The sequence below is a fragment of the Aulonocara sp. 'chitande type north' Nkhata Bay genome, linkage group LG3 (assembly GCF_057382095.1).
Source record: "Aulonocara sp. 'chitande type north' Nkhata Bay isolate Kocher_YH1m ecotype deep benthic linkage group LG3, A_spYH_male_GT1.1, whole genome shotgun sequence".
NCBI lineage: Eukaryota > Metazoa > Chordata > Actinopteri > Cichliformes > Cichlidae > Aulonocara > Aulonocara sp. 'chitande type north' Nkhata Bay.
The window spans coordinates 11,926,435-12,070,613 of record NC_141346.1 but is presented as its reverse complement, the minus strand read 5'-3'; the positions used below and the strand labels follow the sequence as shown (position 1 = coordinate 12,070,613).

The 144,179-nt window shown below is 41.6% G+C and overlaps 7 protein-coding genes, 1 long non-coding RNA gene and 1 pseudogene across 9 annotated transcripts in view; 5 read left to right on the top strand and 4 right to left on the bottom strand.

Moving 5' to 3' along the window:
• LOC147333984 (Fc receptor-like protein 4) overlaps positions 1-1,775 on the bottom strand; it is a 1,807-nt gene extending 32 nt beyond the window's left edge. Inside the window, exons 1-5 of the mRNA XM_086286672.1 lie at positions 1,713-1,775; positions 974-1,009; positions 587-850; positions 262-507; positions 1-177 (exon numbers count right to left, since the gene is read on the bottom strand). The exon at positions 1-177 is cut by the window's left edge and continues 32 nt beyond it. Coding sequence (XP_086142798.1) covers positions 1-177; positions 262-507; positions 587-850; positions 974-1,009; positions 1,713-1,743 — 754 coding nt within the window. The 5' untranslated portion in view covers positions 1,744-1,775. The remainder of the gene's footprint in view (positions 178-261; positions 508-586; positions 851-973; positions 1,010-1,712) is intronic.
• Positions 1,776-10,224: 8,449 nt separating this feature from the next.
• Positions 10,225-13,636, bottom strand: LOC147333983 (zinc finger MYM-type protein 1-like). The gene is made up of 3 exons (XM_086286476.1): positions 11,796-13,636; positions 11,257-11,371; positions 10,225-11,049 (listed from the first exon to the last, which is right to left on the bottom strand). Exons 1-3 carry the CDS (start codon positions 13,322-13,324, stop codon positions 10,522-10,524), a joined length of 2,172 nt encoding a protein of 723 aa, XP_086142602.1. The 5' UTR covers positions 13,325-13,636; the 3' UTR covers positions 10,225-10,521.
• Positions 13,637-14,603: 967 nt separating this feature from the next.
• Positions 14,604-17,280, top strand: LOC147333982 (butyrophilin-like protein 10). Its single transcript, XM_086286781.1, has 3 exons — positions 14,604-14,688; positions 15,632-15,952; positions 16,794-17,280. The coding sequence occupies exons 1-3, from the start codon at positions 14,619-14,621 to the stop codon at positions 16,940-16,942; spliced, it is 540 nt and encodes a 179-aa protein (XP_086142907.1). The 5' UTR covers positions 14,604-14,618; the 3' UTR covers positions 16,943-17,280.
• A 13,487-nt stretch (positions 17,281-30,767) lies between these two features.
• LOC147333978 (hemicentin-2-like) lies at positions 30,768-112,398 on the top strand (annotated as a pseudogene). Its single transcript, XR_015128356.1, has 13 exons — positions 30,768-30,993; positions 37,615-37,947; positions 39,291-39,623; positions 42,084-42,419; positions 47,547-47,879; positions 48,478-48,810; positions 49,937-50,278; positions 55,003-55,335; positions 55,789-56,127; positions 82,439-82,771; positions 84,161-84,493; positions 91,408-91,746; positions 112,058-112,398. The product of XR_015128356.1 is annotated as a hemicentin-2-like (transcript).
• LOC147333979 (low affinity immunoglobulin gamma Fc region receptor II-like) lies at positions 64,789-74,744 on the top strand. The gene is made up of 6 exons (XM_086286673.1): positions 64,789-64,822; positions 65,432-65,467; positions 71,785-72,048; positions 74,024-74,269; positions 74,356-74,401; positions 74,543-74,744. The coding sequence occupies exons 1-6, from the start codon at positions 64,792-64,794 to the stop codon at positions 74,742-74,744; spliced, it is 825 nt and encodes a 274-aa protein (XP_086142799.1). The 5' UTR covers positions 64,789-64,791.
• On the bottom strand, positions 65,590-70,266 carry LOC147333981 (uncharacterized). The gene is made up of 4 exons (XM_086287734.1): positions 69,781-70,266; positions 69,707-69,747; positions 69,323-69,573; positions 65,590-65,594 (listed from the first exon to the last, which is right to left on the bottom strand). The coding sequence occupies exons 1-4, from the start codon at positions 70,264-70,266 to the stop codon at positions 65,590-65,592; spliced, it is 783 nt and encodes a 260-aa protein (XP_086143860.1).
• LOC147333980 (uncharacterized) lies at positions 71,752-72,620 on the bottom strand. Its single transcript, XR_015128476.1, has 3 exons — positions 72,538-72,620; positions 71,973-72,045; positions 71,752-71,879 (listed from the first exon to the last, which is right to left on the bottom strand). It is a non-coding gene; the product is annotated as an uncharacterized LOC147333980 (long non-coding RNA).
• A 1,338-nt stretch (positions 112,399-113,736) lies between the features above and the next one.
• On the top strand, positions 113,737-119,579 carry LOC147333977 (coxsackievirus and adenovirus receptor homolog). The gene is made up of 4 exons (XM_086286624.1): positions 113,737-114,017; positions 115,251-115,580; positions 116,034-116,372; positions 117,540-119,579. Exons 1-4 carry the CDS (start codon positions 113,882-113,884, stop codon positions 117,674-117,676), a joined length of 942 nt encoding a protein of 313 aa, XP_086142750.1. The 5' UTR covers positions 113,737-113,881; the 3' UTR covers positions 117,677-119,579.
• A 5,470-nt stretch (positions 119,580-125,049) lies between these two features.
• On the top strand, positions 125,050-136,185 carry LOC147333976 (uncharacterized). The gene is made up of 8 exons (XM_086285859.1): positions 125,050-125,121; positions 125,728-125,763; positions 131,616-131,879; positions 133,849-134,094; positions 134,181-134,528; positions 134,677-134,769; positions 135,507-135,591; positions 136,149-136,185. Exons 1-8 carry the CDS (start codon positions 125,091-125,093, stop codon positions 136,183-136,185), a joined length of 1,140 nt encoding a protein of 379 aa, XP_086141985.1. The 5' UTR covers positions 125,050-125,090.
• The last annotated feature ends 7,994 nt before the right edge of the window (positions 136,186-144,179 follow it).

Here is a 144,179-nt window from a genome sequence, read left to right as displayed (position 1 = left end):
TGTGAACACATCGTCTCACCAGCAGAACCAGTAACACCAGTAGAACCACAACACAGACTGATCCAACAAATGACAACACAGAGAGAACAGGAGGAAGGATGTTGGAGGTGGAACCAGGAAGAGAACTGGATATAGGTGGAGGTGTGGATGTAGGTGGAGGTGTGGTGGTGTGTTTGTCTAAAATAAAGCAAACACAGTCATTAAGTTGTCGTCACATTGTGAATGTTGAAAGCTGCAGAAACAGACAGGTGAGTGTGTCACCTGTGACAGTGATCCAGCTGGATGGAGACTCTCCATGACTGCTGATGTCACACTTGTAGAGGCCTTCATCAGACCTGGAAACATGCTGGATGGTCATGTGACCTGTAGGCTGCTTCCTGATGAGGGAGCCATCTTTATAGAAAGCAGCTGGGAGGTTGGAGGGAGTGGTCTTTGTTTTACAGAGCAGAGTGACGTCATCTCCCTCCATCACAGGGAGGACAGGACTCTGCAGGATCACTGATCCACCTCAACACAGAGACAAACTACAGCATTTCATCCATTTACACACAGCTTCATCAACACTAACTCCACACACTCAGCTTACCAGTGACTGTCAGGTTAACCATGTTACTGATGGGACCCTCTCTGGACTCACACCAGTAAACTCCACTGTGCCATGGGTACATGTATCTGATGTTACATGAAGGACCGGCACCTTTGCCCCACTCAACTCCGCACTGACTCCTCTGTTCTTTGCTTGTGTTTCTCCACAGAGTCCATCCAGCAGAGTTGTCGTCCTCCTCACAGCTCAGAGACACAAAGTCTCCTTCAAAGAACTGAGAGCTGCTGGGACTCACAGTCAGACGAGCTGTGAGGGTTACAATGAAAAACTGATGATCTGTTGGACTTTACATTGTGAAACATGAACCCCATCAGGTCATATCAGTGAACATTTCTCAGGTTTAAACTGTGACAGAAGAAGGTTACTGACCTTGGTTTGTTGTGCAGCTCAGCAGTGAGATCAGAACTAAAGAGAAATGACACTCAGGTTGATTTGAGGTGAACATAAAGAACACAAACAGCTGACAAACACACAAACATCTCTCTGTTATATCTGCTCATTTTCTATTTGATGACAGCAACATGTCTCAGTAAAGTTTGTACATAAAAAGAATAAACACAAAAACATCAACATCCAGCTGCTTAACCAATCATCAAACTTTGGCTCAACGTAGAGGGGAAGTGGGCACAGTATGAATGTCACAGGTCATCAGTAAATGCAGAGTTAACACAGACAAATAAAAAATTACTTTGACTCAGCAATTTAAAATCCCAAAACCTTGAATGTGTCCTGAACACAAGTTTTAAGCACATTTTACACGACACTTAATGATTCCCAGCACTTAAAGGGACCATTGTTATTAGGTGCACTAACTGGGGACATACAGAAAAATATCCACTACATTTAAATAACCCAGTAAAGTCATGTGTCCACTGTGCAGCTGTGTTGATATAATGAGTGAATGATTTGATCTTTTCACTGCCTGCTGTGTTTCCTCGACTCCTGAGCAAAGATAAAGAGTCAGTTCAGACCTGCAGTTGGTCCTCGTGGTGTTTTGAACTTGAATTGAGCCTGATTTGTTTTTCATGTCTTCTCCTCCATCATCAGTTATCAGGAGAGCAGACAGTCAAAGTACAAGAATTCAAACAAACACAGAGATTCTACTTACAGAGCAGACACAGCACAGATGTTTCCTTCATCGTCCTTCTCACTCATTTGAGCTTTTTTTCTCTCACTGACACCAAGTAAAGCCCGCCCTCTTCCTCTCAGTCTGTGGTTTTTATGCTCTTGGGTGGAAGTTGGGTTGTTTTTTTCAAATTAAACCTTTAAAATCCTGCAAGGCCTCTTGACCTCAAAATAATTTGAATCAAAACCCTGTTGCTGCTTTAACATCATTTCTGGAAAAATCAGAGATATCAAATGTCCTCATTGAGCTGCAGTTTGGATAATGAACTAATTTATTTCCATTTAGTGGACATGACTCCTGTTCATTTAGAATAGAATAGAATAGAATAGAATAGAATAATCATTTAATTGTCCCACAAGGGGAAATTTGGTTGTAACAGCAGCCAGAAAGACACATATACAAACAAACAGTACACAGGACACAGAGCAGAAACATACACAATTTTTTCTAACATATTTACATCAAGGACAATGGTTACTATACTGTACAGTTATTAAATAAAATAAAATAAACTACAGATAAGAGGCAAGCCCAGGTTGTAGTGCAAATCGGTTGATTAAATTATTGCACTTACAACCCAGATGTAAACATTATGATTGTTGGGAGTAGTTTTGATTGTACTGTCTGACAGCTGCAGGGAGGACGGACCTGCGGAAACGCTCCTTCATGCATCTAGGATTTGAGGAGGTGGATGATGTTTGCTCCATTCTGTATCTGGTATCCGTAGTCAGTCTTCTTAATAATCTCACTTAGGGGGTTCAGGCTTATGCAGAACAACAGGGGGGACAGAGATGGTAAATCCCACACTTGATGGTGACTTGTACTACTGGCTGTTTCATTGTCCTTGTACAGTTTTAGGCATTCAAGGATCCAGGTGTGGAGCATCGAGTCATAAGCGTTTTTGTAATCAAGCAACGTGTCACAGGGGGTTGCTCAGTCTGGTCTTGTAGTTTCGAGTGACTGTTCTGTTCACCAGTAGTTGCTCCATTGCTCCTCTGGTGTCTCTGCCAAATCCTTCCTGGGCCCTGCTCATGAATTGAAACATGTGCCTGTTCATCTCACCCCTGCCTGACAGTAGTTTCCATGTTGTGTTGAGGCAGGTTTTGGTTGGTAGCTGGATGGGACTGGTCTCTGACAGCACACTGATGGCACTCCATGAGTGTCTAGCAGCACAAATAACCCTGCTGCTAATTGTCCAGACATTCCTGATGCCTAAGGATGTCCAGAATCAGGAATGTCTTGCAATACTCGCCAGCCACTGAGTATTATAGGGTGCATCCTCCTCTATTCTCTTCCAGTATGGCTCCATCGCCTAGCTTGGTGGGGCTGTTCCCATGTTGTTCCCCTGCCACTGAGAGTACAGTGTGGATGTGGAGAACAGCTGGTTTATTCTCCTGGTTTCTGTCTCTGTGGTATACCTCTTTGTGACTGGCCAAGGCTGTGAGTAGCAGTTTCCAAGGCCTCGGAAATGGGCTACTTGCTGTACTTCTTCACACCTTTCTGCAGCTCTGATAGTTGTCTAACTTCCGTCTGTGCTACCTTGATCTTGGCCTCTAGTCTCCTTCTCCATGGAGGGCACTGCTCCTTGTGGCTGCTCATCTTGTAGCCAAGTATCTCACTGATCACTGCTGCCATAATGTACATCAGCTGATTGGTTTCAGTGATGGTCACAGCATGTATTGTCAGTGATGCTTCATTCACATCATCTAGTTGAGAGGGTACTTCATGTAGTCTGGGTAGTTTTATACAGAGGGTCCAGGTTTCCAGCTCAGCCATCATCTTCTCTTTTAGGTCAGCTGCTCTCATCTTCCACGCCTTCAACGCATCAGGTGTTCTTGGGGTTTGGTACCCAATCTTGGAAGGTGGGATTGATGATATCTGAAAGAAAAGTGTAAAATCCTTCAAAGTAAAAGTATTTCTCTACTGCTGTGTTGGATTATGCGATATGACCAGTTTATGTTCCAGCTTGCTGTGTGGCCTCCTGCACTTTTGGGCCTCATGTGGAGCCACTGTGAGTAGATGCAGACTGACACAGCCCACAGTGGGCCCAGTACTGATGTGAAAAGCAGGACACATATGTTACTCATACTGTGGGCTCCAGATGTGCCCCAGTGAGGAGCCCCTATTGTGGGCTGTGTGCCGCCCACACTAAGCAAACAGGTTTGCATTGAGGCCGTACCCACAGTATACAAATCCAGAGAGCAGCTGTCTGTCATTGAAGTTGAACTCTGTTCTCTGTTTGAACCACTTGATGTTTTACACTGAAATAACTCCACCACATTACCTGGAAGGCGGAGTGAAGATGCTGAGCTCCTCCACACTTCACTTCAATGATACCTTTGTTTTATAATTAAATGATTTATTCATTCATGTATAAATTCAAATTCAAATTTTCAAATTCAAATTTTATTTGTCACACACACACAACCATACACAGTATGACATGGGGGTGAAATGCTTGTAGCTGTACAATGCCCGACCATTAAATGACAGAAGAAAAGTTTTACAATATTTACAATTTACAGTTTACTACAAAATTTACAAATTAACTTACGAATTTACAGTAAAGAATGTGCAAATAGCAGAAGAGATTATAAAGATTATAAATTATAGGATTATAGGAAATGTGTGGTGGTGCGTTTGGTGACGTGTGTGAGAGTCCAGTCTTATAGTGACGTGTTTGGGAGAGTCCAGTCCTACACCTGGTTCAGGGCCCGAATAGCCTGGGGGAAGAAGCTCCTCCTCATCTCTCTGTTTTGGCCTTAAGGGAGCGGAAGCGCTTCCCAGACCTCAACAGTGAGAAGAGTCCATTGTTGGGATGGGAGAGGTCCATCATAATCTTCCTAGCTTTGGACTTGCACCGCTTGGTGTAGATGGACAGCAGGTCAGGGAGCTCTGATTGAATGATGCGTTCGGCTGAGCGCACCACTCTTTGCAGATCTCGTCTGTCCTGCTTGGTGCTGTTCCCAAACCAGGTGCAGATGTTTGCCGTCCACTCTCTCCACTGGCGTGCCACTGATGATGAGGGGTTTGTAATTCCTCGCCTGCTTTGTAGTGAAGTCCACGATCAGCTCCTTAGTCTTGCTGATGTTTAGGAGGAGGTTAGTCTCCTGGCACCAGGTCTCCAGGTTCCTAATCTCCTCCAGGTAGGCCGTCTCGATGTTGTCGGAGATCAGGCCCACAACAGCAGTGTCATCAGCAAACTTAACAATGGAGGTGGTGTCTGATGTGGCTACACAGTCATAAGTGTACAGTGAGTACAGCAGGGGGCTTAAAACACAGCCCTGAGGCACTCCAGTGCTGAGTGAGATGGAGGGGGAGACTTGTTTTCTCACCCTCACTGATTGGTGTCTGTCTGTGAGGAAGTTGAGGATCCACTGACACAGTGATGAGCTGAGTCCTAGATCCGTCAACTTGGTGAAAAGCTTAGAGGGAATTATTGTGTTGAATGCTGAACTGTAGTCCACGAACAGCATCCTAACATAATTCCCTCTGCCAGTGTCCAGGTGACTCAGGGATGTGTGGAGCAGGTGAGATATGGCATCATCTGTGGAACGATTAGTCCGGTAAGCAAACTGAGGTGGGTCGATGGTGGCAGGAACTGAAGAAGTGATGTGATCTCTCATCAGTCTTTCAAAACACTTCATCACAATTGAAGTCAGTGCTACTGGACAGTAGTCATTGTGGCAAGCGGGCTGTTGTTTCTTTGGAACAGGAACAATAATGGACTGTTTGAAGCACATGGGAACCACAGCTTGGGCCAGGGAGAGGTTGAAGATCTCCGCGAACACCGGTGCTAGCTGGTCAGCGCAGGCTCTCAGGACCCGGCCAGGGATTGCATCTGGTCTTGCTGCCTTCCTGGTGTTCACCCTCCTGAAGGTGTTCCTCACGGCATGCTCTGTGATGATGAATGCATTTTCTTCACTAGTGCACTCCGAGCGCGCGCAGCCGTTTGTTGTTTTAATTGCTGCGGCGTCGAAGCGAGCATAAAACGTTCAGCTCATCAGCCAGTGAAGCATCTGCATTCATCATTGAAGAAGCTGGTCGTTTATAGTCCGCAGTCCTTTCCACAGGCTCCTAGAGTCGCACTGTCGTAGCTGTGACTCTAGTTTTTCCCCGTAGCTCCGCTTTGCCTTTCGGACCGCGCTGCGCACGTTATAGGACGCAGCCTTGTATAGGTCCATATTACCGGAGACGAGCCCTTCATTGTAGGCAGCGGTGCGTGATCTCAGAGCGTCGCGGATGTTTTCATCCACCCACGGCTTCTGGTTGGGAAACGTTTGGATGATAGTTCTTTCTGCTGTGTCGTCAGCTAGTTTCCCGATAAATCCCACAACCGCTTCCGTAAACATGTTGATGTCATCAGAGCTGCGCCGAAACATGTCCCAGTCTGTGTCATCCAGTGCATCCTGCAGCGCGGCCACTGATTGGTCCGTCCAGCGAGCGACCTCCCTCCTGATTGGTGGTTGCTGCTTTAGCCTTTGTTTGTAAGCAGGCATGAGGAAGATGGCGGCATGGTCCGATTTTCCAAATGCCGGCAGGGGCTGAGCCTTGTAACAGTTCTTGAACAGGGTGTAGCAGTGGTCTAATGTCCTCGTGCCCCGGGTGGGGCAGTTGATGTGCTGGTGAAGGTTGTGAAATGTCCGTTTGAGATTCACTCTGTTAAAATCTCCCATAACAATGAGTGCGGCATCTTGGTGAAGTGTTTGTTGATGTGTGAGAGCCTCATGTAGCTCACATAAGGCAGTGTCCGAGTCCGCGTGAGGCGGAATGTAAAAAGTGCAGGCAATGACCGCAGTGAATTCCCGAGGGAGATAGAAAGGGCGACATTTAACGATCAAAAACTCCAGATTGGGCGAGCAAGAGCATGTGAGTGGGGAGATGTTTGTGCTGTCGCACCATCTGTTGTTCACCATCAAACACACTCCACCACCTCTTTTCTTCCCCGACTCCCTTGTCCTGTCCATGCGGTAAACCGAAAAGAACCCCGTCGGCTGCACGGCGTGGTCTGGTATCGCTGGGTTCAGCCAAGTCTCGGTGAAGCAGAGGAAGTTGCAGTCCCGAATGTCTCTCTGGAACTTGATTCTGGCTCTGAGGTCATCAAGCTTGTTCTCGATGGATTGAACATTGGCAAACAGGATACTGGGCATGGGTGCGCGGTGTGCGCGAGCCCGTAGCCTGTTCCTGATGCCGGCTCTTTTACCTCGAGGCCGTCGCTTAGGGTCGCGTCCTTTGTTCTCTCTCAGGATCTCCTTTGGCCAGGTTGGGTCCGGAGTTAAACATGGTGAAATGGTTTTGGTTTGTAGCATAATGAGAACACAGGTGTTCACACTTGTTCTACATACAGCTGTGACGGTTCTGGGTTCTTATGACCAGTGTTTTGAGTTTTCTTGTGTTTTGGTGTGTAATTTATTATTATTATTATTATTATTATTATTGTTGTTCTTGTAGTTTACTGTTTAATTCTGAGTTCATTGTTATTACCTCTCTGAGTTTACTTGTGATCAGTTTAGCTCCTTGGTAGGTTCCCCTTGTGTCTTTGTCCTCTGTGTCGATCTGTGTGTCTGTTTATGTGTGTTTGCGTCTTGTTTCCCTCCTTGAGTTTCATTCTGTTTTCCACACCTATCATGTTTATCTACGTTCCCCCAGCAAGTCTCTCTCCCTCTCTCTCTCCCTCTCGCCCTTCTTTGTCCTCATAGAGGTCTCTGTGTTCTGTCCCCCTTGCCTGTTCCTGTGTCCCTCTTCTCATGTTCCAACCAGTCTCCCCAGTTGATCGTATGTTTCATGTCTGCATGTTCCATGTCTGGTTGTCACAGTCTACATCTCACAATGTTTCCTGTTTTAGTGACAGTCTGTGTCCTGGGTTGGTGTTTTCAGTTTGCTTTCCTCCATTTCTCATCAGGTCCCATTAGTCCCAGCTCCTGTTTCCTCGTCACTCCTAATGTATTTAAACCCTCTGTTTTCCTCTGCCCAGCGTTGTGTCCTCCCTCATGCAGTGAGTTCCTCCTTGTGTTTAGTTTTGTGTTTCTCAGAGATTTCCTTACTGTCATTTCCTTAATCTTAAATGTTTGGTGATTCAGTAATAAAGCTGCATTTAACTTCAGTTTCATCTGCCAGTCTTTGGGTCCAATCCTGCCTGCTGCACACAGCTAGTTTATGACACTAACAGGCACACACCTCCCTCTAGTGGTCACATTAAGTTCAAACATAGAAAAAGTGTTGGACACCTATAACATAGTCGCTGGGGAGACTATGTTATAGGGGAGCTCTGGCCCAGATGCCTCATCATCAAAGGCATCATTATGTGCAGCATCTTTATGGATTTATTTCCTTGTCTGGTTTAAATGATTGTTTATGCTCTTGAACTGTGGACACAGAGTCAGAATCCAGTGAGATAACTGTGCCATCATCACAATACTTCTACAAGGATTATTGATATATTAAACTTTTATTTAAACAGGAAGTTAAACACTCTTTCTTGCGTGTGTCCTCGGCCAACTGAGTCAGCTTTAATCTGCTATCTTTTCAACAGCAGATTCCCACGGTGCCCAGTACACAGCAAATCCAGCATGTCCAAATTAACACTGTCGGATTTCAGTTCAGTTCAGTTCAGTTCATTTTTATTTCAAACATTTCAAACATGTGCCTTCACAATCATTACAAAATATCATTCCATTATTTGTTTGAAAAGGAGTAGGCTGATTTGATTTTAACACTATTAAAGTGTCTATATGGGTCCACACATGAGAGTGTTAATTTAACTCTTTTTGGAGAGTTGGTACGTTAACTCTGATTTAGTGTTAAACACCAAATCTGTCTGGAGTTGATAATTTAACACTTGGTGTTAAGAGTTTATATATTAACTCTCAAAGAGTATTTTAGTTTAACTACATAAGAGTTAACTTCTAATTCATTCTAAAAAGCGGGAATTTTACTGTTCTGACCTTCTAGAAATTTCTTTTGGAAATAAACATTTACTAAAAAGACGCAATGGTTTTTGAAAAACATTTATTCTGAACTGTGCACCACAATTTCAAAACATTTTCTGAAAGATGTAACAGTGTACATGTTCTCACTTTCATTAGAATTGTGTTTATCAAAAGGTCTGACATAGGTGAGCTGGTAAATGCAAATAACAGCATCTCATCACTTATTTCTTCAATACAATATGCATGTCCTTCATTCATCCCTTTGTGGAACTGCAACGCACTTCTGCTCTCCCCCATATTCCATCTTCACAAGCATATCCTGTGCGGAGATTGAATAAAAATTAGTGGACACTAATTAATGGCACAAATAATCCAGTAAACAATTGCAGCACAGTAAAAAAAAAACAACCAAATCCGCTTTGAGCCATTACTTGTGTAAAGTATTTTCCTAAAAGACAAGGACACAGGCAACGGGTAATACTGAACTAAATGTAAAACCTCAACCTTTTTAATTTTTACCTAAACCGTGTGCACAAAACTCTGGAGGGATCTAAATGCTAACGTAGAATCCAGTCAGGACGCCTGCTACTGCTGTTTGCTCAGTTTGTTTTATGGGCGATCGTTTTCAGGCTTCAAGTAGCACCATTATACCAACATTTCACATTCTACACATTGTTTTAGGTGTATTTGACCAAAAGTTTGACTGAAAATTCACATGCAAGCTTTTTTTCAAGGCTGTGGTATTTGCCCGCAAACAATACCTTTCAGCTAGCTAAAACAGAATGTTATGCTATCAGCGAGCAACATGGCTAATGCCTTTCACACAGCTTTGTCTCAACTCCAAAGAGCCACAGAAGTAAAAGCTAATAGAAATAATTGAAACAATCTTTGAAAAAATGACTTACCAAGCATGGCAAACAACTCAAATATGTAGAGCAAAATGTTCTGAAACGGCTTCACTTCAGCTTCGATTGGAGCCGTGCTGGGGGCGGAGTCTGTGAATTTACTCTGTTGGTGTCATAGCCCCTGTAGGAGTTCAGAGTTAAGAGGTCAAGAGTTAATGTTTCCATTGTAACACCTCCAGATTTGACATAGAAACACTCATTTTTAACACTCGATTTTAACTACTATCATTTTACACCTCAGAGTTACATTAAAAGAATGTGACTCTACTTAGAGTAAAATAAACTCTACTTTTGCAAGAAGACTATTAACACCAAAACATTTAACACTTTTGAATTTGCTGTGTAGCACTGACTCCAATGGTGATGAAGTGTTTAGAGAGACTGGTAAGAGATCACGTGACTCCTTCACTTCCTGTCACCATTGACTCACTTCAGTTTGCATACCAGACTAATCGTTCCACAGACGACGCCATGTCTCACCTGCTCCACACATTGAGTGGCTCACCCCGAGCCACCGGCAGAGGGGATCAAGAGTGACATACCTCTGCTGACTACAGGTATTTTCAACACCTCTCTGTGGTGGAACACATGGAGAAAGAGGAGCAGCAGATTCAGTGTAAAACAGTGGCGGCTCCTGAAAAAAATCTCAGGGGGGGCAATTTTTATGATATCGACTAAAATGACCCATTTAATGAGTACATCAAACAACACAATTTTAATTTAAATTTAAAATGAACAACCATATTCTGGCCATTTGTATAGATTTGTAAAAATGAACAACCATATTCTGGCCATTTGTATAGATTTGTAAAAATGAACATGAACAGATTTTTTTTTTTTTTTTTGAATGAATGAAAAATAACTATTGAAAACAACAACTGTAAACTGATTGGGGGGGTGGGCTAAAGAGAGAAAGAGAGAGGGATGGAGAAAGAGAGTAAATATGGTTAAGGGTTCTTATTTGTACAAGAACTTTGCTCGTCTGTCTTTCTGAGTGGCAAATTTCTCGATGACCCTGGTGTTGAAATCAGGAAGTTCTTGTGTGAGTTTTTTCTCTATGGACAGCATAGCCAGAGCGTTGAGCCGATCCTGAGCCATATTGTTTCTCAGGAAAGTTTTTATCCTCTTTAAAGTAGAGAAACACCTCTCCGATTCTGATGTTGTCATTGGTGTGGTGATGAGGATGTTAAGAAGACTTACAGTTTCGGTGAATGTGTCTTGAAGGTTGTTTTCCATCAGAACCTGATAGAGCGCCAGCGCACCACTACAACTCTGAAACTCCTCGTTGTCGTAGATCAGGGACAGTTCTGTTTTAAGTCTGGCTTTGTCCAATGAGGGATAGGCTTCCACTGTGGTTTGTAGTGCTGCATCTGGAAAATTTTTGCTGTGTTGTTGGAACAAGTCTCCTTGCAACAGAGTGGCGCTGACAAGGTGCTTGGTGAAAGAAAACCTCTCCTTGGCATGGCTCATAATGGTGTCGCACACCTATCCAATAATATATAATTGGTAAGAGTTAGATTCAGTGGTAAGACTTTGGCACATGTCTCATGTTAATCATTATTCTGAAAAAAAAAATCTGTCCATAACAAAACAAAACAGTCATGACCACTATATCAAATGACATCTGACAGCATCGTCATTAGATTTTATCTGATGATCCGATTTAAATCAGACCAAGCAGCTAGTGCTTACCTCCAGTGCCAAATGGTGTTGCCTGTCTTCCCCCAATGTTCTCCGTCTCTTTGTGGGTGGGTCTTGAACAGGTCCCCTGTACTCCTCATCCACAACCAGATTAGGAAGTGCCTCCCTGATCCAATACATAAGTTTCATTAATGGCTTCTGAAAACTGAATAGGGATATATTAACCAAACACAAACCAAACAAAGGTTGTGTTCTAATTACCGGGAATTACCGGATTTAATTAATAACCGGACCTGGTTTAATGGCTGGGGGAAAACCAGTGCAAGTAAATAAAGGCCCTGGCCATAATTTCAGGAAATAGCCTATGGTATAGGCTACATCAAATCATTACTGGGAATATACTTCATCAAATATACTTAATCAAATATTTTTCATAAAATTACTTCAAAGGCTGATATAAATCAAAATTATCTGAATTCCATTAAACATTTAAGTCACAGAACACAGAATATATGCAGAGAATTTGATAGAATCTATGCATAGATAATTAACATTTATTCTAGGTTACATATTTATGCTTTTATGCCTACCTGATAGCCTGCATGCGGCTGATGAATGTCTGGGTGATCCCTGCGATGGTGACAGAATCGATGTTTCTCTTCTGTAGGTGGTTATACAGCATGTCTACATGTGGCATTATCTTGTGAAACAAGGCCAGGAAAAAACAGAAAGCTTCGTCTTCCAGCATTCTCACGAAACCACCGGCATCTCTCTTTGTAGGGGCATCAAATCCTTCACTGTTACGGATGGTCTGAAAACACCTCACCAGATCGTCTTTATGTTCATACACTGTATTCACAGCACGACTGTTGAAGTTCCAACGGGTTGCCGATGCACTTGGAAGTCGGTGCGCCACCACCTCGTCAAGCACTGCAGTCCTCTTGCTCGATTTAGTAAAAAAAGAAGCGAATCCTGCTATGTCGGAAAAAAAGTGACTGATTTGAGGGATGTGGGAGGTTGCTTGTTGCATTACCAGGTTTAACTGATGGGCATAACAATGTACGTAGTGAGCGTTAGCATAAATGTCCTGTATCTTACGCTGCACTCCTCCAGTGGTACCCCTCATTACAGCGGCCCCATCGTAGGCCTGGGCGATCAACTTTCTCTCTTGTCCCTGGGGGAGGATGAAGCGCAGCCTCTCCGATAAGGCACTGGCTATTGCATCTGCACAAGCATTGGGTAGCTTGATGAATTCAAAAAAACGCTCTTGAATACGGTTTCGTTGGTCAATGTATCTTAGCACCATGACTAACTGACAGTGTGTAGAAATGTCAGTGGTTTCATCAGCTTGAATGGCTAAAAACTTCGCTGCCTTTACTTCTTCCACGATCCTTTCTCTCAGAACTGCCAACATGCAATCCAGGATCTCGTTCTGGACTGTTTTCGAGGTGCCTTTAAATACAGTAGCATTTTCAAGGTGTTGCCTCAAGTCGTGATCAATTGATGCCATCAAGTCGACTAAACCTCTAAAAATCCCTGGATTGTCTGAGGAATCACTTTCATCATGTCCCCGCATTGCTAGCTCAAAAGCACCACAAAACTTAATACAATCGATGATTTTAGATAAAATATGACGGTTTTTATCTACCTCTTCGTTGTGCCTTCTTAAAGCAATCCGATGTCCATCATCTAGCTGCGCCGCTATGCTAGTTTTCCCTAGCACAGCTAGCTTTACACTGTTGTCCATATGAACTCGTGAGCTTTCATGTTTCTTGATTCGTTCGGAGAGGTGCTTTAAGTCGGTTTGTCCAGATTGTGTCCACGTCAAATCACACTTGTCACTTTTGAACAGTATGCACGGGAAACAAAAAAGTGCATTAGCTGTTCCACAGCCTGTCAGCCACGACTTGCGCTGGAACCAACTCCGACAAAAAGTCCTGTTGTATGCTTTTGACTTCTCCTTCGTTGCCTGGGTTAGTTGAATTTCGGGCTTGTCAGGTCCCAACTCTTTAACTTGCAGTTTTTCTGCCATTGTCCTTCTGGCAAAAGGGTAGGTTAGAAGCGATCTAACCGAATTTGGGGGAGGCTGTGCCTCAACCGTTAACAATACCGCTGCCATCGTCTCTCTCTGACCTTATAGCTCACTTAGGCTACTGACTGAGGTAAAATTCTAGAACAGCAAATCTTCGCGCGTTTTCTGCAGGGGCGCAATTTTAAGCGCCCCCAAACCATTTAATTCAGCGACGCTGATAGGTCAAATATTTATTATTTTCCCCTGGCAACCATTTAATGATAGGCTATTTCGCTGCATATCAAGGGCGCTTTGACGAGCGCCCCAGAAGAAGAAAAACACCGTTTGTTGGTTGAACTTTAATGAGTCAGCTGGTGAAAATGTTAAAATACGCCTGGCTGTATATGGGCACACACATAGTAAAACTATCATTAATGAATTTTTTAAAAATATATATTTTTACTCCTCCACATTTGGGGGGGCGGAGCCCGAGCGCCCCCTATGGGCCAGCCGCCACTGGTGTAAAACCTCGACGTGATGACCGACGTTGCTGGATGATCTCCTCCACAGCAGAACAAAGGTCCAAATAAAGAGAATGAGAGTTTCTCCTCACGTGTCTCCTCATGGTTTATGATATAAATCTGCTAATCTCATTAGACATATTAATCAGAAAAGCAAACTTAACGGCCTCAGCATGTCTGTCATCAGTCTCTGTGTGACAGCAGGACAGGCCTGATCCCTCACAGTGAAATCATCTCTCACCCTGGAGTTAAAGGAGCTTTCTCATGAATACTGGGCGACTTTCCAGCCAGCTCTTTAATTTCATCATCACATTTATGCCATAATTTAGCTCACCCGATAAGATTAAAAGCGAGTTGTTTTTTTAAATAACAGTAATTTTGTAATACTGAAAGACGTAAACTTTTAGTCCACCATCATGTTTTGACTTACACGAGTTTTAAATCATTTCTTTTGTTAATTTTCTATATCATATAAAATCAAAGTATATCAAACTTTAACAAACTTTAACAGAACAAACAGATCAGCCAAAGTCCATTTAAGGACAGATCTCTCTCAGCAACCACACTTACCTTTTTTTTTATTTCAGGGACAAAATTTTAAAATGTTGGCAGATTTTTTTAATTTAATTTTCTCAAACATTTACTCTCAAATATCGATGTTTCTTTCTAACAGGGATGCCAGGAGTTTGTGAGTCTTTGAGAGGGAAAAACAGGATTTATTCAGATTCATTTTCAGCCCTTAAACTAAGTCCTGCATACAAACTATCACATACAAAACCCAAGTAAGTAAAATAGTATTAGTTTATATGCTACGAGCCTTTCAGACCAGCGGTGCGCAGCCTAACGTCTCTCTCTCTGACTCTGAAGGGTGGAGTTAAGAAATGTCTGCTGTCAGTGTCTCGCTCGGCTCAACTTTGCTGTTTTTCAGCGTCTTCGTGTTCGTCTCTGCAGGTGAGATTTACTGTTAGAAACTAACATAATGCCCTTCTGAGAAAACGAGGAGTAAAGTAGACTGTCTGTGTGTGGAGGAGACACAAGGCTGGGTGCAGTTTGTGTGGAGTTAACATCTGTAATCCAGCTGTGACAGAGACAAAGAAGTGTAACGTGTGTCAGGAGACAGGATGCAGCTACAAAGCTTCTTGTTCAGTGTATACAAACAGCTGTAGCTCCATAAAGGCAGCATGCAGAGACTCACAGTGTCTTATAATGAGAGGCTGCTTTCTCTCACACATTATGTTCACTTATTATCAGCACATGTTGTTGTTCTGTGGAAGCTAACATCTTGTAGTTTCTGACACTTTGCATGTTTAGCATGAGGCTAAAATGACCTTCGCCTGGTTCTGTGAAGTGATAACAACAACATGTCTGCCCCATTTATTTACTCTGATAATGGAAATCAGGATAATCAGTCAGGTAATGAAAAAATGTTGATTGAATGCAGATTCTGTGCTGTTTAAGACTAAATACAAAACAGGATTTAAACTTAGTTTATGTACAAATTTAACATGAGCTCCACAAGTGAAGTGCAGGCATCTTGTTTTCAACCAGATATCAACTCTTATAAAACATTATTGGTTCATAGATTTTTTTTTTATGCATCATGATCTCTAATCTGGATTTAATTTGATCTGAAGCAGGTTCACAGCATAAATTACATTAGCATAAATTACCATGGCAATGCACTGTTATAAGACGTGAACCACCTTCCTAGCACAGAAAACCCTGAACCCAAAGCTGCTTTATAGTACAGGCCTCTGCTGGGCTTTAAGACAATAACATTAATTAAATCCATCCAAATGTTAAAAGACATAAACAAATATTTAAAGTAAATAATTCTGCTTATAATTGCATGTTGACCTTTAACCTCTCTGCTCTGTGTTGTTTCCTCTTTCAGTCCAGATAAACATCACAGCCGAGTCTGGACAGGACGTCGCGCTTCCATGTCGAGTTACCAATAAGATCACAGCTGTAGAGTGGAGCAGAGCTGGCCTGGGACAGAAAAATGTCTTTTTGTTCCAGGATGGGCGTTTTGTTCCAAACAACCAGCATCCATCATATAAGAACCGAGTGGCTCTCAGAGGGATGAAGGATGGAGACGCGTCTTTGATTCTGAAGAAAGCGACCACTGCTGACTCTGGAACATACAAGTGTCTTTTTAAAATAGCAGAAACACGTTCATGGAAAAACATCACCATCAATCTGAGAATTCCTCCAGGTGAGTGATTAACTCTGATTTTTCTGTAAATCATTTAGAAAACTTCATTCAGTGGTTTTTAGTAAGGTACAGCTTCCTCTGTCCCCCAGCAGAGAATCTATATCTCACTGAAAACATGCTGGAAAGTGAAAATGTTACACTTCATTTAAACGTTCCTATTTTGGTCACCTAACAGTGGTCGGGGGACACACAAACATTGTAAGTGCTTCACAGTGGGAAAGATGTAATAATGGTAATCACTGTATAGTGGCCGGGAATAACACTCACTCATTCGTCTGTGAAGGTTCTCAGTCATCCAGGTCATCGTAGTCTAAGGAGCTTAAACAACTTAAACAAGTCCCGACGCTTTTCTTTCCAAGCTCCTTAGACCACTCACTGATTCCTAGTTTTCAGGAGGAAAGAAATACAAACCAAAGATTGAATGTAAGCACTGCCCCCTTTTTCCCTAAAACATTAGAACAAGTGTTCAACACTGAGTAGTTGTGCCTGCTGGTCCACATGGTGTAGCTTGCCCACTGCAGCCAAAGCTCTCAGGGTCTAGATGCAAAGGGGATCATAGGACAAGCACAACTGGAACAGGATCAGGTGCAACTGGGACAGATGGTTGAGAAAAACTGGGGTCATCACCACATGCAGTGGAGAACAGGCTGTGCAGACCCAGATTGCGGTCAGCCAAATCTTCCTCAAAGGCTTATGGGGGGACCTCTGTTGATCTCCAGTGTTGAGCTTGGTCCAGGACCAACATGTTGTTCGGCCCTGGTGTGTTTTAGTATGAATTACATACAGTATCTCTGTATTTTTGGCCCAGGCATGACACCTCACACCTGTTTCTCACCTGCAGATCGATCAGGACCGGGTGGAACTGGATCTATTGGAGTGATAGTTGGCCTGATAGTTGCAGGTGTGGCTGCTGCTGCTGGTTTATCGTTCTGCAGAAAACAAAAGCCACAGAGTCCGGATTCCTTCCAGCCTCCCGATGATCAGGACTAGACTGTCTGCTAAACTCTAAACGGAGTCTTCAGCCGGTGCTGTAAACTCTCAGTGCTGACACCAAACATGATGAAATACAGATAATCAATGTCATGCTGGGCATCATCATCACACTTGACAGCAGAACAGCGACTCAGATGATATAAATAGACAAAGTTTAAAGTTATACTTTTGTTTCCTTTGATAATAGTTAATCATGCTTAATTCTTATCATGTTATCAAGATTAAATCTGATCAACATGATGAATGAGAAAACATCCTAACATCACCAGTCATCCTGTTGAACCTCAGCTCTGTATTTTAATATTATATTAAACAACACTTCCTGACTTTTCTACTCTGTGTGTCCTGTTGAATGTTTTTGGGCTAACTGTGGCTCAGAGGTTGAGCTGGTTGAAAGGTTGGTGGTTTCACCCCTGAGTGTTCCAGTCTGCACTCCGAGAAGTCTTTGGGAAAGATACAAACATCAAGCTGCTCCACACAGAAAACACGTGGGTGTGGAAATGGGTGAATGAGTCTCACTATATAAGAACCAGCGAAATTAGATCTTTCATAATCATACAGTTTTATATGTCACACAGTGGAAATTTGTGTTTTTATGTTTTGTCAATCTGTGTATTGGTACATAGTGTTGATTTTATTTGCATGATTTTATTGTGATATTTATATTGCATGTTTGTTTATTTATATTTATACTGCATGGTTTTATCCTCATATTTATATTTGTGTTAATGTTGTACCATTTTCCTTTAATCCACTGTGGACTAAACAGACAATTGTAGGCACCTGTGAGGTGGGGGCGTTCCCTAAGGTGGCCTATCAGCCGCCAGGTTGACCTGTTACAGGGGATAGCGAGCGCAGAGACAGAGAGAGGAGTGACGCACGAAAGGTGAGCAGGAGAAAAAGGAACGCGTGCAACCCCGCACGTGTGTGGAACGAACTGCTGCCTGACTGTGGGGTGCCGCGAGTCGTTCGGCGATCCAGTCCCAACGCAGGAACAGCAACAGTGGGTGGCGATGGCTGCAATGCACAACAGGGCAGGGATTCCCTTCTGCCTGCATCTGACGGTGAGACGAGGGATGATGTGTTCAGGTGTGGAGTGGGGCGGGACTGTGCGGCGACGCGCTGTCAGGAGGAGACAGGTCTGTGATAGGAGCCTCCTCCCTGGTCTGCTACTTGCGTGTTTTACCATACCGGAAGAGAAGTTCCTCTCCTGTCTCTTGCATATAAGGACCATTCGCCCATGTTTGGCTGGACTGTGGGATTATGGGACTATGGGAGGGTAATTTTAGTATATGGAAAACATGTTTTAGCCTTGTTTTAATAGTGTATAGTTATTTCTGCCGGCAGGGTTTTTAGCGGGTTGCAACACAATTTTTATTGTATACGGGGAATTTTATCTTGTATTTGTGATTCTGGCTGTGTTTTCTTATGAAAATAAAGGGTGTTTGAAGCCAGCTTAGTTTCTGTGCCCTGAGCGCTGACCCGCTCGCTCCCCTTTCTGCTTGTATGTATAAAGAGGTGGTGGTGAAGATTTAGGTCCACCAGTCTTAGCGGCTACATATACTTTTCTAAATCAAAACAGACGATTTAGGATCTCCCAGACAGAAAATACTGAATGTATTAATTGTTTTTTGTAGACAGTTACCTGCAGTGGGTTTCAATGGTAATGAATGGAGGTCAGCCGATTCAACAATGAGACACCCCTGATGTGTTTTAGTATGAATCACATACAGTGTCTGTGTTTTTTGGCCCACACAGGGGTCATCTGTGTTTCCTTCGTGTGGAGTGACTTCAGGGCCACGTCTGTGCCACAGAACATTTGGCCGTGCTGTAACTGAGCTGTAAAGATCAAAACCAGCCCTGCAACACATTTTTTCAGTAAATGCGACTTGTAGTAAATTGCAAGCTGCCAATTATAGCAAATTGTTTTTGTACAATTAAAAAATGTCAAAGTAATGTAATTTATTACTGTTGTTTTGAGAAAAATAGGAGATGTGGACAAAGATTCTAGCTATGTCCCAAAACCCAGAGGACGCAGCCTTCTCAGTCTACATCGGCCATGTCCTCTGAAGACCGAGAAGGAATTTCTGTGTATTAATTTAGTGATCTATAAAATGTAAAAATATTTTGTTAACTAATTGTTGAATACACACACACACACACACACACACACACACACTATATATAGATAGAAATGACACACACACACATCCATTACAAAATTCCTTCAAAATTCCTTAAAGCTCAGGTCCTCGGAGCTTGAGGATCCTGCGCAGTATCTTTGCTGTTCCTAGGATTGTGAGATATCAATGTCGATGTTGTTCCTGGGATCTGCTGGAGCCACTCGCCTAGCTTGGGAGTCACCGCACCTAGTGCTCTGATTATCACTGATACCACTGTTACCTTCACCGTCTACACCTTCTCGAGCTCTTCTCTGAGCCCCTGGCATTCCTCAAGCTTCTCATATTCCTTCTTCCTGATGTTGCTGTCATTCAGGATCGCTACATCGATCACCACGGCCATTTTCTGTTGCTTATCTACCATCATTATGTCCGGCTGGTTAGTCACCACCAGCTTGTCCATCTGTATCTGGAAGTCCCACAGGATCTTAGTTCGGTCATTCTCCGCCACCCAAGGGGGTGTCTCTCATTTTGACCTTGGGACCTCCAGCCATACTTGGCAAAGATGTTTCTGTATACTGCACTAGCCAATTGGTTATGGCTTTACATAGCAGTGTCCCAATTTTCTAGGCCGCACCCTTCAGATTTGTGTCACCAGCTGTCTCGATGGACTTTAATAAACTCAGCCGTCTGCTCCTCGCTTGCTAAAATATAACAGGACACTGGAGTATGTTCTCTACCATCTTACACTTCTGTTTAATCGGTTTTCTGTAGCTGATCAGACTTCATGGAGGATGCTGATTGTCTAATTTAGATCGACAATGTTGTTTTTTTTTTTTTTTACAGTTGCCATTCACTTGGCTCCTAGTACTTGCCATGTCCTTGGATGTTCCCCACTAGACTGTTTATACATTCATAAACGAATCTAATAAAACATATATGTGACAAACAAAGAGACGGAGCTGGAGAAGCAGCGTATCTGGTGTTTTATGTGAAAACTGACCGAAATCCTTTAACCCATTCCTGTGCCTTATGTCTGAAACACTCTGTCGCACGTCTGGTGGAAATGCAGTGGCTTTCTTGAGTGGGTGTAATGTGGTCCAGGCATCTGGAATGCAACACAGCCACATGCAGCGGCTTTTATGGAAATATGTATAAGTCAGTGATTTGCACTTCAGTGGCTTACAAAGATTGGACACATTTTTAGAAAGCATATAAACATGTACTTAAAAGAGATGCTGTAAAAAAACAAACATGTTTCATAAAAATGGCATATTGCTGTTTTGTATTTTATTAAATAGTCAACATCCCAGGGCGACATTTTTCCACCCGGAGAGTTTACACTGCAGTCTGGCTCTGGTGGTTTTTTGGCAGCAACTCTAACATTCAGCAGTCGCCTCATTGTTCTGATACACACAACAAAACTACCGACTACCCTACAGGGAACACAGAGGGAACTAATGACAAACTCAAAGTAGGAACTGAAGCTGAGAGAAAGAAACACTAAACCCACACTAGAAGAAATCATCTGATCAAAGTTAAAGATCAGCACAGATCTGTGGGCTCCAGTCAAATTGTGAGCAGTATGGAAGATGCATGATTTGTATCTGAGCTGGTTCCCAGTAAAGTCTGAACTGGGATTGTGTGTGATGCAGAGAGGTGGAGATTGGAGGTCTTTGTTGGTTGTGGCTAAATGACACACACCCCTCTTCACTGAAAAAAACAAAACAAAAACAAAGAATACACACAAACACACACACATATACAGTGGGATGCAAAAGTTTGGGCTTTTCATTCACTTTTACTGCTTTGTTGATCTCTCATAAGTTCATAAAGTACAGAGACAAAGAAAAAACACTTTAAACGATTAAAAAAAAGATTATGATACATAAAAAATAACAAAAACAAATAACAGTAAAAATTATCATAAAAGGAGGACTTTAGAAACACGGGAGTTTCTAAATTCTCCACTGAATCAGGGTCAGATGTGTGTGGAGGTTTAAGAAGGTTGCTGGATGAGAATTATCATGTGCAATGCTCCAGTTTGACCTCATGGGGGCAGTGCTGCTTTACACTCAGACTGTAGGAAACAATAACAGTGTTGGAGTGTTAAAGTAAATCAGCTTTAAACCATAAACAGTCTTTTTTCTGAGTGATTTCTGATGACATCATGGTAAATGGTAAATGGCCTGTATTTGTGTAGCACTTTACTAGTTCCTAAGGACCCCAAAGCGCTTTACACATCCAGTCATCCACCCATTCACACACTGGTGATGGCAAGCTACATTGTAGCCACAGCCACCCTGGGGCGCACTGACAGAGGCGAGGCTGCCGGACACTGGCGCCTGGTCAGAGACTTCATCATTTCTTCACTACCAGACACACTGGACCCACTACAGTTCGCTTACCGTCCAAATCGTTCCACAGACGATGCCATCTCTCATCTCCTCCACACATCACTCACTCACTTGGACACTAGAAGGGGGAATTATGTTAAAATGCTCTTCATAGACTACAGCTCTGCATTTAACACCATAATTCCCTCCACACTCACCACCAAGCTGGAGCATCTGGGACTCAGCTCATCTATGTGTCAATGGATCTCCAACTTCCTAACTGGCAGACCACAGGCAGTAAGGATGGGCGGACATGTCTCAGCCTCCACCACTCTCAGCACTGGAGCCCCCCAGGGGTGTGTTCTGAGTCCCCTGCTGTACTCTTTGTACACATATGACTGTGTGGCCACTACCAGCTCCACCACCATCATCAAGTTTGCTGACGACACCGTCGTGGTGGGCCTGATCTCTGATAACAACGAGACGGCCTACCTGAAGGAGATTAGGAATCTGGAGAACTGGTGCCAGAGGAACAACCTCCTTCTAAACGTCAGTAAGACAAAGGAGCTGATAGTGGACTTCAGCACTAAGCAGGAGAGGAACTACCAGACCCCCGTCATCAACGAGTGCCCAGTGGAGAGAGTGGACAGCTTCAAATACCTCGGAGTTCACATCACGCAGGACCTGTCATGGTCCTGTCACATCAACACCGTGGTGAAAAAGGCCCGACAGCGTCTCTACCACCTCAGACGCTTGAGAGACTTCCAACTGCCCTCCAAGGTGCTCAGGAACTTTTACTCGTGCACCATAGAGAGCATCCTGGCGGGAAACATCTTAACCTGGTTCGGGAACAGCACCATGCAGGACAGACGAGCTCTACAGAGGGTTGTGCGGTCAGCTGAGCGCACCATCCGCTCCGAGCTCCCTGACCTGCACTCAATCTACAGCAGGCGGTGCTGGACCAAGGCCAGGAAGATCGTGAAGGACCTCAGCCATCCCAACAACAGACTGTTCTCTCTGTTGAGGTCAGGAAAGCGATTCCGCTCCCTGAAGACCAACACAGAGAGACTGAGGAGGAGCTTCATCCCGCAGGCGATACGGTCTCTCAATCACACCACCACACAGTACTGACCCACACATACAGTTCTTACACACACACTGGACTTTCTGGACATTGTTTTTGCACAACATTGGTCACTATATTCTTCATTTCCGGTTAATACTTGTACAGCTTCTGTTATTGTGTATATATTTATTTATATTTAGATTTCTTCATACATTCTTATATAGTTCTATATTGTGTATTGTGTATTTTGTTGTACAGTTATATTTTCAACTTTAATTTATATATTTATCTTTATCTTATTCCTTCCTAGTTAAATTTACCCTTTTTAATTTTTCATATTTATTTCCTTTCTTATTCATAGCCTTTTCCTTTTTTGTTTTCTTTAGGTCACGAGCAGTTGTCCAAGCATTTCACTACATATCGTACTGTGTATGACTGTGTACGTGACAAATAAAATTTGAATTTGAATTTGAAATTTGAGTTTGTTTACTTCCTGGTTTCCCGGTTTTCATATGTTTGTCACACTTAAATGCTTCAGATCAAACACATTAAAATATTAAACAAAGAAAATACAAAATGAAGATTGTAAATGGAGGCGTTTGTTATTAAGGGAACAAATCCAAAGCTACATCATCCTGATCTGAAACATTTAAATGTGACAAACATACAAAAACGTGAATCTCCAGCTGCCCCGGAGCAGATTGTAATCACAGTGTGTCTGACCCTGCTGTTTCAAAAACATGTGTTCACAACAAAGGCTGAAATTTTAAAGAAGATTTAGGGTCAGATTTACTAACATGTGCAGCAGCATCACATCTGTATCTGTAAGAGTTTCACTGTCAAGACAAAAACTTAAACGAGTCACACAGATGTGAATTACAAAGACTGTTTCACTGTAACTGCAGGAAGTCTAACAGTGAAACATTCCTGCTTTATGCTCGTTGTGCCTGTGGCAGTTGAGCCGTCGTGTCTGTCATAGTTGCTGCTGGGAGGGAGATGTTATCAGAGTCATCGGCTCAGAGTCGTTATCGCAGCACCAAAACTTTGTCTCTGTCAGTGAACTGGAATGAGCTGGATCTGAAACAAAGGCAGCTGTTACTGTGTTAGATTAACGTCTGCATGTTGAAACGTCTTATTAAAAGTAAAGATGTGCACATACAGGCACGGGTCACAGTGACGCTGAGGATCCTCAGAGTCCTCTGCACAGTGCTCAGGGATTTCCTCATCTTTCATGTTGTCTGCCTTTGTGTCGGCCTCTGAGCCCTCAGAGGCCGACACAAAGCTGTGAGTGTTTATCTGCACGTCTCAAACACGCCTCCATTTGTCTGCAGGCTGAGTGATCTGACTGAGCTCAGCCTCCATTTTCTACAGGGAGACGCTCAGAGAGGCTTTCACTTTCATTTCACAGGAACACCTTTGCTTCTGTTTTACATGCAGGTGCTGCACAGAACACACCCTGTTCAGTCTGTTTGTGTGACTGACTCCATCTTAGACTAAAGGCTGGATCAGCTGATTCAACAGATCAGCAGTTTGCATGATTTTCATCTATGAAAAAACCAAACAGTCCTGTCCACAGTGTGTTTGGTACACTGGGTGTTTTATCTGTTACTAATTGTGTTTAACATTGCAAAAGGGTCACAAAAGGTTTATAGCGTCAGACAACATGACAGTGGTTGTGTGTTTGTTGTCACGGCAGCAGCAGCCATCAGTGACACCAGCACACAAAAGCAACACAACAGCAGGTTCAAACACTCAAAGAGCTGCGTTACATTTGAATGTGTGACTGGTTGCTGAGCTGTTTGATGTTATGTGTCAGAGTTCAGCTTCACATGTTTGAAATAATAACACATTTCTGGGAGCAATAATGACAGAATAAGGAGCAGGACAGACGATGACGACGTTCTTCTGTTGGACATGTGCACATCAGTTATATGCATTGATCCAGTGCTGCTTCACAAGTACACACACACAACAGGAAGCGGTTGCTGCTTACAGATGAAGGTTATGTGGAGTTAACATCTGATTTACTGTTGACTGGCTTCATCGGGTGAGGGCCTCCAGCTTGCACTGGAACGGTTCACAGCCGAGTGTGAAGCAGCGGGAATGAGGATCAGCACCTCCAAATCTGAGGCCATGGTTCTCAGCTGGAAAAGGGTGGAGTGCCCACTCCGGGTCGGGGATGAGTTCCTGCCCCAAGTGGAGGAGTTCAAGTATCTCGGGGTCTTGTTCGCGAGTGATGGGAGAAGGGAGCCGGAGATCGACAGACGGATTGGGGCTGCAGCTGCAGTAATGCGGACGCTGCACCGGTCCGTCGTGGTGAAGAGGGAGCTGAGTGTAAAAGCGAAGCTCTCAATTTACCGGTCGATCTACGTCCCAACCCTCACCTATGGCCACGAGCTGTGGGTAGTGACCGAAAGAATGAGATCGCGGATACAAGCGGCAGAAATGAGCTTCCTCCAAAGGGTGGCCGGCCTCTCCCTTAGAGATAGGGTGAGAAGTTCGGCCATCCGGGAGGGGCTCAGAGTAGAGCCGCTGCTGCTCCACATCGAAAGGAGCCAGCTGAGGTGGTTCGGGCATCTGACAAGGATGCCTCCTGGGCGCCTCCTGGGTGAGGTGTTCCAGGCATGTCCCACCGGGAGGAGGCCCCGGGGCAGACCCAGGACACGCTGGAGAGATTATATCTCTCGGCTGGCCTGGGAACGCCTTGGTATTCCCCCGGATAAGCTGGAGGAGGTGGCTGGGGAGAGGGAGGTCTGGGCCTCTTTGCTTAGGCTGCTGCCCCCGCGACCCGGCCTCGGATAAAGCGGATGAAGATGGATGGATGGATGGTTTCATCTGTGAAAACACATCAAATGAAATGAATTGAAGAAAAGCTGTCAGACTTTATCTGACACAATATAAAGAAAAAAATCACCTCCATCACAAAGAGGAAATTCAATTTTATTTATATAGCGCCAAATCACAACATAAGTCGCCTCAAGGCGCTTCATACATACAGAGAAAAACCCAACAATCATATGACCCCCTATGAGCAAGCACTTTGGCAACAGTGGGAAGGAAAAACTCCCTTTTAACAGGAAGAAACCTCTGGCAAAACCAGGCTCAGGGAGGGGTGGGGCTATCTGCTGCGACCGGTTGGGGTGAGAGAAGGAAGACAGGATAAAGACATGCTGTGGAAGAGAGACAGAGGTTAATAACAGATATGATTCAATGCAGAGAGGTCTGTTAACACATAGTGAGTGAGAAAGGTGACTGGAAAGGAAAAACTCAATGCATCATGGGAATCCCCGGCAGCCTATGTCTATTGCAGCATAACTAAGGGAGGATTCAGGGGAAGTGTACTCAGTTACTGCCCTGTACTCTCATTACAGTCATGTGATTTCCAGGAAGTGCTGCAGCGCTGCATGCGCTCTCTCCATGTAGACTATTTTCTGCTGCTCGTCTTTCATCAGTTTTCTATCAGCTTTCTTCTGCTGCTTCTCTGTCACTGAAACTTTGGACAAAGTTCTCCAGAACAGCCGTGGTTTTATGGAGGCTACAGCTAAATGCTGCCTCCTCCATAGTACAACATACATGTTTATACAGTGACGGGTGATGATGGTCTTTAATGTTGCAGAGAACATTAAAGATCAGAGACATGTGGAGCATAAAAACTAGAACAAACAACTCCCACTCCTGCAATTACATCAATTTTCTTCAGGTAAATCTAAGTTAATTTCACATAGTCCAGCTGTATGCCCTTTAAAATAGCACGCATGAACACCACATGAGTGGGCGGAGTGAGGAATCGGGTCTTGACACCTCCCTGTTCTCTGTTTACCTGGAGGTTGGTTGGGCTCACCTCTGGTTGCTGCCTGGTTAGTACTTATTATTATTATTATTTACTCCTATTTATGCATATGTTGGTCATTGCTGTTTCCCTACTATGTTATTCTTTTTCTCTCTGTTAACTTCCCCCAACTTCTCTCACTTTGTGTTTTTTTTTTTTTCCCACCCCCTGGTCTTGTCCATTGTGATTCAAGAGGAAAATTATGTACTAATGATACACTTGGAGAATTACATTTTGTGGCCCTCAACAATTTGGATTTTTACACTGCTGGACAGGGAAAAAAGCAGAGTTATAGAATGTGTCCATAAAAGGCTGAAAATGTGTTCCACTCAGACCTCAAAGACATGAACTCACGCTGCTTTAAGTCACATCTACCAAAACGCTCCTCCTGTTCTGATTTTTCTGATAATAATCAGAAAGTGCAGAACTCCTCTGAGCTGTTACAGGAACAGATGTTGGCAGATGTGTCAGTGACAGAGTTACAGTTAGAGAGGTCAGTGAGCAGGATTTCTATCAGGATTCATGTCAGATTTATTATAAGGATGTCTGTTGGTTCACACTCACGGCTGCTTTGGACTGATTCCAGCTCAAAGAGCATCAACATGTTTTCATGTTTCCATCATGATGAGGAGCAGAAACTCTGAGGATTCTCCTGAACTCCTGACTACAGTAAGTCATCCCACAGCTTCTGCTTTATATTCTACATATTATTCAGTAAATTATAGATTATTACTGATACTCAAGCTGTACAAATACTCTGGTAAAAGCTGAAGTACTCATTAAACTTCTTTGCTGAAGTAAAAGTGAAAAAGTACAGGCTCTGAAAAGTACTTGAGTAAAAAGTAATCGGGGTTAAGTGGACGTGGCAGGTGGAGAAACTCTAAGACTGAGTGTGGAGGTGCAGTGTGGGATAAAGAAATAAGTCAGAATCATTTGTTTTTTGAGCTCCAGCTTTTTCCAGGCTATGAAACCAGTTCAGTCTTTATCCAGGTTGTCTGCAATGATCTTTTAAACCCAACAGATGGCGCTCTTCACAGTGTCAACACAGCAAAGTGAGTGTGCCACACTCCATTAGGAGCCATCTACTCATCACTATCTTAAACTATAACCTTCATGGGACTGTGAGGGAGAAGAACAAAGAGCAAGAAAAGACTGAGACAACATGTACACACAGGATAACATGTGGGAGCACAGCTGGGCCAATCACAGAGGACGAGACAGAGGAAGCAGAACTAGACATGAGCAAAAACTTAAAATCACAAAGGAACAAATGATCTGATCACTGAAGACTACAATGTTTCATCTACATGTTCAGTTCCTTGTACTTTCAAATCTGTCACATTGGATAATTGGTGTGTCACAATGTATGGATGTAAAAATTGGATTTAAAAGGGGAAATATCATTACGTTTGTTCCAAGGGTGTAGATTTGGTTTTGGCATTGGTGGGGACGGATGATTCAACCATCGAACTCCTGCCCTGTTTCTTTCTTTTTCCTTTTTGTTTTTGCTTCTTGATAAAAGGAGAAATATACTTGCCTACATATGCTATTCTACATGCTTTTAAACCATTTAAAATCACAATTCATATTTTTACATTTGAATTATATAATGTTAAATTACTATTAAACAAATGACTGACTAAGTATTTTAGGCTTTAGTTTACTTCAGCCATATTCCATATAACTCAGGTATCATACAAACATAAAAATAGCTTCAAATACAGTCATGACAATAAAAGAATATGACTTTAAGGACTTAACAACATCACTTCAGTTACACCAACATCTCTGACACATTAGCACTAAGGGAACACTGAATGACCTGCTGGGTTTTGTCCATAAAACTCCTCGTCTAAGATTACCACAAAGTAAAAGATCTCTCAGCAACATTATGCAACATTTTAGGCACTACTGCCCCGATCAAGTCAGTGAGCTGGGATTTTTCATTCTAAACATGAACTACTGTTACAGCAACAGACATGAACCACTGGTGTCCCACACAACAACTCAATGTGCACTATGTGAAGCAGCCAAACACATGCCTGCTCCTCTCATTAACTGAGATAAACTGCTGGCATATTGGTTTTACATCTATACTGTCCAGTGTCTCCTGGTGGACATACAGCAGCATTGTTTAATCTCATTTGAGTCATTGTTGACCTTAGTCATGTTTTTAGTCTTCTGAGAGCACTGAAGCTTCTTTCAGCCTCAGTACATGAGTTTTGTCCTGAGATTAAAATTATTACTATGTGCTTGATGTGCCTCACCTTTGGCCCTGGCTCCTCCCCTCTGACTGCACTAGGACCTATTGCCACCTGATAAAATAACACATTGATTTGTGCCATATAAAAAGTGAGACATGTCAATTCAGATTCAATTTACATCAGCAGCCTAACAATTGTCATGATGATAAATACTAGTTAATCTATAGCATCAAATCATCAGTCAGTCACCTGTGACCTCGCCTCTTCACCTCTGTCTGAGCTACAACATGGCAGAGCTGCCTCTGTCACCTGATGAATAACAGTGAGACATTCCAAATACATGCAGCCACACATGTGCTTCAAATACAGTCATGAACCAACAAGTCATCATCCAATTCCACCTGGGATCTTGTGTCACCATTACTCTCTGAGCTTTGTGTTGGTTCTTCTGTCACCTGACAAATAGGACATACATGACAATAAGAATAAAATGTGGAGCTGCTTCAGTGTTTCTGTCACTTTGTGCAGATCTTGACTCATCAGTAATGTTTGTAGGCTGAGTGCATTTTTAAACAATTTGTGCAAACTGCACTACAAGGTGGAATATTTGCAACATCATGACTACCTCATGACATTTTGTCTCAAAAATTAACCCTATGAATACGTCAGTACCATTAGGATGAAATTATTGTGTCACCAACATGTTAAAGTTAGACATATAATTCTAACAGCCTCTGTAAACTAATATCCGGGCTGCTCAAAGCTGCCGTTTTCTCTGACAGTTTCAATCAAAATTAGAAATGCTGCTCTGAGACTGAGAGAACTAATAGTGCTGCCTGTTGTGTATGGAGTTAAATCAGGGCCATAATGGTTACATACAATTTTAGACTGATGTGGGACAAAGCCTAGCATAGCCTGTAACATTATTGTGACGGACACATTTTATTAGTGAACTTGGCTTTAAGTGACTTACAGGTTTCTTTGAAAAATACTTTCTTATATCCAAGTTCTTCCTTTTTGCTGCCGTCCTCCTCGCAGCGCAGGCTTGCAGCTGCTAAAACTAAACAGAGCTCGCTGAAAGGCACAGCCAATCACATTGGCCATATTTGTCACGTGAGGTAGGACTCCAGTAGAGGACGTAATTTAACTTTTTCTGCACCGCTGGGTGAATGAGACGCTGACAGATCGTTTTTTTTTTTCTTTCTATGGGTTTGTTTTTCTTTACTCGAAGACATCAAATTATTGGTGGGGACATGTCCCTTCCGTCCATGCCAAATCTACGCCCTTGGTTTGTTCAGTTCACCCAAAGATGAACTTGTTCCATTATTTCTTTGAATGTTTGAATTGTTTACTTTCTTTAAAAAAATGCTTGTGCTGAACAAACCTTAAGTAGTTTCCTTTGGACCTTTGTTAAAGCAGTTTGTAAGAAGTGTAATAAGTAAGTAAGTGTAAGTGTGTAAGTGTAAGAAGTAAGTAAGTGTAAGTGTTCCTTTGGACCTATAGAAAAAGCAGATGGATTAAACCAATCTCACACTTTTTATCTTTACATGGATTTTTGTTCCATCCTGATGATCAGAAGAGTGTTTTGGGATTTAACAGATCTCTTAAGAACAACGGTAAGTGTTTGCTGTCTTTTTCTAAAACCACTTTCAGTCTTTTATATAAAAAGTTTCAGTTGTCATGGTTACAGTTCACTTTACCCTGTCATGCACGAATTTTGACAACGTGAATTAGATTTTTTTCCTTAAGTATTTTTTATTCATCTTTATCTTTATTTATATGAAAGATAAATAAAAATACTTAACAAAAAATCCCGATTGAGGTTGTCACAATTCATGCATAACAGGGTTAAATAACAATAGTTACAATAAAACACGCCATACATCTATGGTAACATTAAACCACCAGTGAGGGTATGGAGTGACACATCAGTGTCCAATGTAGTGGTTTATGTACAAGTATACCATCAAAACTGACACAAATGCAAGAAAACAGCCTTTGAATAGCTGTCCACAGCTGTACTGCAGTGACCACTCTGCGTGAAAGAGTCAGCATCCACCCACAAAAATGTTTAAACAGAAAAACTGTTTCAAAAACGAGTGAGACTTCATTTAAAATGTAATTTCCTTTCTAGTGGATGTTAACCCTGTAAAGTCAGAAGTATGATATCATTGCTAGAAAATCCAACACATCAAACGTCACCCCGACGCAACTTCGATATGAGACGTTAAATCGAAAGTGTTTTGAGTTTGAACGGGCAGCTGAACGACAGATCCGTCCTAAGCCTCAGTGACTTTCAGCTTTATTTAAACCTTATTTAGTCTGATGTGTTCAGGTTTAAACTCAGGTTCAGTTATTGAGTGAAAATACCAACAGACTCAGACATTTAGAACAAACTAAGAGTCCGATCGGCAGAAACAGAGAACACGGACATGTCTGCTGTAACTGCAACGCTCTGCTCCACTTTGATCTTTGTCCTGTTCGTCTCTGCAGGTGAGATTTAACTGATAGAAACTAAACTGAGTTTAATTCTGATTTAAAGAATCTCAGTCTGGTTTATTTCTCTAAGAATGAATTTCTTATACATTCAGTATCTGGAGCGAAACAAGGCTGGGTGGAGTCTGTTCCAATTTAGCGATCGCACGCTTGAAGTACGCGCATTACGTACCGGGGAGACCGGGGATAGTTGTAACATTTTTCACATTTCTCTCTGTAAATTGGAGATCTTTTAAGGTAGTGGATTCAAAATGTAATGCAAAGTATTTACATGTCTCTGCTATTAAATAGTGCAGCTATTTTCTCTGCAGCACAATTACCCATTGCATGGTATGGTCTCAAACACAAAGAGTGAAATGTTACAATTAACCCCATAGTCTGGGTTAGTTGTAACACATCCTGGGGTGAAATGTAACACAATGAAATAAGGGTACTAACAAAACATTAACGTGTAATCTTTGTTTATTCAACACATGAATGCACTTAGAGCCATTTATGCAACTATGTGTGTGTGTGTGACAGAATGCAGAAATCTAGCTTTTGAACATATTCCAACCCCCCAAAAAAGACAAATTATGGAATTTTCTGCAACTGAATATTTCATTAATTTTGGTTGGTCTTCCTTGAGTTTGGCCTCATTGGCTCAGTGGGCATTATAACCTACAACTCTTGCACCAATTTTGAACATAACAATGAAGCTGAAAAAATGTAGTTGTTCAACAGCATCGCAATTGAATTACTTTTTTATCATGGCTTACCTTGGTGTGGTTTGCAAAGTGCTTCAGAAAGATGAGGAAATCTGTTTCTTGCACCCATCCTGATTTATTTCCACTATCAATACTTCCTACTGGTCCATCTCTGACACAGTGGTCTGCATAATGCATGTGTGGGAACACAAACAGTGGAGGAATTGTGTTGCCAATGGCATTAACCGCATATACAAAAGCGACCAGTGAACCTCTCTCTGCTGATGTCGTTCACAAACTTGTTTAATATAAGTTAAAGTAATAGTGTGGTAAGTTGTAACATCTGCGTTATTGTTACAACTAACCCAGACTGTTGCTGTTACAACTGACCCAGACTCCTATAGCCATGAACTAGCTAACATTACAGCCAACGGCTAAAACATTAGCACTAAAGACGTACACAGAATATATCCCCATAGACATACAAATAACATAATTTAGGTTTGATGAGTTTAACTGAAAAGCAGATAATGCTATTAGAAATTGAAATAAAGTAGAAAAACTTACTTTTTGGCATACAAATTACATTTTTTCGTGTTAAATTGTCTGTGTTTGACAAAATGTGCTGATTTTTCACATGTGATAGCAGAACTGAATTGGGCATGTGCAGGATGAGTCACATCATTTGAAACTTAGCCCTGATTGGAGAAATTGGAAGTGTTACAACTGACCCACGTTACAACTATCCCCGGTCTCCCCTGCTATAAGTACTAGTGATGTGCGGATCATCCTGAAATATCGATTCCTCCGATACCAGTCATTTATGTTCTAGAATCGATTCTCACATTAAAATATCGATATTTTAGTAATTTAGAGTAAATTTGTAGTTTATCATTAACAGGAACACAGTGGAAAGAAACTATAACATTCGGATTGTCTGCATTCAAAGGAACTACTTCCTCTTCCGCCTTTCATAGTCATGTGCAAAATACGGCTGTATAAATGCCTCGCAGCCCCTTGGCGCGCGCACTCACAACAATGGTTGAGCGTAATTGTGGAGACGTATTTTACCTCCACAAATAGCCGAGACGTGGCAAAAAAGTGCTCCAAGAGTGAGGTGTTGTGGCCATACTTTCCAACCTTGAGACCTCAGAATTAGGGAGACAATTCATAAGGGCTGTTGGGGTGTGGGGGGTGATAAATACATTTTACAGTGTTTCTTTATCGGAATTATATACATTAAATGTCACCGTTATTATTGGCCGGCCCGGAAACAGCGGGGGTGTCCAAATTCAGAGGCTGCTTCCACCTGAGACTCTGCTCCTTGCTATCGAAAATATAACCGGGTGCTGAGAGAGGCGGCGGGCTGGGGTGGGTATTCTAATATCCCTTCGGCTTGCTGCCGGTACGTTGGGGTTTTTCCCGGTGGACGAGAGGGTTTGTTCCCTGCGCCTTAGGGTCGGGGAATGGGTCCTGACTGTCATCTGCACTTATGCGCCGCGTGGCAGCTCGGAGTACCCAGCCCTCTTAGAGACCCGGGGGGGTGCTGGAAGGTACTCCACATGGAGACTCTGTTGTCCTGCTGGGAGACTTCAATGCTCACGTGGGTAACGACAGCGAGACCTGGAGGGGCGTGACTGGGAGGAGCGGCCTCCCTGATCTGAACCCGAGCGGTGCTTTGTTATTGGACTTCTGTGCTAATCACAGTTTGGCCATAACGAACACCCTGTTCGAACATAAGAGTGTCCATAAGTGCACGTGGCACCAGGATGCTCTAGGCCGTAGGTCGATGATCGATTTTGTAATCGTATCACCAGACCTGCGACCATATGTTCTGGACACTCGGGTAAGAGAGGGGCTGAGCTGTCAACTGATCACCACCTGGTGGTGAGTTGGATCAGGTGGCGGGGGAGGACGCTGGACAGACCTGGTGCACCTAAACGCGTAGTGAGGGTGTGCTGGGAACGTCTAGCAGAGGCCCCAGTCCGCGAGATCTTCAACGCACACCTCCGGCAGAGCTTAAACAGCATTCCAAGGGAGACTGGGGACATTGAGTCCGAATGGACCATGTTCAGCGTCTCCATTGCCGAAGCTGCTGCATTGAGCTGCGGCCGCAAGGTGGTTGGTGCCTGCCGTGGTGGTAATCCACGAACCAAATGGTGGACACCAGAGGTGAAGGGAGCCACCAGGCTGAAAAAGGAGACCTATCGGGCTTGGTTAGCCTGTGGGACTCCGGAGGCAGCCGACAGGTATCGACAGGCCAAGCGGAATGCAGCTCGGGCAGTGGCTGAAGCAAAAACTCGGGTGTGGGAGGAGTTCGGAGAGGCCATGGAAAAAGACTTTCGGACTGCCTCGAAGAGATTCTGGCAAACCGTCAGGCGTCTCGGGAGGGGAAAGCTGGTAGACCGGGGTGGTGGTCCCCATCTTTAAGAAGGGGGACCGGAGGGTGTGTTCCAACTACAGGGGATCACACTCCTCAGCCTCCCTGGGAAAGTCTATGCCAGGGTGCTGGAAAGGAGAGTTCGTCCGTTAGTCGAACCTCGGATACAGGAGGAACAATGCGGTTTTCGTCCTGGTCGCGGAACACTGGACCAGCTCTTTATCCTCTCGAGGATACTTGAGGGTGCATGGGAGTTTGCCCAACCAGTCTACATGTGTTTTGTGGACTTGGAGAAGGCATTCGATCGTGTCCCTCGGGGTGTCCTGTGGGAGGTGTTGCGGGAGTATGGGGTGTCAGGCCCATTGCTACGGGCCATTCGATCCCTATAAAACCGTTGCTAGAGCTTGGTTCGCATTGCCGGCAATAAGTCGGACTCGTTCCCGGTGGGTGATGGGCTCCGCCAGGGCTGCCCTTTGTCTCCGGTTCTGTTCATAATTTTTATGGACAGGATTTCTAGGCGCAGCCAAGTGGCGGAGGGCTTTCACTTTGGTGGCCTCAGAATCTCATCTCTGATTTTTGCGGATGATGTGGTTCTGTTGGCTTCATCGGGTGAGGGCCTCCAGCTTGCACTGGAACGGTTCACAGCCGAGTGTGAAGCAGCAGGATTGAGGATCAGCACCTCCAAATCTGAGGCCATGGTTCTCAGCCGGAAAAGGGTGGAGTGCCCACTCTGGGTCGGGGATGAGTTCCTGCCCCAAGTGGAGGAGTTCAAGTATCTCGGGGTCTTGTTCGCGAGTGATGGGAGAAGGGAGCCGGAGATTGACAGACGGATTGGGGCTGCAGCTGCAGTAATGCGGACGCTGCACTGGTCCGTCGTGGTGAAGAGGGAGCTGAGTGTAAAAGCGAAGCTCTCAACCGGTCGATCTACGTCCCAACCCTCACCTATGGCCACGAGCTGTGGGTAGTGACCGAAAGAACGAGATCGCGGATAGAAGCGGCAGAAATGAGCTTCCTCCGAAGGGTGGCTGGCCTCTCCCTTAGAGATAGGGTGAGAAGTTCGGCCATCCGGGAGGGGCTCAGAGTAGAGCCGCTGCTGCTCCACATCGAAAGGAGCCAGCTGAGGTGGTTCGGGCATCTGACAAGGATGCCCCCTGGGCACCTCCTGGGTGAGGTGTTCCAGGCATGTCCCACCAGGAGGAGGCCCCGGGGCAGACCCAGGACACGCTGGAGAGATTATATCTCTCTCAGCTGGCCTGGGAACGCCTTGGTATTCCCCCGGATAAGCTGGAGGAGGTGGCTGGGGAGAGGGAGGTCTGGGCCTCTTTGTTTAGGCTGCTGCCCCCGCGACCCGGTCTCGGATAAAGCGGATGAAGATGGATGGATGGATGGCATATTTTATTTGTTACTCCCACCTGTCTGAAGCACTCATTGAGTATCACTCCACAGTTTCATTGGAAAGCAGAGAGCTGAAGTGTTTTGGTATCTTATACACTATAATCTTACGGGACTTGGCTCACTTTACCTCATGCCTCCTGAAACAGCACAGATGTCCTCCTATTACGCCTCTCTGTAAAGTTTGAAATGGCCACAAAATAGATTGAAAGTCTGCTGCCACCTCCTGGTAAAACTGGGTGTTACAACATCATAGTGGCCTTGTTCTGCATTCCCTTATCACATACCTCATAATGCCAATATACACAACCTCTGGCACCCTTCATCAAAGTGAACAAAAATGATCTGACTGGGCTTTTGCTTTCCTTTTCTTATTTTATACATCCGAGTAAACCTCACTATTTTTCCTCAATACAAATTCATGGTAAGCTTCATATAAGCTTCTATATCCTTCCTTATTTTTATGCACGTTAAAATGCTCTTAGTATCTATTTTCCCTTTAATAATTACAATATGTGCACATTTTTTTATTTTCCAACTTGCTCCAGTCTCTTAGCTCTCTTGCTCTGAAATTCAAGAGCTCATTAACATCTCTACGCAATGATGCATGATTAATTTCCCCAATTTTAGTCTTTCAGTCAGTTTAATTGTGTTTATGGATTTTGCATTTTTTATTTTATCTTAGAAGAATGTCTCAGCCTCTTTTCTTGCACTTAAGTTAGTCATTTCCCAGTTATTTAGCCCACTTCCAATATTGTCAGAGCTGCTGTCCAAGTTCTTCCTTTTACATTTACCTGAGTGTTCCTCTCCGTGTTTATCATTGCAGTCTTTGCACTCTTTTGCCCACCCATCCTGCTGTTGTGAAAATGTGATTGTCCATCCAGTCATTTCTGATGGCTTTTTTGGTCGTTGTTTATTTTTCAATGTGTGATATATCTCTGCTTGTATTGGTAAATAGACTGTAGTCAATAGGAGATAGGAAGAGGAAATAAATAAAAATAACATAATGTGAGTTGCTTTAAAAAAAATCCCAGGGATGAACAACAAGAAAATAACAACTGTTTCAAAAACAACTTTATGGTTCTATATGTAACTACATTATGTGTGATCATTAAAATCATCGTTTGACTCGACCCGACCGGACCAGTGTTGTTATTGTGGTTTTTCTCTTGTCTCCATCCCCAATATTTTGAACCATAACAAGGCCAAAGACTCCTTTACTGCTGTTTAAACACAACTACTTCCAGCTGATACACAGTGGTTACTTCCTTGTCAGAACTTTCCAGAAATGAGGCATGGACATCTGTCCAGACCTAGACAGGCAGTCAGTCAGTTCCAGTAATACCAGTCATATCATCAAATAACAACTCAAATTAACCCACCGCTCAGTTTACCGTCATCCTCTGTCCAACTCAGAAATCACTTGCTGTTTCACCTGGTTAATTATTAAACACTTTATGATTCTACAGTCCAAAAGTCACTCTAACACAAAGTCTTTAAGAGACTTTGTATGTACATGAGTAGTTTGTTCTCACAGTCAGTGGCCTTTGGCTTTATTTAAACCATAAATTTAAGTTTTTGAACTCAGGTTCTCTGTTGTTTGCTGATGCAAGGCTATCTATAACAAACAGAGTTTGATCGTTGGAACTCAAGAACACGGACATGTCTGCTGTAACTGCGTCGATATTCTTAACTTTGCTGTTTGTCGGAGTCTTCGTGTTTGTCTCTGCAGGTAAGGTTTACCTGTTATAAATCAGTTGGTGTTTCTCTCTAAGATAAAGAGTAAGAACTACAGTAGAATTAATTTCATTTTAGTGCCAAGATCATGTCTGTAGGAATCATGTATGAATTTAAGAAGGTAACAGTGCTGACCACCTCAATGAAGCCCTAATACTGTTAGTTTGTGTAAATTATTGTTTTATAAATACTTTCTTTTGTAATGTGTGACAACAAGGCTGAGGGCAGAAACAACATTTTATACTATACATGTATTAAAGACTTAAAATTGTTAGTGTTAAATAAGCCGACTCCAACTGAAACATGTGGGTTTGTGATTTTTTTTAATGTTTTTTTATTTTATTTAAAAGCTAATCTATTTTTAAAAGTGAACAGTTGTACTTGACCTTTAACCTCTCTGCTCTGTGCTGTTTCTTCTTTCAGACCAGAAAACCATCACAGTTGCATCTGGACAGGACGTTATTCTGCCATGTCGAGTTCCAAATAAAAATACAAACAAATTTGTACAGTGGAGCAGAGCTGACCTGGAGCCGGAATATTTCCTTGTTTATCGGGATGGGCAGTTTCCAGATAACCAGCATCCATCTTTTAAGAACCGGGTGGATCTGCAGGAGAGACAGATGAAGGATGGAGACGTGTCTTTGATTTTGAAGCATGTGAGCAGCGCTGATACTGGATCATATGTGTGTCGTGCTTTCATGGAAGAAACACGTTCATGGAAACCAATCAGCATCATCAACCTGAATGTTCCTCCAGGTGAGTGAGTGAGCTCAGACACTGCTTGATTTTCTTTCTCTCTCCATTATAATGTTACTACCATAAAAACAGAGACTGCTCATTTTTTAAGAAGGCAAACACAGGAATTCAGCTGAGGATGAAATAATTATTTCCCAGTCTGTAGCTGTAGATGGAGCAGGTGATCCTGAACTATGCCTTAGTTGTGATGTAATAGACTTAGGCTGCTTGGTCCCTTTATTATTAGCAGTTATTAAAATAGATCTCTCCTACAGTTTGCCTTTTGTACTGTTTCTCTGTACTCTCTTTTTTTTCTCACACCAACAACCAGTCCCAGCAGATGACTGTCCCTGGTGTAATTAAAGTGACTTCCTGTATTCCTGATAACCTAACCCTTTCCCACTGCGCAAACAATGTAAATATGTATATAAGACAGCTGAAAATATTTGTCATACTTTAAGTTGCACATCTGGTTCTTATGCAAGCCTCACTCCCCACATCATCGAGCCATTACTGCACTTCTTTTGGCTTTTTTAAAAAGGTATTAATTGATTGATTAGTTTACAACATATATGGAGCTGGGTAAATATGTCAGTCTTCTTTATGTTCTCCTTTTTTTTAAAAATGTTTTTTGAATTTGTGTTGAGGATACTTGTGGGAATGTTTTCATTTTATTTTGGATAAATATCTAATTTACTTATTTGGAACTGAATTTATTTTCCATTTTGAGTGTGTTCTTCTGTAACACTTGAAGATTTAGACAGTTTGTTTTATTTTATACATCTATATTGGTATACTGTTAGGATGCCTGGGTCGTTGACCCAGGGTTTTGAGTTTATTACAATATTTATCATTTCTAGTCTTTGGTTTCTTTGTTAGAGTTCTGTCTTATGTTTTATGTCTCTGTGTTCTCTAGTTGCTGTCTCCCCTGTCAGCTGTATCCCCTTGTCAAGTTCATGTCTCTGTGTTATGTTTCCTGTTTTACTTTGAAAGTCTGTGTCTCATATAAACGAGAGTCTCAGTTTTGTTACTTTTTGTAGTTCAGCATTAAAGCTGTATTGTGTCTTATAAGAAAAGAGGCTGCTTTCTCTCACACATTATGTTCACTTATTATCAGCACATGTTGTTGTTCTGTGGAAGCTAACATCTTGCAGTTTCTGACACTTTGCATGTTTAGCATGAGGCTAAAATTCCCCCTCAGTGGGTCACTGGTGACCTGCTGGATGTTCAGAGATTCATTAAATCCAACATGACTAAAAACTCAAATGTCAAAGGAAATAAACAAAATATTTAAAGTCAATCATTCTGATCATAATTGTACTTTGACCTTTAACCTCTCTGCTCTGTGTTGTTTCCCCTTTCAGACATGAAAACCATCACAGCTGTGCCTGGACAGGACGTCACGCTGACATGTCAAACTCCAAATAACAACAACATCAAATATGTACATTGGAGCAGAGCTGACCTGGAGCCAGAATATCTTCTTGTTTACAGGAATGGGCAGTTTTTTCCAGCCAACCAGCATCCATCTTTTAAGAACCGGGTGGATCTGCAGGACAGACAGATGAAGAATGGAGACGCGTCTTTGATTCTGAAGGATGTGAACAGTGCTGATAATGGAACATATGTGTGTCGTATTTTCATGGAAGAAACACGCTCATGGAAGCTCAGCATCATCAACCTGAGTGTTCCTTCAGGTGAGTGAGTGGAGTTTAGACACTACTTTCTGATCTGTGATTTATTTATTTTCTTGTATTTTTTTAATGGTTGACCTGGTAATCAGAGGTAGACAGATGTTCATCCAGCTATCCCGTTTTTATTCAGTCTGTGAAAGTGAATCCTGCCACTGCCATAGCTGGTGAAAACGTACTTAGTGCAGACACAAAACGTCCATCAGCTTCAAAGTGTGTCAGAAAAATGTCCACATGGTGAGTGATGGATGAGAGAGGTCCCATTGTTGTTGTTGTGCACAAATCATTGAACAACACAAACACTTAGAGCTGCTTTCAGTGCTGCCTGTTTTGTTACTGCACACATTTCTGATGGTCCTACAGTCCAACGTAGCAAACATCACTGTACTGGCCTCGTAGAACCACTTTCTACTATCCAGGAGTTAAACACCTCCACACAAAAGCCACTGACGCCAGAGTGGGTTTAGACTTTGCTTTATATGGCAGGTGTGAAACTGTAACAACAAAATACAGTGTATATGATTGACAAATTAAAATAATTACATCAAACAACTGTCTACGAACCATAAATTAGCACGCGTAATACATCATCTAATTAACTGCTATTAATCAACATAAAGTGCCAAACAATAATGCATACTCAGAGGGAATGCCTTTTTATCATCCTTTCACAGCATAAATCACAGCATAGATCACAGCATAGATCACATTCAGTCGATTGTCTGATTCTTTCTTACACTTCCCCTGTCCGCACACGGACCATGCCTTTCTCTTAAAGGGCCAGTGCACTAACCAAACAAAACAAACATGTACAAATTTGACAATAGTCAGAACAATCTCCCTGAAGCTTCTTTCTGAACTTTGGGAAGCAGTGGTGCTGCAGTAATCTCTGTTGCACTCCCTTTTATATACAAAAAAAGATAGCTTTAGATGTTTAAAATGTTTTAAACACTACTTCCATACTTTCTGTAAAAAGGTGTGATAAACAAGTAAAAATACCATAATGAGATGCTTCATACCCCTGGAAATTCTGAGAATTGTCCTCATACTGGCCTCCTTATCATCATCCAACTTCTGATTAAAATCACCTTCATGGTTCACCACTGTATGGAAGGGACTCGCACATCTGTCTCTGATGAATGTCCTCACAGACATTTGAACAGTTTGAACACCAGTGAGGGGAACCTTCTGAGCGCCAAGTGATATTTTGGTGTACTATGACCTGGTTTAACATGATGACTGATCAGTAATTTCACACTCTTGCAAAAGGGCACTTGACCATGTTGTATGCTTTGTAAATTTAGCTTTTGGGCCAAGAAAAAGATTATCTATACCTGGACAGGTTCTGGTCAGCTGTGCACGAATAGGTTTATTGTGTTTTTACTACTGTGTCTTATGAAATCTTGCATTCGCAAGACTGTCATACTTCTTAATAGTTTCATACGACGTGTAAGTGTGTGTGTGTGTGTGTGTGTGTACCCTTGGTATATTGTTCTCAGTTGTGCCGACAACTTCACTTCACTTTGGGCTGCTTATTCCAGTCTGCTGTGTGCAGTACAGTGTAGTATTTCTGAGACTGAAACACAAATTTTAAATGGTCATGTACACTTTTGTGGCTCAAGAGTTGGGAGTTCGCCTTGTAATCGGAAGGTTGCCAGTTTGAGCCCCGGCTTGGACAGTCTCGGTCGTTGTGTCCTTGGGCAAGACACTTCACCCGTTGCCTACTGGTGTTGGTCAGAGGGCCCGTTGTGGCGCCAGTGTCCGGCAGTCAGTGCGCCCCAGGGTGGCTGAGGCTACAGTGTAGCTGCCATCACCAGTGTGTGAATGGGTGGATGACTGGTTGTGTAAAGTTCTTTGGGGTCCTTAGGGACTAGTAAAGTGCTATACAAATACAGGCCATTTACCATTTAAATCCCTCGGTTTTAATTTGATTTTACAAACTTATAAATTTTACAAACTGAGTGTTACAAAGTTAAAATACATGATTGCACAGGAGTGGTTTGTGCCATGGCTCAATAAAATGGTCCATTTTTAAGGGGCTTTTAGTATTAACCATGGCACTATTTTCTGAAATAATTCTGTTATTGCATGCAAATAGATATAAGTCATGCTTTTTAAAAGGAAACTATTGTGTTTAAAAATGTTAAGTTTTAAACCTAATGTTTAAACAAGTTTCCCTTACTCTGTTATAGAAGCACTTGGAAAATGTTTTACAAAACTTTTACATTTCAGAACAGTGCAAAAAAGAAAAAAAATTGCATCTGTGAAGTCAATAGAATTCATTCCATTCATGTTTTGGGAGATAACACAAATGTTAGGCTATAAATGAAATTCAAAATGATGAAAAAAAAAAACTAAAACAAAAATTTCCAAGAATATAAACAATATATTTAAAGATAATAATTGTAGTGATAATTGAACTTGGATCCCTGTAACCTGTCTGCTTTGTGTTATTTCCTCTTTCAGATGAGCAACACTTCATCACAGCTAAATCTGGACAGATCGTCATCCTGCCATGTCTAACTCCAAAGAAAATCATCAAATTTGTTCACTGGAGCAGAGTTGACCTGGAGCCAGAATATCTTGTTTTGTACAAGGATGGGAAGTTTCTTCCAGATAACCAGCATCCATCTTTTAAGAACCGGGTGGATCTGCAGGAGAGACAGATGAAGGATGGAGACGTGTCTTTAATTCTGAACAATGTGAACACTGCTGACAAGGGAACGTACCAGTGTCGTGTTTTCACAGAAGGAGCACGGACATGGAAAACCATCAGCATCATTAACCTGAGTGTTCCTCCAGGTGAGTCAGCACAGTTCAAACACTGCTTCACTGCTGTCTGATGACAGCATCGCAAATATAACAGACTGAAAAACTGCAGTACTTGTATAGATTTTCCTGAATCTCGATTTTAATGTATATCCTCCATACAAAATTAGTTAAAAAGGTTGAAATAAACACTGAGACCAGTAATAAATGAACTAAAACTAAACAACTAAATAAGGCTATGTCCACATGTACCCGGGTATTTTTAAAAACGCAGATTTTTCTATTCGTTTGCACCTTTCGTCCACACGTAAACGGCGTTTTCGGTCACTGAAAATGGAGATTTCTAAAAACTCCGGCCAGGGTGGATATTTTTTAAAACTCCATTTTTGCATTTACGTGTGGACGAGAAAAACGGAGAAAACGCAGCGTCAAAGGTGTGCGCCTTTTTTGACGTCACACTGTGCGCCACGTTATTGTTTCGGTGAAATGAATTTCTACAATACTGTTACTGTTAATTGTACTCTCTGCAGTGTTTAAATGCTTACATATAGAGATTGACAGACCACGTGACTTTCACGCATTGCATGCCGGGAACTCGTGGCAAAACAATCCAAGTACCGCATCAAATGCAAGCATTTGCAGCACCGCAAAACGTTCATTCTTCGGTTCCAATACCTTCTTGTTTTTTCTTTGCCCCCCAAAAAGGAATGTACAAAACAAAAGGAGAACAATGCCGGTCCGTACAAAGACAGACTTGATGAAAAGTCAAAGAAAAGATACGAGGAAAAAAATCAAACCAGTGAAAGTGTTAGATCCTTACGAGCACACAAAGGGACAAAAGACGTTAGCATGCTGCCCAACTTTCACCACGCTCATATTTATAATTATACGGTTCTTGGAGTGAGCGCATACACTCATGAAGTTTAGTAACTTCAGGTCACTGCAACAAGCCCAGGTACAGTTTACCGATGGATGGGTGCAGGACCTTGAAATGCACCGTGTAGAACGAAAGACCATCGTACATATCATAAGTTTACCAGTCTCACAAATCGTCTTCATAAATACACATTCGTTAACCGTTTATTAATAGGACCTTTGAGCTCAATGGTAATTAATTAGTAGTGGAAATAATTTCTGGTACGCATCACAGAAATGTAGCAGTGACAATAATATTGTATGCTGTAATCGTACTGGGCAATTAGTGATACAAAAAACCTGTTTTATCCTGTGAACAAAAGTATATGTTTTTGTCAATGTACCATGGTAATAACAGAAGCGAAACACAATATTGTGTCAGGACAATTCACTATTTATGCACAATAAATAAAGGAGCATAGCGCGGCAATTTCTGTTCAGCGCCAGACTTGCTTGTAACCTATATCACCAATTATGTTAAGAAAAATGATGCATTAACTACAACAGCAGACTGACCTTTGTGTAAATGCTTGGAGCAGACTAACCTGTGAGCTGGAGTGTTCTGGGACGTTATATTTGGTCTTTGAATGGCTGCAATCCAGTCGCCTCTTTCTCTTCAACGACGTAATCTGATAACAACCGATCTCTTTACCCGTCAGCTTTCCATGGCTGTCATGCGACCGGCTATTGCAGTTAATAATACACCAGCTTCTTGCCATTTTTTGTGTTTCTTTTTATCGCTGTATAACTGATTTCAATTGAAAGCCTGCCACGCTTGCCACGAGTTCCCAGAATTCTTTGCGGTTTTACCCCTGAGTGACGTCACATTTTCAATCTCTATATACACACAGTTACTGTCCCTCCACACATACGACTCAGTTCTGCTTCTATGCCCCATCTTTGTTTACTATTTCCCACTGAGGCTTCTAGACTTCTGATTGGCCAACATTTCTACAGGTTAGGAATATAGCGCCACCTGCTGCTTTGGCATGTTCCTAGCAGCATTTTCCTTCATTTCTGCCGGAAAATCTCCATTTTCAAAAATACCCGTGTATGTGTGGACATAGCCTAATACTAAACTGAAATAAGAAAACTTTAAATTAAATTTAAAAAAAAAAGAGATTAGAAAATGCACCGCTCTGGAAATGGCCACGTATCTTGGTGGAGTGATTTGTGTGTCCCCGTGATCCCAGGGGCTTTGTTTTTTAAGGGTTTTGTTGCCCCCTGAGAGCATCTCCCCATGCAATTTGAAAAAAGCGTTTCAGTGTGCCCCTATAGAAAGAATAAAATCAAGGGACCTGTGTATCCTTCATAGGGTCATAGGGTTACTGGGGCTACACCCAGGAGCTACACCTGCTTGGATCCAGTCTCCTAGAGAGTGACTGGACTCTATTCAAGTTGAGAGCAGTCCTCATTGAGAAGCAGAGGCAGCAACAGCAGTGGATATTATCATGTCAGTAGTATGTTGGAGTTCTCACCAGTGGACAAGAGAGTTGCTTCCCTGTGCCTTTAGGTCGGCAAACTGATCCTAACTATTGTTTATGCTTAAAAATTAAGAACACCCAGGCTTCCTAGGGTCACTTAGGGTGTTCTGTCTGGTAACTCTGTCGTCCTACTGGAAGACTTCAGTGCTCATGTAGGGCTTCCCTGATCTGAACCTGAGTGGTGTTTTGTTATTGGACTCCTGAGCACAGTTTGTCCATAGGAAACACCAAGTTCAAACCAAAGGATGTCCACCCATGTGCACATTGCACCAGGGCATCCTAGGTCGCAAGTCAATAATTGATTTTGTAATCATATCATTGCATCTGCATCTGTATGTCCTGGAAAATTGGGTTAAGAGAGGACCCGAGCTGTCAACTGATCACCACCTGGTTGTGAGATGGATCTTGGTGTGGGAGCATGCTGGACAGACCTGATACATCTACCATCTAAGTATAGCGAGGGTCTAGTCCGGGAGATCAACTCTCACCACCAGCAGGACTTTGACAGTGTTCTGAGGAAGGCGTGGGTCTGAGTGCAAATGGACTCATTTCTGCACTTCTATTGCTCAGGCTGCTGCAAGGAGCTGTGGCCAAAAGGTGGTTAGCACCTGTTGTGGTGGTAATCCATGAACCAGATGGTTGACACTGGAGGTGAAGAGAGCTATCAAGCTGAAGGAGGAATCCTATCAGTCTTGGTTAGTTTGTGGGACTTCAAAGACAGACGATAAGGTACTGACAGGCCAAGCAGAACATGGCTTGGGTAGTAACTAATGCAAAAACTCATTTGTAGGATGAGTTCACTGGGTGTATGGAACAAGATTTTTAGAGTGCCTCGAAGCAATTCTGACCAATCGTCAGGTGAAATTGTGCTCCACTGACACAATATAAAGTGGAGGTGGGGTGCTGCTGAATTGAACAAGCAGAAAGGTTAGTGAGAGATGAAAAGACAGATTGGCACGGCGTATGCAGTTATAAGAACTTTCGATTTACTGGCCAATCTATGATCCCTACCTTCACCTAAGGTATGAACTCTGGGTAGTGACCAAAAGAGCAAGATTGCGGTACAAGCAGCATGAACGAGATTTCTCCAAAAGGTGATTGGCCTCTCCCTTAGAAGTAGGGTGAAGAGGAGGAGTTGGCCGTCCGACTGCGGTCTGGGGTGTGGGGCCTCCCTGCTGCTACGGAGTCGGGGCGGTCTGCCTCTCCCCACCGCAGGGAAAAGGGTAACACCACCTGGGTCTGGGTGCAGTTCCCCCCTCCAGGGGCAAGGGTACCTAGACCCGGTTCGTAGAGTACGCTTGGGGAGTGTGATCGTGTGTACAGCGTCTCTTTATGTCTGTCTCCACGTTGGTTGAGTGTGGAGTAAGTACATATGAGAGCATGAGGGTGGGAATGGATGTTTGTGTCTGTGTGTGCCTGTATGTCTGTGTCTATATGTCAGGTTGGGTATCAGACGCCACCTCTCTGGGGACATCTCAGGCCCTCCAAGGTTTGGAGGCCTATCTCCCCCCACCACCACTTCCCCTGCCGGTGGCGGACTCCCTCAGGTGTCGGTGCATTGGTGGTTCTTTGTGTCTGGGGGTGGGCATCCGGGTACACACCGGCTCACTCCTTGGCGGCCGCTTATTGGGGCCTGGAGCCTGGGGCTCGCTCGGGCCACTTCGGAGGTGGGGTGCCCCCGGCCTCTCGGCCTGGGGCTCGGTCACTCAGGCACAGCTGGCTGCCGGCGGAGCTCACGGGCGCGTCACTGCAACTCCCCCTGACTTCTGCTCCGCGGCTGCTGAGTGAGCCCTCATCTGGGACTCTCCTCAGCTCTTACTGGGACAGTGGCGCGGCTGCCCCTCTGTTGGTCTTCCTTGGTCTCTTGTGTTCAGGGGGCCTCTGGATGTCTGGAGTTTTGATCTCCTCCATACCTGCTTCATACCCTGGAGGACAGGGCTGTGGCTCTCCACACTCCCTAGCAGATCATTACATGGAGAAACCTTTGGAATGCAAGCATGCTGATCCACACAGGTATGCACACAGGTGCACACACGGGTATTCACAGACGCGGACTACAGCTTTCTTGGCTGCTGCCTCAAAGCACATTGTGCCCTGTCTATCTTGCGTGCTGCACAATATCGTTTATTATTTAGTAACTATTGATATCTACTGCTAGCTAGTTTATAGTGATGGTGCTTTTTTTTTCTTATTATGTTGCTCTTTGTTGTTTGCTTTCTCTTCTGTTTTTTTTCTCCATACAGGTGACCCAGGAGTTTTGTTTTTTTGTTTGTTTGTTTGTTTTTTTCTTTCTTCCCCCCCTTCTCACCGTCTCTTCTCCCCTTTGGTTTTCTTTCTCTCCCTCCCTCTCTTTCTTTCATTCTTTCTCCCTGTCCTATCCCACAGTCATGTCTGTCCTGTTTGTAGCAACTGAAAATAAAATAAATTCATAATTATAATAAAGGTCAATCAAATGGACCAATATGGCAAGGCCATGATGATCCACTTGGTAAAATAAATCCGCTTGGCATCTTTCTTGGCCTTAAGACAACAATTCTGATGGCTATAGATCCAAACGGGACACAAAAAAAAAAAAAAAAAAAAGAAAGAAGTAGGGTGAAGAGTTCAGTCTTTCAAAAGGGGCTCAGAGTACAGTCACTACTGTGCTTCAAAATGAACCAGTAGAGGTACTTCTGGTATTTGGTTAGGTAAAGATGAAAATTCTAGTTATAATTGTACTTTGTCCTTTAATGTCTCTGCTATGTGTTATTTCCACTTTCAGACCAGAAAGTCATTGCAACTAAGTCTGGCCAGAATGTCATTCTGCCATGTCAAAACCCAACCAACAAGATCAAAGCTGTACGTTGGAGCAGAGTTGACCTGGAGCCAGAATATCTAATTTTTTACCGTGCTGAGCAGTTTCTTCCAAATAACCAGAATGAGTTTTCTAAGTATCTGGTGGCTCTTCATGAAAGGCAGATTAAAGATGGAGATGTGTCTTTGATTCTGAACAATGTGAACACTGCTGATAATGGAACATACGTGTGTCGTGTCTTCACGGAAGAAACACGCTCATGGAAATCCATCAGCGTTATCGACCTGAATGTTCCCCCAGGTGAGTTACAGGAGTGCAGACACTGCTTTCATGTTATTTATGGATGACCTGGTGGTTGTCAGAGGTAGACAGATGTTTCTCCAGCTGTTGTCTTTGTGGCTGGTAGTCTAGAGTTATAGAGCAGCATTGTAGGTATACAAAGGGTATACAAAAGTGATTTGATTCATATATTAATAGTTTAAACACTAACATAACATTAACAATAGTGATATGTTATTAAAAAATAACGATATTGCCCAGCTCTACAGTGATCCAGAAATGGCAAAGACAAAGAAGTGTAATGTGTGTGTCAGTGTGATGTGTTGTAGTGTCAGGAGTCAGGATGCAGCTACAAAGCTTCTTGTTCAGTGTATACAAACAGCTGTAGCTCCATAAAGGCAGCATGCAGAGACTCACAGTGTCTTATAATGAGAGGCTGCTTTCTCTCACACATTATGTTCACTTATTATCAGCACATATTCTGCTGAAGCTAACATCTTGCAGTTTCTGAAACTTTGGATGTTTAATGCAAAGTAAACAATTCTAGTCATAATTGTGCTTTGATTCCTTTGGCCTGTCTTGTTGACCTTGACCTGCTCAGTCTTGTGTCATCTTTCAGATCAGAAAAACATCACAGCTGAGTCTAGAAAGAGTGTTATTCTGCCATGTGGAGCTCCAAACAACAAAAAGATCAAATTCATACATTGGAGCAGAGCTGACCTGGAGCCGGAATATCTACTTGTTTACCGTAATGGGCAGTATCTTCTAGATAACCAACATCCGTCTTTTAAGAACCGGGTGGATCTGCAAGATATACAGATGAAGGATGGAGATGTGTCTTTGATTCTGAAAAACGTGAATACTGCTGATGATGGAACCTACCAATGCCGTGTCTTCATGGAAGAAACACACTCATGGAAGCTCAGCATCATCAACCTGAATATTTCTCTAAGTGAGTTATTGTCTCTAAATCATCTGTAAACATGTGTGGGTGATAGTATTTCTATACCAGCCACTTCTTCTGTCTGTTGGTGGACTACCATACAGTCCTTCCATGATTGTTCCTCTTCTTTCTTGGGCTTCTGCTGCCTGAGGTATTCACAAAGCATGTGATCAGTTGTGGCCATCTTTCTGGGGTACTCATGGACCTCAGCATACAGTCTGGGGGGCTGGATTTGAGTTGAAACCTTCCATCTATGGCAATGAGCTTTTTTGTCTTGATATCAGTGGCTTTTATCTCCTCCTTTGGCCAGCCAATCCCAGTAGAATAACGGACAACAGGTGTTAATTGGCTGGATCTTGTTCTTTCCATTCACCTGACTCCTGTGGGTATTTATTGGTTGTGGCCTCTTTATGGTTATCATTGTAGCTGTCCCCACTACAATGTTGCCTTCTAGTCGTGCCATCCCGTGTGTTCTGGCTACCTTCCCTCTCTTTTTTTGCCATCCGACTTCACTTCTGCAGTCTTAATGACTGAATGACATTTTGATTTCTTTACTGTAGATCATATTGGTGTGGATCAGTGAATCAGTGTCTAGTTGGCTGATGGTATCCATAGTCAGTATTCATAGCGACTGTTGTTAATGATCTGGCTGAGGAGGTTCATGCCTTTGCAAACAGCAGCGGCAACAGAGCATATCCTTGGTAAACAGGTTAACAGACCCTCGGTAACAGTAAGACAAAATTTAATCAATACAAGAAATGACTAAATAAACAATGCTGAATATACAAATGTGATTAGTAGAGCTGCTGTTTTCGTTATATGAATCCTGTAACTCTACACCAGGAAAACCATCAAATATGATGCGGGTCTGATTTTAGAGATTTAAAGCTGTCCAAAAAATTATGATACACTTTATTCTAAGTTTGGTGTGGAATTACATTAGTGTGAGCAGCCCACCAACTAGTTGTTTCTTATTACAGAAACATTGTTTTTAAAGTATAGTATACAGTAGGTATGAGTAGGTATGATGTGTGTAATATACCATGAATTTCGAAATACAGCTCAGAGGAATTTCTTCATTAGAAGTGAACAGTAGTATTTTGGCCTCTCTCCTCTGTGTTGTTTCCTCTTTCAGATGAGAAAAACGTCACAGCTGAGTCTGGACAGAACATCACTCTGACATGTCGAGCTCCAAATAACAACATTGGTGTTTTGGAGTGGAGCAGAGCTGACCTGGACACAGAATATGTCCTTTTGTACCGTGATGAGCAGTTTGATCCAGACAACCAGCATCCATCTTTTAAGAACCGGGTGGATCTGCAGGACAGACAGATGAAGGATGGAGATGTGTCTTTGATCCTGAAGGATGTGACGATTAATGATGCTGGAACATATGACTGTCATGTCTTCATGAGAGGAACAAACCACAAGAACAGTAAACCCATCAGCAGCATCTACCTCAGGGTTGTCCCTCCAGGTGAGTGAGTAGTGTTTTTTTCTAAAGATGTTCTTTGTAGAAAGCAGCTGGTCTGAGTGATGTGATGTTTGACAGCAGTTTAAATAGCGCAGCCGATACATGTAGTCTCACAGAAGGCTTTTCAAACTTGTGATATAAACTATCAGCCAATATCAGATACTATATCAGTACTATATCAATACTGGACATGGAAATTACACAAATTTATCAATGATTGTGTTAGACAAGGAATGGCTTGGCATAGGAAGACCTTGGATGGCAAGTGGTTGTTTTCCTGACTTGTTGCATGCACGGACAAGGCAAGCCAGCACATAGTCCCAGATGTCCTTTTCTATAGTGAGTGACCAAAATCAGCACATTGGGAGAGAGATGTCAAGTCTTTTTCAAGGTATTGGAGCTTGTGTTGTGTTGGACCAAAAGTGCAGCACTCTGAAATGAAGGGTGAACTAAAATGCAGCTTTATTTCTGGGCAGTGACAAAATAAAAAGTCAGAAGCAAATAATCTGAAATAATAGCTCTTCTTAGAAACCATATAACAAAGAGGGACACAGTGAAGAGAGAGAATGTGACAAAAGGGAAAGAAAAAAATATATATACACAAACACAGAATCACGTGTGAACAGGAAACAGGCAGGAGAACAGCTAATTATAAACTAATTATAAAGGGATGAAAGTAGAACTAAATTCAAAGCACACAAGATAATCGGTCACCAAAATAAAACAGGAAGGAACAGAGCACAGGAAACAAATGCAGACTTGACACAAAGACAAGAAGGTTAAAAATAACACGAAGACAAGACTGACTTCACAAGAAGGCATTATGATAGGGTGGCTTGTCTTAGAACATAGAGTAGGTCATTTACTGATTGGAAGGTTGGTGGTTCAAGTAAGATACTAACCCCAAACTGTTCCATTATACATCCATTGGAGTGTACATGTTAGATAGAAAGCACTTAAGCATAGAAAAAATGCTTAGCTAATAGGGTGTGAATGAGTGAAAATATTTTATAAAGCACTTTGAGTTCAATTCAATTCAATTCAATTTTATTTATATAGCGCCAAATCACAACAAAAGTCGCCTCAAGGCGCTTCATAGATACAGAGAAAAACCCAACAATCATATGACCCCCTATGAGCAAGCACTTTGGCAACAGTAGGAAGGAAAAACTCCCTTTTAACAGGAAGAAACCTCTGGCAAAACCAGGCTCAGGGAGGGGCGGCCATCTGCTGCGACCGGTTGGGGTGAGTAGCCTGGAAGAGTAAAAAAGCATTATATACGAATCAGTACATTTACCATAACAGAAACAAGATAGAATACAAAAAAAAAAAAATAGCCTAAAACAATTAGACTGTTATAATAAAACAAAAAAGAACTAAGCATATAAAGACTAAACACAGAGAAAACCAACCAGGACTGCAGCAAGGACTAAACGCGGAAGGATTACAGCTATAATGAGAACCAAAGTCCCCAACTACTCTCAGATGGAGATACACAAGTCCATGATCTACAGCTCAGGGCCCTATTTCAGGAAGCCGGTTTAGTGCAAACTCTGAGTAAGTATACCCTGAGTTAACGAAAACTCTGGGTTTTCGGTTTCACAAAGCGAGTTTAGATTAATTCTGAGTGAGTTACTATGACGACACACTCCGTGAAGCTAACCTGCCCCCTAGCAGGTTTACTTCAACTAACCCTGACTTTCTCCGCCTCTTTGTCGGAAACCTGACTGTAGGAAGTGTCAGACATGGCGTGCCCCTTCCTTGAAGAGCCAGTAGATGTTGAAGCCCAAATTCTCCGCAGAGCTCTCTGCCGGGAGAGAGTGATTAGAGCGCGTTTGGACATTTTATCATTTCCTGATGATTGTCTGTGCGAACGTTACCATTTTTCAGCACAATCTATAATTTATTTGAATAACATCCTCAGGCCTAATATTGCTCATGTGACACATCGCGGACATTCTCTCAGTTCTGTACATATTATTTGTATTGCACTTCGGTTTTTTGCAAACGGGAGCTTTCTGTATAATATTGATGACGCTGAGCACGTTTCCAAGGCTACCGTCTGTCGGGCAGTCAGGAATGTTACAGTTGCACTGAAACGTCTCCTGCACTCGTCTGTGGTGTTCCCCGGTCATAGACCCACAAGATTTATCAAAGAGGGATGCCACAAAATTGCAGGTAGCAGGATGAACAAAACTTAATTCATGATGTGGTGATACTTGAACTACTACTTAAATTTTACATTTATTTTCACGGTTCCCAGGCGTGATTGGCTGTATAGATGGCACTCACATTCCAATCATTGCTCCTTCAGTAAATGAAGGAGACTATGTGAACAGGAAGTCTTTCCACAGCATTAATGTGCAGGTACATAGTTCCCTGTAGCATTTCAAACTAACAAATTATTTCATCATAGTAATGGATGCTAATTTGTGTTCTCTGCACTGTGAAGATCATATGTGATGCTGCCAACATTATCACAAATGTGGAAGCCAAGTGGCCAGGCTCTGTGAGTGGTGGTGGTGGAGGACCCCCACCTGTTTTTCGGGCCTCCGCTTTTTTTCTAGTGGCCATAACGGGTCACATTTGAGCATACAGAGTAAGCAAATATTTACTTGTAATGTGCTCAGATAATTTCAATAAGTGCTTACAGAAAGAAAATTAATGTAGCCTCTAACTGCAAATGATTTACATAGGACAAACAGACCAAGCACTATGGCTCATAATACAATTACACCTTACCTGTTTGGACTATATTTTTATATTTCATTTTTACTTGCTGCCAGGAACATTTGGGGCCTGTTGGGTTGCACCTGCGCTCACATCACATCACAAAATAAAATGTATAAAATAAAAATTGAAATATAATAAATAACGTGTTAAATGGGTGAAATGTTTAAATTAACACTCACGCATTGACTCTGTCGGCTATGTTTTGCCATGCATGCACCCTTTCTTTTGCAGCTGAGACTGTGTTACTTTTTTTCCGCAAAATTTGCATGTTATCGGCATATGCTGCCATCAGAATTTCGGCCTCAAGCGCTGTAAAATACATTGACCGCGCCTTCTTTCCCTCCGTCTCCATGGTGACTCGCTTAATCTGTGCTCCACTAATCAGGGCTTTATGTATCCTCGTGCGCGCGCTTAACTTGGGGTTAAAGCAACTCCGCGTTGACTGAACTAATTGTTATCAGCCTTTCTGAAACCGAATATTCCGAGTTGGACAGTTCGGGGTTACTCAACCCTGAGTATCGTTTTTCACTCTGAGTTTTCTAAACCGGCTTCCTGAAATAGGGCCCAGGTGGAGGAATCTGTCCATAGGACAACTATTAGTCGTGCACTGCACAAAGTTGGCCTTTATGGAAGAGTGGCAAGACGAAAGCCATTGTTAACAGAAAACCATAAGAAGTCCCGTTTGCAGTTTGCCACAAGCCATGTGGGGGACACAGCAAACATGTGGGGGACACAGCAAACATGTGGAAGAAGGTGCTCTGGTCAGATGAGACCAAAATGGAACTTTTTGGCCAAAAAGCAAAACGCTAAGTGTGGCGGAAAACTAACACTGCACATCACTCTGAACACACCATCCCCACTATCAAATATGTTGGTGGCAGCATCATGCTCTGGGGGTGCTTCTCTTCAGCAGGGACAGGAAGCTGGTCAGAGTTGATGGGAAGATGGAGCCAAATACAGGGCAATCTTGGAAGAAAACCTCTTGGAGTCTGCAAAAGACTTGAGACTGGGGCGGAGGTTCACCTTCCAGCAGGACAACGATCCTAAACATAAAGCCAGGGCAACAATGGAAAGGTTTAAAACAAAACATATCCCTGTGTTAGAATGGCCCAGTCAAAGTCCAGATCTAAATCCAATCGAGAATCTGTGGCAAGATCTGAAAACTGCTGTTCACAAACGCTGTCCATCTAATCTGACTGAGCTGGAGCTGTTTCAAAGAAGAATGGGCAAAGATTTCAGTCTGTAGATGTGCAAAGCTGGTAGAGACAGACCCTAAAAGACTGGCAGCTGTAATTGCAGCAAAAGGTGGTTCTACAAAGTATTGACTCAGGGGGCTGAATAATTACGCACACCCCACTTTTCAGTTATTTATTTGTAAAAAATGTTTGGAATCATGTATGATTTTCGTTCCACTTCTCATGTGTGCACCACTTTGTGTTGGTCTTTCACGTGGAATTCCAATAAAACTGATTCATGCTTGTGGCTGTAATGTGACACAATGTGGAAAAGCTCAAGGTGGCCGAATACTTTTGCAAGCCACTGTATATATACACACACACACATATCCGCGACCTCCTCTATTGGTCAGTAATACTACTGTGCAAGGGTCTGTCCTTCCATGATGGTTCCAACTCTTTCTTGGGTTTCTGCTGCCTGAGGTATTCGCTGAGCACACTGTCGGTTTGGGTCATCTTCTTGATGTACTGACATTCACTAGTCCCCAGCCTCCTTGCTTCCATTTAGCATACAGTCTCAGAGTGCTGGAATTCAGGTGAAACCCTCCATGCATGGTCCAGAGCTTCCTTGTCCTACTGTCAGTCGCTTCTATCTCCTTCTTTGGCCAGCAGGGTACCTGATCATGGGCAGGGCGTAGGTGTTGATAGGCCAGATCTCGTTCTTAATATCTGTCTATGTTTAACATGAGGCTAAAATTCCGTCTCAGTGGGTCACTGGTGACCTTTAACCTCTCTGCTCTGTGTTGCTTCCTCTTTCAGACCAGAAAACCATCACAGCTCAGTCTGGAGAGGACGTCACTCTAACATGTCGAGCTCCAAATAAAAATATCAAATTTGTACATTGGAGGAGAGCTGACCTGGTGTCAGAATATGTCCTTGTGTACCGAGATGAGCAAGTTTTTACAGATTACCAGCATCCATCTTTTAAGAACCGGGTTGATCTGAAGGACAGACAGATGAAGGATGGAGACGTGTCTTTGATTCTAAAACTTGTGACAAGTGTTGATGATGGAACATACAAGTGTCGAGTGTTCATGGAAGAAACTCGCTCATGGAAACACAGCATCATCCACCTTCGTGTTGCTCCTCCAGGTGAGTGAGTAGAGTTGAGTGTGTGTGTGATCAGAGGTGAAGCTGCTTCCTGGTTGTTGATGTTTGTTTGTTGTATGGATGAGCTGGTGGATGTCAGAGGTAGACAGATGTTTCTCCAGCTGTTGTCTTTGTGGCTGGTAGTCTAGAGTTGTAGAGCAGCATTGTTTGGTTAGAGCAGAAACAAAGACATTTATGAATCCGTCTCTTCTTCTCTTGCTCTCTAACTGGTCTGTAAACATGTGTGGGGAAACTCAATGTTAAAGCCTACAGCTGGAGGGGGAGGGGAGGGGTGAAGCTGGTGGTTGTGAGTCTGTGAAAGTGAATCCTGCCGGTGCCATAGCTGGTGAAAACGTACTTAGTGCTCTGTAGTTCCTTACCGAAACGTCTTCTATAGACGAACATCTATAGTCTCCGAACTTTAACCTCTCTGCTCTGTGTTGTTTCCTCTTTCAGACCAGAAAACCATCACAGCTGAGTCTGGACAGGACGTCACTCTGACATGTCGAGCTCCAAACAACAACAAAGTTGTAAAGTGGAGCAGAGCTGACCTGAAGACAGAATATGTCCTTTTGTACCAAGATGATCACTTTGTTACAGACAACCAGCATCCATCTTTTAAGAACCGGGTGGATCTGCAGGACAGACAGATGAAGGATGGAGACGTGTCTTTGATTCTGAAGGATGTGACGATTAATGACACTGGAACATACGAGTGTGGTGTCTTCATGAGAGGAACAAACCAAAAGGACAGTAAAACCATCAGTAGAGTCACACTGAGTGTTGCTCCTCCAGGTGAGTGTTTGTAAAGATGTTGTTGATGAGACTTTGTAGAAAGCAGCTGGTCTGAGTGATGTGATCAAAGTGCAGCAGATTCATGTTTAACCTATAATTTAAAAATAAGATACAAATGATCTGACCAAAACTGTTTACGCCATAAAGCTGCCATTTGAAAAAAAAAATACAAAATAAGCACCAAACCAGTAAAAACATTTTATATTTTTGGATGAAAACAGTACTTGTGTTATTTTATTTTCATTTAATTTTTTATTTAATTTTTTTTTTTTGCTTTGTGAAACTCCATCTTCGGTCTTTTTCCCTTCTGGTTAAGTCAAATGAGTGAAATTCATAAATACATAAACCCTCAAACAAATGGAATTTTAAGTTATCATTTTTGGTACTTTGAAAAAACAAATGTGATTCTTAATAATTAGCATGGTTGCGTAGTATTTAGCATTTGCCTCACAGCAAGAAGGTCCTGGGTTCAATTCCACCATCAGGCTCTTTCTGTGTGCAGTTTGCATGTCCTCCCCATGTTTGTGTGGGTTCTCTCCTCACTTCCTCCCACAGTCCAAAGACATTTAGTTAGTGGGGTTAGGTTAACTGGTCGTTCTAAATTGCCTGTGAGTGTCAGGGTGTACCCTTCCTCTCACCCTGCAGTAGCTGAACAAGGCTTCAGCCGTCCTTTGACCCTGTATAACCTGGCTAGGTTTTCTTTTATTGCAGCAATTTTTAGCAGTTTTGTTCAGATCATATGCATCTTTTTTTTAAAGGAAGCTCAGAGCTCAGAAATCCCCATGTTAATAATAATAATAATAATAATAATAATGGATTGGATTTATATAGCGCTTTTCAAGGCACCCAAAGCACTTTACAATGCCACTATTCATTCACTCTCACATTCACACACTGGTGGAGGCAGCTACAGTTGTAGCCACAGCTGCCCTGGGGCAGACTGACTGACTATGTAAGATTTTACACAATATTCACATTTTGACCAACTTACATTTTACTTAATCATTAGATCAGACATAAGCATTCGAAGAGGAAATGGATTCTGTTCTGTTCTTCACTCATCACCTACCTGAAAGCTGACACCTCACACCTGTTTCTCACCTGCAGGTCAAACAGGAGGACACACAGGGGATGGATCTGTTGGACTGATTGTCGGTCTGTCAGTTTCTGCTGTTATTCTTGTTGCTGTTGTTGGTTTTCTGATCTACAGAAAACATAAACGACAGAACCGAGATTTTAACTAGCATCCTGATGAGCAGCAGCAGGTTTGAAATGTCTCAGAGCTTCTGTCATGTTGATGCATAAACATGAAGAAAGAGGTATTAAAAGAGGTTTAAAAGAGAGGTCTTAAAGGTAGGAAAAATTAAGGCAGAAAAGCAGCAAAACCACACTGAAGAAACTTAAACACTAGAGATCTACAGAAAATATAAACGGTCTCCAGGTTCAAATGAGCGTCGTGCTGATCAAGAGATTACACAACCTCTTCGGACATAAGATCATCTTATCCTGAACATCCAGAGTCTGATGTTATTTCTCTGGTGACCATCATGTTCAGACTCAGACCAACTGTGTCTGTGCTGTCTGTCAGTGACTCTGAACTACAATTTATTCATCTTCAGGCTGTTCATTAGATAAAACTGTGTTACAAACATGAATGAATTTATGTGCTATAATCTCAGAATCAACTATAGTTTTTTCGTATTTTAGCTTCAGGATCAGCACTTTACAGTTTAATTACAGACACTGACATAAAGTGTGTGATGGTGTATGGATAAGGTCTGGTGGATTATAGATGATCAATAACTAATCTGATAGTTTTAAGGAATTGATCAGCTAAAACAGAACTGTTGCCTGAATTGTGGGTGTTTAAACCCGTATGGAAAAGAAATAGAAAGGAAACTTATAAAAGACTTGCATAAGATTGTCATGGTCCTGGGTCCTGGGTCCTGGGTCGAGCGACCCAGTGTTTGAGTTTTATGTATCTTTTGTATTCATTTGTGCCTAGCGTAGTTCACCTAGTTAATTTCTAGATTGCCGTTTAGTCTTGTTCCTTAGTTGTTTATGTCATCTCCCCCTGTACTAAGTCTCCCTGGTTCATGTGTCATGTCTGCGTGGTTATATTTAGTTCTTGTCATGTCTAATCTCCATGTTTCCTGTTTTACTTTGGAAGTCTGCATTCAATGTCAGTGTATTTAGTTTCGCCTCTCCTGTCCTGTCGTTAGATTTATGTGTGTCAGCTGTGCTCCCATGTGTGGCCACTTCCCCTGATCATCCCTCATGTGTATTTAGTCTCTGTGTTTCATACAGTCTGTGTCGCGTCGTCTGTGTTCCCACCCTCCATGTTGTCACAGCCAGTCCTTTGTATTCATAGTTATGGTTTCCTGTGTCTTTTTAGTTTATCCTGGTATCACTTTCCCAGTTTAGTTATAGTTTAGTTTTGTCACTGCGCTTTTGCCTTGTTTGCACTCCTTGTCTTCAGCCACAATAAAGGCTCGCTTTTCGTTCGAACTCAGTTTCGTGTCCTCGCCTGTGTCTGCACCTGAGTCCTCCACACGGTCTGCCACAGCGGACCGTGACAAAGATGTGGCCTACTTCATATAGTGAATCATATAAGGCTTACATGATTTACTCATGAAAGTGGCCACTTTCTCATTACTTTCATATATTGTTTTAGTAAGTATTCAAAACATACAAGTTTCACACAAGACAGATACAAACTTTATAAGATTTATATATATCTTTTCCGTATGGGTAGGTTCACGCATATACACAGGTAGTTTTGAAACTGGAGATTTTCCGTTTTTGGTTTTTTTGGGTTTTTTTTAATCCCGTCTACACGTACAGTTTTGGAAAAATATCTATGTCCACATGTAAACACTAAAAACTGAGTTTTTTGAAAATCTCCACCCTGGCAGGAGATCTTAAAAATCTCCACTTTCACTGATCCTTTCAATTGTGTAATTTTAAAATTACACAAAAATTTTAAAAATGGATGTTTCTTTCTGTTAATTTTCCTTCCCACTGTCACCAAAGTGCTTGCTCATAGGGGGTCATATGATTGTTGGGTTTTTGTCTGTATCTATTAAAGTACGATCTACTGTACAACATAAAACGCCTTGAGGCAACTGTTGTTGTGATTTGGTGCTGTATAAATAAAATTGAATTGAACTGAATAGAAACCAGACTGTTCTGTTCTATTAAGGCAGAGGGCTGTACCACTTGGCTTCCTACAGATCATCATGAGGAGATTGTGAACAACAGTGAAATGTGGAAAAGCTGGAAAGTGATCCTGCAGTAACATTGAGGACGGCTACAGGGGTGTACGAGGTGCTCAACAAATTTGGCTCAATACAGGAGCAAGCTTGCAAAATAATGTACATAATCTGGCAGATAAAGGTTAAGAGAGACAAACCGCCAAAGGGAGACCTGTGTGCTCTTGTGGAATTATCAGATAATGTCTTTTGTACAGTTGACATTGTTTTGTCTGTCTGAAGAATGCATTTCACCATGTATAAGTAAGTAAAGTAAGTAAGTAAACTTTATTTATTAAGCGCTTTTCACAGACAGACAATCACAAAGCACTGTACACAAATATTAAAATATTAAAATAAACAATAAAATCAGTAGACATTATATACAGTGTAAAAGATCACATATAAATAATGTAAAAAAAATATAAAAAATGTAGATCAACAGAAGGCTTGTTTGAAAAGAAAAGTTTTTAACTGTTTTTTAAAAGAATCCACAGAGTCAAGCAAACATAATTGTAGTGGTAAACTGTTCCACAGCCTTGGTGCAACAGACTGAAAGGCTCTGTCCCCTTTTGTCTTCAGTAGTGTACGGGGAACAACTAAGAGACTCTGAGTCTGCGAGCGGAGATGACGAGCAGCAGTGTATTTTATAAGAAGCTTGGATAAGTAATCTGGAGCCTGGCCATTTAGTGTCCTGTATGTTAAAACAAGAATTTTAAAGCTAATTCTAAACTCTATTGGGAGCCAATGTAAAGAATATAAGATGGGAGTGATGTGAACACGCTTGGTAGAGCGAGTTAGTAGTCTGGCTGCTGCGTTTTGTATTGTCTGGAGGCGAGAGAGAGATGATTTATCCAAGCTAGTAAACAGGGAATTACAGTAATCTAAGCGTGATGACACAAATGCATGAATGAGTTTTTCCAGTTCAGCTGAGGAAACCATATATCGCAGTTTAGATATGTTTCTTAAATGATAGAAACAGGAACGAGACAAAGATTTTACATGAGAGTCAAGACCCAGAGAAGAGTCAAATATTACTCCAAGATTTTGAATATTTGACTTGACAGATGGACAGAAAGAGGCAAGAACCTGGCTGATTTAGAATGTAGCTCAGGAGGAGCTATGATCATGGTCTCGGTCTTGTTAGTATTTAGAACAAGGTAGTTGCTTGAAAGCCAATCAGAAACCTGGGTTAAGCACTGGACTAGGGTGGACAGCCTATCCAGCTGATGAGGCTTAAAGGACATATGGAGCTGAATGTCATCAGCATAAAAATGATAAGACAGGTTGCTAAAAGATTGAATGATACCAGCTAAAGGAAGCATATAAAAAGAAAATAGTAATGGACCTAAGACTGAACCTTGTGGGACACCACAAGGTCAGGGCAGCAGTGTTAGAGGTGAACCTGTCAGCCCTAACAGAGAAGGTCCTATCTGATAAGTAGGAAGAAAACCAGTCTAGGGCAGAGCCAGATATACCAGCCAAAACCTTGAGCCTGTTAAGTAGGATTTTGTGGTCGATGGTGTCAAAAGCTGCACTAAGATCAAGCAAAATGATCACAGAACAATTCCCTGCATCAGATGCCATTAATAGATCATTATAGACTCTTAAGAGAGCGGTCTCTGTAGAGTGCTGCTTTTGAAAGCCAGACTGAAAAGGGTCAAGAATGTGTAATTTACATAATAGAGACCTGAACTGATTTTCAACAATTTTTTCAAGTAATTTACTTACAAATGGCAATTTTGAAATAGGTCGGTAATTACTAGCAGAGCTAGAATCAAGATTCTGTTTTTTTAACAGAGGAGTTACCTCAGCATGTTTAAAATAAGATGGAACACAGCCTTGCCTCAGTGAACTGTTGATGATGGATAGTAATGTGGGACCAATGCTGGTGATAGACCCGGACAGGACAGAGTGAGGTAATATATCTACAGAGCATGATGAGGATTTCATTTTACCTAAAACTATAATTACCGTAATTGTCAGGCTATAAGCCGCTACTTTTTCCACAAGCTTTGAACCCTGCGGCTTTTAGTCAGGTGCGGCTTTTCTATGGATTGTCCCTGATTTTTATCATATCGTAAGACGATTTGTTTTGTTTGTTCCGCTGTTGTACGGCACTACTTGCCTGGCGGAAGGGCATGTGATCAGACACACAGTATCGGGGTTCAAGAGTGGTATGTTGGTCACATGTCCATCCGCCAGGCAACATAGTGCCGTACAAGTAGCACGAAAAACAAACTTGAAAAGTAGCGCTACACGTTCAGCGGGAGTCGTGGATGGTGTGCGGCAATAAACTTGCAAAAAGCAAGTTATGCTCAACTCCACCGGTGGAATCTGACAGCGTGGAAAAGTGTGAAAACATCCATCCATCCACCTGAGCCTAAAAGGTAGTCTGAATCTATTTTTCTGGTGTGCTGTAGGTTATTGTTATGTACTACATTTGTTACTCGTTTATGAAGCACAGTACATGTTTCGTACTTGTAATTACCGCTACTTGTACATATACCTAAAAAGTTGTGCAAATATGTACCCATAACTTGTTTTTCAAAATATTAATAAAAGGGATGTGTCTCCAAACAGCCATCTCTTTCCTGACAATTCGCTTTGTGCATATTCTCTTACATATGATAAGTCAACATTGAAACACCTGCGGCTTTTAGTCAGGTGCGGCTAATGTATGTACAAAACAGGATTTTCCCCTGATTTTAGCTTGTGCGGCTAATATTCAGGTGCGCTTTGTAGTCTGGGAAATACGGTAAGTCATTTAGTGTGATTGGAGGAAAGGAGGTAAGTGATCCAAGACAGCAAGGAGTATTTTCATAAGGGGAGGCACTTGAGGAAATTTTGGATTTCAAGTCCATCACCTTATTTACAAAGTAATTAAGGAAAGTATTGCAATCTTCATCAGAAAACAACAGAGCATGCTGGGTTGGAGGAGAAACAATACTGTTGATGGTATCAAATAGAATTCTTGAATTATTTTTATGACGATTTATAAGATTATTGAAGTAAGAGGATCTGGCCTCTTTGACTGATTCATTATATAGGTAAAGTAGTTCTTTAAAGTGCTCACGATGGACAGTCAGACCGGTGGACTTCCACAGACGCTCTGCTTTTCGATAGGAGCGTCGAAGACCACGAGTCTGATTATTTAACCATGGTGTGCGGGAACTAACAGAGCAATAACTGGTTTTGAAAGGAGCAACCTGATTTAGAATGGTAAGACAGTGTTCATTAAAAGAATTAGTTAGAAGCTCAACCTCGTTTGAGGAACTTTTAAAATTAAAAAGAGAGGAGAACTCAGAAATTATAGAGTCGTCAATAAAGCGCATTTAAGATAAATGATGAGTACAATGATTGCTAATACATTCACTAACTATATTCTGTTGCAGCAAAGTGATGTGGGTGACATGGCCGAAAACTGTCACGTGGTTAACTGAATTGTGTGTAACCTCCTTTATCAATTAAAGAGTGAGGCGGACATGCAGAAATTGGAGTTGCTTGGACAGGCGAGTGGCAACACTGCCCTCCTTGATGCTCCCCTTGCAAGTGAAACATACACTTGTGTCTGTGTGGTTGCTTTCAGTAACAGTTTCTGTTTACCAGTAGGGTTGACTTAAACCCAACAGAAAGCAGTCTCACGTATTTGTTTAATATGTGCATTGAAGGACATATCCTGGTCAAAAATGACTCCAAGGTTCCTCACAGTGTTACTTTCTAGTCCCTGTCAGTACTCTTGCTGCACCCTTTTGGTCAGATAGAAGAAGTGGTATCCAGAAGTTCTACCAGTGGCTGGACGAAGCTGGACTGAAAGGGAGGCACTAATCATGGCAGGGCAGGAAAAAGCTCTGAGCACAAGATCCACAGAAGCTGGGGTCTATTTCCCTTTTCTCACCTCTGCGGAGGGTCTTTCCTTCAAGCTTGGGTCCTCTACCAGAGGCCTGAGAGCTTGAGGGTCATGTGAAGTATATTAACTCTTAGAAATTTCTGATGTTGTTCCTGGGAGCCCCCTAGCTTGGGAGTCACCACACCTATTGCTCCAATTATCTTGAGTGATTTCCAGTGCACATGCACGAGAAAGGAGGGACCACAAATTACAGAAATGACAATGACAGTTACTTGTATCCATGATGTATTACTGTACGGTCTTTACTGGGTCTTTACCTTACAATATAAAGCGCCTTGAGGTGATTCTTGTTGTGATTTGGCGCTGTATAAATAAAATAATTAAATTGTATTGTCAGTAATGTTGCACATTTGGATTAAAAGGAATTGAAACCTGTGTGGCTTTGTGAGTTTATCTTTAATGTATCTGCAAATCTATAGACATAGTACATCGTTACACATTTATACAGTCTCACACAGCTCTTGTCAGGCACACTGCATTATAGTTAGTTTTTTTAAACTTAAACGGTAATACTCCTTACACTAACATAAGTAAAATAAACATAAACAAAAGATAGTGTGATACCCAGTCTTCATCCACTGAGATTACAGCCGATACAGGTATAGATCAAACGACAATGCCACGAGTTTTCAACTCATACTGGCGAATTAGCTCTAGCTGCTAATTGTTAGCTTCATGGTTATTGCTACCAATGAATATATACTAATGACACATAAAGGGGGTTAACGGACAACTTTCCTACATTCTCTGTAACCCCGTTGACTTATCTTTAAACACAGCTCAAGTATTTACTTTCTTGTATCTGCTTACCTGCAAATGTATAGACATAGAACATTGTTACACCTTTATACATAGTCTCACACAGCTCTTGTTAGGCACTGCATTATGGTTAGTGGCCGGGCCTGTTTACTACTGTGAGAGCTGCTCGTTTCAGGAGATACTCCCTTTTATGTGGTAACGGAGGAATAACTACCCTTCCAGTACTGTCTTATTGGAGACTGGGGCACACATTATTTTTACAACAATAAAAAAATAACCTATTTGAACAATCAGAACATTTTAAATAAATATTATATTCTAAATAAAATGGGGGATGTATTGTTTTTGTCCATAATGCCTCTCTTGTCCTACAGTATTTATAGTGAAACATCTCCCTCTAGTGGCCATATATAAACATGTGTGAGGATGGTGTTAATGTAAAATGTGAATCAGTGTTCCAGTCAGTCATCAGTGTGTCTCTGCACAGCTGTAATTAAAATGTGTTCAGAGGGCCTCAGTGTCTGAATGGTTCCAGTTCAGCTCCATAACAGCAGCGTCCCTGGTTTGATTCCTGTGTTTCAGCTCATATCTGCCTCTCTCACTGAGGGGGGCGTACATATACACACACACTAACCACTAACTCTATTTGAACCAATAGAAAAGCTGGTGCTCAGAGGAAGAGGGCGGGCTTTACTTGGTGTCAGTGACAGAAATGAAAAAAAGGTCAAATGAGTGAGAAGGACGATGAAGGAAACATCTGTGCTGTGTCTGCTCTGTAAGTAGAATCTCTGTGTTTGTTTGAATTCTTGTACTTTGACTGTCTGCTCTCCTGATAACTGATGATGGAGGAGAAGACATGAGAAACAAATCAGGCTGAATTCAAGTTCAAACACCACGAGGACCAACTGCAGGTCTGAACTGACTCTTTATCTTTGCTCAGGAGTCGAGGAAACACAGCAGGCAGTGAAAAGATCAAATCATTCACTCATTATATCAACACAGCTGCACAGTGGACACATGACTTTACTGTGGTTTCTTTTAGGAGTAGAGGACATTTTGTATTATATGAACAGTGTAGTCAGTGCACATATTTATGATCACAACAATTATATTCAGTGCTGTTTCTGAGATTAAAAAATATAATAATTAAATTTGAATAGAGGAGCTTGAACAGTATAAACTGTAGGGATATACATATGGGATGTTCTGTTTTACTATTACACACTTCCCCATCTTTTGTTGTCCAAATGTTTTTGAAACATATTCCTGTCATCAAATAGAAAACGAGTAGATATACCAGAGAGAGTTTGTGTGTTTGTCAGCTGTTTGTGTGGAGTTGATTTGAAATGACACTCAAATCAACCTGAGTGTCATTTCTCTTTAGTTCTGATCTCACTGCTGAGCTGCTCAACAAACCAAGGTCAGTAACCTTCTTCTGTCACAGTTTAAACCTGATAAATGTGGTAACACTTTATTACACGACCTGCAAATAAGGCACAAGTACCCTATACTTGCATGCAATTTGTGGGCAACAAGGCGCAACTACCCTGCAACAAGAAAAGTGATTATGATAGTTTTAATTTTACAGATAATATATAAGACAGACTTAATAGTGAAACTTCCATTATGCAGAAAATTACTTAAGCAGAACCAGTAATTACTCGGGTTGCTGCGATACTTAAAATTATTTACAGAACAATCTGTATCTCTTTACCTTTAAAATACCTGGAAGTTAGAAAATAGATGAAATTAAGTGACTCCATAACACGGCCCACAACCCAGTAAGTACTTACAGTACTTGTTTCATTGTTTCTTGCAAAAACCTGATTTGTTGCCCGCAAAATGCACATAATGGAATACATTTTAAAAGTAACCTTGCCAACAGTGGGTCATTTTATAAAATGTTGCTAGAAATGCCTGCCAGTCCTGAGATTGTTAATGAAAAAATGTATGCATTACAGATTACAGATAGTAGTTTGTTGTAATACTCAATACATTACCCTGTAAAATAACCTGAAATACACAGTCTCATAATTACCATTTAACAAAGACAAAAGCTAAGGCTACAGCCACACACACACACCAATACACGTAATGAGGACACATTAAGCGATTTGTATTGGTGATATTTCAGCATTTAGCATTATGTACAAATACAACAAGAAATAAAGATGAAAACCGGTGCAAAGACACTTTAAAGTGATTAGCACAGTGATTCTGTAGAAACATGAACAGGTAGAAATGGAGGCTCCAGCCTGACCGCTGATCAGTTTGTTACCTGTTGAAGTTCAGCATCTGGCTGCTGAGCTGGGGTCAGATTTCACTCAGCTTTAACATTACTCTGGATTCCTGGCTATATATCTCCACAGTTTTCAAAAACTATAACTACTCTCTTCCTCTTGCCTATGGACTGAAATTAGTTGACTGTAGCACAAATGTGCCGAAAAAAAATTGAATTCTTTAAAAATAAAGAATTTAAAAGAACAAAAAACATTCTTTGATAATTTTTTCTTTTTCAATTCAATTTTATATTAATCCCATAGTCAAAACACATTATACTGTAAGATAAAGAATCCTTACAATCAACCCGTTTGAGCAAGCATTTGGGAGAGAAATACTCAGGAAGAAACCGCCAGGAGGACACAAGGGAGGGTTGCCTGTCTGCTGCTTTATGCATGAAGGCCAGAAGACACCAAACATGCAAGTTATTTAAAAAAAAAAAAAAAAAAAAAAAAAAAAACCCAACTCCACCCTTCTAACAGTATTAAATGGATGAAATCTACGGAGAACAATTTTTGCATCAGACTATAAACACATAAAGTTTGACATTTTAACATAGGAGTGAATTCAATTCAGCACAATACAACACTCACTGTTAAGTCAGATTGTTGCCATTGTGCTTCTTAAATTTGTAAAGTTTTAGTTCAAACTACAGGATCAAGACATTCCTTTGCCCTCTTAAGGTTCTGGGAGGAGGCTGTAGTGTTTTATCACAAGCACATCCCTTGTGAAGATTCTGTTTGATTTTGCTTTCTGCTTTTATTATCCTTTTGGTGAGCAGGAGGTCTCAGACACACACACACGCACAAGTTCTTGCACATGCATCCACGTGCACACACATAAACACACATAGGGCCTTGTCTTCGTTTTACGGAGGGAGGTGCTGTGATGTGTATTGCAACAGTTTGTCAATAAAAAGGTTGCGAGGACAGCTGCTCTTCGAAGTATTTGGGCTACAGAGAGGTGAGGAGCATAGCTCCACTGCCTGGTTCTGACCAAAGCCTTTCCTCGTTAGCGAGTTAAAGACCAGTTAAAGATGTTCTGTCTTGATTTCGCTCATCATGAGGAATAAGTCTCTAAACTAGCGGGGCCTGTGGAAACACAGACTCAACACTCACCTCAAGGTTCTCAATATGCTTCATAATGAGAGAGAGAACTCTACAAAGATGAAAAGAAAACCACAACAATCAGACAACCCCCTTTGAGCAACCACTTTGGCGACAGTGGAAGTGAAAACCTCCCTTAAAGTGGGAAGAAACCTTCAGCAAAACCAACATCTGCCACAACTGGTTAGGGTGAGCTGGGGGAGATAAAACAAAAGAAATGCTGTGGAAGACGGACAGAGATTAATAAATCTAAATATTAAATGTATTGGCTAAGGAACGAAGACAGAGGACATGACAGACTTAGACAGGAATGGGGAATGACAAAGCAACAAGAAAATATAGATCAGGAATAACTCAACTTTGAAGCAAAACCAGCTCAATACATTACAACTAAAAGAAATCACCATAACTGTTAGGTGCGGCTGTGTGCAGGCAGGAATAGGACCCAAGGTGCAGACTCCGGAGACAGACGTGAACTCAAAAAGGCTTTAATTAAGTACTCAAAATATAACATAACTGAAAAAGGCTCAAAACAAACTTAAACTAGAGAAATGACAGAACACACAGCAACGTAAACGGTAGATCGCGACACAGACACCAAGAAACACAGGGCTTAAATACACAGAGGGAGCAATCAGGGAATGGGTAACAGGAGGGAAACACAGCTGGGGCAAATCAGGCCTAACGAGACAAGGGGGAAGCAAAACCAGACACATTAACATCAGACATGGACTTTCAAAGTAAAACAGGAAACATAACACAGACTCACGGGCAGGCACTATAACAAAGGGAACAGAGACGTGGGAACAGGGCAGACACAAACACTGACTGAACACGGGGATATAGGAACTAAAGATACACATAGACGCGAACTAGACAAGGGGATGCAGGTGATAGGGGAGACAGAGCAACTAAAGAAGACAGAGACCTAAGCCATAAGATAGAACTCAAAGAAACCAAAAACTAGACAGTATAAATAATAAAAACTCAAAAGCCCTGGGTCGACGACCCAGGCATCCTAACAGTACCCCCCCCTTAAGGGCTGGCTTCCAGACAGCCCAAACCAAAACATAAAAAAAACCCCAAAAACAACCCAACCAGGGTGGGCGGCAGGGGAAACAGGATGGAGGGCCCGAAACAAAACAAGGAGCCAGAAACAACAAAACAAAAAAAAAAAGTGCAAACACTGGAGCCCGGAAAGCAACAGAACAAAACACAGAAACAAAGTCCAAAACAACAGCACCAAGGCCCAGGCAAAGTCCAAAAGCAAATAAACAAAAGAGCTCACGAAAGGTGCAGAGGCCCAGACAATAGTCTCAAAAAAGTTCAGGGGGGCCGGCCCGGAGGCTGACAGTCCAAGAGCCCAGAAAACAGTTCAGGAGGCCGGCCAGGCAGAAGGCCCCGGTGGCGACGGAGCAGATCAGGAGGCCGGCCGGGCGGGAGGCAGCGACGGCGACCGAGCAGGTCAGGAGGCCGGCCGGGCGGGAGGCACTGGCGGAGGAGTAGTTCAGGGGGCCGTCCATGACCGCGGCGTAGTTCCGAGGGCTGTCCATGACGGCAACGACGTCCAGTCATCGGCCGGACAGAACGTGCAAGATGAGCAGGCTGGACAAGACGTGCAGGCCGTGCAGGCCGGACAAGACGTGCAGGCCGGACAAGACGTGCAGGAACAGACAGATTGGAGACCTCAGGGGCAGACAAGGCCGGACCAGGCGGAGCTGCAAAGGCTGGGGCCGGACCAGGCGGAGCTGCAAAGGCTGGGGCCGGACCAGGCGGAGCTGCAAAGGCTGGGGCCGGACCAGGCGGAGCTGCAAAGGCTGGGGCCGGACCAGGCGGAGCTGCAAAGGCTGGGGCCGGACCAGGCGGAGCTGCAAAGGCTGGGGCCGGACCAGGCGGAGCTGCAAAGGCTGGGGCCGGACCAGGTGTAGCAGAAGCCGAGGCCGGACCAGGTGTAGCAGAAGCCGAGGCTGGACCAGGTGTAGCCGAGGCAGGACCAGGCGTAGCCGAGGCAGAGGCTAATGGCGGCTGGATGGGCTCCTCGGACCCTCCAGCGGAGACAGGTGGCTGAAGCGGTTCCTCGGGCCCTTCAGCAGGAAGAGACGGCTGAAGCGATTCCTCGGACCCTCCAGCAGGAAGAGACAGGTGGCTGAAGCGGTTCCTCGGACCCTCCAGCAGGAAGAGACAGGTGGCTGAAGCGGTTCCTCGGACCCTCCAGCAGGAAGAGACAGGTGGCTGAAGCGGTTCCTCGGACCCTCCAGCAGGAAGAGACAGGTGGCTGAAGCGGTTCCTCGGACCCTCCAGCGGAGACAGGTGGCTGAACGGGCCCCTCGGACCCTCCAGCGGAGACAGGAAGCTGAACGGATGACCGAGGAGAGGAGCGACGGTGGCGTCGCTTCCTTTTAGACGAGGGAACAGGAACCGGTGGAGAAACGGAGACCTCCTCCTCATCCTCCGACCACACAGCCGCCAGGAAAAAGGCAGGCGAACGGACAGGCGAACAAGGTCCCAGCTGGCGTGAGGAAGGGGAGGAAGCCTGCAGTGGCGATGAGGCAGAATGTGCGTTGTCCTGCGGCAGCGGTGGGGAAGATGTAGTGAGGGAGAGAGCAAGCTCACTAGCCCTGACTTGCTCTCTCCAGGCAGTTATGGTGTTCCCCAACTCAGTGTCCTTAGCAAACTGGCTAAGCTGGGGATTATGCCGAATGATGGCATCTACTGCACTCAACCCGACTGCCATAGTCCGTAAATCCTGTGACTGGGCAATGCGGTCAAGCAGGCGCACCAGCCGCTCCATCTCGTCGTCGAACTCAAAAGAAAAAGAGTCTGCAGGGTCCATGTTCTGGTCGCGATCTTCTGTTAGGTGCGGCTGTGTGCAGGCAGGAATAGGACCCAAGGTGCAGACTCCGGAGACAGACGTGAACTCAAAAAGGCTTTAATTAAGTACTCAAAATATAACATAACTGAAAAAGGCTCAAAACAAACTTAAACTAGAGAAATGACAGAACACACAGCAACGTAAACGGTAGATCGCAACACAGACACCAAGAAACACAGGGCTTAAATACACAGAGGGAGCAATCAGGGAATGGGTAACAGGAGGGAAACACAGCTGGGGCAAATCAGGCCTAACGAGACCAGGGGAAGCAAAACCAGACACATTAACATCAGACATGGACTTTCAAAGTAAAACAGGAAACATAACACAGACTCACGGGCAGGCACTATAACAAAGGGAACAGAGACGTGGGAACAGGGCAGACACAAACACTGACTGAACACGGGGATATAGGAACTAAAGATACACATAGACGCGAACTAGACAAGGGGATGCAGGTGATAGGGGAGACAGAGCAACTAAAGAAGACAGAGACCTAAGCCATAAGATAGAACTCAAAGAAACCAAAAACTAGACAGTATAAATAATAAAAACTCAAAAGCCCTGGGTCGACGACCCAGGCATCCTAACAATAACACACAACAAAACATTGCTGGGTCTAATGACCCAGAACCATGACAATTTGTGTCCTACCTGATTTCCCTTTTTTTGTATGTTTGTCACACTTAATCATTTTTTCCACACAGGGCCATCTGAGCATGGATTTTTTCCACGGTGGCGTTGGTGTAATTTAATTTATAAACTACATTTGTGTTTTCTTTGTCTAATATTTAAATGTGTTTGATCATCTGAAACATTTACAGTGAGTGTGACAAACATACAAAAACAGGAAATTAGAAAGAGCACGAATGCTTTTTCACACCACTGTAAATTCAGTTGTGGATTTAACAGGGAGCCAGTGTAGAGAAGCTAACATAGGAGAAATATGCTCTCTCTTTGTAATTCCTGTCAGTGCTCTTGCTGCAGCATACAGCTACATTTTAGTTTAATATATTCACTGAAGGACATATCCTGTAAAAAAACAACACCTTCCTCACAGTGTTACTGGACATCAGAATAATGCCATCCACAGTAAGTATCTGCTTAGATACCACATTTCTAAGATTTTTAGGGCCAATTATTCTAGCTTTCGTTAATTTCATTAAGAAGTGATCAAACAAAGGAGTTTTCAGGCAACACTGTTAATGTTCAGTTTCTACGCCATTTTTCTTTTTTCCTGGTGTGCAGAAAACTGAAGAACATTTGTAATGCAAGCAACACCATAACTGTAACTGTAATGTTACGGAATTTAGTACAGTTCCAATATAACTTATTGTGTTAATGGAAAATGTAATGTAATATGATCTATTTGGTTTGATGTTTTTAGAATGAAAATTATAAAATAATAAAAGCAATAAACCATTTGGACCTCTTTATCAAATATAACACATAATCAATTTTTCATTGTAACCCTCACAGCTCGTCTGACTGTGAGTCCCAGCAGCTCCCAGTTCTTTCAATATGACTTTGTGTCTCTGAGCTGTGAGGAGGACGACAGCTCTGCTGGATGGACTCTGAGGAGAAACACAAGCAAACAGCAGAGGGCTCAGTGTGGAGATGGGTGGGGAAAACCAGCTGGTTCTTCCTGTAACATCAGATATACTTACCCATCTGACAGTGGAGTTTACTGGTGTGAGTCCAGAGAAGGCACCGTCAGTAACATGGTTCACCTCACAGTCACTGGTAAGTAGATCAAAAATCACAAAGTGCTTTACAATAAAAAATAAACTGAGAACAAAAATATAAAACAGCATACATATAACATCATACAGCCTAAAACTAGTTAAAAGCTAATATGAATAAATGAGAATTTAGTTGAGTCTTAAAATGAGTTACAGGGACCATTAATAGCCTTCGACTACAAGAATAGGTGTTGCATTCTAGAAGGTCAGAAATATAAGCTGGGGCTTGACCACACAGGGCTTTAAAAGTAAGGACAAAGATTTTTATATTAATTTTGTGAAGTCTCTAGCAGAAGCAACATTCTATGCTGACTGAAGATGGTCATGTCACGGTTCGCTTGAGGACTCACACGCAGGACTCAGAGGCACAGTCAGTATTTATTACAGTCCCACCAGGTGTATATACAAACAGTGCAGGGGATGGTGCTATATACAACGCGGTGACAGGGAAAGGGCTCCGGGGAAATCCAGGCAGGAAAAAGACACTCACTCCTTTTCTGGCTCTCTCTCCAAACACTCACACAAAAGGGGAATCTGCTCGGGGGATGCAGCGTCGGGTCCAGGGGATGCGAGTCACACACAACGATCCAGCGATGAGTAGAAGCCACTCCCTGGCTTAAATGCTGGCTGTGCTGACGAGGCCCAGGTGTTTCCTCTTCAGAGGGGGCGTGGGCCAAGGGCGTGAACCCACCATGAGTTCCGCCCTGGCGAGAGAGCGAGAGAGAGAGAGAGAGAGAGGGGGGGGGAGGGAGAGAGAGGGGGAACACTACTAGTCAGCGGCCTGCTGATCCCCTGGCCGTGACAGGTCAAGATCTTATTCAAACACATAAACAGCTCTTACAATAATCAAGCTGTGATAAAATAAAAGCATAAAAATTTACCTCTAATTCAGCTTGCGAGACAACCGTTTGGCACTTAGTCATATTTATTAGTTGAAAAAAACCAAACAAACACTGTTTCTGATTCATTCACAAGAATGGCTCCCGAGTTCAATTCAATCTACACTCAACAAAAATATAAACGCAACACCTTTGTTACTGCTCCCATTCCCCATGGGATGGACGTAGAGACCTAAAATTCATTCCAGATACACAATATAACCATCCCTCCCAAACAGTGGTCACAAATCAGTCCAAATGTGTGGTAGTGGGCACATCTGCTATATTGAGATAATCCATCCCACCTCACAGGTGTGCCACATCAGGATGCTGATCTGACATCATGAGTAGTGCACAGGTGTACCTCAGACTGCCCACAACAAAAGGCCACCCTGGAATGTGCAGTTTTTTGCGCTATTGGGGGTCTGGGGACCCAGAACCGGTCAGTATCTGGTGTGACCACCATTTGCCTCATGCAGTGCAACACATCGTCGCATGGAGTCTATCAGATTGTCAATTGTGGCCTGTGGAATGTTGGTCCACTCCACTTCAATGGCTGTGCGAGGTTGTTGGATATAAACAATATCACCAGTGCCAAAGGCAGAAATAAGCTCCAGGATAACCATTACGGTGGATGCAGCAGAGTCAACAGACTAGAAATCACTAGAAACTTTGAGTAAAGGACTTTTTGTGGAGTGAAGCACACATAAACCCAGAATGAAATTTGTCAAAGATGTCATGCTTTTCCATAAAAGAAATGACTTGTTTGGCCACGTTTTTAAGAAGCTTTGACAAGAAAGGGATCTTAGAGATATGCCTGTAATTTTTGAACTGTGTATTTCTACAATAGAAGGCCATTAGCAAGAAAACTGATTTTAAATAACGCTGTATGGATAAAGTCATTTGGGCAGGTAGATAATACCATTTTATCAAGTAAAGATGAAATGTCATATCGTGTCATCGGATGAAACACATTCAGAGACTAAGAGTGGAGAGCCAGGAACAAAGGTATGACACTGGTAAGCTGAGTGTGTGGAGTTAGTGTTGATGAAGCTGTGTGTAAATGGATGAAATGCTGTAGTTTGTCTCTGTGTTGAGGTGGATCAGTGATCCTGCAGAGTCCTGTCCTCCCTGTGATGGAGGGAGATGACGTCACTCTGCTCTGTAAAACAAAGACCACTCCCTCCAACCTCCCAGCTGCTTTCTATAAAGATGGCTCCCTCATCAGGAAGCAGCCTACAGGTCACATGACCATCCAGCATGTTTCCAGGTCTGATGAAGGCCTCTACAAGTGTGACATCAGCGGTCATGGAGAGTCTCCATCCAGCTGGATCACTGTCACAGGTGACACACTCACCTGTCTGTGTTTCTGCAGCTTTCAACATTAACAATGTGACGACAACTTAATGACTGTGTTTGCTTTATTTTAGACAAACACAGCACCACACCTCTATCTACAACCACACCTCCACCTACATCCACCACTACATCTACACCCACCACCACAACTGTCAGATCTTCGCCCACCTCTATACATACATCCAGCACAACTCCACCCACCATCACACCCTCACCCACTGCTACCAAATCTCCATTAATAACTGCTCAAGGCATTACATCCACACCTCCACCTACATTCACCTCTCCTCCTGGTTCCACCTCCAACACTCTACCTCCATCAAACTCTCATCCTCTTCTCTCTATGATGTTGGTCTCCTCTGTTGGATCATCCTGTGTTGTGGTTCTACTGGTGTTACTGGTTCTGCTGGTGAGACGATGTGCTCACAGGAAACCTGAAGGTGAGACTCAGACTTCCTGATTGTTCGTGTTTGAGATTCTTCAGTAGAATAAAGGTCACATACATTATTATTATAGTTACAACTTTCCTAAATGCAACCTGTTTTTAGATATTTAATTTATATTATTTTTAATTTTGCATCATTTCAGCAGATCAAGAAGAAGATGACATCATCACTTATGTCATGTACAGTTACATTCAATTATCAGATCCTCAACAACAGCCAATCAGAAAAAGCAAAGGTAGTACTGTGTTTCCATCAAAAGGGTTGAGCTTGACATTTAAAATTTTAAATATAATTGCAAAACTATGTGATGTGTTTCAAATGGCTGCTGAGTTGTTAGATTTGTTTCTAAAACAACTTTTTTGGAACTTTACAATTAAGGAACACTGCAAAGTAGGGGTGAGGATGTTTCAGAAATAGGGCGTTAGTAAGGAACTTTCTCTTTGATTTCTTTGTTGTAACACTAATTTATTGCTTCTTGGCAATAAATCTTATACTGTTGGAAAGTCTGTTTCTTCTCTTAAATGGCACAAGATTTGTAAGGAAAATTTGTGAGTTGAGCAGCAGAGTCAAGTATGTAGATTGTATGTGTTTGTGTTGTTCATGATGGCATGACTAGCACTCACGAGCTGATTCCACAAGTGTTCAGTGAGGTTGAGGTCAGGACTGCAGGAAGATCATTCCATCTTCTCAGAAAGTTGTGCCTGTGAAAGTTCTTGAGAAGATAATTTTTTTGGTTTAGTGTGAAGCCAATTAAGTCACAGATTGAACAGACCGTAGACCTTTGTTTGTGTTTTCAGCCTCTCAGACATTTGAACCACTTTTAAACTTGCATGTAAAACCACAGCAGCTACTTCCTGTTGATGACCCCAGTTAGTGTGAACCAGGTTAAGGTTTAGACGTCTCACCACAAGATCTAATGATAGTGTTCAAGTCATGAGAACCCTGTTGCTTTGTGCTTTGTGGTATAGTGTGTGCGTTTGCATTATTAGAATATAGCAGCCTTGTGGTCATCCACAATTGTTTTTCACAGAATGAGCCGTCAGTTATTTCTGGTCATTATGAGTTTCACAGCAGAGGTGTTAACATAGGAAAGCTGAAAAATGCTGCCGATTATAAAAATCGCTTAATCACCTAATCTTGTCAATTACTTTGCAGCTGTTGAGTAATAATATAACAGTGGTAGCTTCAGTAATTTTATATGCTTAATATTACAGAGACTGATACAACTGTGGTCTACCCAGCAGTGGGCTCTGACGATGTCAGTAATGGACAAACAACCATCAGGACAAGAAAGCTCAGGTACAGCTGGGCTGTTCACCCTGTTTACCGTCATTATGCTAGGCTAAGCTAAGAAAAGTTTAAATAAAGTAATCCATGAGAACCAAAAGTGCAGGCTGCAGATTGCTCTAAACATATAACGATTTTTCTACTCTTGGGTTTGTATGATATCATCGATACCTAATATGGTCTCAGTGACATATGCTCCAGCCACCTGTTATTTCAACCTTTTATTAGTGATTGGCAGCCAATCAGTAGAAAGTTGCCTTAAAGGGAGAGGAGCTAATACAGATTGTTTTAGACAGGATGAACTAAGGGGCTCCAACAAAGCTCAGTGTAAGCTAATGAAATATTATCCTGAACTGTGAATCATGCAGAGGTACTCTAGTCAAGTCCAAGAATAAAAATAAAGAGCTGGAAATGAACACAGAACACAAATCTTCACAATCTGATTCAACAAAAATAAACTTGTACAGTGAAAACACAAGTTATAGTGCATGAACTTCAACAGCGTAGGGTTGCTTCAAATACAGGAAATGGTGCAACATATAATTGTGACTCTCCTTATAACCCTGCAGGTACCTCAGGCAGGCAGCTGAAGTTGACGTGCAATAGAATAACACCGACAATAGTGCAGGGTCTATTTTTGATTGAACCTGCAAGAAACACTAGATTTTTTTTTGTTTCTCTAAAACTGCACAAAACAGTTCACCTACAAAGTAAAACCTCTGAGCTTGAGAGAAAAAAAACAGAGCACTGTTTCTGTACCCAGAGAGCAAAATGTTACTAGTCTTCAGTAGGATACGGTCCATAAATGTTTCACTAGGACTTTGAGATAAATTGAAACATATTAGCAAGATGTCTGACAGTCCAGTTGACTACAAATGAATAACTACAGAACATCTGTCATTACCGCTGGTTATCAGTAGACCATCCAGGTATATATTGTGCTAGATGTATCTATACTTACTCTTGCTATAGTGAGAACACACGTATGCACTCAGTATTACATCATAAACAAACCACATCTCCCTCTGCATGAGTCTGTGAGGGTGTTGAGCAGCTCTTTCAGTCAAAGACTGAACCTCACTGACAAAGTAAAACAGGAATGAAGATCGACACAAACAACCATCAGAAACAGCAGCATAAAGACATGAAACACTGAGAGGTGAGGCAGAGAAACTACAAACGGAACACAGAGGGAACTAATGACAAACAAAAAGTAAGAACTGAAGCTGAGAGAAAGAAACACTAAACCACACTAGAAGAAATCGTGTGATCAAAGTTAAAGGTCAGCACAGATCTGTGGGCTCCAGGTTTGTAGATGTCATGGTCCTGGGTCGGTGACCCAGCGCTTTTAGTTATCATTTTCTAGTTTATGATGATGATGATTATTATTGTTTGAGTTCTGTGTGTTATATTTTCGATCTGCCTCTGAGTCTGCATCTGAATCTGTCTGTTTAGTTCAATGTCTTGTCTGGTTCCATGTATCTGAGTTTCCTGTTTTATTGTGAAGGTCCGCGTCGTATGTGAGTGTGATCAGTTTACGTTTCCCCTGTCCCGTCAGCCCAGATTCCTCCCAGCTGTGTTGCCCTCCTGTCTCTTATCCCCTGATTACTGGTGTGTGTATTTAAGCCCTGTGTGTTCTCCTGCCTGTTGCCGGTTCGTCTGTGTCACGCTGTGTTCCCCCTGTGTTCCCCCTGTGTTCCCCCTGTGTTCCCCCTGTGTTCCCCCTGTGTTCCCCCTGTGTTCCCCCTGTGTTCCCCCTGTGTTCCCCCTGTGTTCCCCCTGTGTTCCCCGGTGTTCCACGGTGTCCTGTTCCTCGTCTGCGTCTCTCTGCTATTCATCATCCGTTGTCATATGCTCCCAGGTCTGTTATTTTAGTTCTCCCAGTTTAGGTGTCTTTAGTTGTTTGTTATGCCCCACTGTTTGTTTGCCACTACACCTCTGTAAATAAAACCACCGGTATCTCATCCACTGCCTGCATCTTGGGTCCTCCTTCTATATCCACACGGCTCGCCTCGGCAGCCGTGACAGTAGAAGCAGTTTAAAGTGTGAGCAGTGCGGACGCTCTGATTTGTATCTAAACTGGTTCCCAGTAAAGTCTGAACTGGGACTGTGTGTGATGCAGAGAGGTGGAGATTGGAGGTCTTGATTAACCTACAAAGCTTGTAATCATGTTTCCTGTTGTTTGAACTGTGTGTGTTTGTGTTCAGACTTTAAACCAGAGCCAGACGTCGTCTACTCTTCACTGAAGTAGTCCACCAGTCCAACCACTGACATCCAGCTGCTGGTCTCTAACTGGTCCCCCCAGCACCTCAGACCAGAGGACATCCAGATGTTACAGATTTTATGTCTTTTTATCACTGAATTAGACTCTGATGATGCAGAACTACTTAATGGAAATCAGTTACTTAATTTATTGGCATGCAGATGTTTTATGTCTTCAGTAACTTACAACAAGTATCCCGTTGTTGTTCCCCTTGGAAACATTTATATTGTCTCACTCAGTAATATAAGATTAAAACACAGACTTGAGTGTTGTAGTGTCTGAAAAACTACAAATTCATGAACTCAGACTGGACTTCCTTCTGAATCACATTTCCTGAATGAGCACAGAGCTCAGTCCTGTTAAACTTTCAATGAAGCTTAAAGCCTCTCTGAGGTCAAAGTCATCATAGGTCAAAGGTCAAAGTCATCATCCAGTTCTCTAATTTGGAGAAGCAAAACTGTTTTGGGTAAAACAGTCCCACAGCTCATGGTCACAGGTTGGGTTGGGCAACCAGTTTTGCTTTGCCTCTTTTGTTCTAATGCAACATAAAATGATACAGACAGAGTATAACTGAGGTTTACTGAAAAACTAATCAGTTCCAGAAGGCAGATTTGGAAAAATAACTTTAAATCTGATCTCTGAGTTCAATAATATCAAACTTTTCATTCTAGTTAGTTCAACCCACTCTGTTGTGTATTTTCCTCTTGAGTTAACTACATATATGAATGCCTGCTGATAACTTAATGGATGTTCAACCATGTATGATCATAGTTCACTAAGTCATGAAGCAGGAATTATAGATTTTATTCTAAGCTGTGAACTTTTTTTATTCTAACTGTGAACAAACAACGTTTCTGAAATGGCAGCCACTTCACAAGCGCATGGCACAACATAGAAGAGCCACCTCCACAGGACAAGACTCAGCTGTCCATCTGGATCTAAAGGACAAACGTCACTCTTTCGAGGATGCCAATGTTCACATTTTGGACAGAGAGGACAGATGGTTTGAAAGAGGAGTGAAGGAAGCCATCTATGTCTACTGTGAGCGACCATCTTTGAACAGAGGCGGTGGTTTATAACACCAACTTTCTGCCATCTATAATCCAGTTTTGAGTTCCCTCCCCAGACGCCTTAACACCCACTCACATCCTGGGCCATCTGACCTCAGGACATCACATGATAGGGTGGGGCCAGGTTTCACAATGAGCTCACCCGAAACCCTGGCTGATTGTGAGCTACACCCATTTTCTCACCTTGGCTCATGTGATTAGGTAGAGGATCATCAGGGGGTCCTTTTGTCCCTCTTTGGGGGGAAACTCCCACTGGGTTTAAATCTGGGACTCTCCACCATTTGACCTTAGAACTGAAAAGGCTTCTCGGATGAGAGGTGAAACGTCATCAAGCAACTTAAAGAAGTCCTGATGCTTATTTTTTCTAAGCTCCTTAGACTACGATGACCTGGATGACTGAGAACCTTCACAGACATAGACAAAATAGACTTAAGTAAACCAAAGGAACTTTGGAGTCTACAAATCTGTCTCACCACATCTTAGTGGTTAATGCAGTTGTTCCAGTAAACAGAAACAAACACTTCCTCTCTGCTGAACTGCAGACACTGTATTTATTGAAGAGGCACAGCATCACTTTAGTGAGTCCTGCTCGCCTTATGACCAAAGAATCAATCCAGATGATCACAAAAATGGAATCAAATATCTATGATGATGTATTATTGGAGGCTGAGATGAGTTATCAGACATTATTGATTTTTTGGAGAAAATTCACAAAAATATTCAAATGTGTTCTCCTCCTCCAAAAGCAGTTTTTATTTTATTTTCTTCTCTCTAAAAAAAAGTGTGTGTGTAAGAAAGGTTTCCTGTGTGAGGTACTATATGTAAACTATGTAAAAATCCAACAGGTGGCAGCAGAGGAGCTTCAGTTTGACCAAGATGTCATTCTAGAAGATGAGGGCTGCTGGGAAAAATAGTGGTGGGGTTACTGGATGGTTGCTTTCAACTCAGAGGTGTGAAACTGAGATTTTTTCTAAGCCCGTTTAAAAAAGAAAACAAAAAAAGCCATTACAATCATCTAAGATGGATGACACAAACACACGTGTCAGTTGTGATAATTTAAATGATTTACCTAAAGCAGTGATGCCCTGTAATTACTCTTTTCTATTAATATTCATTGCCATAATTTGTGACACACAGGAAAAAAAAAGCTTGAAGAAAAGCTTTGTCTAATCTCCATGCACCAGCTTCAATTATCTTCTCAGCTTTATATATAGTATATATACCGATGACTTAAAAAAATATAAAATAATTTCCAAATCCAAATTGGTGAACAATAAATGAATGACAATAAAGCTTTTATCCAGTGTATTATAATCAGTCATATCCAACCAAATGACTGTTATTAAATATGTTTCTGCCATAAATCCAGATTGTTCCTCATTAATTTAATATAATTTAATATACGTCAGTCCTAATGTTAACCTAATGCAGAACCATTTCTGCATTTCCATTGGAGGACTCCGGTCCAGCCCACCATCTCTATCTCTCTCTCTAACTCATAAGTGTGGCGTTACAGACCCGCTCTCTCACTCAGGGACTTTCAGCTTTATCTGAACCTCAGAGTTCTCTTCTGAATCTCAGATTCTGATTTTAAAACAGAAACAGAAATGTCTGCTGGAACTTCGTCACTCTGCTACAATTTCCTGTTTTTCAGCGTCTTTGTGTTTGTCTCTGCAGGTGAGATTTACTGTGAGAAAGTGAAGGTTATATATTAATAATAATGTGTGTGAAAGTGACACAAGGTTAGACAGAGTCTGTGCGGATTTAACATCTGCAATCCAGCTGTGACAAAAAAGTGTAATGTGTGGATGGGCTCAAACTGTGCTCATGAATATTTTGTACTTGTAAAGTTGTGAACTGAGTTTTGTAACCTTGTAAACCAAAATATCTGAAAATGTTATGCTTGTGCATCTGTAGACTAGAATTTGCGTGTTTGTAAAAAAAACAAAACAATTATTTACACAAGTTACAAATATTTTTTTGTTAAGGTCTGGTTAGACATACAAAGCAAAAATCTACTCCGTGTTCCAAATTATTATGCAAATTATATTTTTCTGTGATTTTCCTAAAAAGTCGATTCAGTCAGCATAATTTTTGAGTCATCAACTATTCGAGTATAATTTAAATGTTACTGAACAAACCACACAATAAAAACAGTTCAAAAAAAAAAAAAAAACCTTAGTATGCACTGCTCCAAATTAATAAGCACAGAGTTTTAAAACATTTTATAGGTTGTAGAGAATTGAAAATGGTCATTTGTTTAATTTGCAGTATTAATAGATCAATTTTTGCTGAAATCAAAAGCTATTTCCATCAAAAAACACCTTAACAGGTCAAGTTACATATTAACATAGCACCCCTTATTTGATAGCAGTTTCACATTTCTTGGATGTTCCATGGATGCAACATTCAAGTTTCAACTTGAATGTTTAATTATGTGGGGTACAGAAAAAAATAAAAATTATAGACTATATTTTGTCAGGTTCCTGTTTCTGTTGACCCAGCGTTTTAAGTTTTAGTTTATTTGGATGTTGTTTATGTTTAAGTTCGTTAGATTAGCAAAGTTCATTTGGTTATTAGACTCCTTGTGTTTTCTGTTCCTGTATTCCTGGTTATTCAAGTCACGTTTCATGTTTTGTTTCGTCTGCATTTGGGTCCAGCTTTCACTCTACACACAGTCAGCCCCGCTGATTGTGACATATTTATACAAAACGTGTATTATTACATTTGAATCACATGTGTTCTTGAAGAAAATGTATCTAAATCTGCCACTAAGAGACTCACAGTGTCTTATAATGAGAGGCTGCTTTCTCTCACACATTATGTTCACTTATTATCAGCACATGTTGTTGTTCTGTGGAAGCTAACATCTTGTAGTTTCTGACACTTTGCATGTTTAGCATGAGGCTAAAATTCCCCCACAGTGGGTCACTGGTGACCTGCTGGATGTTCAGAGGTTCATTAAATCCAACATGACTAAAAACTCAAATGTGAAAGGAAATAAACAAAAATATTTAAAGTCAATCATTCTGATCATAATTGAACTTTGACCTTTAACCTCTCTGCTCTGTGTTGTTTCCTCTTTCAGAGCAGAAAACCATCACAGCTGAGTCTGGACAGAACGTCACTCTGACATGTCGAGCTCCAAACAACAACATCACAGCTGTACATTGGAGCAGAACTGACCTGAGAGATAAGTATATTCTTTTGTACCAGGATGGTCACTTGGTTACAGACGACCAGCATCCGTCTTTTAAGAACCGTGTGGATCTGCAAGACAGACAGATGAAGGATGGAGACGTGTCTTTGATTCTGAAAAATGTGACGATTAATGATGCTGCAAGATACAAGTGTCATGTCCTTGTGAATGGAACAGACTCATGGAAACTCGTCAGCATCATCAACCTGAGGGTTTCCCCAGGTGAGTGAGTGATGGTCCTACAGTCCAACGAGCATATTTAACTCTTTGAAGGATAATTTTACCATATTTATACAATATTAATATAATAATAAAATCACTTTAGTACATGAGGATGCAAATATTTTAATCTAAATTCTAATGTCAATGAACTTACTTATCATGACTCTGTCATGTAGCACACCTGCAATACAGGAGAAATTTCTGTTGTTTAAATGATTTAATTTGCATCAGCAACAAGTTACAAGTTTCAGCACTGGGCCTCTCTATGAAATCAGCCATCTGTCTGCACACAAAAGATGAGCCTGTGTAACTACAGGGCTCCAACAAACAATAGCCAAACATTATATTGATGTTTTCAAGTTTGTTTCGCTCTCTCTCTCTCTCTCTCGTTCTCTTCAGAAACCACGAACACTGAAGAAAACACAAAGTTTACAATGTAAATGTCTTTCATCTTATTAAAGTCTAACATGTTATTGCCCATAAACAGTGTTGAGCTAGCAGTACAGGAAAATGTTCAGGTGCTGAACATACAGCATCTGTAGCTCTGTATTCATGCTAGTTCTGACCCACAATGCCATAGTTGTGCTCTCAACTAAACTCTGGTCATGTGACCATTACAAACTCTACCTCAAACAAACTTTACAGCACTTTAAACCTTTAACAAACCCTTATTTCTTAATCACATTTTTTAGACAGGTTCTTAATCTGTTGTGGGAACTGCTGGCTTGTGTGTGGCTGGCTGCTGTGTGAGGAGTTTTTCACGCGCATGCTCACGTGTGTGTGAGCATGCGCATGAAAAACGCGGTGACTGAAAAGAATGTCACGGGTAGAGGCGGCGACCGGGAGCAGCGTTGTAACGGGCTACAGCCCATGCAGTGTGTTTTGAAATGTGCAGTACCGGTATTAAAGCCTCATGTCTTCAGTACTCCTGGGTGTCTCGGCTGATTTCTGTCTGCCTCACTACTCCACAAAAGTGATGGAAGTTAACCCCGAAGGAGGACAAAACTTCGGCCCTGGAGGAAGCATTTCCCCTTGGGTCTCCCGACCACGGTCAGGGGACCGACAGCGAGGAATGGTTAACAAATCAATGCTACATTTTTTTGTCTCAGGGACAGTTACCCCCTGGATTGGGCCAGATGCTGCTGCAGTCACACACACCAGTGTGACAGGAGTGTGAGAGAGATTAAAGAGAAAGAGACAACAGAACATGTTCAACTATGAAAACATTAAAATAGCTGCTGGATGTTCAAAGGTTCATTAAATTCAATCCAACATGACTAAAAACTCAAATGTGAAAGGAAATAAACAAAAATATTTAAAGTCAATCATTCTGATCATAATTGTACTTTGACCTTTAACCTCTCTGCTCTGTGTTGTTTCCTCTTTCAGAGCAGAAAAACATCACAGCTGAGTCTGGACAGGACGTCACTCTGACATGTCGAGCTCCAAACAACAATATCAAATTTGTACATTGGAGCAAAGCTTACTTGACATCAGGCTATGTCTACTTGTACCAGGAAGGGCAATTTGTTCCACAAGGTCAGCATCCATCTTTTAAGAACCGGGTGGATCTGCAGGACAGACAGATGAAGGATGGAGACGTGTCTTTGATTCTGAACAATGTGACGATTAATGACACTGGAACATACGAGTGTCGTGTGTTCATGAAAGAAACGGGCTCTCGGGAGCTCATAATCATCATCTACCTGGTTGTTCCTCCAGGTGAGTGAGTAGAGTTGAGTGTGTGTGTGATCAGAGGTGAAGCTGCTTCCTGGTTGTTGATGTTTGTTTCTAAAGATGTTGTTGATGAGACTTTGTAGAAAGCAGCTGGTCTGAGTGATGTGATCAGAGTGCAGTAGATAATGTCTGACAGCAGTTTGAAGAGCAAATGGATTCTGTTCTGTTCTTCACTCATCACCTACCTGACAGCTGACACCTCACACCTGTTTCTCACCTGCAGGTCAGACAGGAGGAGACACAGAGGATGGAGGTAAGGATGAAGAAGGGAAGAAGGAAGAAGGGCAGAAGCATGAAGTGAAAAAGGAAGAAGGGAAGAAGGATGAAGTAAAAAATGAAGGAGGGAAGAAGGAAGAAGGAGAGAAGGATGAGAGAAATAAGGAAGAAGGAGAGAAGGATGAGGGAAATAAGGAAGAAGGGATGAAGCAGGAAGTGAAAAAGGAAGAAGGAAAGAAGGATGAAATGAAGAAACCTGAAGTTAAAACAGAAAATGGCAGGAAGGGTGAAGGGGAGAAGGATGAATCTATTGCACTGCAAGCTTTACCTCTGCTTCTTGTTGCTGCTGTTAGTGTTTTTTTTCTCATCTAAAAAAACATCAAAAGAAAACCCCAAAAAACAACAGAAGCAGATAGGGCTGCACGATTTTGCATAAAATGAGAATCACGATTTTTTTGGCTTAGAATTGAGATCACGATTCTCTCACGATTTTCTTTTCCAATATAAATATTTATTGCACTTATTAACTGCACATCAACTTCGTAACAGTTGAGACTGAACATAAAAACAACAAATAAACATAAAAACAACAAATGTCTCACATTTTGTTGTTGCCGCAAAATGTTGTACTGCTTGAAATTCCGTCTCCACCGTTGCTCGACGCTGCGTGTATAGAGCAGGTAGTGCAACAATAGAAAAATAGTTGCGGGACAGCACTGTGTAGCGTTTGTCTAGGGTGTTGATCATTTTCCTAAATCCCTCGTTTTGCACAGTGTTGATGGGAGCCATATCTTTGGTCAGGTGATAAGTAATGGCCTCCGTGATTTCTTTGTGCCTGCGGGAGTTCGACGGGTCTAGGGAAGCGCTGTATAAGGTTCCCGTTATTGATGTTTGGGTGGTTGACCGGGACGGATTTTCTCCTGTCACTTTCTCGTCATCCCTGACGTGCTCTCCGTTGTTTTTTCCCTGCTAATTTTAGCATCACACGGCACAGCTTCTGTATCACGTGGTATAAGGCTCCGCCCTTGTCATTTGTTGAGCAGGAAGAGTGAGCGCTTGTTTTCATGCAGATTACGTCCTGGATCAAAATGCGGTACAATCGTCGTCGTCGTCTTTTTTTTTTTTTTTAAATCATTGTCATTTGGAAATGAGATCGCACATAAGTATGAATCGAGATCGCGATTTTCTAACGATTAATCGTGCAGCCCTAGTAGCAGAGTCAAAAACAATAAAAGGTTCTGTTCATCTGGTCTCATCCAAGTGACTTCTTCAGTCTCAGCTGACTGCAGGTTTCCCCAACATGGAAAAAAGAGCTTTGTTATCCAACCCTGGAACATCACCAAGTTATTAGTTCAGGTATGTGGATGACACCTGGGTGAAAGTCAAATCTCAGGATGTACCACTGATCACATGAACTTTGTGGACCAACACATCAAATTCACCAGGGAGGATATGAAATATCTCAGAGGGGTCAGGGGTCAAGAGCTGAACTCTGAGTCTCCTGCTGCTGATCCAAACTCTGTGTTGACACCAAAAGTGAAGAACATGCTGATCATCATCTTTAAACCTCACAGCAGAACTGTGGGTCAAATGATCTGAAGACACACAGAAATGAACTTTCCTCTGCTGCCTGACAGTGACTCTGAACTACAGTCTTCAGGATGTTCATGAACACAAAGTAAAACTGTGTTACAAACTAGGGCTGGGCGATATATCGAGTTTTTTAAAAATATCGATATATTTTCATACGAGATATAAGATGTGACAATATCGTTTATATCGATATAGTCTATGTTACGTTATAATTATACTTGTGGAGCCGCAGGTTTGCCTCTCTTTCGTCCACTTTTGTCTCTACGCAACGTTACTCGGCCTCGCCTCTCCTGCACTGAACACAACTCCCCCATAGCTTCACCTGCAGGCAATGACAAGATGAAAGCGGAAAATCTCCGTTAGCGAGTTACCGTGCGTGGGGCTGGATGGCGTCAACGTGTTAGCGAGCTAACCGCGCTAACGACATGCAGCCCAGAGGGGCTGCACGGCCTAAAATCCTTTCCTTTTCTCAAAAATCGACAGTGCGCCTTATGTATGAATTCTGGTTGTGCTTACTGACCGTGAACCGATTTTATGTGGTACACAGCGCTCAGCAATCTGTCAAAAAATGTTTTAATATGACTTTGCTAAGCTACGGAGCTGCACCGCTTGATGGATTGTCGGAGAATTACGGCTACAGAGGAGGAGCCTCGCGGAGTGATACGTACTGTGTGTGTGTATAAGGACCACAAATGGCACCTGTTCAGAGACGTGGTGCAGCTGTGAAATCTGTCTCTTTGTTATTATGCTCAGCGTCTATTAGTTTACATTTTGACTGCACAATTGTGAGCTTTTTGTTATGCACAAAAACAACATTGTTTTCTTTTATTTATGGACCATGATTATTTAATATATGCTGATAATTTATTTTTGAGTAATATCTACGCTGTATGTAAATAAAAGTGCCCGTGTGACATCTGGGACACAGTGTGACTAAGAACTCTCTTTTTGTTCTTAACTTATGGCTTAAAAAAAAAAAATCGAGATATATATCTTATATCGCCATCCAGCTAAAAAATATCGAGATATGAATTTTGGGTCATATCGCCCAGCCCTATTACAAACATGTATGAATTAGTGCTGTCAGCGTTAATCTCTTTAAAATGACGTTAATGCCATAACAGCATTAACGCAGCAAATCTCTGTTAGTGAGTTACCACCGGTCACCTGCACAGTGACAAAGTTTTATGTTAACCACGCTAACGAGCTAACTGCGCTAATGTGTTGATGCTGTGCAGCCCCACGCACGGGGTGATCCACGATAACTTGCTAATGGAGATTTGCCTGATGGCTCATGGTTCAGCTACAACTAAATGATTGACATTGAGGTTTTTATTGAGAATTAAATTTTTTTTTTGTGAAATTAAAATTTGATTCCAAAGAGACAAAGAAGTTTGGGTGATTCAAGTGTTTTGCACAGTACTGTGTGATTTTTCATAATATAACAACAAACATCACATGTGGTCAAAGTGTCTCCAGATCACAAACTTGCCTCAACTCTTCCAAACCATCCCAGCAGTTTATCAGTTACCGCGACAACAGGAAAAAGAAAAGCACCTAAATTTGCCCAGAGACCTTAATTAAGGTTCCAAGCATCTGCAAAGATAAACATCATATAAACAAAACATTCCAGCAGCTATAATCGACATCCTCAGATCTGATACATTAATTGTCCAGGAAACTCCTGTTTTTATAGCTTGGATCATTTTTGTTTTTTTTGTTTTTAAAAAATAACTATTCAGTTATTTCTTAGTGTTTATGGGTCTTTATTTTCTTATTCCTGATGTGAGTTCCTGTCATGGTACTTTATGCCTTTAGTTCTGTGCTCCCATTCAAGAGTCCTTTAGGTTTATGTGTGTATTTTGGGTTTGTGACTTAATTGTTAGTTGTTTGATTTTCTGTTAGAGCTGCATTGAGTTCTGCTTATCTGGTTTCCTGGAAGAGTTTCCTGTTGTTTAAGAGTCTTTGTTCCTGACCTGCAGTGGTTTTGTACTTTGAGAGTTCAGCTCTAAAGCTGCTCTTGAGTTAATTTTTTTCTCCTGAATCTTGCATTTAGGCTCCATCTCCTACCTAACAAACAATCTTTGATGAAATATTTAAGAGTGGATTAGTGAGACTTGAAATTAAATAAAATTTAAGATTATTTGACAATAATGATCACACTGATGATGTGACAGTTTCCTTCTGGTCCCTCCTCTGAGGTCAGAGCCTGGAAGATGTTATGTCATATATTATGCATTATGTACTGTGTGGAGTGGACAGGATAGAAAACCCAAAATGTAGACTCTCAGAATAATTCTGAACAGGCAGCTTTTTTGCCATTTTTTTAATGGGAAACATGTTGTTTACGAAGTGTTTTGATAACCATCTGCATGCATTCAGAGTTGTACATACCAAGGAGAGATGTATAGTGAAGATGTCAGATTTAACATTTTATAAACCTTTTAATATTCAAAGATCATCCTTTTCAGATGAGACATTGTACATTGTTCCTTCATTCACAATGTTTTGAAGACAAAATAAATGTCGTTTCTCAGAATGCCCTGATTTAATGGCTGGCCATTAATGGTCCCAATCACTTTGTGTCTGCTACCATTAATGGAGGTGCCATTTGAGCACATTGACATCAACATTTCTTCAATCAATGATGTTCTAGCTTCGTCAAGAGCTTTTATATAAAGCAGAAAGCCATTTTTCCAGGCAAAATGGGAGCATGCACAGTCTCTCAGGGGATGGATATTTGAAGGGATGACAAGATAACGAGAGGGAAGCTGCAAAAAGACATGTAAGACTGCATCTCTGCTGCTCCATTCAAAATTGGATGGGTACCATCTCTTCTAACAAGACCAGATTTGTCCCAGAAAGGTTCCCAATTTTCTATAAAGCCCACATCTTTTTTGGAGGACTAAATAAACATCTCAAACACTGAGAAGGAAAGTGCAGCAGGGACAGGTATAGAGGCCATCTTACTAATCAGTCAGCTATGAGCAAAACTATTCTAGCAGATCCCTAAAGACAAAGTGAGTGAATACCATGAATGTAGTTAGTGAGTGAATCAAAAGAGAATGTACCTGGCATAGAGCATGTGAAGATTAGACTAGGAAATAAGACATTATCTAAAAGTTTTAACTAAAGTGGCTAAGCATATGACCTACACAAAAACACCACTGTGTGTTGTAAGAGATACAGAAAGTGATACTCTACCACAGAGAGAGCAATCACCAAGTGACAGCACCACCCCAACCATACTAAGCCAAAATGTCTTGGTAAAGCATTAAGAGTTGTGCCCAGCTCGAGAAAAACAAACCCACTCCATAATCCCCCGTCCACAAAATTTTAGACTTGGCACAATGCAGTAAGTCAAGTACCGTTCTCCTGGAAACTACAAAACCCAGACTTTTCCATCAGATTAGAAGCACGGCTCGTTACGTCAGAGAGCACATCTTTGCTGTTTACTGGCGAAGTGCTTTACGTCACTGCATCTAATGCTTTCTATCTCACATGGCAATCTAAGGCTTTTAATGCAGCTGCTCAGCCATTTCTCCTCCTAGAACAATGGGTTTTATTTTATTTTCTTCTTCTCTCTTAAAAAGTGTGTGTAAGAAAGGTTTCCTGTGTGAGAGGTACTATATGTAAGCTATGTAAAGATCCAACAGGTGGCAGCAGAGGAGCCTCAGTTTCACCACCAAGATCGAACATCATTCCAGATTATTAGGGCTGCTGGGTAGACAACGTTATACAGTGACAGAGTTGCTGGTCCGGTGTGATGGGTGGAGGCTGGTTGCCTTCCTTAGATTTTATAGGACTGCAAGATGCAGCTGGCTCCGTTATATTTCAGACCTGAAATGCAGACTTATAGAAAGTGTCCTTAAAGTGCTCCAAACATCTGTCATTATAGCAGGACAGCACTGATCCCTCAGGGCTCACTCACTGCAACATGTCTGTCTGATCACAGTTTTCTGTTCCACTCAGAGGTGAGAAACAGAGATTTTATCTAAACTAGAATTTTTAAAAAGCCATTACAATCATCTAACATGGATTATACAAAGGCACATGTCAGGTGTGATCATTGGATTTACCTAATGCAGGGATGTCATAGACTTATGCTTTTTATGATATTCTCTACTATGTTTGTGACACAAAAGTAAAAAAACGGCTTGAAGAAAATGGTAAATGGACTGGTTCTTAAATAGCCCTTTTCTGCTCTGAGCACTCAAAGTGTTTTGTCTAAAAAGCTTTGTCTAATCTACTTGCACCAACTTAAGTTATCATCTCAGCTTTCTATAAAGAGCTGATGATTCTTAAAGTAATAGAAAACAATTTCTGAATCCAAAGTGCTGAACAACCTTGAATGACACTAAAGCTTTTAACCTATTTGTTATAATCAGTCATGTCCAAAACCAATTGACTGTTATTAAATATGTTTCAGCCACAAAACCAGATAATTCCTCATTAATTTAAGAAAATAAGAGTCCTTATTTTGACCTCTTAGGTACAAATATTTTGGCATCATTATTTAAAGACTGGCTGCTCTCCAGTTTTCTTCATTTCTGCGTTTGCATTGGAGGACACTGGTCCAGCCCACCACTCTGTTCCTCCCTCTCTCTGACTCTTAAGTGTGGAGTTACAGACCTGTTCTCTCACTCAGGGGCTTTCAGCTTCATCTGAACCTCAAAGCTCATCTCATATAGTCTCATCTGAAGATCCGATTTGATTTGAAGCCCCGATTTTAATACAGAAAGAAAGACATGTCTGCTGGAACACTCTGGTCCACTTTGCTCTTTTTCAGCGTCCTCATGTTCGTCTCTGCAGGTAAGATTAACTGTTAGAAATTGTTTATCTCTGAGGTAAATAACTGAAGAGTATCAGCCTGTTTACATGGTAATAGACTTTGCATGTTTAGCATGAGGCTAAAATTCCCCCTCAGTGGGTCACTGGTGACCTGCTGGATGTTCAGAGGTTCATTAAATCCAACATGACTAAAAACTTAAATGTCAAAGGAAATAAACAAAATATTTAAAGTCAATCATTCTGATCACAATTGTACTTTGACCTTTAACCTCTCTGCTCTGTGTTGTTTCCTCTTTCAGAGCAGAAAAACATCACAGCTGAGTCTGGACAGGACGTCACTCTGACATGTTGAGCTCCAAACAACAACATCACAGCTGTATATTGGAGGAAAGCTGACCTGACAGATAAATATGTGCTTTTGTATCAGGATGATCAGTTTGATCCAGCCAATCAGCATCCATCTTTCCAGAACCGGGTGGATCTGCAGGACAGACAGATGAAGGATGGAGACGTGTCTTTGATTCTGAACAATGTGACGATTAATGACACTGGAACATACGAGTGTCGTGTGTTCATGAAAGAAACACGCTCTCAGGAGCTCATAATCATCATCTACCTGACTGTTGTTGTTCCTCCAGGTGAGTGAGTAGAGTTGAGTGTGTGTGTGATCAGAGGTGAAGCTGCTTCCTGGGGCCCGTTCTTCGTACCTCGCTAAGTAAGTTAGCTGGATTAGATTGTTGACGATTTCGCGTGATCCTGGATCAGTCGGTTCCCCGAAGCTCATCCGGGACTTGCTGTCATAGCAACAGAGCCGTAAGCGTAAACCTGCTCGGGAGCAGGTTTACTTTATGTAAACAGGATTAGATCGCGGCCACGCAGGTATGTCCGCTTCATTTATACGAAAGCAACAGCGATATTCCACCACTGTTTCACCATAAATAAATAACATCAATGTAACTAAAGATAATGCAGCACTTGATCCTTTTATTGATGTCACACAGATACATACAGGTCATTTCCTAAAAAAGGGAAATGTACTATTAACATTCTATTACATGTATGTGATTATTACAGATGTAATTCATATTTTAGAGTACTAATTGTAAATTACTTCGTGTAATCAAGATGAGAGACCACGGCTATAAAAGCGAAGGTGGATTTGGGAAGTCTGTCGCAGCCATGTCCTGTCCGTATACGCGAGCCACCCATTGCGGAAGGTGCAAGATTGATAAGGAGAGTTTTCAGAATCCAGCGTATATTGCGGGACAGACAGGATCCTTTAGCTCAGCGCGACAGTGTGCTCATAGAGAGATATCGATCTTCCCGTGAGGGTATTATTTACTTAACCAACTTGTTGACGAGGGGGTGCAGGACCACCACCTGTCTTTTTTTTTGCTCTGCCCTTTTCTTGGTTGCTGTTATGAACAAACTAACAGAGTATTACAGGGTCTCTTTCCAAGAGACGAAAAGCAATATAAGTGATAAATATTACCATTCTGTAGAATACGCCTGTATTTCACTTTTACTTGTTCCCATGTTCTTGTGGGTCCTGTTGTGGCTCTAATGTGAAAGGGGATATAATATAACATATTATAATATAATATAATGCCATATAATATTGGACAATATAGTGTCATATGATAGATCTACCCTACCGCCTACTGGTGTTGGCCAGAGGGGCCGATGGCGCGATATGGCAGCCTCGCTTCTGTCAGTCTGTCCCAGGGCAGCTGTGGCTACAACCGTAGCTGCTTCCACCAGTGTGTGAATGTGAGAGTGAATGAATAGTGGTATCGTAAAGCGCTTTGGGTGCCTTGGAAAGCGCTATATAAACCCAATCCATTATTATTATTATTATTATTATTATTATTAAATTACCTACGAGTTTAATTTGTCAGCAACTTTCTGCCAGCCCTCTCTCCTTGCTTTTGCAGCCTTTGCAGTGTTCCCTTGCGTTTTAATTAAACTCTGAAACTCCTGAAATCCCTCACTCAAGAGTTCTTGCTCTGCTGCCGGAAAATACCGAGCGCGCTCCTTCGACATTTTCGCCGACCAATCAGCGGGTTGCCGATCAATGTTTCTACTATCGATGCGTAGCCCCTTTTACGACACCCAGTGATCTCACATTACTGTGTCCAGCTGTATTAATCGTCAACAGCAGGTGTGTTCGGGGAACCGGATTAGCGAGCTCACGGTTAGCGCGATGGTTTGGTCTTGGATGTGTCATTTGATCTTGGATGTAGTGAGCGACATACGAAGAACGGGCCCCTGGTTGTTGATGTTTGTTTCTAAAGATGTTGTTGATGAGACTTTGTAGAAAGCAGCTGGTCTGAGTGATGTGATCAGAGTGCAGTAGATAATGTCTGACAGCAGTTTGAAGAGGAAATGGATTCTCTTCTGTTCTTCACTCATCACCTACCTGACAGCTGACACCTCACACCTGTTTCTCACCTGCAGGTCAGACAAGACGACAAGAGAAGGATGAAGACAACAAAGATGGAGGGAAGACGAATGGAGTAAAGAAGGAGGATTTACCTGTTGTATTGATGTGCTTCGTGTTGCTGCTGTTATTGCTTTCTTGATCTACAGAAAATATAGAAAAGGCTCAGTATTCTGTTGGACATCAGCCCATTTCAGACGTCTCAGGGCTTTGTACAGATAACTATGAGACTCCTGCTGCTATTTCAAACCATTAGTGTCAACTTTCAGTTTCAGATAAAACCTTTTAATAACCATTATCAGATGGCCTGGCACCCTGTCCTGCTGTACGAAACCTCACACTCAGTGACAGCTGCTATCAGCTCCACCCATGTCAAACTAGAAGGAAGGAAATTTACTTCTTCACAAATAGTTGGTTTAGAAACAAGATCCAGCTTTTACAAAAACATCCAGATAATCCTCACAGAGTTGTTTATGAAAGCATGTGTAAGTGAGCAGATTAATAACTTGTTACTTGTTTGATTGAGCTTTAGAAAGTGATTATTACAATTTATTTATTGTTTCATTGTTTGTTTACATTTATGGTAGATGGTTATTAGGAAGCTTTACCATACTTAATTTTTCATTTCTCTGTTTGTCATCAAACCTGTTCAGACTGTGTTAGTGTCTGTCCGAGCTCTCTATCAGCGACTCTATGATCCACAGTGTTTGTTCCTCTTCAATAATTTATCACAGGATTGATTAACACCATTTAAAACAGTATTACAAACGAAACCTTACATTAAATTAGTGTTACAGTACAGCTTATTTTCACTGTGCAAGAATTCAATGTACAAGATTTTACACTTTTTTGTAAAATACTCTACACGTGTGAGTATATTTGTTTCATTTTCCTGTTCAGCAGCTGTTTGTAAGATCAAAGTTGTTCTGTGAGGATTGAACCACAAAAACTGATGCTCATGTTGAGATCAGCTATTACAGAATAATTACAGTCACTGACTAAACCAACTGACAACACATAGGAATTATAGGGACTCAATAATCGAAGTGTGAAGGATGCACTGATCTGCTCAAACACATTTTGTTACGTAAAATTAAGTAGAGCTCTTTCCCGTTGGCATGTAGTGTTTTTGGGTCTTGTCCTTCATATTATTATTTTTTCCTCAGATATTTTTATTATATTTTCTGCATCCATTTTAACAAAAGATAAATTGAACAATATGCCGTTTTCTTTTTGAAGAACATAAAACAATATGAAACATACACTCCCACCTCATAATTATAGGAGTACCAGTGGGTGTAGAAAAAGAAAAGAGTGGCTGAGTGGTCAGCTTAGTTGTAGAGATAAGTCAAATCTGTAAGAGAAAAGAAATATGTATAAAGTAGGTAAGTAAATGCCATCATAAAGCGCAGGCACAATAGAGTTTGTATACTTAAACATAAGATAAAATAAAATAGAATAAAGTCTGAGCTGGCTAATTGGGAGCGTTGCGGGACCGCAAAGTCTGAACATAGTCAAAACAGGGTTGCCAGATCTTAAAAAATTTGGCCATAGACCCACGCAGGGTGAATTTAATCTTTTCGAGTTTGCTAAAATGCAAAGCGTCACTGATCCAGATTTCCCAGGATGGGGGAGAAGGGGACTTCCAACATAACAATATTCTGCGTCTTGACAATAAGGTGAGAAATGCTACCAAATCCGCTTGGGGCGTCGGCAAGACAACTGTATCAGGAAGAACCCCAAACAAAGCAGTTAAGGGCACAGGTTGGAGGGGCAGCTGGATGATCTTTGATAAAGTCAGAAAAATATTAATCCAGTATTGTTTGAGGGATGGACATGACCAAAACATATGTATTAGAGAGGAAGGTGTTTGATGACAACAGTCGCAATCAGGGCTAAGGTTGGGGTATATTTGAGCTAGTCTGGTTTTAGTCCAGTGTACACGATGCAAAATCTTACATTGAATCAGCCCGTGTTTGGCACATAATGAGGAGCCATGGACCCGGTAAAGAATTTTATCCCAAGAGTCATCCTAAATCACACACCCCAAATCCTGCTCCCATGCCATTTTAATAGCCGAGGTTGAGGAGTTGCCAAAGGAACATATTCTCCCATACAGACAAGAGATCAGGCCCTGTGATGAAGGGGGGGGGGGGGGGGGGGGGGGGGATAGAAGGTTATCAAAGTCATGACAAGGAGGTCTAGATGGGAAATGGGAGGATTTCTCCTTAAGCCTAGAACACTATCGCTGGGTGATTTACACCCGAGCAAATACATTTACATGATTTCTCTCTCCTGCAGCTGTTTGCGTGTCGAGGAGCCTGTGCCTTCACCAGGGAAGTCTCAAATGTCCCAGGAATGGGTGGACCAAAGACCAGCTCTCCAGAGTCATTATTTTGTTTTAGGAGGGTTTTTTTTTCATTTTGTTAGACATGGCACAGTTGAAAGTAAAAGAAGACCACTCTAATTTGTCATGTGTTGTCATATTTTGATATATTTGATTACTTACTTACATACCACAGCTATGCAGATGACACACAAATATATATCACAATGTCACCAGGAGACCGAGGCCCTGTACAGGCTCTTGGTAAATGCATTGAGGAAATTAATGACTGGTTGTGCCACAATTTTCTCCAACTAAACAAAAACAAAACTGAAGTAATAGTCTTTGGCGCCAAAGAAAAACGATTACAGGTCACCAGAGAACTTCAATCTATACATCTAAAAACCACCAACCAGGCGAGAAATTTGGGTGTAGTGATGGATGCAGACCTAAACTTAGAAAAACACATTAAGACAATAACAAAATCAGCTTACTATCACCTCAAGAATATTTTCAAGGATAAAAAATCTGATGTCTCAACAGGACCTGGAAAAACTAGTCCATGCATTCATCTTTAGTAGGCTTGATTACTGTAACAGCATCTTTACAGGTCTACCTAAAAAATCAGTCAGACAACTACAGCTCATTCAGAACTCTGCTGCTCGAGTCCTCACTAAGACCAAAAAAGTGGACCACATCAGTCCAGCTCTGAGGTCTTTACACTGGCTGCCTGTCCGTCAGAGGATAGACTTTAAAGTCCTGATGCTGGTCTATAAAGCTCTTAATGGTTTAGGACCAAAATACATCAGTGACCTCCTGACCCAGTATGAACCTTCCAGATCCCTCAGGTCATCTGGATCTGGTCTTTTATCAGTTCCCAGAGTCAGAACCAGACACGGAGAAGCTGCATTCAGCTCCGTCTTTGGGAAGCAATTTATTTCTTACTTTATACATTATCTGCGCTGTTGTAATCTTCACCAAGTCTTGGAATTTAATAGCTTGCATTTTGACAAAGAGTGCATTTGTATGGTCCCTGTACCCTACATTATTTATTAATCTAATGGCCCTTTTCTGTATTATAGTTATTGTTTGTGTGTTACTTTTGTATGTGTTTCCCCAGACCTCTACACAGTAGCTCATATATGGCAGTAGTAAAGCACAGTATAAAATGTGCAGTGCTTTCTGATCCAACATATGCTTTGCTTTCCCCAGGACGGCAATGCCCCGTGCCAATTTCCCCCGAACATAAGTAATGTGTGGCTTCCAACAGAGCTTGTGGTCGATGATCACCCCAAGAAATTTTATTTCATTTACTCTTTCTAAATATACATTGTTAACACATATTTCTACTTCGATGTTTTTCTTTTGGTTTCCAAACAACATAAATTTGGTTTTATCTAGATTCAATGATAATTTATTTATATCAAACCACTTCTTTAATATCGTTAATTCCTGTGTGATCATTTCCAAAACCTGTGGCAATTCCACACCTGAACACAGTATATTTGTGTCATCTACAAATATCACAAACTTTAAAATCTCCGATACTCTGCAGATATCATTTAAGTACATAATAAACATTTTTGGACCCAGTACTGAACCTTGAGGTACTCCACAAGCTATATCCATCAAATTAGATTTATATTCATTTATTTGTACATATTGTTGCCTATTCCCTACATAGCTTTTTAACCATTCCAAAACCACTCCCCTAAACCCGTACTTTTCCAGTTTTTTTAATAGAATTTCATGATTAACAGTATCAAACACCTTCTTTAGATCTAAGAAAACTCCGAGCGCATACCTCTTATTATCCATACATTCCGTTATCTTTTCCATTAAATCTATCAGTGCCAAAGCTGTTGATCTGTTGTTTCTGAACCAATTGTGCTATACAAATAAATTTGCCTTGCCTTGCCTTACTTTTTATTGGTTATATTATATCGGGTAAAAATCACCCGGCATTAGTGATTGTGTTACTATTTATAGCGATAATGTTCTAGGGTTAACAAAACTCGGGATTTGTAAGTAGCGAAAAAAGTGACTTTTTGGAAGGCCAAATTTCAATGAGAGCTGTTCAAAGGAGGCAAATGTATTCTGAATATACAGATCAGAAAAAGACCTGATACCCAAGGAGGCCCACAAATAAAAAGCATCATCAACTAAAGAAGGCTGAAAAGAGGGATTTTTCAAAATGGGTGACTGAAGGAAAAAAAGGTCAACTTAAAATAACGACGAAATTGATACCATATTTTCAAGGTAACTTTGACAATAGAGTTATTATAAAAACCTGCACTCGGAGGCTGCTTTTGGGCATAAATCAGGGCTGGTAAAGAGGATAAGGCACAAGAAGAAATCTCCAAGCTCAGCCACACCGGGGCTGTCCTTCATATTATTCACCTAATTTCCTTCGGGATGAAAAAAGTATTCTGATTCTGATTTAGATTAAGTATTCTGGGCAGTAAACTCACTACTTTCTGTAGTTTCAGAGTCAGATATTAATTTCTCTAATTCTGCATCACAAAGCTTATTACATATTTGTTGCTGTGAATATTAATATTGTTATTGGTATTGTAATGTTCTTCATCATGGTTGTTTTTCCATGCTTTTTCATTTCCGCGTATAAATATTGAATGTTTTGGTAAAGTTCATCATGAGCAACAACAAATCATTTCACAAAATAAAACTGGAAAAATGTCCATTACGCACAGACCCTTGATTAAACTTTTTGATAAAACTTTATCAAAAATCACATGCTCAGCAGCCTTAATCATTGAATGTAATCTCCCTCTTGTTTTCTAAACTCTGTTCCTGCTTTATGCAATCCAAACTGTGTGTGTGTGTGTGTGTGTGTGTGTGTGTGTGTGTGTGTGTGTGTGTGTGTGTGTGTGTGTGTGTGTGTGTGTGTGTGGTGACAGAGCTGAGCTGTTGAGTTCCAAAAATGTCTACATGTTAAAGATTAGACTTATTATTAAATATGATAAATTCATGGCAGGGATTAGAAGTGTGAGTTGGAAGGACCACAGGGTCACATCACATTCCATCACCCACATGGTGCATTTACAAGTATGTAAAAGATATATCTCCAAGAGATATAAAACTAGAAATTACAAATAAATGATGTGATACTGGGTAAGATGGGGAAAAAAGTAAACCACAGAGAAGATTCAATGATGCAGTAAAGGAGGACTTTACATTATTACAAAGAAATATTATATAGAAATATTTCTCACTGCTAGTGATGTACTGCATTCAAAGAGCAAAAGAGGTCACAGAGAGTCGGGAAATTATGCAAACTCATTGCCTTAACATAACAAAGTAAAACTTGCTTAAGCTAACTAGGTGAGGACGTATTCATTGAAAGTACACAGTACTAAGAATAACCAGATTTTTCTGATTGTGCAATACTAATTTTTTCAGTTTACAAAATTCACGTTTCATGTAACTGAAATCTTTAATTATCTGGTCTAAAGCAAATAATGCTATAGACTATATTTATATGAAATTTGTTTATATTGTGTATATTCACTATATTTGATGTATTTTAACCATACATAGTGCATATTACAGAATTACAGAAAGAAAATTTCTCTATATCCGCCCCTGACTGTAAGAAAGCCATTAGACTTGACAGCAGACTGATCACAAACACACCTCAAAGCTGTGACTGACACTGGAATTGAGTCGGAGCTCAAATCTACTTTTCTTGATTTCACAACTGCACTCTTCAAACACTCCTCCATCTTGTGTAAAAGTAAAAGTGAAACCAATAAGACTACTGAGCTCATCCTCCATCTTGTCTAAAAGTGAAAGTGTAACTACTAAGCTTATCCTCCATTTTATTATATTTAATTACAGGACAAAAAAAATGATAGAAAAAAATTAAGGAAAACAGGAATAGAGCCAGAGGTATTTGAATGTGATACTAAAGAAAACCCATCATTCTGGTCCATGATGCTTCCATCTTTGTTAATCAGTGCATTGTTCCTGCTGGCATCTCTGGCATTGATGGTGTCCAGTTCCTGGACAGTTTTCCAAGAGATGTAATCACTTCAGCATTACTGAGGTTGGCCATGTGCTCTCCGCCCATTTATATGTGTGCAGAACAGCAACCTTCACTTCAAACAAAGCCCTAAACTCAACCTGATTGATCCAACAGAAACACATCATCTTCTCAAAAAGTTGCCAGAAGCCATCAAACAGACACAAGAGTTATGAAGGCAGCATATATAAATAATCACCTGTTCTGGAAGTATCTTTATGACTCTGTTGTTGTTACTATACCTAAAAGGCAGCTTTTCCTTCCCACTCTTGACAAAGTGCTTGTTCATAGGGGGTCATCTAAATTTTGAGGTTTTCTCTGTTTTATTGTAGGTTTTTCTTTACCTTACAATATAAAGCATCTTCAGGATTTAAACTGAGATATATTGTAACTTGAGTGAAGAGACCGACTGCACGTTTTGTATGTTTTGCCTTCGTATGACCACTAGAGGGAGATGTTGGGACTAGTATGAATGCACCTTGATTGACAGTTGATCAACAGTTGCAAAGTTTTTTGAAATCTTTTAAAAGCTTAATTACTTTGGTGCAATTATAATAAATACCAACTATTATTGAAAAAAAGTGTATTTTTTGCAGTTCATTTTTTCTGCCCTACTTTTCATGTCATGACAAGTTTTGCATGCACTCTGCAGCATTATATCATTTTGTATTAATATTTAGTGTACGCACCTAAAACCTACCACCACCATTGTGGTGGTGATGCAGTATTTAAATGCTAATAATCTAGATTTAGTATATTATATATGCCCATCTTTAATTTACTGAAATAGAGTGGTATTGCCAAAATCAATAGGTCAGCTGGACTCAAACACAGCACATGGAAAATAGGTTTAGTGAGTTCATTTACAGTGAATGAAGAAGTTAAAGTATTTGCTAATGATGGTCTGTTTGAAACTCCAGCCTGTGTGTCAACAAAAACCTAACTGCTCCAGAAGCACTGTGTCGAGGTATGATCTGAATAGTCACACAATCAGTGAAGTCTGAAGCTTCATTTGGTTCATCACTGCTTCGTCACCTGATTCAGTGGTTTATAAGGAAGTAAATCATTGGCAGGATTTGTGCTTGTTGCTGTGATTTTGCTGAGATAGAGAACGAGTGTGAGACATGGAGGCAGTGGAAATTTCGACTTTATTATCAAAATGATCAACAATATTTAATTTTTTTGTAATATGTCTCCAATACTACTTTTCAATATGTACTTTTGTTATAATGCATGTATGATCCTCCTACCATCAAATGTAACATGTCACAATCCTGTGGACTTTCAACTTCCTTACAAGTAAGAGACTTTCAAACTCCTCAGCACTGACATCAGTGAGGATCTCACTAACCCATAACACACAGCATCATCAAAAATGCTCAATAATGACTCTTTGTCATGTTCCTATGTCTGTGGACTCTGTGTTTATGCTTAAGTTTATTAATATTCTGTGGTTTTGTTTATTTTGGGTTGTTTGTGATTATCCCTAGTGTTTTGTGTCCTCTGTGCTCTCCTGTTCCATGTTTCAAGTTCCTATTTTCTGTCTCCTCAGTCTGTGTGAAGTTTGTGGCAATCGTGGCTCAAGAGTTGGGCGTTCGTCTTGTAAGGTTGCCGGTTCGAGCCCGGCTCCGACAGTCTCGGTCGTTGTGTCCTTGGGCAAGACACTTCACCCGTTGCCTACTGGTGGTGGTCAGAGGGCCCGGTGGCGCCAGTGTCCGGCAGCTTCGCCTCTGTCAGTGCGCCCCAGGATGGCTGTGGCTACAATGTAGCTTGCCATCACCAGTGTGTGAATGTGTGTGTGACTGGGTGGATGATTGTGTATAGTGTAAATGCTTTGGGGTGCTTAGATAAAATGGTAAATGGCCTGTATTTATATAGCGCTTTACTAGTCCCTAAGGACCCCAAAGTGCTTTACATATCCAGTCTTGCCGAAGGACACAACGACCGAGACTGTCCAAGTCGGGGCTCGAACCTGCAACCTTCCGATTACAAGGCGAACTCCCAACTCTTGAGCCACGATCGCCCAGGACCAAGTAGGACCAAGTAAAGCGCTATACAAATACGGTATGGTACAAATGGTAAAAGACCATTTACCATTTGCGTCTTTAGAGCTCAGTCGGTGTTTCCTGTTTTATTTTGAAGGTTCATCTGTCTTGTCAGTGTTTCTACAGGGAGTGCAGAATTATTAGGCAAGTTGTATTTTTGAGGAATAATTTTATTATTGATCAACAACCATGTTCTCAATGAACCCAAAAAACTCATTAATATCAAAGCTGAATGTTTTTGGAAGTAGTTTGTAGTTTGTTTTTAGTTTTAGCTATTTTAGGGGGATATCTGTGTGTGCAGGTGACTATTACTGTGCATAATTATTAGGCAACTCAACAAAAAACAAATATATACCCATTTCAATTATTTATTTTTACCAGTGAAACCAATATAACATCTCCACATTCACAAATATACATTTCTGACATTCAAAAACAAAAGAAAAACAAATCAGCGACCAATATAGCCACCTTTCTTTGCAAGGACACTCAAAAGCCTGCCATCCATGGATTCTGTCAGTGTTTTGATCTGTTCACCATCAACATTGTGTGCAGCAGCAACCACAGCCTCCCAGACACTGTTCAGAGAGGTGTACTGTTTTCCCTCCTTGTAAATCTCACATTTGATGATGGACCACAGGTTCTCAATGGGGTTCAGATCAGGTGAACAAGGAGGGCATGTCATTAGTTTTTCTTCTTTTATACCCTTTCTTGCCAGCCACGCTGTGGAGTACTTGGACGCGTGTGATGGAGCATTGTCCTGCATGAAAATCATGTTTTTCTTGAAGGATGCAGACTTCTTCCTGTACCACTGCTTGAAGAAGGTGTCTTCCAGAAACTGGCAGTAGGACTGGGAGTTGAGCTTGACTCCATCCTCAACCCGAAAAGGCCCCACAAGCTCATCTTTGATGATACCAGCCCAAACCAGTACTCCACCTCCACCTTGCTGGCGTCTGAGTCGGACTGGAGCTCTCTGCCCTTTACCAATCCAGCCACGGGCCCATCCATCTGGCCCATCAAGACTCACTCTCATTTCATCAGTCCATAAAACCTTAGAAAAATCAGTCTTGAGATATTTCTTGGCCCAGTCTTGACGTTTCAGCTTGTGTGTCTTGTTCAGTGGTGGTCGTCTTTCAGCCTTTCTTACCTTGGCCATGTCTCTGAGTATTGCACACCTTGTGCTTTTGGGCACTCCAGTGATGTTGCAGCTCTGAAATATGGCCAAACTGGTGGCAAGTGGCATCTTGGCAGCTGCACACTTGACTTTTCTCAGTTCATGGGCAGTTATTTTGCGCCTTGGTTTTTCCACACGCTTCTTGCGACCCTGTTGACTATTTTGAATGAAACGCTTGATTGTTCGATGATCACGCTTCAGAAGCTTTGCAATTTTGAGACTGCTGCATCCCTCTGCAAGATATCTCACTGTTTTTGACTTTTCTGAGCCTGTCAAGTCCTTCTTTTGACCCATTTTGCCAAAGGAAAGGACGTTGCCTAATAATTATGCACACCTGATATAGGGTGTTGATGTCATTAGACCACACCCCTTCTCATTACAGAGATGCACATCACCTAATATGCTTAATTGGTAGTAGGCTTTCGAGCCTATACAGCTTGGAGTAAGACAACATGCATGAAGAGGATGATGTGGACAAAATACTCATTTGCCTAATAATTCTGCACTCCCTGTAGTTTTGCTTCCCCTTGTCTCATTATGTCCAATTAATCCCAGCTGTGTCTGCCTCCTGTTTCCCTGATTGTCCTGTTTATATTTAAGCCCTGTGTTTTCTTGTGTATGTTGTTGGTTTGTCTGTGTTACCTCCCTGCGTCACTCTGCGTTCATCCATGCTGTTCTCCCTGCTGTTCTCCCTGCTCATTGTCCTTCATGTTTTCTCTGCTCCCTCGTGTTCTGGTTTGTTGTTTAGTTTTCCCAGTTTAGGTTATGTCTAAGTTTTGTCTTTTCAGCACCCCCGCTTGTGTGTTTCACTCTCCACCAATAAAAGCTCACTCATATCAGCAGTGCCTGCGTCTTGGGTCCTCCATTCACAACTCACATGGCTTGTCTGCCAAACCATGACACTCTTCTTCCTAAGGAAGCTGAGAAAATTTGGATTAACCTCCAAACTGCTCAGTGCTTTTACAAATTCACAGTGGAGAGTATCCTGACAAACTGCACGGGAACTGCACCACTCAGGACAGGAAGGCTCTCCAGCATGTCATTAAAATGGCATAACTCATCTATGGAGTGCGCCTCCCAGCACTACAGGACATCTACAACACTCAGGTCAGGAAAAGGACACATAACATCATCAAGGACAGCACACACACATACTGTTGACACTCCTGCCATCTGGCAGATGCTCCGGGAGTGTGAAAGCGAGAACAACTAGATTAAAAAACAGTTACTGTCCACAGGCCATCAGGCTACTGCATCACTGACTATTACGGAATTGTAATTATCCATAACTGTAGATTTTCAATTTTGTACATTTATACACAACATAATAAAACTGTAATTAGTCATCCTTAGATAGTTAGATAGTTTTTTTGTTAATTTATGTTGTAATTTATGTTAGGTCAGTCTGTCTTGTCTCTGCTAGCCAGCTAACTAGGCCTCTTAGTTAGCTAGTTTAGAGTTTTTCTGTTAAATTATGTTGTAAATTTATGTTGCATGTAGCACCTTGGTTCCTGGAGGAACGTTGTTTCGCCTCACTGTGTACTGTTAAACTGTATATGGTTGAAGTGACAATAAAGCCAACTTGACTTGACTTGACTTGAATTACCCTTATTCTGTAAATGTAAAATTCTGCACATGTATATTAACCTGTAAATTTGCAATTTGTGTACATATCTCTACATATACACCTTAATATTGCATACTTTGTATATATTATCACTGTGACAGTGTTGCAACTACTAGTACTTTAAATTCTGATTACACCCACGCACTGTTTTACTTATTTAGTTGTGTGAAGGGAACCTGCAAAATAAGAATTCCATTGCTATTGTAACCTATTGTGTTTTGTGGAGTACATGACAATAAACTTCTTGAATCTTGGAGAGCAAATGAAGCTTTCTGAAGCTTGTATTGAAAAAAGATCCATTACTGGAAGCTTTTCTTTTTGGTGACATCTGGTGGCCAAACATATAAAAAGCAACTTGAATCTTAAACTTTAAATGAACTGCTTCATAACTCAGCTCTGCCCACTCTACAGAGCTAAGTTGCCAGCTCTTCTGTTTGATATCATGTGGCATTTCTGTGAGACATCAGAGTACCGTTGTGGTGCTTTGAACATTTGGTTTTTGTTTTTCTGTTTTTTTGAATGAAAAAATACATGTTATGTATATTTGATTAATAAATAATTTGATAAATGGATATGCTTAAACATGTGCCTTTTCTTGCGACTTATTGATTTTGTAAAATAATAATAATAATGATAATAACAAAGTACAAAACAGTTTTATAATATGTTGGGAGTATGCTTTTGTTGGGAGGGCCCTGTCTCCACATGAGTATGTTATGAACTGTTTTTAGTGGTATTTTTATTTTTATTTAGCAAAGTATCCTCTCTTCCTGGCTCAGTGTCTCTAATTATGTCGCACACTTGTTTCCAGTCTCTCGCACAAATCACCAAAACACAGCACAAAGCCCACCAATGAGTCACTTCCTTATAAACCACCACATCAGGTACAGAGGCAGTACTGACGAAGGCTGTTGAGGTCGCTGACTCTTCAAATCGATCGTCACTACTTAAGAAACGAGTTGGACATTTTGGCATCGAGCGAGTAAAACTTTATTCCCGTGTAGTCAGGTTTAAACTCGGGTTCTGTTATTCAGTGAAAATACAAACAGACTCAGACATTTTGAAAAATGAAAGTGTCGGATCATCTGAACTCGAGAACAAGGAAATGTCTACTGTAACTGCATCACTCTGCTCCACTTTGATGTTTGTCGGTGTCTTCGTGTTTGTCTCTACAGGTGAGGTTTAAAACACTTAAAAACACTTTGGGGGGAGAATTGGTAACATGTCAACCAGATCGACAGTCCATTATCTTCTCTAATCATTAATTTTAGATTGATTCGGTTTGTCTGGGATACGGCTGATATACTAGGCTGGGTGGAGTCGATGTGGATTTAACGTCTATTAACTGTAATCCAGCTGTGACAGAGACAAAGAAGTGTAATGTGTGTGTCAGTGTGGTGTGTTGTAGTGTCAGGAGTCAGTGTACAGCTACAAAGCTTTTTATTCAGTGTATACAAACAGCTGTAGCTACATAAAGGCAGCATGCAGAGATTCACATTGTCTTATAATGAGAGGGCTCAACTGGTTAGTCACACTCTAGATCTTGTTTTAACTCAGTGGTTCCCAAACTTTTTTTGCTGGGCCCTTCCAATCCCCCCGCCAATAAAAAAGTGGTATCAGTAGCGGTTTTTGATACGGGCGACACGGGCGGTTGCCCGGGGCGGTATCGTGGTGGGGGGCGGCATCACGGCATCGGCAAAAAAAATAAAAATAAAAAATTGCTCGTACTCATGCTGCCCCGACATCAGCCAGCGCATACTGGGGATGTCATAGGCACCGATCTGTTTTCTATCGCCCATTTGCTGGGATTAAGGGCGCCCTCCGTTTGCGAGGTGCGCCTGCTGCTTGCGGCACTGGGAGGAGAGGGCGGGGCGGAGCGGCGGGGGATTCTCTGGCTGGCTGGAGCAGCATCTAATAACCAACTCGCAAAATAAAAAAAATAAAACAAAAACAAAACAACAAACACAAAAACACCAGACATCATGATACAGACTTATAATTTGCACCGATGTTTTTTTCAAAATTCTATACACGAAAAGTGAGCGCGAGAGCCCTCGGTGCGCCTGCTCGCTGCTGAAGTCAAAGTAAACTTTATTGTCATCTCCGCTACAGTACAGTATATAGAGAGTCGAGACGACGAGGCTCCAGTTACAGCAGTGCAAGTAAACAAACAATAAATATAAGAAGAATAAGAAAATAAATATACACTTTAGGACTCGGGGTAAAGGGATCAATAACAATTTAAAATTTATAATTTACAGTTTGATGATTTAAAGTCTCACACAACCCGTCGAAAGAGGAGGGGGGCGGCTGCTTCCGAATAGAGCACATTTCATTCATAATGTTGTAAATCCAAGCCCATTATGTATTCATGATTTGAGTCCTGGGTTGTGTGAAATCCCAGAAATAAACCCTAGACAAAGTGAATCTGTGAATTAAGGTGTAGGTGTGTTAGATTATGTTGTGGCGATCCTCGAGTTGGGGAATTTGTGTTCATATTGGAGTGCAAAATTAAAACCGATGTAAGATGGACAAGAAAAGTTCAAAGCCATCAGGTCCCCAGTTTAGAAAAAATAGAAAAGAAGAGGAGGAGAAACGAGCAAAAGATGCAGGTAAGCAGATGTGTGATTGGATAATGGCAGGTCATCCTTAAACAATCAGAATCAGAATACTTTATTAATCCCTAAGGAAATAATGTGGGTTACAGTTGCTCCAAGAAGAAATGGTAAAAATAGCAACAGTAACAGACTAAACTCCAAACAATACATTATGTTACAGATTTTAATATTAATTAGTCATTGTCAGTTGTTGATTTGTCCTGTTCTCATTGTGTATGACGAATTATGATGTCTGTTTGGTAGCCATTTGCATACTATGCATACTCTCTCTCTTCATATGTGTGTGTGTGTTTCTCTGGCGAAATTCAGTATGGTTCCTACAACAGTTTTATGCTAATATATAATCCTTAATATGTTTTGTGTGTGTGTGGGGAGGGGGAGGGGGGGTGGGGGCGCCAGAGGGAGTGTTCGCCCGGGGCGCCAAACAGGCTAGGACCGCCACTGAGTGGTATCATGCTATCTCTAATTCGAATCACTGAAAACTGAGATATTTTAGAACTTCTTTTTGCGTTTATGTGTGGACGAGGAATACAGTTCGCCTGGCAACGTTAAAGTTATGTGGCTTTTTTCACGTCACACTGTGCGCCACGTTATTGTTTACATGAGATGAATTTCTACAATAAATACTGTTACTGTTAATCTTACTATCTTCACTTTTTACAGTGTGTGTATATCTTACATATACACACGCAATTGGTGTAATTATTTTACTTGTAGTTGTTTTTTTCCTGTGTAATAATATTCAACATTGCTATCAATATATCTTCAAAAATGTCTCTCTGTGCAAAATAGGTTTAAAAACATAAACAACTGTGGGATACTGTTTGTCTGTGATTTGGAGAGCCCAGTGCGTGCTCCTCACACAGGGACAACTAATTCTGTCGCAGAGACCTACCTTGCTACTTGTGCAGGTGAAGCCAAAGGGAAGATATGCTAGCAGTGTCCAAGCATATGGAACGCCAGGACTAACATAATGAATTAATTAAATACACCATTAAGTAATTAATTAAATGTGGCAATAATTAAATAAAATTGGAAATAATTAATTAAAATGGGAAATAAATAATTAAATAAATATTTTTGAAATATTTACTTAATTAATAATTATTGACACATTTAAATAATTATTTAATGGTGTATTTCACTCATTTTGGCACATTTGACTCCTTCAAGTCTCACCATGAATTACATTTTATCTGTCAATCCCACAGATAAAATAAATTCGGAGATGACTGCCCAGCCTGTGGAATGCCAGGAGTGCCATAATGAATGAATTAAGTACACCATTAAATAATTCATTAAATGTAGCAATAATTCATTAAAATAGGAAATAAATAAATAAATAGTTAAATGTGTCAATAATTAATTAATTAATTAAATGTGTCAAATGTTTTTTTTTATTATTATTATTATTTATATTTATACCTGAACGCTACCCCAACAGAGGTTGATTAGCTTGTTAATGAGTTTACCTCCTCACTACGTACGACTCTGCATACTGTAGCCCTTGTGAAAAATACACTTAACAAAAATATAAACGCAACACCTTTGTTACTGCTCCCATTCCCCATGGGATGGACGTAGAGACCTAAAATTCATTCCAGATACACAATATAACCATCCCTCCCAAACAGTGGTCACAAATCAGTCCAAATGTGTGGTAGTGGGCACATCTGCTATATTGAGATAATTCGTCCCACCTCACAGGTGTGCCACATCAGGATGCTGATCTGACATCATGAGTAGTGCACAGGTGTACCTCAGACTGCCCACAACAAAAGGCCACCCTGGAATGTGCAGTTTTTTGCGCTATTGGGGGTCTGGGGACCCAGAACCGGTCAGTATCTGGTGTGACCACCATTTGCCTCATGCAGTGCAACACATCGTCGCATGGAGTCTATCAGATTGTCAAGTGTGGCCTGTGGAATGTTGGTCCACTCCACTTCAATGGCTGTGCGAGGTTGTTGGATATTCGTGGGAACTGGTACACGCTGTCGTATACGCCGGTCAAGAACATCCCGAACATGCTCAATGGGTGACATGTCCGGTGAGTATGCTGGCCATGCAAGAACTGGGACATTCTCAGCTGCCATCTGCCCTGAACAATGTGAACCATGATTCATCCGTGAAGCGCACACCTCTCCAACGTGCCAGACGCCATCGAATGTGAGCATTTGCCCACACAAGTCTGCTACGGCGACGAGCTGGAGTCAGGTCAAGACCCCGATGAGGACGACGGGCATGCAGTTGAGCGTCCCTGAGACGGTTTCTGACAGTTTGTGCAGAAATTGTTTGGTTGTGCAAACCAATTGTTCCAGCAGCTGTCTGGGTGGCTGGTCTCAGACGATCTTGGAGGTGAACCTGCTGGATGTGGAGGTCCTGGGCTGGTGTGGTTACACGAGGTCTGCGGTTGTGAGGCCGGTTGGATGTGCTGCCATATTCTCTGAAACGCCTGTGGAGACGGCTTATGGTTGAGGAATGAACATTCAATGCACGGGCGACAGATCTGGTTGACATTCCTGCTGTCAGCATGCCAATTGCACGCTCCCTCATTGCTTGTGGCATCTGTGGCATTTTGCTGTGAGACAAAACTGCACATTCCAGGGTGGCCTTTTGTTGTGGGCAGTCTGAGGTACACCTGTGCACTACTCATGATGTCAGATCAGCATCCTGATGTGGCACACCTGTGAGGTGGGATGGATTATCTCAATATGGCAGATGTGCCCACTACCACACATTTGGACTGATTTGTGACCACTGTTTGGGAGGGATGGTTATATTGTGTATCTGGGATGAATTTTAGGTCTCTACGTCCATCCCATGGGGAATGGGAGCAGTAACAAAGGTGTTGCGTTTATATTTTTGTTCAGTGTATCTGCATATTTTATCAAGATATCACATATTTTCAAAAGTGCGCCGTCGTTTTCAGAGACGTCTGTTACCCACCCGCTCGATAGCAAGCCGGGGGGTTCAATGATCACTCAAGCCGGCGAGTGCAGCGGACTCCCGGCTTCATTGTTTTCAGACCCCTGCTCTTTCGCCACTCGGGTCAAACATGATATATAAGTCACTCGGATAACTTAAAATTGTTATTGTTTCGCTTTTTTCGGTGTTAATTTGTTCCGGAGTAAATTGGTTTGGCTGAGGGTGAAACATGGGTGAAAAAAGTGAAAAAAAACTGAGAAAAACGACCATGACTAGCACAAAATGGTAACATGATTGCGGAATCTAATTGCTAATACTTTAGTTAGAAAACATTGCGAGAAAATAAAGAGGAGAAAGAAACTGAGAATGACCAGAGCTGCTGTAACAGGCTGTCACATGCAAGGGGCACCGGAAGTGTAAACACGATGTATAAGTCACTTAGATAACTTAAAAATGTTTTTGTTTGACTTTTTTCAGTATTTTATTTGTTCCTCAGTAAATTGGTTTGGCTGAGATTAAAGTTCTAAAGTTTTCACACAGCTGAATAAACGTCCAACAGAAAACTGATTAAACAGAAGTGTGAGATGATCAAGAATTTATGCCGGTATCCTGTTATATCTTAAATAGCATGGAGCACACGGCTGGGTTTATTAAACTCCACTGAGACATCTGGTGACACAAAACTAGAAGGCAAGAACGTCCAATTTCACAGACGCTCCCTTCGGTGTACCAGGCCTCCTGAGGACCTAGCCCACGTAGACCAGGAAGGCCAGGTCCTCATGAAGATGCAGCCCATGGATTTGGACACCCAATTAAATCTGACTTTAAAAGTCTGATTAAAATTTTCAACTTTGTTTTTGACGCCATTGTTGTGTTTGTCACATTAAGCAGGTCAGATATACCTGTTAGAAACCAAACACAGTTTCCACTGTGTGTGTGAAGGAGTCATGAGGCTGGGTGAACACTTAACATCTGTAATCCAGCTGTGACAGAGACAAAGTGTAATGTGTGTGTCAGTGTGATGTGTTGTAGTGTCAGGAGTCAGGATGCAGCTACAAAGCTTTTTGTTCAGTGTATACAAACAGCTGTAGCTCCATAAAGGCAGCATGCAGAGACTCACAGTGTCTTATAATGAGAGGCTGCTTTCTCTCACACATTATGTTCACTTATTATCACCACATGTTGTTGTTCTGTGGAAGCTAACATCTTGTAGTTTCTGACACTTTGCATGTTTAGCATGAGGCTAAAATTCCCCCTCAGTGGGTCACTGGTGACCTGCTGGATGTTCAAAGTCAAAGTCAAAGTCAACTTTATTGTCAATTCTGCCACATGTACGGGACATACAGAGAATAGAAACTTCGTTACTCTCAATCCCTAGATAAAATAGCAAATGAACATTTAAATATAAGAGTGATTAAAAATGCAAGTAAAATAATTAAAGTAAAAATTTAAATAAATACAATACAATTTTACATATAACAAGAAAGCTATACAATATACAATATAATGGGTAAATGACATTGAGTGCAAACCAGGCAGAGTAGTGCAAATAGGCAAATAGTGCAAATGGAGATTTAGTAATGTACGGTATGAGATAGTGTAACAACAAAGAGGTTCAGAGGTTCATTAAATCCAACATGACTAAAAACTCAAATGTCAAAGGAAATAAACAAAATATTTAAAGTCAATCATTCTGATCATAATTGTACTTTGACCTTTAACCTCTCTGCTCTGTGTTGTTTCCTCTTTCAGAGCAGAAAAACATCACAGCTGAGTCTGGACAGGACGTCACTCTGACATGTCGAGCTCCAAACAACAAGATCAGAGCTGTAGAGTGGAGCAGAGCTGACCTGAAGAAAGAATATCTGCTTTTTTACCTTGATGGTCACTTTGATCCAGACAACCAGCATCCATCTTTTAAGAACCGGGTGGATCTGCAGGACAGACAGATGAAGGATGGAGACGTGTCTTTGATTCTGAAGGATGTGACGATTAATGACGCTGAAACATACAAGTGTTATGGCTTCATGGCAGAAACACGCTCATGGGAGTTCATCAGCATCATCTACCTCAGGGTTTCTCCAGGTGAGTGAGTAGAGTTGAGTGTGTGTGTGATCAGAGGTGAAGCTGCTTCCTGGTTGTTGATGTGTGTTTGTTGTATGGATGAGCTGGTGGATGTCAGAGGTAGACAGATGTTTCTCCAGCTGTTGTCTTTGTGGCAGGTAGTCTAGAGTTGTAGAGCAGCATTGTTTGGTTAGAGCAGAAACAAAGACATTTATGAATCCGTCTCTTCTTCTCTTGCTCTCTAACTCGTCTGTAAACATGTGTGGGGAAACTCAATGTTAAAGCCTACAGCTGGAGGGGGAGGGGAGGGGTGGAGCTGGTGGTTGTGAGTCTGTGAAAGTGAATCCTGCCGGTGCCATAGCTGCTGAAAACGTACTTAGTGCAGACACAAAACGTCCATCAGCTTCAAAGTGTGTCAGAAAAATGTCCACATGGTGACTGATGGATGAGAGAGGTCCCATTGTTGTTGTTGTGCACAAATCATTGAACAACACAAACACTTAGAGCTGCTTTCAGTGCTGCCTGTTTTGTTACTGCACACATTTCTGATGGTCCTACAGTCCAACGTAGCAAACGTCTCCCTGAAGCCTCTTCTTAGAGACCAAAGGTTGGATCAGAGCGAGCAGCTGAAAGGACACATCTATGAATGCAGTCAGAGACTTTCTCACAACCTCACACTTCATCTCATCACAGTTAGATTCAGGTTTGAACTCAACTTTAAAATAAGATTTTAATTTTCAGCTTTGTTTTTGACGCCATTGTCGCGTTTGTCACATTAAGCAGGTCAGGTATACCTGTTAGAAACCAAACACAGTTTCCACTGTGTGTGTGAAGGAGACACGAGGCTGGGTGGACACTTAACATCTGTAATCCAGCTGTGACAGAGACAAAGTGTAATGTGTGTGTCAGTGTGATGTGTTGTAGTGTCAGGAGTCAGTATGCAGCTACAAAGCTTCTTGTTCAGTGTATACAAACAGCTGTAGCTCCATAAAGGCAGCATGCAGAGACTCACAGTGTCTTATAATGAGAGGCTGCTTTCTCTCACACATTATGTTCACTTATTATCAGCACATGTTGTTGTTCTGTGGAAGCTAACATCTTGTAGTTTCTGACACTTTGCATGTTTAGCATGAGGCTAAAATTCCCCCTCAGTGGGTCACTGGTGACCTGCTGGATGTTCAGAGGTTCATTAAATCCAACATGACTAAAAACTCAAATGTCAAAGGAAATAAACAAAATATTTAAAGTCAATCATTCTGATCGTAATTGTACTTTGACCTTTAACCTCTCTGCTTTGTATTGTTTCCTCTTTCAGAGCGGAAACTCATCACAGCTGAGTCTGGACAGGACGTCACTCTGACATGTCGAGCTCCAAACAACAACATCAGACGTGTGTATTGGAGCAGAGATGACCTGTTGCCAGAAACTGTGTTTTTGTACCAGCATGGTCGTTTCGATCCAGACAACCAGCATCCATCTTTTAAGAACCGGGTGGATCTGCAGGACAGACAGATGAAGGATGGAGACGTGTCTTTGATTCTGAAGGATGTGACGATTAATGATGCTGAAACATACAAGTGTTATGGCTTCATGGAAGAAACTCACTCATGGGAGCTCATCAGCATCATCTACCTCAGGGTTTCTCCAGGTGAGTGAGTAGAGTTGAGTGTGTGTGTGATCAGAGGTGAAGCTGCTTCCTGGTTGTTGATGTTTGTTTGTTGTATGGATGAGCTGGTGGGTGTCAGAGGTAGACAGATGTTTCTCCAGCTGTTGTCTTTGTGGCTGGTAGTCTAGAGTTGTAGAGCAGCATTGTTTGGTTAGAGCAGAAACAAAGACATTTATGAATCCGTCTCTTCTTCTCTTGCTCTCTAACTCGTCTGTAAACATGTGTGGGGAAACTCAATGTTAAAGCCTACAGCTGGAGGGGAGGGGAGGGGTGAAGCTGGTGGTTGTGAGTCTGTGAAAGTGAATCCTGCCGGTGCCATAGCTGCTGAAAACGTACTTAGTGCAGACACAAAACGTCCATCAGCTTCAAAGTGTGTCAGAAAAATGTCCACATGGTGACTGATGGATGAGAGAGGTCCCATTGTTGTTGTTGTGCACAAATCATTGAACAACACAAACACTTAGAGCTGCTTTCAGTGCTGCCTGTTTTGTTACTGCACACATTTCTGATGGTCCTACAGTCCAACGTAGCAAACGTCTCCCTGAAGCCTCTTCTTAGAGACCAAAGGTTGGATCAGAGCGAGCAGCTGAAAGGACACATCTATGAATGCAGTCAGAGACTTTCTCACAACCTCACACTTCATCTGGTCACATTTAGACTCAGGTTCAGGTTCAGTTAGTCACTGAAAGTACAGAATCACACATTTATAATAATCTAACATGACTAGAATTTAATAACCTAGCACTGTGCTGTTTTGCTCTGTTTGACTTTGGTATTTGTTTCTTCAGGTGAGATTAAGTAGTTATAGAAAGTGTCCATCAGAGATAAAGAGGAGTAAGTAGTTTTCATCAGGTTATATGTTGATTATGTTACTACTGATTCAGATAGGTTTCAATATCAGATCATCATCATTTTGGCAAAAAGTTCTCAGCTGTCTCTATGTAGCTCAATCTGATTGACTGCTGTAGAAGTGAACATTTAAATAGCTGGTGGATGTTCAGAGGTTCATTAAATCCAACATTTCTAAAAACTCAAATGTCAAAGGAAATAAGCAAAATATTTAAAGTCAATCATTCTGAACATAATTGTAATTGTAATTAAAAGATCATCATCTAATAACAGAAGACAACCTTTTATTGTGTGTTTCTGATTGGCTGCGTGAACAGTTGTACTTTGACCTTTAACCTCTCTGCTCTGTGTTGTTTCCTCTTTCAGACCAAAAAATCATCACAGCTGAGTCTGGACAGGACGTCACTCTGACATGTCGCGCTCCAAACAACAACATCATAGTTTTAAAGTGGAGCAGAGCTGACCTGGGAGATGAATATGTGCTTTTGTACCAGAAAGGACAGTTTGTTCCAGACATCCAGCATCCATCTTTTAAGAACCGGGTGGATCTGCAGGACAGACAGATGAAGGATGGAGACGTGTCTTTGATTCTGAAGGATGTGATGATTAATGACACTGGAACATACAAGTGCCTTTACACGAACAATGGACCTTTGTGGAAACTCAGCATCATCTACCTTCATGTTGTTCCTCCAGGTGAGTGAGTAGAGTTGAGTGTGTGTGTGATCAGAGGTGAAGCTGCTTCCTGGTTGTTGATGTGTGTTTATTGTATGGATGAGCTGGTGGATGTCAGAGGTAGACAGATGTTTCTCCAGCTGTTGTCTTTGTGGCTGGTAGTCTAGAGTTGTAGAGCAGCATTGTTTGGTTAGAGCAGAAACAAAGACATTTATGAATCCGTCTCTTCTTCTCTTGCTCTCCAACTCGTCTGTAAACATGTGTGGGGAAACTCAATGTTAAAGCCTACAGCTGGAGGGGGAGGGGAGGGGTGAAGCTGCTGGTTGTGAGTCTGTGAAAGTGAATCCTGCCGGTGCCATAGCTGGTGAAAACGTACTTAGTGCTCTGTAGTTCCTTACCGAAACGTCTTCTATAGACGAACATCTATAGTCTCCGACCTTTAACCTCTCTGCTCTGTGTTGTTTCCTCTTTCAGACCAGAAAACCATCACAGCTGAGTCTGGACAGGACGTCACTCTGACATGTCGAGCTCCAAACAACAAGAAAGTTGTAAAGTGGAGCAGAGCTGACCTGAAGACAGAATATGTACTTTTGTACCAAGATGATCATTTTGTTACAGACAACCAGCATCCATCTTTTAAGAACCGGGTGGGTCTGCAGGACAGACAGATGAAGGATGGAGACGTGTCTTTGATTCTGAAGGATGTGACGATTAATGACACTGGAACATACGAGTGTGGTGTCTTCATGAGAGGAACAAACCAAAAGGACAGTAAAACCATCAGTAGAGTCACACTGAGTGTTGCTCCTCCAGGTGAGTGTTTGTAAAGATGTTGTTGATGAGACTTTGTAGAAAGCAGCTGGTCTGAGTGATGTGATCAGAGTGCAGCAGATTCATGTTTAACCTATAATTTAAAAATAAGATACAAATGATCTGACCAAAACTGTTTACGCCATAAAGCTGCCATTTGAAAAAATAATAATACAAAATAAGCACCAAACCAGTAAAAAAAATTTTATTTTTGGATGAAAACAGTACTTGTGTTATTTTATTTTCATTAAATTTTTTATTTAATTTTTTTTTTTGCTTTGTGAAACTCCATCTTCGGTCTTTTTCCCTTCTGGTTAAGTCAAATGAGTGAAATTCATAAATACATAAACCCTCAAACAAATGGAATTTTAAGTTATCATTTTTGTTACTTTGAAAAAACAAATGTGATTCTTAATAATTAGCATGGTTGCGTAGTATTTAGCATTTGCCTCACAGCAAGAAGGTCCTGGGTTCAATTCCACCATCAGGCTCTTTCTGTGTGCAGTTTGCATGTCCTCCCCATGTTTGTGTGGGTTCTCTCCTCACTTCCTCCCACAGTCCAAAGACATTTAGTTAGTGGGGTTAGGTTAACTGGTCGTTCTAAATTGCCTGTGAGTGTCAGGGTGTACCCTTCCTCTCACCCTGCAGTAGCTGAACAAGGCTTCAGCCGTCCTTTGACCCTGTATAACCTGGCTAGGTTTTCTTTTATTGCAGCAATTTTTAGCAGTTTTGTTCAGATCATATGCATCTTTTTTTAAAAGGAAGCTCAGAGCTCAGAAATCCCCATATTGATAATAATAATAATAATAATAATAATAATAATAATAATAATAATAATAATAATAATAATAATAATAATAATAATAATGATAATGATGGATTGGATTTATATAGCGCTTTTCAAGGCACCCAAAGCACTTTACAATGCCACTATTCATTCACTCTCACATTCACACACTGGTGGAGGCAGCTACGGTTGTAGCCACAGCTGCCCTGGGGCAGACTGACTGACTATGTAAGATTTTACACAATATTCACATTTTGACCAACTTACATTTTACTTAATCATTAGATCAGACATAAGCATTCGAAGAGGAAATGGATTCTGTTCTGTTCTTCACTCATCACCTACCTGAAAACTGACACCTCACACCTGTTTCTCACCTGCAGGTCAAACAGGAGGACACACAGGGGATGGATCTGTTGGACTGATTGTCGGTCTGTCAGTTCCTGCTGTTATTCTTGTTGCTGTTGTTGGTTTTCTGATCTACAGAAAACATAAACGACAGAACCGAGATTTTAACTAGCATCCTGATGAGCAGCAGCAGGTTTGAAATGTCTCAGAGCTTCTGTCATGTTGATGCATAAACATGAAGAAAGAGGTATTAAAAGAGGTTTAAAAGAGAGGTCTTAAAGGTAGGAAAAATTAAGGCAGAAAAGCAGCAAAACCACACTGAAGAAACTTAAACACTAGAGATCTACAGAAAATATAAACGGTCTCCAGGTTCAAATGAGCGTCGTGCTGATCAAGAGATTACACAACCTCTTCGGACATAAGATCATCTTATCCTGAACATCCAGAGTCTGATGTTATTTCTCTGGTGACCATCATGTTCAGACTCAGACCAACTGTGTCTGTGCTGTCTGTCAGTGACTCTGAACTACAATTTATTCATCTTCAGGCTGTTCATTAGATAAAACTGTGTTACAAACATGAATGAATTTATGTCCTATAATCTCAGAATCAACTATAGTTTTTTCGTATTTTAGCTTCAGGATCAGCACTTTACAGTTTAATTACAGACACTGACATAAAGTGTGTGATGGTGTATAGATAAGGTCTGGTGGATTATAGATGATCAATAACTAATCTGATAGTTTTGAGGAATTGATCAGCTAAAACAGAACTGTTGCCTGAATTGTGGGTGTTTAAACCCGTATGGAAAAGAAATAGAAAAAAAACGTATAAAAGACTTGCATAAGATTGTCATGGTCCTGGGTCCTGGGTCGAGCGACCCAGTGTTTGAGTTTTATGTATCTTTTGTATTCATTTGTGCCTAGCGTAGTTCACCTAGTTAATTTCTAGATTGCCGTTTAGTCTTGTTCCTTAGTTGTTTATGTCATCTCCCCCTGTACTAAGTCTCCCTGGTTCATGTGTCATGTCTGCGTGGTTATATTTAGTTCTTGTCATGTCTAATCTCCATGTTTCCTGTTTTACTTTGGAAGTCTGCATTCAATGTCAGTGTATTTAGTTTCGCCTCTCCTGTCCTGTCGTTAGATTTATGTGTGTCAGCTGTGCTCCCATGTGTGGCCACTTCCCCTGATCATCCCTCATGTGTATTTAGTCTCTGTGTTTCATACAGTCTGTGTCGCGTCGTCTGTGTTCCCACCCTCCATGTTGTCACAGCCAGTCCTTTGTATTCATAGTTATGGTTTCCTGTGTCTTTTTAGTTTATCCTGGTATCACTTTCCCAGTTTAGTTATAGTTTAGTTTTGCCTTGTTTGCACTCCTTGTCTTCAGCCACAATAAAGGCTCACTTTTCGTTCGAACTCAGTTTCGTGTCCTCGCCTGTGTCTGCACCTGAGTCCTCCACACGGTCTGCCACAGCGGACCGTGACAAAGATGTGGCCTACTTCATATAGTGAATCATATAAGGCTTACATGATTTACTCATGAAAGTGGCCACTTTCTCATTACTTTCATATATTGTTTTAGTAAGTATTCAAAACATACAAGTTTCACACAAGACAGATACAAACTTTATAAGATTTATATATATCTTTTCCGTATGGGTAGGTTCACGCATATACACAGGTAGTTTTGAAACTGGAGATTTTCCGTTTTTGGTTTTTTTGAGTTTTTTTTAATCCCGTCTACATGTACAGTTTTGGAAAAATATCTATGTCCACATGTAAACACTAAAAACTGAGTTTTTTGAAAATCTCCACCCTGGCAGGAGATCTTAAAAATCTCCGCTTTCACTGATCCTTTCAATTGTGTAATTTTAAAATTACACAAAAATTTTAAAAATGGATGTTTCTTTCTGTTAATTTTCCTTCCCACTGTCACCAAAGTGCTTGCTCATAGGGGGTCATATGATTGTTGGGTTTTTGTCTGTATCTATTAAAGTACGATCTACTGTACAACATAAAACGCCTTGAGGCAACTGTTGTTGTGATTTGGTGCTGTATAAATAAAATTGAATTGAACTGAATAGAAACCAGACTGTTCTGTTCTATTAAGGCAGAGGGCTGTACCACTTGGCTTCCTACAGATCATCATGAGGAGATTGTGAACAACAGTGAAATGTGGAAAAGCTGGAAAGTGATCCTGCAGTAACATTGAGGACGGCTACAGGGGTGTACGAGGTGCTCAACAAATTTGGCTCAATACAGGAGCAAGCTTGCAAAATAATGTACATAATCTGGCAGATAAAGGTTAAGAGAGACAAACCGCCAAAGGGAGACCTGTGTGCTCTTGTGGAATTATCAGATAATGTCTTTTGTACAGTTGACATTGTTTTGTCTGTCTGAAGAATGCATTTCACCATGTATAAGTAAGTAAAGTAAGTAAGTAAACTTTATTTATTAAGCGCTTTTCACAGACAGACAATCACAAAGCACTGTACACAAATATTAAAATATTAAAATAAACAATAAAATCAGTAGACATTATATACAGTGTAAAAGATCACATATAAATAATGTAAAAAAAATATAAAAAAATGTAGATCAACAGAAGGCTTGTTTGAAAAGAAAAGTTTTTAACTGTTTTTTAAAAGAATCCACAGAGTCAAGCAAACATAATTGTAGTGGTAAACTGTTCCACAGCCTTGGTGCAACAGACTGAAAGGCTCTGTCCCCTTTTGTCTTCAGTAGTGTACGGGGAACAACTAAGAGACTCTGAGTCTGCGAGCGGAGATGACGAGCAGCAGTGTATTTTATAAGAAGCTTGGATAAGTAATCTGGAGCCTGGCCATTTAGTGTCCTGTATGTTAAAACAAGAATTTTAAAGCTAATTCTAAACTCTATTGGGAGCCAATGTAAAGAATATAAGATGGGAGTGATGTGAACACGCTTGGTAGAGCGAGTTAGTAATCTGGCTGCTGCGTTTTGTATTGTCTGGAGGCGAGAGAGAGAGATGATTTATCCAAGCTAGTAAACAGGGAATTACAGTAATCTAAGCGTGATGACACAAATGCATGAATGAGTTTTTCCAGTTCAGCTGAGGAAACCATATATCGCAGTTTAGATATGTTTCTTAAATGATAGAAACAGGAACGAGACAAAGATTTTACATGAGAGTCAAGGCCCAGAGAAGAGTCAAATATTACTCCAAGATTTTGAATATTTGACTTGACAGATGGACAGAAAGAGGCAAGAACCTGGCTGATTTTAGAATGTAGCTCAGGAGGAGCTATGATCATGGTCTCGGTCTTGTTAGTATTTAGAACAAGGTAGTTGCTTGAAAGCCAATCAGAAACCTGGGTTAAGCACTGGACTAGGGTGGACAGCCTATCCAGCTGATGAGGCTTAAAGGACATATGGAGCTGAATTTCATCAGCATAAAAATGATAAGACAGGTTGCTAAAAGATTGAATGATACCAGCTAAAGGAAGCATATAAAAAGAAAATAGTAATGGACCTAAAACTGAACCCTGTGGGACACCACAGGTCAGGGCAGCAATGTCAGAGGTGAACCTGTCAGCCCTAACAGAGAAGGTCCTGTCTGATAAATATGAAGAAAACCAGTCTAGGGCAGAGCCAGATACACCAGCCAAAACCTTGAGCCTGTTAAGTAGGATTTTGTGGTCGATGGTGTAAAAAGCTGCACTAAGATCAAGCAAAATGATCACAGAACAATTCCCTGCATCAGATGCCATTAATAGATCATTATAGACTCTTAAGAGAGCGGTCTCTGTAGAGTGCTGCTTTTGAAAGCCAGACTGAAAAGGGTCAAGAATGTGTAATTTACATAATAGAGACCTGAACTGATTTTCAACAATTTTTTCAAGTAATTTACTTACAAATGGCAATTTTGAAATAGGTCGGTAATTACTAGCAGAGCTAGGATCAAGATTCTGTTTTTTTAACAGAGGAGTTACCTCAGCATGTTTAAAATAAGATGGAACACCACCTTGCCTCAGTGAACTGTTGATGATGGATAGTAATGTGGGACCAATACTGGTGATAGACCCGGACAGGACAGAGTGAGGTAATATATCTACAGAGCATGATGAGGATTTCATTTTACCTAAAACTATAATTACCGTAATTGTCGGGCTATAAGCCGCTACTTTTTCCACAAGCTTTGAACCCTGCGGCTTTTAGTCAGGTGCGGCTTTTCTATGGATTGTCCCTGATTTTTGTCATATCGTAAGACGATTTGTTTTGTTTGTTCCGCTGTTGTACGGCACTACTTGCCTGGCGGAAGGGCATGTGATCAGACACACAGTATCGGTGTTCAAGAGTGGTATGTTGGTCACATGTCCATCCGCCAGGCAACATAGTGCTGTACAAGTAGCACGAAAAACAAACTTGAAAAGTAGCGCTACACGTTCAGCGGGAGTCGTGGATGGTGTGCGGCAATAAACTTGCAAAAAGCAAGTTATGCTCAACTCCACCGGTGGAATCTGACAGCGTGGAAAAGTGTGAAAACATCCATCCATCCACCTGAGCCTAAAAGGTAGTCTGAATCTATTTTTCTGGTGTGCTGTAGGTTATTGTTATGTACTACATTTGTTACTCGTTTATGAAGCACAGTACATGTTTCGTACTTGTAATTACCGCTACTTGTACATATACCTAAAAAGTTGTGCAAATATGTACCCATAACTTGTTTTTCAAAATATTAATAAAAGGGGTGTGTCTCCAAACAGCCATCTCTTTCCTGACAATTCGCTTTGTGCATATTCTCTTACATATGATAAGTCAACATTGAAACACCTGCGGCTTTTAGTCAGGTGCGGCTAATGTATGTACAAAACAGGATTTTCCCCTGATTTTAGCTTGTGCGGCTAATATTCAGGTGCGCTTTGTAGTCTGGGAAATACGGTAAGTCATTTAGTGTGATTGGAGAAAAGGAGGTAAGTGATCCAAGACAGCAAGGAGTATTTTCATAAGGGGAGGCACTTGAGGAAATTTTGGATTTCAAGTCCATCACCTTATTTACAAAGTAATTAAGGAAAGTATTGCAATCTTCATCAGAAAACAACAGAGCATGCTGGGTTGGAGGAGAAACAATACTGTTGATGGTATCAAATAGAATTCTTGAATTATTTTTATGACGATTTATAAGATTATTGAAGTAAGAGGATCTGGCCTCTTTGACTGATTCATTATATAGGTAAAGTAGCTCTTTAAAGTGCTCACGATGGACAGTCAGACCGGTGGACTTCCACAGACGCTCTGCTTTTCGATAGGAGCGTCGAAGACCACGAGTCTGATTATTTAACCATGGTGTGTGGGAACTAACAGAGCAATAACTGGTTTTGAAAGGAGCAACCTGATTTAGAATGGTAAGACAGTGTTCATTAAAAGAATTAGTTAGAAGCTCAACCTCGTTTGAGGAACTTTTAAAATTAAAAAGAGAGGAGAACTCAGAAATTATAGAGTCGTCAATAAAGCGCATTTAAGATAAATGATGAGTACAATGATTGCTAATACATTCACTAACTATATTCTGTTGCAGCAAAGTGATGTGGGTGACATGGCCGAAAACTGTCACGTGGTTAACTGAATTGTGTGTAACCTCTTTTATCAATTAAAGAGTGAGGCGGACATGCAGGAATTGGAGTTGCTTGGACAGGCGAGTGGCAACACTGCCCTCCTTGATGCTCCCCTTGCAAGTGAAACATACACTTGTGTCTGTGTGGTTGCTTTCAGTAACAGTTTCTGTTTACCAGTAGGGTTGACTTAAACCCAACAGAAAGCAGTCTCACGTATTTGTTTAATATGTGCATTGAAGGACATATCCTGGTCAAAAATGACTCCAAGGTTCCTCACAGTGTTACTTTCTAGTCCCTGTCAGTACTCTTGCTGCACCCTTTTGGTCAGATAGAAGAAGTGGTATCCAGAAGTTCTACCAGTGGCTGGACGAAGCTGGACTGAAAGGGAGGCACTAATCATGGCAGGGCAGGAAAAAGCTCTGAGCACAAGATCCACAGAAGCTGGGGTCTATTTCCCTTTTCTCACCTCTGCGGAGGGTCTTTCCTTCAAGCTTGGGTCCTCTACCAGAGGCCTGAGAGCTTGAGGGTCATGTGAAGTATATTAACTCTTAGAAATTTCTGATGTTGTTCCTGGGAACCCCCTAGCTTGGGAGTCACCACACCTATTGCTCCAATGATCTTGAGTGATTTCCAGTGCACATGCACGAGAAAGGAGGGACCACAAATTACAGAAATGACAATGACAGTTACTTGTATCCATGATGTATTACTGTACAGTCTTTACTGGGTCTTTACCTTACAATATAAAGCGCCTTGAGGTGATTCTTGTTGTGATTTGGCGCTGTATAAATAAAATAATTAAATTGCATTGTCAGTAATGTTGCACATTTGGATTAAAAGGAATTGAAACCTGTGTGGCTTTGTGAGTTTATCTTTAATGTGTCTGCAAATCTATAGACATAGTACATCGTTACACATTTATACAGTCTCACACAGCTCTTGTCAGGCACACTGCATTATAGTTAGTTTTTTTAAACTTAAACGGTAATACTCCTTACACTAACATAAGTAAAATAAACATAAACAAAAGATAGTGTGATACCCAGTCTTCATCCACTGAGATTACAGCCGATACAGGTATAGATCAAACGACAATGCCACGAGTTTTCAACTCATACTGGCGAATTAGCTCTAGCTGCTAATTGTTAGCTTCATGGTTATTGCTACCAATGAATATATACTAATGACACATAAAGGGGGTTAACGGACAACTTTCCTACATTCTCTGTAACCCCGTTGACTTATCTTTAAACACAGCTCAAGTATTTACTCTCTTGTATCTGCTTACCTGCAAATGTATAGACATAGAACATTGTTACACCTTTATACATAGTCTCACACAGCTCTTGTTAGGCACTGCATTATGGTTAGTGGCCGGGCCTGTTTACTACTGTGAGAGCTGCTCATTTCAGGAGATATTCCCTTTTATGTGGTAACGGAGGAATAACTACCCTTCCAGTACTGTCTTATTGGAGACTGGGGCACACATTATTTTTACAACAATAAAAAAATAACCTATTTGAACAATCAGAACATTTTAAATAAATATTATATTCTAAATAAAATGGGGGATGTGTTGTTTTTGTCCATAATGCCTCTCTTGTCCTACAGTATTTATAGTGAAACATCTCCCTCTAGTGGCCATATATAAACATGTGTGAGGATGGTGTTCATGTAAAATGTGAATCACAGTGTTCCAGTCAGTCATCAGTGTGTCTCTGCACAGCTGTAATTAAAATGTGTTCAGAGGGCCTCAGTGTCTGAATGGTTCCAGTTCAGCTCCATAACAGCAGCGTCCCTGGTTTGATTCCTGTGTTTCAGCTCATATCTGCCTCTCTCACTGAGGGGGGCGTACATATACACACACACATACACACACTAACCACTAACTCTATTTGAACCAATAGAAAAGCTGGTGCTCAGAGGAAGAGGGCGGGCTTTACTTGGTGTCAGTGAGAGAAATGAAAAAAAGCTCAAATGAGTGAGAAGGACGATGAAGGAAACATCTGTGCTGTGTCTGCTCTGTAAGTAGAATCTCTGTGTTTGTTTGAATTCTTGTACTTTGACTGTCTGCTCTCCTGATAACTGATGATGGAGGAGAAGACATGAGAAACAAATCAGGCTGAATTCAAGTTCAAACACCACGAGGACCAACTGCAGGTCTGAACTGACTCTTTATCTTTGCTCAGGAGTCGAGGAAACACAGCAGGCAGTGAAAAGATCAAATCATTCACTCATATCAACACAGCTGCACAGTGGACACATGACTTTACTGTGGTTTCTTTTAGGAGTAGAGGACATTTTGTATTATATGAACAGTGTAGTCAGTGCACATATTTATGATCACAACAATTACATTCAGTGCTGTTTCTGAGATTAAAAAATATAATAATTAAATTTGAATAGAGGAGCTTGAACAGTATAAACTGTAGGGATATACATATGGGATGTTCTGTTTTACTATTACACACTTCCCCATCTTTTGTTGTCCAAATGTTTTTGAAACATATTCCTGTCATCAAATAGAAAATGAGCAGATATACCAGAGAGAGTTTGTGTGTTTGTCAGCTGTTTGTGTGGAGTTGATTTGAAATGACACTCAAATCAACCTGAGTGTCATTTCTCTTTAGTTCTGATCTCACTGCTGAGCTGCTCAACAAACCAAGGTCAGTAACCTTCTTCTGTCACAGTTTAAACCTCAGAAATGTGGTAACACTTTATTACACGACCTGCAAATAAGGCACAAGTACCCTATATTTGCATGCAATTTGTGGGCAACAAGGCGCAACTACCCTGCAACAAGAAAAGTGATTATGATAGTTTTAATTTTACAGATAATATATAAGACAGACTTAATAGTGAAACTTCCATTATGCAGAAAATTACTTAAGCAGAACCAGTAATTACTCGGGTTGCTGCGATACTAAAAATTATTTACAGAACAATCTGTATCTCTTTCCCTTTAAAATACCTGGAAGTTAGAAAATAGATGAAATTAAGTGACTCCATAACACGGCCCACAACCCAGTAAGTACTTACAGTACTTGTTTCATTGTTTCTTGCAAAAACCTGATTTGTTGCCCGCAAAATGCACATAATGGAATACATTTTAAAAGTAACCTTGCCAACAGTGGGTCATTTTATAAAATGTTGCTAGAAATGCCTGCCAGTCCTGAGATTGTTAATGAAAAAAATGTATGCATTACACATTACAGATAGTAGTTTGTTGTAATACTCAATACATTACCCTGTAAAATAACCTGAAATACACAGTCTCATAATTACCATTTAACAAAGACAAAAGCTAAGGCTACAGCCACACACACACCAATACACGTAATGAGGACACATTAAGCGATTTGTATTGGTGATATTTCAGCATTATGTACAAATACAACAAGAAATAAAGATGAAAACCGGTGCAAAGACACTTTAAAGTGATTACCACAGTGATTCTGTAGAAACATGAACAGGTAGAAATGGAGGCTCCAGCCTGACTGCTGATCAGTTTGTTACCTGTTGAAGTTCAGCATCTGGCTGCTGAGCTGGGGTCAGATTTCACTCAGCTTTAACATTACTCTGGATTCCTGGCTATATATCTCCACAGTTTTCAAAAACTATAACTACTCTCTTCCTCCTGCCTATGGACTGAAATTAGTTGACTGTAGCACAAATGTGCCGAAAAAAATTGAATTCTTTAAAAATAAAGAAAATTTAAAAGAACAAAAAACATTCTTTGATAATTTTTTTCTTTTTCAATTCAATTTTATATTAATCCCATAGTCAAAACACAAAGCACATTATACTGTAAGATAAATAATCCTTACAATCAACCCGTTTGAGCAAGCATTTGGGAGAGAAATACTCAGGAAGAAACCGCCAGGAGGACACAAGGGAGGGTTGCCTGTCTGCTGCTTTATGCGTGAAGGCCAGAAGACACCAAACATGCAAGTTATTTAAAAAAAAAAAAAAAAAAAAAAAAAAAAAAAAAAAAAAAAAACCCACTCCACCCTTCTAACAGTATTAAATGGATGAAATCTACGGAGAACAATTTTTGCATCAGACTATAAACACATAAAGTTTGACATTTTAACATAGGAGTGAATTCAATTCAGCACAATACAACACTCACTGTTAAGTCAGATTGTTGAATGTTGCCATTGTGCTTCTTAAATTTGTAAAGTTTTAGTTCAAACTACAGGATCAAGACATTCCTTTGTCCCCCTCCCTCTTAAGGTTCTGGGAGGAGGCTGTAGTGTTTTATCACAAGCACATCCCTTGTGAAGATTCTGTTTGATTTTGCTTTCTGCTTTTATTATCCTTTTGGTGAGCAGGAGGTCTCAGACACACACACGCACAAGTTCTTGCACATGCATCCACGTGCACACACATAGGGCCTTGTCTTCGTTTTACGGAGGGAGGTGCTGTGATGTGTATTGCAACAGTTTGTCATTAAAAAGGTTGCGAGGACAGCTGCTCTTCGAAGTATTTGGGCTACAGAGAGGTGAGGAGCATAGCTCCACTGCCTGGTTCTGACCAAAGCCTTTCCTCGTTAGCGAGTTAAAGACCAGTTAAAGATGTTCTGTGTGTGTGTGTGAGAGTGTGAGTGTGAGTGTGAGTGAGAGAGAGAGAGAGAGAGCTCAACCACTTTGGCGACAGTGGAAGTGAAAACCTCCCTTAAAGTGGGAAGAAACCTTCAGCAAAACCAACATCTGCCACAACTGGTTAGGGTGAGCTAGGACATGACAGACTTAGACAGGAATGGGGAATGACAAAGCAACAAGAAAATATAGATCAGGAATAACTCAACTTTGAAGCAAAACCAGCTCAATACATTACAACTAAAAGAAATCACCATAACTGTTAGGTGCGGCTGTGTGCAGGCAGGAATAGGACCCAAGGTGCAGACTCCGGAGACAGACGTGAACTCAAAAAGGCTTTAAGTACTCAAAACATAACACAGACTCACGGGCAGGCACTATAACAAAGGGAACAGAGACGTGGGAACAGGGCAGACACAAACACTGACTGAACACGGGGATATAGGAACTAAAGATACACATAGACGCGAACTAGACAAGGGGATGCAGGTGATAGGGGAGACAGAGCAACTAAAGAAGACAGAGACCTAAGCCATAAGATAGAACTCAAAGAAACCAAAAACTAGACAGTATAAATAATAAAAACTCAAAAGCCCTGGGTCGACGACCCAGGCATCCTAACAGTACCCCCCCCTTAAGGGCTGGCTTCCAGACAGCCCAAACCAAAACATAAAAAAAAACCCCAAAAACAACCCAACCAGGGTGGGCGGCGGGGGAAACAGGATGGAGGGCCCGAAACAAAACAAGGAGCCAGAAACAACAAAACAAAAAAAAGTGCAAACACTGGAGCCCGGAAAGCAACAGAACAAAACACAGAAACAAAGTCCAAAACAACAGCACCAAGGCCCAGGCAAAGTCCAAAAGCAAATAAACAAAAGAGCTCACGAAAGGTGCAGAGGCCCAGACAATAGTCTCAAAAAAGTTCAGGGGGGCCGGCCCGGAGGCTGACAGTCCAAGAGCCCAGAAAACAGTTCAGGAGGCCGGCCAGGCAGAAGGCCCCGGTGGCGACGGAGCAGATCAGGAGGCCGGCCGGGCGGGAGGCACTGGCGGAGGAGTAGTTCAGGGGGCCGTCCATGACCGCGGCATAGTTCCGAGGGCTGTCCATGACGGCAACGACGTCCAGTCATCGGCCGGACAGAACGTGCAAGACGAGCAGGCCGTGCAGGACGAGCAGGCCGGACAAGACGTGCAGGAACAGACAGATTGGAGACCTCAGGGGCAGACAAGGCTGGACCAGGCGGAGCTGCAGAGTCAGAGGCCGGACCAGGCGGAGCTGCAGAGTCAGAGGCCGGACCAGGCGGAGCTGCAGAGTCAGAGGCCGGACCAGGCGGAGCTGCAGAGTCAGAGGCCGGACCAGGCGGAGCAGCAAAGGCTGGGGCCGGACCAGGCGGAGCAGCAAAGGCTGGGGCCGGACCAGGCGGAGCAGCAAAGGCTGGGGCCGGACCAGGTGTAGCAGAAGCCGGGGCCGGACCAGGCGTAGCCGAGGCAGAGGCTAATGGCGGCTGGATGGGCTCCTCGGACCCTCCAGCGGAGACAGGTGGCTGAAGCGGTTCCTCGGGCCCTTCAGCAGGAAGAGACAGGTGGCTGAAGCGGTTCCTCGGACCCTCCAGCAGGAAGAGACAGGTGGCTGAAGCGGTTCCTCGGACCCTCCAGCAGGAAGAGACAGGTGGCTGAAGCGGTTCCTCGGACCCTCCAGCAGGAAGAGACAGGTGGCTGAAGCGGTTCCTCGGACCCTCCAGCAGGAAGAGACAGGTGGCTGAAGCGGTTCCTCGGACCCTCCAGCAGGAAGAGACAGGTGGCTGAACGGGCCCCTCGGACCCTCCAGCGGAGACAGGTGGCTGAACGGGCCCCTCGGACCCTCCAGCGGAGACAGGAAGCTGAACGGATGACCGAGGAGAGGAGCGACGGTGGCGTCGCTTCCTTTTAGACGAGGGAACAGGAACCGGTGGAGAAACGGAGACCTCCTCCTCATCCTCCGACCACACAGCCGCCAGGAAAAAGGCAGGCGAACGGACAGGCGAACAAGGTCCCAGCTGGCGTGAGGAAGGGGAGGAAGCCTGCAGTGGCGATGAGGCAGAATGTGCGTTGTCCTGCGGCAGCGGTGGGGAAGACGTAGTGAGGGAGAGAGCAAGCTCACTAGCCCTGACTTGCTCTCTCCAGGCAGTTATGGTGTTCCCCAACTCAGTGTCCTTAGCAAACTGGCTAAGCTGGGGATTATGCCGAATGATGGCATCTACTGCACTCAACCCGACTGCCATAGTCCGTAAATCCTGTGACTGGGCAATGCGGTCAAGCAGGCGCACCAGCCGCTCCATCTCGTCGTCGAACTCAAAAGAAAAAGAGTCTGCAGGGTCCATGTTCTGGTCGCGATCTTCTGTTAGGTGCGGCTGTGTGCAGGCAGGAATAGGACCCAAGGTGCAGACTCCGGAGACAGACGTGAACTCAAAAAGGCTTTAATTAAGTACTCAAAATATAACATAACTGAAAAAGGCTCAAAACAAACTTAAACTAGAGAAATGCCAGAACACACAGCAAAGTAAACGGTAGATCGCGACACAGACACCAAGAAACACAGGGCTTAAATACACAGAGGGAGCAATCAGGGAATGGGTAACAGGAGGGAAACACAGCTGGGGCAAATCAGGCCTAACGAGACAAGGGGGAAGCAAAACCAGACACATTAACATCAGACATGGACTTTCAAAGTAAAACAGGAAACATAACACAGACTCACGGGCAGGCACTATAACAAAGGGAACAGAGACGTGGGAACAGGGCAGACACAAACACTGACTGAACACGGGGATATAGGAACTAAAGATACACATAGACGCGGACTAGACAAGGGGATGCAGGTGATAGGGGAGACAGAGCAACTAAAGAAGACAGAGACCTAAGCCATAAGATAGAACTCAAAGAAACCAAAAACTAGACAGTATAAATAATAAAAACTCAAAAGCCCTGGGTCGACGACCCAGGCATCCTAACAATAACACACAACAAAACATTGCTGGGTCTAATGACCCAGAACCATGACAATTTGTGCCCTACCTGATTTCCCTTTTTTTGTATGTTTGTCACACTTAATCGTTTTTTCCACACAGGGCCATCTGAGCATGGATTCTTTCCATGGTGGCGTTGGTGTAATTTAATTTATAAACTACATTTGTGTTTTCTTTGTCTAATATTTAAATGTGTTTGATCATCTGAAACATTTACAGTGAGTGTGACAAACATACAAAAACAGGAAATTAGAAAGAGCACGAATGCTTTTTCACACCACTGTAAATTCAGTTGTGGATTTAACAGGGAGCCAGTGAAGAGAAGCTAACATAGGAGAAATATGCTCTCTCTTTGTAATTCCTGTCAGTGCTCTTGCTGCAGAATACAGCTACATTTTAGTTTAATATATTCACTGAAGGACATATCCTGTAAAAAAAACAACACCTTCCTCACAGTGTTACTGGACATCAGAATAATGCCATCCACAGTAAGTATCTGCTTAGATACCACATTCCTAAGATTTTTATGGCCAATTATTCTAGCTTTCGTTAATTTCATTAAGAAGTGATCAAACAAAGGAGTTTTCAGGCAACACTGTTAATGTTCAGTTTCTATGCCATTTTTCTTTTTTCCTGGTGTGCAGAAAACTGAAGAACGTTTGTAATGCAAGCAACACCATAACTGTAACTGTAATGTTACTGTTAATGTTAATGTTGTAATGTAACTGTAATGTAATTACGGAATTTAGTACAGTTCCAATATAACTTATTGTGTTAATGGAAAATGTAATGTAATATGATCTGTTTGGTTTGATGTTTTTAGAATGAAAATTATAAAATAATAAAAGCAATAAACCATTTGGACCTTTTTATCAAGTATAACACATAATCAATTTTTCATTGTAACCCTCACAGCTCGTCTGACTGTGAGTCCCAGCAGCTCCCAGTTCTTTCAATATGACTTTGTGTCTCTGAGCTGTGAGGAGGACGACAGCTCTGCTGGATGGACTCTGAGGAGAAACACAAGCAAACAGCAGAGGGCTCAGTGTGGAGATGGGTGGGGAAAACCAGCTGGTTCTTCCTGTAACATCAGATATACTTACCCATCTGACAGTGGAGTTTACTGGTGTGAGTCCAGAGAAGGCACCGTCAGTAACATGGTTCACCTCACAGTCACTGGTAAGTAGATCAAAAATCGCAAAGTGCTTTACAATAAAAAATAAACTGAGAACAAAAATATAAAACAGCATACATATAACATCATACAGCCTAAAACTAGTTAAAAGCTAATATGAATAAATGAGAATTTAGTTGAGTCTTAAAATGAGTTACAGGGACCATTAATAGCCTTCGACTACAAGAATAGGTGTTGCATTCTAGAAGGTCAGAAATATAAGCTGGGGCTTGACCACACAGGGCTTTAAAAGTAAGGACAAAGATTTTTATATTAATTTTGTGAAGTCTCTAGCAGAAGCAACATTCTATGCTGACTGAAGATGGTCATGTCACGGTTCGCTTGAGGACTCACACGCAGGACTCAGAGGCACAGTCAGTATTTATTACAGTCCCACCAGGTGTATATACAAACAGTGCAGGGGATGGTGCTATATACAACGCGGTGACAGGGAAAGGGCTCCGGGGAAATCCAGGCAGGAAAAAGACACTCACTCCTTTTCTGGCTCTCTCTCCAAACACTCACACAAAAGGGGAATCTGCTCGGGGGATGCAGGGTCAGGTCCAGGGGATGCGAGTCACACACAACGATCCAGCGATGAGTAGAAGCCACTCCCTGGCTTAAATGCTGGCTGCGCTGACGAGGCCCAGGTGTTTCCTCTTCAGAGGGGGCGTGGGCCAAGGGCGTGAACCCACCATGAGTTCCGCCCTGGCGAGAGAGCGAGAGAGAGAGAGAGAGAGAGAGGGGGGGGAGGGAGAGAGAGGGGGAACACTACTAGTCAGCGGCCTGCTGATCCCCTGGCCGTGACAGGTCAAGATCTTATTCAAACACATAAACAGCTCTTACAATAATCAAGCTGTGATAAAATAAAAGCATAAAAATTTACCTCTAATTCAGCTTGCGAGACAACCGTTTGGCACTTAGTCATATTTATTAGTTGAAAAAAACCAAACAAACACTGTTTCTGATTCATTCACAAGAATGGCTCCCGAGTTCAATTCAATCTACACTCAACAAAAATATAAACGCAACACCTTTGTTACTGCTCCCATTCCCCATGGGATGGACATAGAGACCTAAAATTCATTCCAGATACACAATATAACCATCCCTCCCAAACAGTGGTCACAAATCAGTCCAAATGTGTGGTAGTGGGCACATCTGCTATATTGAGATAATCCATCCCACCTCACAGGTGTGCCACATCAGGATGCTGATCTGACATCATGAGTAGTGCACAGGTGTACCTCAGACTGCCCACAACAAAAGGCCACCCTGGAATGTGCAGTTTTTTGCGCTATTGGGGGTCTGGGGACCCAGAACCGGTCAGTATCTGGTGTGACCACCATTTGCCTCATGCAGTGCAACACATCGTCGCATGGAGTCTATCAGATTGTCAATTGTGGAATGTTGGTCCACTCCACTTCAATGGCTGTGCGAGGTTGTTGGATATAAACAATATCACCAGTGCCAAAGGCAGAAATAAGCTCCAGGATAACCATTACGCTGGATGCAGCAGAGTCAACAGACTAGAAATCACTAGAAACTTTGAGTAAAGGACTTTTTGTGGAGTGAAGCACACATAAACCCAGAATGAAATTTGTCAAAGATGTCATGCTTTTCCATAAAAGAAATGACTTGTTTGGCCACGTTTTTAAGAAGCTTTGACAAGAAAGGGATCTTAGAGATATGCCTGTAATTTTTGAACTGTGTATTTCTACAATAGAAGGCCATTAGCAAGAAAACAGATTTTAAATAACGCTGTATGGATAAAGTCATTTGGGCAGGTAGATAATACCATTTTATCAAGTAAAGATGAAATGTCATATCGTGTCATCGGATGAAACACATTCAGAGACTAAGAGTGGAGAGCCAGGAACAAAGGTATGACACTGGTAAGCTGAGTGTGTGGAGTTAGTGTTGATGAAGCTGTGTGTAAATGGATGAAATGCTGTAGTTTGTCTCTGTGTTGAGGTGGATCAGTGATCCTGCAGAGTCCTGTCCTCCCTGTGATGGAGGGAGATGACGTCACTCTGCTCTGTAAAACAAAGACCACTCCCTCCAACCTCCCAGCTGCTTTCTATAAAGATGGCTCCCTCATCAGGAAGCAGCCTACAGGTCACATGACCATCCAGCATGTTTCCAGGTCTGATGAAGGCCTCTACAAGTGTGACATCAGCGGTCATGGAGAGTCTCCATCCAGCTGGATCACTGTCACAGGTGACACACTCACCTGTCTGTGTTTCTGCAGCTTTCAACATTAACAATGTGACGACAACTTAATGACTGTGTTTGCTTTATTTTAGACAAACACAGCACCACACCTCTATCTACAACCACACCTCCACCTACATCCACCACTACATCTACACCCACCACCACAACTGTCAGATCTTTGCCCACCTCTATACATACATCCAGCACAACTCCACCCACCATCACACCCTCACCCACTGCTACCAAATCTCCATTAATAACTGCTCAAGGCATTACATCCACACCTCCACCTACATTCACCTCTCCTCCTGGTTCCACCTCCAACACTCTACCTCCATCAATGATGTTGGTCTCCTCTGTTGGATCATCCTGTGTTGTGGTTCTACTGGTGTTACTGGTTCTGCTGGTGAGACGATGTGCTCACAGGAAACCTGAAGGTGAGACTCAGACTTCCTGATTGTTCGTGTTTGAAATTCTTCAGTAGAATGAAGGTCACATACATTATTATTATAGTTACAACTTTCCTAAATGCAACCTGTTTTTAGATATTTAATTTATATTATTTTTAATTTTGCATCATTTCAGCAGATCAAGAAGAAGATGACATCATCACTTATGTCATGTACAGTTACATTCAATTATCAGATCCTCAACAACAGCCAATCAGAAAAAGCAAAGGTAGTACTGTGTTTCCATCAAAAGGGGTTGAGGTTGACATTTAAAATTTTAAATATAATTGCAAAACTATGTGATGTGTTTCAAATGGCTGCTGAGTTGTTAGATTTGTTTCTAAAACAACTTTTTTGCAACTTTACAATTAAGGAACACTGCAAAGTAGGGGTGAGGATGTTTCAGAAATAGGGGATTAGTAAGGAACTTTCTCTTTGATTTCTTTGTTGTAAGTTCTTGAGAAGATAACTTTTTTGGTTTAGTGTGAAGCCAATTAAGTCACAGATTGAACAGACCGTAGACCTTTGTTTGTGTTTTCAGCCTCTCAGACATTTGAACCACTTTTAAACTTGCATGTAAAACCACAGCAGCTACTTCCTGTTGATGACCCCAGTTAGTGTGAACCAGGTTAAGGTTTAGACGTCTCACCACAAGATCTAATGATAGTGTTCAAGTCATGAGAACCCTGTTGCTTTGTGCTTTGTGGTATAGTGTGTGCGTTTGTATTATTAGAATATAGCAGCCTTGTGGTCATCCACACTTGTTTTTCACAGAATGAGCCGTCAGTTATTTCTGGTCATTATGAGTTTCACAGCAGAGGTGTTAACATAGGAAAGCTGAAAAATGCTGCCGATTATAAAAATCGCTTAATCACCTAATCTTGTCAATTACTTTGCAGCTCTCGAGTAATAATATATCAATGGTGTTGCTGTAGTTTCAGTAATTGTATATGCTTTATATTACAGAGACTGATACAACTGTGGTCTACCCAGCAGTGGGCTCTGACGATGTCAGTAATGGACAAACAACCATCAGGACAAGAAAGCTCAGGTACAGCTGGGCTGTTCACCCTGTTTACCGTCATTATGCTAGGCTAAGCTAAGAAAAGTTTAAATAAAGTAATCCATGAGAACCAAAAGTGCAGGCTGCAGATTGCTCTAAACATATAACGATTTTTCTACTCTTGGGTTTGTATGATATCATCGATACCTAATATGGTCTCAGTTACATATGCTCCAGCCACCTGTTATTTCAACCTTTTATTAGTGATTGGCAGCCAATCAGTAGAAAGTTGCCTTAAAGGGAGAGGAGCTAATACAGATTGTTTTAGACAGGATGAACTAAGGGGCTCCAACAAAGCTCAGTGTAAGCTAATGAAATATTACCCTGAACTGTGAATCATGCAGAGGTACTCTAGTCAAGTCCAAGAATAAAAATAAAGAGCTGGAAATGAACACAGAACACAAATCTTCACAATCTGATTCAACAAAAATAAACTTGTGCAGTGAAAACACAAGTTATAGTGCATGAACTTCAACAGTGTAGGGTTGCTTCAAATACAGGAAATGGTGCAACATATAATTGTGACTCTCCTTATAACCCTGCAGGTACCTCAGGCAGGCAGCTGAAGTTGACGTGCAATAGAATAACACCGACAATAGTGCAGGGTCTATTTTTGATTGAACCTGCAAGAAACACTAGATTTTTTTTATTTGTTTCTCTAAAACTGCACAAAACAGTTCACCTACAAAGTAAAACCTCTGAGCTTGAGAGAAAAAAAAACAGAGCACTGTTTCTGTACCCAGAGAGCAAAATGTTACTAGTCTTCAGTAGGATACAGTCCATAAATGTTTCACTAGGACTTTGAGATAAATTGAAACATATTAGCAAGATGTCTGACAGTCCAGTTGACTACAACTGAATAACTACAGAACATCTGTCATTACTGCTGGTTATCAGTAGACCATCCAGGTATATATTGTGCTAGATGTATCTATACTTACTCTTGCTATAGTGAGAACACACGTATGCACTCAGTATTACATCATAAACAAACCACATCTCCCTCTGCATGAGTCTGTGAGGGTGCTGAGCAGCTCTTTCAGTCAAAGACTGAACCTCACTGACAAAGTAAAACAGGAATGAAGATCGACACAAACAACCATCAGAAACAGCAGCATAAAGACATGAAACACTGAGAGGTGAGGCAGAGAAACTACAAACGGAACACAGAGGGAACTAATGACAAACAAAAAGTAAGAACTGAAGCTGAGAGAAAGAAACACTAAACCACACTAGAAGAAATCGTGTGATCAAAGTTAAAGGTCAGCACAGATCTGTGGGCTCCAGGTTTGTAGAAGCAGTTTAAAGTGTGAGCAGTGCGGACGCTCTGATTTGTATCTAAACTGGTTCCAAGTAAAGTCTGAACTGGGACTGTGTGTGATGCAGAGAGGTGGAGATTGGAGGTCTTGATTAACCTACAAAGCTTGTAATCATGTTTCCTGTTGTTTGAACTGTGTGTGTTTGTGTTCAGACTTTAAACCAGAGCCAGACATCGTCTACTCTTCACTGAAGTAGTCCACCAGTCCAACCACTGACATCCAGCTGCTGGTCTCTAACTGGTCCCCCCAGCACCTCAGACCAGAGGACATCCAGATGTTACAGATTTTATGTCTTTTTATCACTGAATTAGACTCTGATGATGCAGAACTACTTAATGGAAATCAGTTACTTAATTTATTGGCATGCAGATGTTTTATGTCTTCAGTAACTTACAACAAGTATCCTGTTGTTGTTCCCCTTGGAAACATTTATATTGTCTCACTCAGTAATATAAGATTAAAACACAGACTTGAGTGTTGTAGTGTCTGAAAAACTACAAATTCATGAACTCAGACTGGACTTCCTTCTGAATCACATTTCCCGAATGAGCACAGAGCTCAGTCCTGTTAAACTTTTAATGAAGCTTAAAGCCTCTCTGAGGTCAAAGTCATCATAGGTCAAAGGTCAAAGTCATCATCCAGTTCTCTAATTTGGAGAAGCAAAACTGTTTTGGGTAAAAAAGTCCCACAGCTCATGGTCACAGGTTGGGTTGGGCAACCAGTTTTGCTTTGCCTCTTTTGTTCTAATGCAACATAAAATGATACAGAGTATAACTGAGGTTTACTGAAAAACTAATCAGTTCCAGAAGGCAGATTTGGAAAAATAACTTTAAATCTGATCTCTGAGTTCAATAATATCAAACTTTTCATTCTAGTTAGTTCAACCCACTCTGTTGTGTATTTTCCTCTTGAGTTAACTACATATATGAATGCCTGCTGATAACTTAATGGATGTTCAACCATGTATGATCATAGTTCACTAAGTCATGAAGCAGGAATTATAGATTTTATTCTAAGCTGTGAACTTTTTTTATTCTAACTGTGAACAAACAACGTTTCTGAAATGGCAGCCACTTCACAAGCGCATGGCACAACATAGAAGAGCCACCTCCACAGGACAAGACTCAGCTGTCCATCTGCATCTAAAGGACAAACGTCACTCTTTCGAGAATGCCAATGTTCACATTTTGGACAGAGAGGACAGATGGTTTGAAAGAGGAGTGAAGGAAGCCATCTATGTCTACTGTGAGTGACCATCTTTGAACAGAGGCGGTGGTTTATAACACCAACTCTCTGCCATCTATAATCCAGTTTTGAGTTCCCTCCCCAGACGCCTTAACACCCACTCACATCCTGGGCCATCTGACCTCAGGACATCACATGATAGGGTGGGGCCAGGTTTCACAATGAGCTCACCCGAAACCCTGGCTGATTGTGAGCTACACCCATTTTCTCACCTTGGCTCATGTGATTAGGTAGAGGATCATCAGGGGGTCCTTTTGTCCCTCTTTGGGGGGAAACTCCCACTGGGTTTAAATCTGGGACTCTCCACCATTTGACCTTAGAACTGAAAAGGCTTCTCGGATGAGAGGTGAAACGTCATCAAGCAACTTAAAGAAGTCCTGATGCTTATTTTTTCTAAGCTCCTTAGACTACGATGACCTGGATGACTGAGAACCTTCACAGACATAGACAAAATAGACTTAAGTAAACCAAAGGAACTTTGGAGTCTACAAATCTGTCTCACCACATCTTAGTGGTTAATGCAGTTGTTCCGGTAAACAGAAACAAACACTTCCTCTCTGCTGAACTGCAGACACTGTATTTATTGAAGAGGCACAGCATCACTTTAGTGAGTCCTGCTCGCCTTATGACCAAAGAATCAATCCAGATGATCACAAAAATGGAATCAAATATCTATGATGATGTATTATTGGAGGCTGAGATGAGTTATCAGACATTATTGATTTTTTGGAGAAAATTCACAAAAATATTCAAATGCGTTCTCCTCCTCCAAAAGCAGTTTTTATTTTATTTTCTTCTCTCTAAAAAAAAGTGTGTGTGTAAGAAAGGTTTCCTGTGTGAGGTACTATATGTAAACTATGTAAAAATCCAACAGGTGGCAGCAGAGGAGCTTCAGTTTGACCAAGATGTCATTCTAGAAGATGCTGGGGAAAAAAGTGGTGGGGTTACTGTACCCCACCACTATAGAGGATGGTTGCTTTCAACTCAGAGGTGTGAAACTGAGATTTTTTCTAAGCCCGTTTAAAAAAGAAAACAAAAAAAGCCATTACAATCATCTAAGATGGATGACACAAACACACGTGTCAGTTGTGATATTTTAAATGATTTACCTAAAGCAGTGATGCCCTGTAATTACTCTTTTCTATTAATATTCATTGCCATAATTTGTGACACACAGGAAAAAAAAAGCTTGAAGAAAAGCTTTGTCTAATCTCCATGCGCCAGCTTCAATTATCTTCTCAGCTTTATATATAGTATATATACCGATGACTTAAAAATAATATAAAATAATTTCCAAATCCAAATTGGTGAACAATAAATGAATGACAATAAAGCTTTCATCCAGTGTATTATAATCAGTCATATCCAACCAAATGACTGTTATTAAATATGTTTCTGCCATAAATCCAGATTGTTCCTCATTAATTTAATATAATTTAATATACGTCAGTCCTAATGTTAACCTAATGCAGAACCATTTCTGCATTTCCATTGGAGGACTCCGGTCCAGCCCACCATCTCTATCTCTCTCTCTAACTCATAAGTGTGGCGTTACAGACCTGCTCTCTCACTCACGGGCTTTCAGCTTTATCTGAACCTCAGAGTTCATCTCATATAGTCTCTTCTGAATCTCAGATTCTGATTTTAAAACAGAAACAGAAATGTCTGCTGGAACTTCGTCACTCTGCTACAATTTCCTGTTTTTCAGCGTCTTTGTGTTTGTCTCTGCAGGTGAGATTTACTGTGAGAAAGTGAAGGTTATATATTAATAATAATGTGTGTGAAAGTGATACAAGGTTAGACAGAGTCTGTGCGGATTTAACATCTTGTTACAGGAAAAATGATTCTATGTTTCTTTACCTTCTTTTAAATGTACAAAGATGCCTTTTGTCTGCCCTTTGCCTATGGTTAGATTAGTTTAGAATTATCTTTTTAGACTTTCTCAGCAAAGACATACTGTTTTGGGACATATTGTTTTAGATTGTTTTATCTCTCACAGCCTTCTCCCAGCTCTCTGCTGACGAGACTAGCGCCACATATGGAGTTGTTTATTTTATTTGTTTTGTATTTTCTTATCCTGTTCTCACTGTCTTTCCTATAAAAATTACCAAGCCACTGTGCATGGTGTGAGTTGTTCTTAGCAGCTCACCCGTGTACACGTTTGATAAAGAAAGTAACTTTGTCTCATTGTGTCTTTATTTCTCCTGGGTTTTTTACAGAGTTTTCCCCCAACATTTCTTGGTCCTTCGACAGCCGGATCACCTCCATCGTGTCCCATCTCCGTGACCAGTCCACGTTGTTCGCCTGTCGACAGCCCACACACCAGGTGTGTGGAAAAAGACCAAGAGCGTTAAATTCGGGTCTTGGCCAACGTCTTAGAAAGCGACCCACGGTGGTGGGGCCCGATCGAGGTGGACCAGACCCGGCGACACCGACCAGGTAGATACAGACACACTGACACAATCTTGCGTAAAAGCGCATTTTAAATTCAGGGAATTTAAAATAGCGGAAGTGGCTCGTCGACTGGTAGCTCTGGGAGCTCGTCGACTGGTAGCGTAGCTCGTCGACTGGAAGCTTTGGAAGCTCGTCGACTGGTAGCTTTGGAGCTCTGGGTAGCTCCCCCAGCTGGGTCTAGACTGGGTCTAGGGAGTAAGTAGCTCTGGGAGCTCCCCTTATTATAAGGGTTCCGGTCGCGCGCGTCGAAGCTGTGAATGTGAATGTGTGTATTGTTTTAATTAATGGAGCAAGCTGAATTTTCACGGTCCAATAAGAGACTGAGCTGCTCCTACTGTGTTTTTCTTTTACTGCTATTCACTGACGTGCTGGTGAGTTGAGAGAACGGTCGAGTTCCGTCTCGTAAAGTTCACACCGCTTTTGGAAATAGTCCGAAAGTAGAAGGGCGTGTGAGCAACCACTCTCGTCTCTAATACCAGCGAAGGTGATAGCAGCTGTATTGTGTATATATTACTTAAACAAAAATAAGTAAATACATAAATAAGATGGGTAATCACGCAAGTGAAATTAAAACTCACTCCTGCTGACGAACAGTGGTGAGAAAAGAAAAGTCCAGACGCCGGACAAAAACAGTGTCTGTAAACTGAGAGATTTAAGAAAACAAAATATAAACAGTCAGAAGAACAGAACTCAACTGCCAGTTTAGTAAAACCAGAAGACGAGACACTGTGCAGTTCCCACAATCCTTTTAGTAAACCATCACTCACTCCTGCAGCCGCATCTGCAGCACCACCCATATCAGGAAGAACTTAATAATCCCTTATTAAGTGAAAACTAGAGATCACAGTAGTTTGAAGTAGTTTAAAAGGGTTGAAAACAGACCCCACTGAGTAGATATAAATATAAAAAGTACGAAATAAAGATAAACAAAGGGAAAATTACAGTAGAAATTATCTTTAGAGTATTTGAAATTAATAATAGCAAGGATAACAACCTGTAAAGTGATATTAACAATGAAACACAGTTGGCATGATGACCATGCCCACAGTGTATAAAATGAATATAAAGCAAATAATTCACACGAAAATATTTTAATAAAATAAATAAGGTATATTAAGGCTGTGTCATTGTTCAGCCAAGGACAGTGTGTGAAAAGGTAACTGTCTCCACCCTGGGAAAAGGATGATTCTGCAGGTCATCTGAAGCCCTTGATGGATACAAAATAAAATATAAATAATATATTATAATAGAACTGCCTGGTCCGCCATGCAACAGAGAGAACAAATGTGACCGCAGATTGGATGAATTCAAAATTATCTGTTTGCTGAATAAGATGATCCTAACTATCAAATTGGCTCAGTAGTAGTATAGTGGTACACACTGATAAAATATTATAATATGCTATTGCTGTTATATAAGACAAAGAGGATAATATTAACAATGACAATATTAATATGAAGAGGCACCTTAATCTGTTATGATGTGTGGTGAATAATTGTTAAGCAGTAGTCTGCATCAAGCTTAAGGTTTGCTGAAACTCAGTGTAATGACATGTGAGATGAAGACAACACGGAGAATAACTAAACTAATGAAGTGCATAGAGGCACTTGACCAGCTTGAAACTTATCATTCTAGAATGACACATTGCTGAGATATAGAGCACACCTATAATAACAACCAATAAGCAAAACCCTGTAGACAACAGCTAAAACTACAGGATTGAGAAGCTGAATTAAATATGTAGACACTGCTAAGCTGATGAGCATGTTCCACATTTTCTTTTCTTTTTATTTATTTGTTTCTTTTAGAGCAGAAGCTGCTGTAACACACCCAAAGAAAGACTCTGACCAACCGTCTCAGTCGTGGGCAAAAAGATGTCAGTCAATAAAATTCTAAAAGATAATTTATTGACAAAAAATATATCAAGAGATAAAAGATAAAACAGTCCAGTGTCCCACTTAAGAATTGTATAAAAACACACAGTCCCAAGGCCAGAGCCAGCTATGCCACACAGCCAAGTTGCACCCCACATGTTGCCTTTAACAGGGTTAGAAGTCGTCCTTGGAGACCCACCACCCTGCAAGCATATAGTCAGTGGTCACTCAAGCCTCTGGAACTCTGCTGCCTTTAGGCTGTGGCATATAATAGGCCCTGGACTGCACAGAGAGACAAAACGACACACTTAATATAAAATTCATAGCGCAAAACCAATCCATCCCAATCATATCTGATTTCATCACATTACATACCTGCACAGAGAGACAAAACAAAACAGCAGTGGTTGTAGTGTGGGCTATAAGTAGACCAGTGTATCAGTGCAATCAAGTACACCTGCCTCTAATTAGTCCAACCTCATTCCAGCCATTGGCTCACCAAAAATGTGACACACACAAAACCACTCCCAACCCAGTGCAACTTCACACAATAATATGGAGCTGAATTAACACAGGCACATTAGTCTACCATGTTACAAGCTGCATGATATTAAAAGCCAACATATGCAGACTTCTGCCTTGTTCGGGTGGCAGCATTTTTCTTTTTCTTTTGTGTCCTGACACGTTTATGTTTTTTGTTTTTGTTTGATTATTTTGTTGGTTTTGGAAACGAATTTAAACGAACTTGTGACAATACTTGAGAATCACAGTGACACATAGTGATTAGGCATATGATTGAAAAATGCCTAGGTTTAGAGCTGTGAGCTATGAGCTGTGAGCAATGCAAAGTTAAATATATATATGTATAAATGGGAAACAACCCTAACTTGAAAGTTTGACATGTGTGACATCCATGCATTGTTTGAAGAACTAGAAATTATTCAAAACTGCCTTAAGTGAAAATGTAGTGTTGCATCTATTCTCCCAAACCAAGACGAACAAAAAAGAAGAAGCTTTCTGTAACTTCAAAATAAGGCTGACTGTTGACAATAGACTAAAACACTAATCCACAGGTGGCTATCAGGAACAGAGAGGCGAGCAAAGTCACAAACACTAAGGCTGCAGACAGCCACGCAGAAACAGCAGATAACATAGAGACAACGCCTGCTAGAACCATGGAGAGGAAGGTCACTTCCCACGAGATTGTAGGAGTAGAGGACAAATTAGTTGTAAAGTCAGCTTCAGGCCACACAACTGTACAACAATTAACTGCCCTTTTAGAACTAGTACACACAGCAAGTGGCCGCAGGTGCTTTATTAAATGCATATATGACCCGTCGTGTCCAGTAAATTTGCTAGGTAGAGACGCTCTGACAAAACTTAAGATAGCAGTCATGCCATTCTTTTCTGGTATTACACCTGAGTGCCAGAAACCGACCGAGTATCACAACATTCTGAGATTTAAACAAACTCCAGGCCCAGATCCACCTTATGATCAGCAAGTGTGGAAGCTAGGAGAACAGCATTTGACTTTACAGCACAGGCCGAAATTGTGTAGGTTACGCAGTAACCACAGATAGTAAAATAATGGAAGCAAAACCATTTTCTTCTTCATGTTCTGCACAGAGCGCTGAGCTGATAGCTGTGATACGCGAAAGCTAAATACACAAAGACAAACTAATAA

What these genes read in the sequence shown, in the direction of transcription:
- LOC147333983 (XM_086286476.1), bottom strand. Translation starts at nt 13,324, where the DNA reads ATGGCAGCGGTATTGTTAACGGTTGAGGCACAGCCTCCCCCAAATTCG. An exon ending in AGCCGCATGCAGGCTATCAG is followed by an intron (nt 11,372 to 11,795) that starts GTAGGCATAAAA and finishes GTATTGGATCAG; the next exon opens with GGAGGCACTTCCTAATCTGG. An exon ending in AACACCATTTGGCACTGGAG is followed by an intron (nt 11,050 to 11,256) that starts GTAAGCACTAGC and finishes ATTATTGGATAG; the next exon opens with GTGTGCGACACCATTATGAG.
- LOC147333982 (XM_086286781.1), top strand. Translation starts at nt 14,619, where the DNA reads ATGTCTGCTGTCAGTGTCTCGCTCGGCTCAACTTTGCTGTTTTTCAGC. An exon ending in CTTCGTGTTCGTCTCTGCAG is followed by an intron (nt 14,689 to 15,631) that starts GTGAGATTTACT and finishes TTCCTCTTTCAG; the next exon opens with TCCAGATAAACATCACAGCC. An exon ending in CAATCTGAGAATTCCTCCAG is followed by an intron (nt 15,953 to 16,793) that starts GTGAGTGATTAA and finishes TCTCACCTGCAG; the next exon opens with ATCGATCAGGACCGGGTGGA.
- LOC147333979 (XM_086286673.1), top strand. Translation starts at nt 64,792, where the DNA reads ATGAAGGAAACATCTGTGCTGTGTCTGCTCT. An exon ending in ATCTGTGCTGTGTCTGCTCT is followed by an intron (nt 64,823 to 65,431) that starts GTAAGTAGAATC and finishes ATTTCTCTTTAG; the next exon opens with TTCTGATCTCACTGCTGAGC. An exon ending in ACAACCACACCTCCACCTAC is followed by an intron (nt 74,402 to 74,542) that starts ATCCACCACTAC and finishes TCAAGGCATTAC; the next exon opens with ATCCACACCTCCACCTACAT.
- LOC147333981 (XM_086287734.1), bottom strand. Translation starts at nt 70,266, where the DNA reads ATGGACCCTGCAGACTCTTTTTCTTTTGAGTTCGACGACGAGATGGAG. An exon ending in GGTCATCCGTTCAGCTTCCT is followed by an intron (nt 69,748 to 69,780) that starts GTCTCCGCTGGA and finishes GGGCCCGTTCAG; the next exon opens with CCACCTGTCTCCGCTGGAGG. An exon ending in TCCGAGGAACCGCTTCAGCC is followed by an intron (nt 69,574 to 69,706) that starts ACCTGTCTCTTC and finishes CTTCAGCCACCT; the next exon opens with GTCTCTTCCTGCTGGAGGGT.
- LOC147333977 (XM_086286624.1), top strand. Translation starts at nt 113,882, where the DNA reads ATGAAGGATGGAGACGTGTCTTTGATTCTGAAGGATGTGACGATTAAT. An exon ending in CCTTCATGTTGTTCCTCCAG is followed by an intron (nt 115,581 to 116,033) that starts GTGAGTGAGTAG and finishes TTCCTCTTTCAG; the next exon opens with ACCAGAAAACCATCACAGCT. An exon ending in ACTGAGTGTTGCTCCTCCAG is followed by an intron (nt 116,373 to 117,539) that starts GTGAGTGTTTGT and finishes TCTCACCTGCAG; the next exon opens with GTCAAACAGGAGGACACACA.
- LOC147333976 (XM_086285859.1), top strand. Translation starts at nt 125,091, where the DNA reads ATGAAGGAAACATCTGTGCTGTGTCTGCTCT. An exon ending in GAGCTGCTCAACAAACCAAG is followed by an intron (nt 125,764 to 131,615) that starts GTCAGTAACCTT and finishes TAACCCTCACAG; the next exon opens with CTCGTCTGACTGTGAGTCCC. An exon ending in GCCAATCAGAAAAAGCAAAG is followed by an intron (nt 134,770 to 135,506) that starts GTAGTACTGTGT and finishes TTTATATTACAG; the next exon opens with AGACTGATACAACTGTGGTC.